The 121,972-nt window shown below is 36.1% G+C and overlaps 1 protein-coding gene across 5 annotated transcripts; it reads right to left on the reverse strand.

The window, feature by feature from the left end:
• Positions 1-50,659: 50,659 nt before the first annotated feature.
• Positions 50,660-117,229, reverse strand: flncb (filamin C, gamma b (actin binding protein 280)). 5 transcript variants are annotated; one of them, XM_015352380.2, is made up of 49 exons: positions 116,415-117,228; positions 97,535-97,783; positions 91,903-92,000; positions 89,338-89,488; positions 88,915-89,033; positions 88,691-88,768; positions 87,839-88,001; positions 87,497-87,697; positions 86,457-86,579; positions 83,499-83,636; positions 82,866-82,992; positions 82,355-82,491; positions 81,044-81,237; positions 80,681-80,794; positions 80,426-80,569; positions 80,002-80,125; positions 79,749-79,909; positions 79,461-79,551; positions 79,077-79,246; positions 78,760-78,877; positions 78,034-78,296; positions 76,282-76,879; positions 74,677-74,850; positions 72,553-72,715; positions 72,111-72,271; positions 71,406-71,573; positions 71,179-71,302; positions 70,694-70,850; positions 67,996-68,185; positions 67,820-67,843; positions 67,418-67,665; positions 66,585-66,680; positions 65,211-65,310; positions 64,655-64,795; positions 64,232-64,360; positions 63,589-63,762; positions 62,358-62,519; positions 61,884-62,087; positions 60,624-60,776; positions 60,070-60,192; positions 58,550-58,789; positions 57,588-57,857; positions 57,196-57,333; positions 56,050-56,165; positions 54,618-54,750; positions 53,793-53,969; positions 53,236-53,454; positions 52,500-52,703; positions 50,660-51,968 (listed from the first exon to the last, which is right to left on the reverse strand). In XM_015352380.2, exons 1-49 carry the CDS (start codon positions 116,782-116,784, stop codon positions 51,781-51,783), a joined length of 8,307 nt encoding a protein of 2,768 aa, XP_015207866.2. In that variant the 5' UTR covers positions 116,785-117,228; the 3' UTR covers positions 50,660-51,780. The 5 variants fall into 5 exon arrangements, with proteins under 5 accessions (XP_015207866.2, XP_015207868.2, XP_006633377.3 ...); XM_015352382.2 differs by lacking the exon at positions 58,550-58,789 and having other exon boundaries at positions 116,415-117,229; XM_006633314.3 differs by lacking the exon at positions 86,457-86,579.
• Positions 117,230-121,972: the final 4,743 nt, after the last annotated feature.

Consider the following 121,972-nt stretch of genomic DNA (forward strand, 5'->3'; position numbering starts at 1 on the left):
AAGTTGGGGTAAGTTCTATATTACCCAAAAGTCTATTTTAACTACTGATTAGGACCTCTTGGAATGCATGCACTTTTTTGAATTTCTGGAAACTACAAATTATGTTTTAGTCATCATATTCAATTGACTTAATTTTTTTATTACTGTTTTCATGTTTGTTGTTTGAACCATTTAAGATTGCTAAGGAAAACTCATAACATTTGCCAAAAAGGTATTTCAGGAGAAGGTGAATTTAAACTATGTGAAAGCTTCCTTTTTAACCATGTAATACTTGAAAATAGATTATGTCCTTGACTTTTCTCTACCTAAAGCAGTTTTATGCCATTTTTGATTATGCATACAATACATGACATTTAAAGATGTATTCTGTCAGATGCTATTTGATGCTTTTCTCAAAAAGAGTTAGCCTACTGATTTGTCTAAGAAATGAATGGCAAAGATAAATACAGTGTTTGATTAGGGAATTTAAATGCATATTCTCTCAACAAGAACTTTGAATAGGACTGTAGAAAGCATGCATGCTGATGAGAAAAATATATTTTTATCCCCATGTGAATAAGGTAGATTAATTGCATAGTTAGGAGTCTGCAATGTTGACTCGTGATAATTAACCTTTTTATATGCAAATATGTGACTAAAAACATGTTTTTAGTCTTCTATTTTAAAAGTGAATTCTGAATAAATTTGACATGAAGATATCCCTGTCCTATATTAAAGAAATCACCTGTCTTGAATTTGTTGAAGTTCAAAAATATTTATGTTTAGAAATATTTAAATCAGAATTTCTAGGTCTGTTTTTTTATTTCTGACTTGATTAGCTTTACACATATTAATTGTAATATCAATTAGTCTTTGTCAGCCTAAATTTCAATATAATATTTTTATTTTAATTAACAAATTATCTCAGACTTTAATAATAAAGTCTTTCTATGTTTTTGTATATCTGAAACATTCTATAATGTAATTGTTTCCAATAAATACATTCTTATCTTTATTGTATAGCTTAAGTATATTAGAGCTGGATTATTGTTGGATTGTTTTATATAATCTTAATATTGGAATACAAGGAACACTGTCTCTGCAGTGTTTAGTGTGAAAATAATATTTCTTTATATCCTCACAACCTTTATGTTTTATCTATTATAAATAACTATAAATCAGATAGTGTTAAATTAAATGATGGTAAATTAAACTCAATTATTCAAAAGAATTTTAGTGTTGATTCAAATGGTTATTCAATTTATTGATAATTTAGTTATACCTAAATTTATTACTTATATAAATATAATATTTAACATACTGTGTTATTTTAAATTAATTAAAAATAATATAATATAAATATTGTTTACTTTTATGTAATTATTATAAAGTCTTTATTATTCCCAGGGGACAATTTGTTAAAGAAAGTACAGCTTGTGCATTGGTCTGAAAATGAACCCAGGCCATCCATGTAGCAGGAAAGAATTCTACCACTGAACTGCCAATGTGTCACTTTAATTGGATGACTGAGACTAGAAATATAGTTGCTAACTTGATGTATTTAATGTCATGAAGTTATGAATGTCAAACCAGAAGTGTTTCACAAATAAAACAATATAAATACAAATACTGAATGAAAACGAACACTCCATAAAACATCATATTACAAATAAAAAAAAAATCATAAATATTGCAGTGTAGCTACAAAAGGTTCAACAAATTAAAAAAATAAAAACAGTGGGATCTGGTGGTAAATTAATTGTTGCTCTTTTATTCTGTACTTCTTCACATATCAAGGACAGGTGAGGGAAGAGTTTTGTTTTGGACTGAAAACTTTAATATAAGCTATGGTGGTTCATATTAGGATAATAGTTTGTGAGCTCTGCTTTTTAATGTAGCAACATAAACAAGCTTTAATCTAAACTATCTTTAACCAAGATTGTTAGCTCTGTATGCAGAGTCATGGTGCTACTGTCCATGGAAAAGAAAAATCATATACTGTATACTGGAGTTCTTTTTTTCCCAATTAGGACTTTTTATCTTGTAGCTAAGACTACATAAGCTCCTACAGTATGCATGACTTTTATCGCCCACATACTGTAGGACATTCAATATTTAACATACTAAATTGAATATCCCCTTGTATACAGTATGTCAGGTTTAATCAAAGACATATTTGCATAGCCCAGTAAGTAGCATAAGCCTTATCATAAACCTGCTGGCTTGTTAAACCCAGTTCATTCCATGCAATGTAATGTATCCAATTAATTTTAGTTTAAAAAATATATTCTTATCTATAATATCAGATACAACGTGCCCCCAATACAAATTGTGTTCCACAATAGTGCAGTAGTGTGATACGCTTCTGTGACCTGGGCAGCTGCTAATCGATACATCTCGTTTGGTTTTTATAGCAGCAAGTGACAAGGATATTTGTTCTCTGAATTTCAGCAATTATTGTGTCATGTTTCACACAGATTAGCTAATCTAAATATTTATTTATGCTGTTCTGCTAAAGTCTTACTATATATTTTGACTCCTAGCTATGACACAAGTGGGAAAAAAACAACTATTTACAATTACTTTTGGATTTTGTGAGTGGCATTTATTAATTTTATATTTCTAAAATAATTTTGATTAGATACATGAGCCAAATACATACGTAGACACAAACTAAATTTCTGATTCACAGGTCAGGAGTGCGAGTGCTACAAGCTGGTAGCAGGAACTACAGTAACTACCACACCAGCCTACACTACTCCAGACTCACCACCGGGTTACAAATGCACCTGACAGTACAGGACAAATTCATTCAATTTTTCCTCTGTTATCTTTTTATGTTGTGCTTGTCTTTGTTGAATGTTTGTATTTATTGTGATTTACTGGAATAATTCGCCAAGATAATTCCCCTTGATCATTAGTCTTTTAGTCCACCTATGGCTACTGTATATTATATACTGTATTTAAGAAAAAACAAAAAATCATACATCTTTAAAGTTCTCTTCTTGTCTTTCAATTAAAAATTCAAACTCAATAATGGCAATTGACCCTAGGGGTGAAGGTCACAATTGTATTATTTTGTCAATGTTCAACATAAAATATTGGAATTCATCTTGGGTAGCAAGTATGTAGTAAACCATACTTTATAGTTTATATTGATTTAGGAATTGGGATGGAAACAGTACCTTTAAAACTATTCCAGGATAAGATGGACAAATGGACTGGAGTGAAATGATAAGAATCAGCTCATGAATATTTGTGGGTGGTACAGTGCAGCAGTGGTTTGCATTGCTGTCTTGCAGCACTTGGAACTCCGGGGTTAATTTCCAAATCTGCATGGAGTTTGTATGTTCTCTTCATGTTTGTGTGGGTTTCTATGGAATAGATGGATGGATGGAATACAAAAACTACAAATCTACATCTACACATGAGTGATATCATTAGTTTATGTCATATACAGTGCCTTGGGTTTAAATTCACAAATACAATGCATGTTAGATGTCAATATGGCATGTTAGTGCAGGAGATCCAAGTTGTTCTAAGCAATCTCCCTCCAGTCCGCATCTGTGTTAAGATGTCTGCTCCAGGCTATTTACTTAATGAAAAATGTTTTAAAAACAGTGGCTCAGGTTTCCACCATCATTTTATTTACCTCTCGCAGCTCTTGATTTAAGCAGGAACACCTTTTATATGTTTATTTTTCAGTTTTAAATTGACCGTTCAGAAAATTAATGATATTTCTTGAGAGATTAAGTAAATGTTAAAAGGCATGTGAGCATGACTTCTTAACGGAAAGTATACAAAGACCAGGGCTTTAATCCAGGGAATAAAGTGGAATGTAATGGAGATTGTGCATGTCATGCAAAATAAACTATAATGCCTAAGGTCAATATAGCTTTTCCATTACAGAGGGGTGACTCAAAAAACACTGATTTGTTCTGAAGACTCTACTTAAATCTTTAATCAGCTGTTCATTGATGATAATACAATTATGAGTGGTACTGTAGCTGCCCTTCATGACATATCTAAAAAATAAGAGGTTCTTTTATATAATTCTAGTTGTTTTTTACATCATACAGAAGCACAGAAATCCTGAGCACATATTTAGCTTTAATATACAGCAGAAATTTATTTTAGTTTAATAAGTGTTAAATAGTAAAAATTATATAGTTTAAATTTAACTAAATGTTTAGATTTGTGCTACATGTCTACTGGAAAGAGTGATACTCTGAAGCTGCACTTTAACCATTTTTTTCTCAATTTATATAATTTAGAAAATGAACATACTTGATATAACTTTCATTTTAGTTTATGATACATAATATCAAAATCTGCGCCAACCCCTCCCCTATGTTGGACTTCCTTCATGACCTTCCCCAAATGGGGAAGAATACCAGCTTTCTCTCTTTTTCTGTGTCCATAGGATGTCTGGGAATGTTCATTGCAATATACAGTATTGTAATTTTCAAGGCATATTTAGAAATGATCCTTTTAAAGGAAGTTCACTAGCCTAGTGGTAGAATGTAATCTTCTGGTTCTTTTCCTCTTTGATATATTAGGAAAGCACTATGGATTTATTGAAAACAATTTTGTCCAGCTGTTGTTGGGGCAGTTCAGCTTTCAATAAAAGAAAACAAACCAGAAGCATACCATATGTGCCAGTATTATGTAAAAACGGCTTAGGTTTAATGGAGGAAGGATATGATCTATTCAATTGAATCTTATTAAAATACAACTCTGTATTTTTAATTTATGTAGTTCTATTTTGTAATTTCTAATTCAGAAACTGATTCATGATTCTGAATTAGAAATTACAAAATAGAACTACAGTAATATTGTACATATTGTAAGCTTCTGGTTCGTTTTCTTTCGTTGAAAGCTGAACTCCCGCAGACAGCTCCAGGTCTGGACTTCAACCCAGGGCCCCAGCACTGCGAGGCAGCACTGTTAATTGTGCCAATGTGCTACTCTACTACTGTACTGTAAGTTCACCACAGCACAGTAATAACAGAAATAAAGTAAATTAAATGTACTGAATTTCTCTCATTCTCATCCTTCAAATTTAGTTTCTTAGAAAGAAATGAGAAATTATCTTTTTCATGAGAACAAGAACAGAGAATGTGATAACTGAGGGAACCACTGAAGGTTTTTTTGTTATTGTCTCTTTTATTTTCCAGAAAAATAATGAGTCACATACAGGCATTCCTCTGATAGCAGGTCTACACATGACACATCTACTTTTCATCTTCATCTACTCTTCATCTAATTTCCTGAAGGAAACTGAATATAGCATAACCCATGACACACTTCTACAAAAACATGTTAACTCTTTGTCAACCAAACAGTACATGCTGGCTAAAGTCAGATTAAGTCATTGGATTCTAGCTCTGTTTGATCTTCATCAAAAGCTCATTAACACTATCTACATTTTATACTACTGTATGCTTTGATGCACTGTTACAACAAAGCCAAAAGACCAAAGAATTTAGGTGAATGCTGCCACTTCACATTTAAACAAATGACTCTCTGTAGTCATTAAAAAAAATACCCAGGGCATGCCTTGATAAGAGTAGGGGTGTTATCCCAGCGCCCTGGCCAAATATTCCATTGACCTTTATTAATCATGGCTTCCTAATAATTCCCATCTATGAATTGTCTTCATCGCTCTGTTCTCCCCTGCTGGTGAGCGTACTGGCGCATCATGGCTGACATCACATCCAGTTGGGGGCACTGTATTACCTGTAAAGTGGTTTGAGTGGAGTGTCCAAAAAAATGTTATACAAGTGTAAGGAACTATCACATTATTAGTATAATAATAATAATAATAATAATAATAATAATAATAATAATTAACCAAGGTATGTCTATATTATGTGGTGTGTAAGTGGGTTCTGCATTTACTCTTCTACTGTTCAGCCCATGAATATATATGAATTAGGTTTTGGAATTGAAAAATGTGACCACTAAAATTTTTAATGAATAGACAAAATCAGAATATATAGAAAAAATATAGAATTCAAACGTATTGAGGTATAACAGCACGAGGCCATTCCATTTATTAGGTGGTTTGTCAAATTAATTTTGTGTACCTGAACTGAGGTTTTTTTATAGTAAAGGGTTGAATAGTTTTGCAATCAACAAATTTACATAGTAAACGCATATATTTGAATATATTTAAATACTTTTACCCATGAAAGAGCTCAGACTAAATATTCTACTAGTGATTAACACTATTGTATATAGATCATTTCAGCAATACAGAGCATCACTTGAAATTGGTGAGTATTGTGTAAGTCACTGTAAAGACGTGAAATACACAATTTTAATATAACAGAAACATTAAAAATTCATTGTGTAACATTTTAGTATTTACTTACAGGTACAGTACATCATATTAGAAATGATTATTCCTGCTTGTTACTGTTCCTGCTAACATTTTTCTAAAGTCTTCATTCTTATTAATGACTGTTATTGAAAAAAAGTGTTAACTTTAATCATGCAGAGGCATTATACATTATAGTATTGTACTACTTGCATTAGAAAATCAATAAAAATGTCAGTCCTACTGCAATGAATACATGCAGTGATGAAATGAAAAAAGTTATCTTTGGATATTTGATGTAATTATAAAGATTATTCTTAAAATAAAAACACAAAGAATATAAAATAAAAGAAGTAATGTAGTTCAAATGAAGATGAACATCCTAAAGGGAGTTACTGTATCTGTAGCATGCATATTTGACACTTTTTTAAGGCTTGTAGCTGACTATTTTTACACCTGGTCTCAGCTTTAAATACCATAAAGATTCCTGACGATTTGCACAGCTCATTGACTGTATTTATGGTTTTCAGAAAAAGAGAAACTCTTCATCAGATAACACATTTTTTAGTGTATTTTGAATGAAAAGCAGATGTTCTGTTTTGTAAGCTGCATTGTGAACCATTATACATGGGTATTTGGTGACCCCAGATAGAAATGTAGTGAAATGAAATTAATTCTCAGTTTCTCTCCTGAATAATTGTTCTTTCAGCTTTAGAAATACCTTGGATGGTCGGTTATTCATTTAAAGCTCAAGGACAGGCATGTAATCATTTGGTGGGCTGGGAAGTGTTATTACTTCAGTATTTTCAATTTGTTTTCAATAAACCATTGCACTAATGTGCAGTCTCCCCTTAAGACAGATACCAGCCTAAAAAGAAGACATTGAATCTTCTGGACAGAAGTGGAATTGAAAGGGTAATCCATCATATGATTCCCTGATAATACATTTAGAAAAAATTGATAGTATTTTATGATTAACTGATCAGGGATTAATTTTCAAGTTAGGATGCCATTTTTTGCCAGTGAAATTAAAATCTCTTTAAAATTCTCTCTTTTTTACAACTGTGAATTATTTCCCAGCAATCCAGTTGTTCTGGACTACATTTTAGGACTATTTCTAGAAGGAAGCCAGTGATGATACCAAATGACCCTAATAATCTCTCAAAGTCTTATTGTTTATATTCTAATTGATTTGATTTTGATCTTTAGAATGTTTGAGTCCATCAAAACCTGACACATTTAGATTGACCACATAGCACAAACATACGTACATACTGTAAATATTGTAAAGGTTATTCAAAGTGGTTTTTGAGATGACTCAGGAATCTAGGGACAATAGTCAAAGAGTCTAGCTAGTGTCAACATTTTTCAGGAGCTTCAAAGCAAGAAATAAACTGAAGTATTTACTTTGTTTTGATACACAGTGCTCACTGGAATAATCTGGTTTATCTTAATTAAGTTCTGGATATATAATTAAAAACCATCAACAGCTGGGGAACAAAGGCAGGTTGAAAAAGAGCGGAAGGACTCAGGAGAAATGCAGACAATACACAAGGGAAGAGGAGAAGACACATTGCCGCACAGCGGAGTCATTGTTCCCATCATCCTTTAAGACTAGATTTGAGTTAAGTATTTGAACCCTGTTAAGAGAACTTTCTATTCTGTTGTTTCAATTCTCAGATTTTCTGTATAGAGAATCCCTAGGTTAAACTCTGTCTCTCCTGGTTAATGGATGCATTTTTGGAATAGGGATAAAGGTTGCCCATTCACTTTGTACAGTAGCATCCAGATAGAAATAGAAGGATTTAACTCAAGGTTGTATTCTGTTTGATGCAGAAGACAGGTTTATCTCCATTGTGGGGCCTATCAGGAATGATATAGGATTTGAATACTTGATAGCAATCTGGGGTTTTTCTGGTTGATCAGGATGTAGGCCTTCAAGACACCTTGTTTGTAAAAAGTATAACTTGCATGTTGTATGTTGATGTTGTGTTGTTTAGTTTGTGTTGTGTCAATATCAATAAATATTTGTTTAACCCAGAGAGTCTGATTTATTTATTTTTTTCCACCAAAACTGTGCCAGTGAACAAAGAATTCAGGTGCCTCTAATAATTATACCAACTACTCAGATTCAAATTCTTTACAATTTGGGGTTATGATTGTTTATTTTAATTCCTGATGTTTGTAACAATACCCATCCATCGATTTTCTAACTGCTTTGTCTAATACATGGTCATATGGGTCCCAGCAAGCAATGTGGTGCATTAAATGTTAATGAAAACATGAGCTTCCAACAACAAAAATGTAATACTTTTTTTAAATCCACTTACTATGAAATATCATTATGGAATATTGTAGCTAAAGGGAAATTTAGATAAAAGCTGAATATAAAAATATGTTTCTGTAAGTCAAACTTCAAATAAATATATTTATTTAGCTGGTTGCAGTATTCCACTTTCTTCATAAACAGCTGCATCTAATTTAACTTGGTCACCTGCGGTTATTTTAGAAACATTTTGAAATGCTTATTTTAACTACATTTCCATTCATGACTGTTGCTAAGGAAAATGAATAACCTGCTAAAAGAATCATTCAACCCGAGTGACAGTTTTGTTCAGTGATGGCTCAGCTTCACTTCCTGGCCAATGTGTTAATTCTACTTTTAAGACTTTCTGTAATATTTAATTAAATAATATGTACATATTTTGATATATTTATTAATTATATGTATAAACCACACTACTTATGCTGAATGTAGTTATTTAATTATTAAGAATACATGAATGAACATAGATCAGCAAACAAAGTTTGAGTAGGGTGTTGTGTTAGCATGAGCAGGCTGTAAAGAAGTAAAGTTTTATTCAATACTGAAAGGAAAAAAGGCTGTGGAACCTTCTTCAGGTGTGAATGTGCAAGCATGTGAATACTGACATTGGGGATGCAAAACACAGTTCTTCTGGCCAGATAAGACCAACAATCTCAAGTTGTTTAATGCCACATTTCCGCATGAAGTGACAATAAAGATTAATGATATTGTGATATTGTGAAAATAAAATTATGTCTGCATCTCCCTTGAATGCAGAAAATATTTTTTGGGAAGAAACAGTTCTAAGTTGCACATTTTCACAACTCCTTTTCCCAAAAAACAACAATGACAATGCCCAAAAAAGCTTCCAAGAAACTAACTGGCTACACTTAAATGAACTAAGCTAGAAAAAGTAAAAAGATTTCTTCCAGATCCTAAAATTATTAACAGATCACAACTCAACAGCTGAGTGCCCTCCCTCCTCTTTTCAGGTGTCTAGCGGCATCCTTGCAAACTTGCAATTGCTTGCTAATTGATGAATCCCTCACAGTATACAAATCAGAAACATAATTTAACTTATCAGCCAGACACCATGCCAGTTGTGTGGCCCTATAAAAGAAAAACACCTACAACCCAAACAATCTGCTTATTCCAATTAACAAACATGCCAGAACATAACACCCCCGCCCTTTATAATAAACAATGTTTGTTAAAACAAAGTAGGCAGTTTTACAAGATAAAACTCTGCAAAGCTCTTTGGCTTATGGACAAATTCCCCAAAAGCTAAGCATGTTATTGGCTACAACATTCTCCGTGCCTTTCTAACTTTCAGGGAGTTACTCTGTAACATGTGACAAATGCATTATGGTTATACATGTGATGAGGAAAAGTCTGAAGGACAGTGATCAATAAAAAAACAACCAACAGCAGAAGACATGAGCCTTAACCTCAAAATGCCTTTCCTGCTCCTTCAGAAAAGTTACAATATGACAAACAGATTTAAATTCTTCAAGCAGTATAATCATTTAATTAAATTTATAATCAACTTCTAATTATTTGGCTTCACAAATGCTTTCTCAGGACCTAAAGTACATAGTTAATTTTATTTAAATGATTATATATTTTTATACTGTATATATTTCATATATATACATATATGTATATATTATATATATTTCATTGTACTTAAAATACTGTACATCTGAGCCTCCCTGGTCATGTGATTTTGACATGTTCCCAAATCAAAAGGCACAAGTGGAAAATATTCACGAACGTTGACTAAAGCTCTTGCAAATGAAAGACTCAGTAATGCTCGGAGACATTTGATCCAACTCAATCAGTTTCTTGATACAACTACCACGTGGTGCACCGTGAAATCCAAACCACCCAGAGTTTCTAAAAACAAAATATCAGATAAGGACAAAAAAACACTCATTCTAAACTTGACTTGAGCCCCAGAATAGAGTGCGAATCAAATAAATTGTCAAAGTAGAGTGTAAAAGCTAACCCTAAACCTAGCTGGGGTGTCAACTGAACATATTGCGATCTACATCTGAGCCTTTCTGGTCATGTGATTTTGACATGTTCCCCAAATCAAAAGGCACGAGGGAAAACAAGAACACGGATAGAAGCACTTGCATTTGAATGAGTTTCAATCATGCTGGGATACTCCTGTGATCAGACAGACTAAGTTTTGGAATACAACTGCCGCACGATCCAGGCCCCCCGGAGTTTTGGAAAAATAAATTTTCAACTAGGATCACAAAACCACTTTTCTTTAAGATGATTTGGGCCAAAAATCCAACCCTGAAAATAGAAATTCTACAAGTAGTGTGTAAATGCTGATCCTTACCCTACCTGGGGTGTCCACTGAGCATTTCAGCGAATTCTATCTGAAGTTCTCTGGGCATAGGATTTTGACATGTTTCCCAAACCAACACGAATGAGTGGGAAACAATCAAGACCATGGATAGAAGCACTTGCATTTCATTGCGTTTCAGTCATGCTTGGTTACTTGTGTGATCCGAGTGACTCAGTTTTGGAATACAAAACAATCAAGACCACGGATAGAAGCACTTGCATTTCATTGCGTTTCAATCATGCTTGGTTACTTGTGTGATCCAACTTAATCAGTTTTGGAAAACAACTGGCACGCGGTGCAACAAAACATCCAGGCCCCCCGGATTTTCAGAAAAAAAAATTATGCCAAGATTACGAAACCACTTTTCTGAAACTTGATTTGGGCCAAAAATCCAACCCTGAAAATAGAAATTCTACAAGTAGTGTGCAAATGTTGATCCTTACCCTACCTGGGGTGTCCACTGAGCATTTCAGCTAACTATCTGAAGTTCTCTGGGCATAGGATTTTGACATGTTTCCCACACCAAGACGAATGAGTGGGAAATAATCAAGACCATGGATAGAAGCACTTGCATTGGATTGCGTTTCTATCGTGCTTCGTTACTTGTCTGATCCATCTGACTCAGTTTTGGAATACAGCTGCTGCGCTGTGCAACAAGACATCCAGGCCCCTCCGGAGTTTCAGAAAAAAAATTCTCTGCTAGGATCACGAAACCACTTTTCTTAAACTTGATTTGGGCCAAAAATGCAACCCAGAAAGTAACAAATTCAGTAAGTAGTGTGCAAAAGCTGATCCTTACCTTACCTGGGTGTCCACTGAGCATTTCCGCGAACTATCTGAAGTTCTCTGGGCATAGGATTTTGACATGTTCCCCAAACCAAAAGGAATGAGTGGGAAACCATCAAGACCACGGATCGAAGCACTTGCATTTGGTTGTGTTTCAGTCATGCTTGGTCACTTGTGTGATCCATCTGACTAAGTTTTGGAATACAGCTGCTGCGCTGTGCAACAAGACATCCAGGCCCCCCGGAGTTTCAGAAAAAAAAATTTCAGCTAGGATCACGAAACCACTTTTCTTAAACTTGATTTGGTCCAAAAATGCAACCCTGAAAGTAAAAATTCTGTAAGTAGTGTGCAAAAGCTGATCCTTACCTTACCTGGGTGTCCACTGAGCATTTCCACGAACTCTATCTGAAGTTCTCTGGGCATAGGATTTTGACATGTTCCCCAAACCAAAAGGAATGAGTGGGAAACAATCAAGACCACGGATAGAAGCATTTTATTTTGGTTCTGTTTCAGTCATGCTTGGTTACTTGTGTGATCCAACTGACTCAGTTTTGGAATACAACTGGCCCGCGGTGCAACAAGACATCCAGGCCCCCCAGAGTTTCAGAAAAAAAAATGTCAGCTAGGATCACAAAACCACTTTTCTTAAACTTGATTTGGGCCAAAATCTAACCCTGAAAATAAAAATTCTGTAAGTAGTGTTAAATGCTGATCCTTACCCTACCTGGATGTCCACTGAGCATTTCTGCAAACTATCTGAAGTTCTCTGGGCATAAGATTTTGACATGTTCCCCAATGAGTGGAAAACAATCAAGACCACGGATAGAAGCACTTGCATTTGAATGACATTCAATAATTCAATAATTCCTGTGATTTATATCTCAACCTTTCTGGGCATTGGTTTTTGAAATGTTCCCCAAAGCATAAAGTATGAGAGTGAAAAAATCAAAACCATTTATCAAAGGTCTTGCAAGTAAATGAGATTTAATAATGTTTGGGGTCACACAATGGATTCATTAATTAATTGGAATGAAAATAGATTTTATTTTATTAGTGTAATCTTAAAATAGTGTTTGCCTGGTTGAAACCATTTAATATACATTTATTTCTTTATTAATTCATATTTCAGCTGTTTTTAATTGTTTTAAACACTTATTTTTTAGGTATTTTGAGGGATGTTTATCTATATCATAAGTTTCTTATTAACAAAAAGCACCCTTGTCACACAATGGCCTGAGGAAGGCCAAAGTAGGTCCTCTTTATAAAAGAATGGCTTTGCCGCAAAGCACTCAAGTAAAATAAGTTCAGTATACTTACAGTGCTCCCAGTCCCCCACACCAAAATAATAAAACCCCAAAAAGGAACAAAAGTTTCAAATAAAGACAGATCCTCCTTTTCTTATTGCTTTCTCACTGATTTAAGTCACACTACCTGACTCACCAACCACCAATAACAACTCCCCCATAAGCTGAGGAGCCATCTTAAATACTGTAGCATGTAAGCCCTTCACCCTCTGGAACAAACCATTTCTCCAATTCATAGTTTCACAAATTATACATTCATAATAAATTCCTTTCTAACCAAAAAACATCACATATCTTAACAGTTGTTTTGATCCTGGTTCAAATAAACAATACAGAAAATAAAGAATAACATTTCCCTCTCTTTACATGCATGTGGTTTTTCCCCCATCTCCAGAAATAAACCTTGAGAACTGGCATTACGTTTGGCCTTCTAACCCACCCCAGAAGTACCAACACCAAACAAACAGTATCACCCATTTTGAGAGTGCTCTCCATTCACACCACAATACTCACTCATACCTTTGTTTAAGTATGTGTTTTATGTATGAGAATCACACTTGGTTACAATTTCTGATCCGACCGATTTAGTTTTGGAATACAATTACTGCACGGTGCACACATGCTATCCAGGCCCCAGAGTTTCTGAAAAAAATATCAGAAAGGAGCACAAAATCAATCATCCTAAACTTCTTGGGCCCAAAAATGCAGCACTGAGTTTAAAAATTGTCTAAATTGTGTGTGAATGCTAACCCTATCTGGAGGGTCAACTGAGCATTTCTGCGATTTATATCTGAACCTCTCAGGGAATTGTGTTTTTAAATGTTCCCCAAAAGAAAAAGTATGAGAGTTAAAAAATCAAAACAATTGATCAAAGCTCTTGCAAGTAAATGAGGTTCAATAATATATCAGAAAGGAGCAAAAAATAATTATTCCTAAACGTGACATGGGCCCCAAAATGTAGCACTGAGTTTAAAAATTGTCTAAGTAGTTTGTGAATGCTTACCCTAACTGTACCTGGGGTGTTAACTTAGCATCTCTGCAATCTATATCTGAACTTCTCTGGGCATAGGACTTTGACATGTTCCCCAAACCAAGAAGTTTGAGTGGGAAACAAGACCATTGATCAAATTCTTGCAATTGAATGAGATTCAATAATGCTTGGTTACAAATTTTGATCCGACCGACTCCATTTTGGGATAAGATGTACTGTGCTATCCAGGCCTCAGAGTTTCTGAACTCTGAGCATCAGTGTCAACTGAGCATTTCTGCGATCTACAGATGCAGCTATTCAAAATGCGCAGTAATACACCGTACCGTACTACACCGATATTTTCTGCAGAATAGTGGCCAATATGACCGACAGGTGGCATTTGTGGTGCATTGGTTGATAGTGAAACAACTGCTTCATTTAATTTATTTAATGTGCATGTTTAAATCTGCTTAATATTGAATAATATGAAATTTTACAACTAAAGGGAAATTTTGGTAGCTTAGCATAAAAATAAAAGGAGCATAATGAATATAAATATATTATCAAACTGTATGAGGCTGGTTGTGGTAGTTTAAATAAACAACAGAATCCACTTTCTTCATAAACATTTAAGCATCCAAGTCTTTCACGTGGTCACTTACTGTGGTTATTTTGGAAAAATGTTTGTGTGACCACTCTATTCTAAGTTTCTATACTTTATAAAAGGCTATGAATACTTGTGCTCATTATCGCAGTAAAAAAACGCATACTTTTTAGAATCTGCTTAATTGGAAATATAATATGGAATCGCGTATCTATAGAAATTAATTTTAATTTAAAGATCGATATATATTTATATAGCTCAAAGTATTACTGTTGTCCAATTTCTTTGTAAACATCTGTCAATATGATTAATTCACACGTGATTACTTGGTAATACTTTGCCTGCCCTTTTCAGCTATAGCCCAAGTTGCCGAGCAGCTTATTGGCATAATGGCTTCAGTGTGTGACTTGTATTCTGGAAGCTAGGTTAACAAATACGCATTTAAAGTAGTTAATATGTACATTATATTGACATTTTATTTTTATATATCACAACGTGTTCAATAAATAAATACCAAAAAACATAAAAATGTAACATTCTATGGCACGATGGGCAACTGATTCTTTAAAAATATTTTAAAGAAAATAAATAAAAATAAAAAATAGCATGCCCCGACGTGAAATAGGCATTTCATGACTTTAAAGTCCATGAAAAAACAGAGTTAGATAGTTATTTATGGGTTGGTTTAGATAGTGTTGTAACAGACAAATAAGTTCTGGATCCCGAGATGATGTTTAAACAACTGAATTTATTGCATGCAAGGAACAATAAGACCAAAGTATTGTTCGGAATATACAGATGCAGCCATTCAAAAAGGGTGGGGTATTTCGCGGTATACCCCGGTGGGCGTGTCGCAGTATCACACAGTATCACGGGGTAAATCGCGTCATTTGACGTCATGCCAGAAAGTATCCGGCATCACCTTGTAAAACTGCCAGGAGGAGCCAATAAAGCTTAACCTCATGTACAGCATTTGAGCTTTTAAATTTAAACTGTGTATTACAGCATGTTAATCATCAGTCATTACAGTTGGTATATTTTATGAAAGCAAGATTGTTCAGTGGGACAAAAGTACACAACCTACCTTTATCAGAAATATTTATGCATCAAAGCCTTTACCGAAGATATTACCAATAGTATTAATAATGAATGACTTTGGACAAGCTGTATACTCAAAGTATAATTTCTTTAGCACATTTGTACAAGCACTTGGAATCTGTCCAAGCCCTACTTTGTCAGGCATTTTCTTTTACTGCAACGGACATAAAAACTCCCTTGCTTTTAACAGAGCGTTTCATAATTTCTAACTATGAAAATTATTTAAACTGCGACACTTATCATTCAACCAGAGCTCGAAATATCACAAGGATCCTCTAGAGCACAGCAAAGACTATTAAAAGAATTGATTATCTAAAGAAATTAATAAGATATAATTATATTAGTGTACTGCGACAGGGCTGTGTAGGACTGTTTCACCTCTCTCTTCATGTGACTATTCAAAAGCCATTTAGCAAAGAGGGGATGAGAAGAGTGACAAACTAGTATACTTTAGATCTTTTTTTCTGAACTGGGGAAAATCTGATCATGTTTCTCTATAACAATGATAAAAAACATTTTACATATCACCTAAAAGTGGCATCTCAAAGCAATACAGTAGATGTCCCAGGAAAGTCAAAGAAATTCAAAGGTTCAATTAAAACATGAGTTCTCCTTGAATTAAAAACACATTCCCATTGTTTGCAGTCAACTGGTTTCCGTCTTTCTCTAACACTAACCCCACACATACTGTATTAGTACTGAAAATGAGCTAGCAATTCAGGTACATCTTAATTTAATGGTTGTGTTCAATAAGCAAATCACATGGATAAGAAATATCAAGGTAATAGAGTGTGACTTTGTGGTGATTTTGGAATGGGTGAAGCAAGAATTTAACATTTCACACATTAAATGTGCTGACATGGTAAAATCATTGTTATAGTAATGAGAATAGGGGACCAAATGGGGTCTGCTTAGGTGTAGGACTGAAATTACTACCAAAGCTCAAAATGAAAAGCTGATAAATTTCTTTAAATTGGCCAAATTAAGTGAGTTACAAATTACAATGATTTTATGGACACACCTGAAAACTTTTAATGAAGTTTTGTTTTCAAGTGCATAGCTTAATACCTGATGTCAACGACAGGAAAAGTGAAAAAATAAAAATGTCAAAGTAATTCAAAGGTTTAACAAAAAGTAATTCAAAACATTAACTCTTTGAGCTTAAAATGTATTCACTTTGTTTAGAAACATCTGGGTTTAGTCATTATCTAACCCTAGCCCGGTACATATGAGTGCTGAAAAATGGCAATCCCTTCAGACACACCTTTATTCAATGGATATATCTGATCAACATATCGCATAGAGGAGAAATGTCTAGTGGTATATTCTGTGTCAGTTCAACTCTAGAGCTGCAATTCAATTCTTAGAGTTTTCCCAGCTTGTCAGATCAATGCTGCTTGAGATCCTTAAATTGATAATGTTTGATTTTTATTTTCCTTAAGGTACAGTACACCAGTTTAGTCAGCACAATACCTAAATGTTTGGTCACCAATGGGTGCCTGTTCATGAGATACTGTATATGAATGCAGTCAGAGCCATAAACTGTAGTTTATGATAACATAACAGGGAAAAACATTGTTCTATATACATATTTAAAGTCCACATTATGAATGAAGCTAAGGATAGGTAATACCTGTATGTAACTTGTGTGAAAGTTCCTTTAACACCCTTACTTTTAAATTATTTCAGGTTTCAAATAAAAGAATGCCACCCACATTTTGTTTGTTTGCTCATAGACACTTTTTGAAAGCTTTTTATTCTGATTATAATAACACAACACTGCAGATGTGAAGACGTCTATGAAGTAGTGTTAAAATGAATAAAGACTTTGTTTCCCAAACAAAATTTTGTTGACTAGCAGTTTAACTATCAGTAAGTAAAGCAAAAGGTTTATATTTGAAATAAATTATTCTCTTATATGAGTGTATGATATTAATTTTGCTATTCAAAGTGAAATATTTCATATTGCAACTGCTAACAATGCAATTCAAGTTAAAATCAACGTTACCATGGTAACAGGCTGCCTTTAGCTGGTGCAGAGAATGCAGATCCACTTTTCAAATCTTAGAGAAAGAATATTATTCTTAGTCAGCTCTGAAATGGGGGAAGTTTAGATATATTCTGTATTTATCTGATATTGTTATATTCATTTCGATAAGTTTCTTTTCTTCCTTCCCAACATTTAAGATTCCAAAGCATCATATGGAGTGGTGTTTATCCCCTTGGTATGACGATAGTTGTCCACTGCATTGCAGTGTTTACTAAATGCCAATCTTGACTACTGAGAAGATCACAGTGCTAAGCGATAGTTAAGAAATAAGAAAATAACTCCCCACATAGTGCATACATTAAAATATGTCTCTAAAAATCATGAAAATGAATACACTAAAATCTTGTAAGAACATGTTAAAAGGCAGTTGTTGAATGATTGGAAGACGCAATTAAAAAAAGTATAATACTTTTTTACTTTAAATGTATATTCATCAACTATTTGTTTACCCCCCAAACCTCCCCTAATCTATAATCACCAACAAGTTGGCTTACCAATACAAACTTCATTCCAGCAGAGGAGTGTTCTGCATACTGTATACTTTTCTCTCTCTTTCTGCCAATGACCATCAATGCACAAAGACAGTTAGAACTTAATGAGTGAATGACAGCGCTTCAAGTTTAAACAGCCAAGACTCGACCTACTGCAAGGCCTGTTAAGAACAGACATTTGTACTGGTTGTGAAACTTGGAAGCCAAGAAACATGAATTTGTTTAAACAAAACACAGTCCCTGCCCCCCCCCCAATATGTAAATATAAATTACTGAATTATGTTTTCAACTATCCCTACTGCCTTAAAGATTGCATCTATCACTCTTATATTCAAGAAGCTTGGCTTGGATTCTGATATAAAGAAGAACTACAGACCAATATCTAATTTACCATTTCCATCAGAGGTTTTAGAATGTGTGCTTGCACATCAACTACAGGCACCTTAGAAATATTGCCCGCATTAGGCAATTTTTATCAATGCCCGATGCCGAGTTCCTTATTCATGCATTTATAACATCAAGGCTTTGGAATCAAATCTTTAGTCTACGGCAGTGGTTCGCAAACTTTTTGGACCAAGTACCACCCCTAATACAACCAAAGCATCCAAGTACCACCTACAAGTCATCTTCTCATAGGAACCCCAGAAAGTCTCAAAGACCAACACGAGCGCATGTGCATACACACCCACACATACATATAATAAATATTATAATATTATAATATTATATTAAATATATAAAATATATAATTATATATAATATATATTAAAATAATATGTAAAAATATATTAAATATTAAATATTATAATAATAATAATATGATATTATTATTATAATATTATAATAATAAACTTTGTTTGATATATTAAAACGTGGCTTCTCAAAGTGTTTTACAGAAAAAAAACAACAAATAAAAATAAAAAAGCACCATTTCTGTGAGAGGGGTGAGCCTGTTTAGTTTAGTTTAGTTGAGCAAAGCAGATGTTAATTAATTTTTCGAGCCTTGATACAATTCACAAGTCTTAACAGATTTCAAATCGTCGGGCATTTTCTTGACGGCAAAGGTCTCGCGGTGAATGTTGCAATGCGTCCATTCATTTCTGGAGCAACCTCTCTAATTCGTGCAACTACACCGTGCAACTACACCGCTGTGTCGGCTTGTCATTGCTCCAGCACCGTCTGTACAAACTCCGACACACTTTATCCAGTCGATGCCATTCTGTTCGATAAATTCATTCAGAAGCTGAAATATGTGCTCTCCTGTAGTTCCTGTTGGTAGCGGCTTACAGGACAGAAAGTCCTCATGGGACGTACCCTCAAACTCGTATCTAACAAACTAGCAAATTGGCCAAATCGACTACAGACTCTTCTAGTTGCAGTGAAAAACATCTGCTCATCTTAACGCGCTCTATCAGCGTACTTTTGATATCATCCGCCATTTCAATAATTCTACAAGTGTCCGTGTCTTTCGGGGGGGAGGGCAGGTCGAGCTGTTTAGCAGCTTTTTCTCCACACATAAAATATGTCAGCTCTTTTGCCAACGTTAAATAAGGTTCTTCAAAAATAGTGTGGGGCTTACTTGCTTTAGCAATCCGCAAGCTTGCATTTTTCCGTTTTTATTTCTGTATTTAAAGTTTTTATTTCATGCGGATGGGAGCGAAAACAGAGACGCTCTGTGTATTTTTCTCAAATTAATTTAGAACAGTTCTTAAATATTTTTCTGTTATCTATCACACTTTCCTGTGCTCACAAGATTACCAGCGTTCGTAGCACGTATTTCTATGCATTCCTGTGTTTATAACATTGGCATTGTTCCAAAATCACGCACATTCTCCTACCTCCCTATTTGCTGGAGATAGTTTTTTTTTTAATACAATTGGTCACTTGCGTCCATAGCACACATTCTTATAGAGTGGTATTGAATTACAGAGTATCTCTTGTGTCCACTGAAGTATTAGCACGCACTGTATCGTAGTACGTAGGCTGTGTATTCGACACGTATTAAAATAAAAAATATGAAAACCCATCCCAATTTTTCAGCGCACACAACAAAGTTCCATAGTCATATGGTGTACCAGCTGGCGGCCCTCCGTGTACCACTCCTGGTACGCGTACCACAGTTTGAGAACCACTGCTCTAAGGGCTCCCTAACTCTCTTCTCAAGTTGTAATATGTTCAAAATACTGCAGCTAGATTGTTAACTCGCACCAGACCCTGGCAACATATCCCTCTCACTCCTACATTTAAGTCTGTACTTTGCTTGCCTATAAAGTCATATATTCAATATAAGATCTTGTTGCTGACTTTCAAAGCTCTAAAAAATCAGGCTCCATAATACATTTCCATAGGCTCTGTTCAGTTGAGCCCAGTCCTCTTCTCACTGTTCTCGGGACTAAATCTCAGACTTTTGGTGACCGTGCGTTTTCTGTTGTTGCTCCAGTGTTGTGGAATGACCTCGATGGACTTTATGAATAACAACTTTTAGTATAGTGAGTAGACATCACGAGACAACAGAACGAGAGGGTAGAAGGCGGGAATATATGGTGTAAGGGCGTGATCTGGGTAGTTAATAAAATAGTTAAAATAATAAGAATGGCTCTTTATTAAGATACACAACATTTATGGTGACAAGAGATGAGTGCTTGACGAACTCAAAGCGAGCAGAACACTGCAGATTTTAGTTCTCTTGCTGGTTGAAATGAACTTTTGAATTTTCGGACTGTTCGTTCAGCTTGCGCCATGGAAGATATGGCCGCCACGCCGAGAAGTTTTGCTTATGCCCAGCTTTCTCCACCGCTTCCACTGAACCTCGCAGCTCCGGATTTGTATACAGAATACAAGATATGGAAGGAGTCGTACAGATTTTTTTAAATAGCCAGTGGATCTACAGAAGCTCCGGATGCCGTGAGACGGGCTACATTACTGCACTGTATTGGGGCACTCACTAAAACTTTACAAACAAAAGCTGAGCAGCAGGACACAGTCATGCTAGAGATATAGAAGAACAGGGGACGGCTGACATTAAATGTTACAGGTGCGGACTAACAACGCATAAAGCAAACAAATGCAGAGCACGAACAGCAAAATGTCTACACTGTAAGAAAACAGGACATTATGCATGAGTGTGTAGAAAGAAAGACGGTTCCCATCAGGAAAAGAAACTTAATACAAATAAGGAAGGGACAAAACTGCGAACAGTTCAAGAGCCTTCTTCAGACTTAGATGAATTTGTTAATTCCATTGACCCTGAAGGTAAAGAAACTGTTCGAATAAATGGCTAAGAGATAAAAATGGTGATAGATACAGGAAGTCAAGAAACTTCATTGGAGTAGAACTTTTCAAGAAAGTGTTTGCACACAAAACTGAACTTCAGCAGACTAAGAAGAAATTTTATGCCTATGCACAAATTAGTCCACTTAAGTGTGTTAGCTACTTCGAGGCACAGCTGAAATGGCAGAAAAATGTAATAAAGGACAAAGTCTATGTAATTGAAGGAAATGTAGAAGCGTTGTTGGGAAGAAAAGCATGTTTTGATCTGAAGATTCTGAATGAGGAGTACACACACAAAATGAAATTATATGCAGACCAGACACATCGAGCAAGGGATCACAACTTCAAGGTTGGTAATGTACAGTAGTGTCTGTGGCTGGCCTAGACAATGGTAAATTGGATGCCAAGTTAAAAGACACTCTATGTGTTACTGAGAAACACCTCTTGTAACTCTTTTGAGTTAGTGAATGTGGAAGGTGGCTCAAAAATAATGAGAAATGTAAAACATCTTTGACACGCTCCTCCATTGGATCTTGATTTTGAATCTGCAGAAACAGAAAAATGCTGAGAATACAGGACTTTCTGATGTGCAGGAAGTGCTGAGTCCTCAGACAGTGGAGAGTACAGCCGTAGGAGAGCCAGTAACTTTACCCAGAAGTGAAGTAACAACCAGAAGTGGCAGGGTTATCAGGAAACCGGCTCGTTACAGAGACATTTAAAAATATAGGAATTGCATAGCCCCCCAAATGTTAAATTGCTCTATTTTGTTTGTTATCTATGTAGATGTTGCTTAGACTGCTAGAAATGAGGTGATATTTAGAAGTGACTTAAGTAGAAATTGAACTAAAATTTGAGCTGGTACGCATAGAAATAGTTGTAAAAAAAAAGTTGAATGTGTTGAATAGAAATGGAAGGTTTTACATACATTGTGTTGTAATAGTTAATAACCATTTACTGTGTGTTGATATAGAATTGTTACAATTGTATGGTAAAGTTATGGACTTTAAAAATAAAGGAAGGGATGTAGTATAGTGAGTAGACATCGCAAGACAACAGAATGAGAGGGTAGAAGGCGGGAATATATGGTGTAAGGGCGTGATCTCTGTAGTTAATAAAATAGTTAAAATAATATAAGAACAGCTCTTTATTAAGATACAGTACACAACACAACTTAACTCTTTTCAAATTGAAACTTAAAACATACCTTTTTATCCAGGTCTTTGTCTGATTATCTACATTAAAATATCTATGTTCTGTTTTGTTCTACATTTATACAATTTCTACAAGCTATATTATTCTTACTTTATTATATGGCTTACATAAATTGTCACTGGAATACTATTAGGTTCCAGTGAACCTCCAGTGATCATTTGATTATGAGACTTAAAAGACTGCCATATCATAAATTGTTTAATCTTTAAAAATTAGCTTTGCTTCCACTCTTGCAAACTATAAAGATTAAGGAAGATTTACCAATTCACCAATAATATGGTAAATATCACTAGATTTGAAGTATACTTCAAATATTATGAAAGTTTCTGACTCCACAGTCAAGTTCGTAAGGATATACTGTATCCTTGGTCTTAAGTGCTTTGATTGTTATTTTTAAAGAGATGGTGAAATTAAAAATACTTTCCCACTTGTTCAGTTAATCAAAATGTTCTGCATACCAGAAACTTACAGTAATGTTTGTTTCCAGTTCTGGGTCTTATCCATCATGAAAGCAATTCAAAACTCCTACAAGTTTTTATATATACCATTTCAAATTAACTTATCTTAATCACTTTAACTTACTGATGAATATTGTAAAAACTTGTTTTCTTTTGTATTTTCAAGCCTTCAAACTAAGCTGTTTGCCATAAATTCGGGAGTTAGAGTCTGTAAAAGTAAGAAAGCTTTCCTTCGGGTTATACTCTGGGGTACCCCAACCTGAATGGTATAATAGTTTGCAATTATTTGTCTTTTTTTTCCTAGTTTTTATTCCAGTTTCCAGTGGGAACTCTTTAAAACCGTTTACATGTTTATATCAAGTTTACTTCAGAAAATTAATTGCTACCCAACTACAGTATATACCCACCACATCTTATGATTTATATTCGAAATTAAAGGAAAAATCCAAATTTACTGTATAAACATCACTGTTTATGGTCTTTGAAAAAAGTACTCACAGTACTTAAACGCAGACATTGAATTGAAAGTTACAGGACATCATAAGCATGTCATGGTATACCATATTGTAATATTATGACATGTCATGAAAAGCTAGATTAGAACTAAAACACAAATCTGGGATCTTTCTGCTTCAATCTGGAATGGTTGACCGATGTTAGTTTTTATCCAGGCTGCACCACTGATAAATATTTAGTGAAGAAATGGAGTCTCGAAGAAATACTGTATATTTATATCATGAAAGCATCAATACTTTACATACAGTATGAAAGGATTCAAAAGTGTGAAGAGAATGTGAATAGGAAGGACTCACTTCATCCACCACTGAAATGTAGCAGCCACCTGGGTGACACGGCCAGGTCTCAGCTATACAGCATTAGAAGCCCTACTGCATAGCACATCAGGTGGCCACATAAAAAACTCGCTTTCTCAATTAAATTATGGGGAAATTTTGGGGGATCGCAGGTTGTGCATGACTAGAGCGGGAAGAGCCGTACTTATGGGTCTACCAAGACCACTTTCAACAGCAGCAACCTAATTTGTTTTGGCACTCTCTTGGTAAACTATTAGGATTGGGAAGAATTTGGGTTCTAAATACTGGGCCATTCTTATGACTTTGTCTTAAGCATTCCGTTGTGGTAGGCGTACCCATTTTTTAAAGTTAGTGGTTAAAGCAAAACTTGAGTACTCAAACTGAAGAAGTCTAAGAGGGAGATACATTTCAGTAAAAACTGAAGAAAAAAATGGTGATTGCATACGTATACAGACTTGTAAGTTTTTGGTGGAAGGACTTTTGACAAAATTCAGCTACAAGTCTCATTACCAAATTTGTGTATTTCTTGTTACAATTATAGCCGTTCTTTTTAGCAGATTATCATAAACTCTCTTAAATTGCCTGGACAGCAGTTTTCAAGTCTTTCCACAGATTATCTAGAGGATTCAAGACAGGACTTGGACTGGGCCACTCAAGAACATTCTTTTTTTGTTCTTCAGCTATGCCACTGTTGCTTTGACCTTGTGCTTTGGGTCGTTGTCTGTTGAAAGGTTTGCTTTTGCTCCAGATTTAGTTCAAAAGCTGATTTCCTACAAGATTTGCATACTTTATCCACTATGTTCTTATCAATCTTGACAAGCTTCCTAGTCCGTACTGGTAAAATGCAAAATTATAACATAATGCTCCCATCAGCATGTTCCAATCATTAAGGAGATCTAAGTTTGATAGTCTAGCCAGGAATGTAACATTGACTTTCTAAAGAAATGCTAATGTGATAGTTTTGACTGTGGATGCCCTACTGACCACGCATGAGACCCCTTGAACATTAGTAGAATGAGCTGGGATGACATGTTATATACAGTAAGGCTAAAACATCAGTGGACAGGCACATATTGGTCCAGGTGTTAAGAGAAGAATGTGACAGAAAGAATGCATCCTCAACCAGGTGCAAAGCATGTATCAGCCTGTGATTTTCACAGTAGCTCAGCTGTTGAATGGTCCTGTTGATGACAAATATTAATCATAATGAGTTTCTACTTTTTTTCCCTGATGACCTCCTTAGTTATATTTGTTATATTTAAGTATACTGTAATTTTCTTTTACATTTTTATAGTTTTAATTTTAACGTTTTATTTCTAGACTCCAAACACTTAAATAAGTGGAACAGGTTGATAGGATGTTCACATCTCTTTACCATTTAGTCTTTTTAGTCTATTTACATTTGATCCACAAGGTACAGCTCTCAAACAAATGAACCAATATTTTTACTCCTTTAAAAATAAAGGCACTTAATGCCAACAATTTGTTTAATTGAGCCAAGATTGTATAATATACAACCCCACAATGTATTGATTTACCTGAATGTTTTGCTGTAGCTGTTGCTGACAATGCTGATTGCTATACTGCTCTTCAGTCAGCATTTGTATAAACTGACATTTATTGCTGCCAAACAGTTTAAACTAGTAGTTGTCGATAAAGAGCACTATTTACCAAGTTATATACAGTACTGTAAGTACCTGCACAATTTGCCTTTGCTATTTGATTTATTTGCTTTTCTTGCCTCCACTCAGCAAAGGTTTCCAAGTGACCAAACACCAATTAAAACCATTTTATATGAATGTGTATGTTACAGTTCTTTTAGAAATGCAAATAATGTATTTGCAGCCAGGTTGTTTGTGAGATCTGAAGGCGTAGACATGAGGCTTCACAGGGAAACCCAATACTGAGCGCCAATGTAACTGTGATCAACTCTTAAGTAGTCTAAAGCTGGAAGGTGTGGGGGTGTGGGGAGGGCTGATTGGATCGTTAGTTCTGATGTCTACATCCTCTGAAATTGGTGGAGGCTTGCCTCTGATTACAGGAGCCCGTGACATATCTGGAATAGGGACTTGCAGAAGAAGTCATTTCCCGGGACAATGTTAGGGATAATTCAAATTCTGCCTCCAGAAATCTTTCACAGAGTGTACAGTATATGACAGTCTAGTGACCTATGACAGGACCTAGGCCCCAGTGCATGTATGAGTATATATAATGTGTATGTACAAGTTGTATTGAGACTGTTTAGGGAGTGTCCAGTGGAAGTAAGAATTTGAATTCATGTAATTTCTTCTTTGACCATTATCTTAAGTGTGGAAATTCCCTTTTCCTGCTTGGTGCTCCTCCTAGATAATGACTCTAATCTGGGCCTCGAGCAGCAGAAACAGATCTGGTAGGCTGGTCATACTGTCAATAAATGTTGGTGCCGTATCGGCATTCCTTTTTGTGGCATCACAACATCCTGGCCAATCACAATATTATTTATATGTACCTTTTGGGTCATGGTTCCAGTAAGAGAATGGGCAATGCTTAGTTTGTTTAAAATGTTTAATTTTAAGTATACAGTACATGATCATACATCAGGTGTTTTCAGATATATACCTGAGAAGTAGAAGGATAATGGTATGGAGATTTGATACAAGTATCCAAAATCCTCAAAAACAGTAACAAAGTCAACTCAGTCAGTGAACTTCTTCAGTATCCACAGTGAAAAATAAACTCATTGTCATAAGTGACAATTGTGGAAGTGCATCTTAACCTGAGAACAGGAACAACCTTTCTTTATATAAAGAGCTCTTGGGTAATGGAACTGGCTACCTACTGTAGCCATACAGTATTATCAAAGTGAAACCCTTTCAAGCAATGGTTGATCAAACTATTGAGCTACATGGGCCCAATACATAGCAAACTCATTCTATAATTTATGTGAATTTATTTGGTTGTATTTTGGGGAAAAAATAAAACAAATGATCACAAAAAAATGGAAATAAGTAGAGGGCATAGTAGCATGGTATCCTGTGATGACCATGTCCTGTGATAGAGTGGCACTTAATCCAGTGTGCGGGATGCACAGAGGACAGGGTCCAGGCTGCTATGAGCTTTTCCAATAATTAGCATATTTCTGCTAATGGATAGATGTAAATATTTTACAGTTGCAGGACATTTTTAAATATTATAAAAATTCTGAATTGAGAAAGAAAAGCATTACATTTTAATATCTCATAAAAGAATTAAGAGTAACACACTAAAAACTTTTTTTGACACATGTAAAAGTAACTTATTGCAGTGTATATTTGTTTCCCTAATTCTAACAAAATATTGACACTTCATTTCTTTTAAAACATTAAAAACTGGTTTGTATTTCTTTGTACTTGTTTCAATGCCTGGATGTTTCTAATGGGTCTTTCTGATATAGATTTATTAACATATGATTTTGGTCATGAAAGATAAAGAGAACAGGCAGAATGACTGTTGTTTCCAAGTGTTAATTTTAATTAGAAAAGCAGGAGGTTCCCATTATTATGTTCCTTAGTCACTGGCTATGAACATGCTACAGTAGGTCTCCAGCTTTATCATGGAACAGTCATTATGCTTCTTTCTGTTACTTCAGCTATAAACTGTATATTATAATATAAACATTGTATTATAAAGTAAAAAAAAATTCAGATCTAATGAACATGCACTACCTTTTGATTCTGTTAAACTTTTAAAACAGTATTTATATGCTCATGTATCTTATAGAAATTAAAACAATAATTTTTTTCTGCAACTATTGCATATTCACAAATATAACAAACACGTTCATAATATTTGTACAGAGATTTCATTTCATTTTATTCATACTGTATTTGTATTTTTGTATTTGTAAAAGTTGATGAGTAATTGTCAAAATTAATACAATTTAATAATAATAATTCTTTGCAATTAGAGCTTTTGCTGTGAATATATTAAGCAAGAATGCTGTTAAAATTAATGTGATCTTTCAAAGATATGACTACAAATAATTTAGTGAGATGTTTTCTTCAAGGACGTGTAGGTATGTCTATCTAGACCTTTTAAGTCTGCTTTTAGTTTTGAGGTAGCAGGCAACATAAATAGAACTTAATGGAAAATAAATGCTTAATAATTATTCTCACCAGGTCTGCTGATTAGGGCTTAAAATTATTGTTATAGATTTATACAATTATAGATATCACCTAAAACCCATCTCAAATGATAGGTGAACTGGGAGTTTATTTCAGTTTTGAAATATTTAAATGTCAGCAGGCAAAATCCTACCCAGGAGAAAAAAAGTACACACACATGCACATACTGAAAGCAGGTGAGTACAATTCAAAAACTCAAAAACACATTGACCAAAGGCTCTAGGACAAAACTGTGAATTAATATACTCTGCTTGCATTCAGTTCCCTACAGTACTCATAAGCAAGAATTTTAAAAATTAAGAGACCATTCAGACCATTTTTGTTTAAGCATTGATTCATAAGAGGTCCTCTGGGCTGTCTGTGCAATGTAGGAATTTTACTACTTGAATCAGAGTCTTCTACAGTACTGTATGTTGAAGGCTTAAACTATTCAGTTATTTTAGTCTGTCATGGTAAGATGCTTTATCTGTACATACTGTACATACCATACATACTGTACATGTGCATTGCATAATTTCCATAAAACATTGATTTAAATTCTATCATTTTAACTATATATCTCAACATTCTGTTTGCTTAATAATTGCTTCCTCACAGTTTCATTCTGAGCAAAGTCATCACTGAAACAAACAGTTCCACTGACACCTGGTTCATTCAGCATGAGTCTTGCCAAGTGCAGTGCAGTTTTCTTTATGTATGGGGAAACCAAGGTCAGTAAGCCTCAGTGGGGTCTCAGCTGGGCAATCTGTTCTCATACAGCTCCACTGTGTCCTTCATAAACTATTCAGTTAGTGTTTTGTATTAGCAGTGAAAGTTTGCAGGACATGACTTCTCTAGCACCACTACCTTACTCTCATTTTCTCATTGCTTATTGCATATTGTAAGCCATTGAAATTCAAAGAAAGTTCTTACTTTTCTAACTGTAATATTTGTACTGTAGAATCAACTGTATAACCAGGTTTTCTTGTGCAGCAAACTAAAGCATGGCTAGCATTTGGTTACTGTCAAAACTGTCATGTTTCGTTAAACTGATTGAAATTCCAGTGGATACAGTTCACCACAACTGAAAGCTGGATGAAAACCACTGCCCCCAGCCCCCATTCAGCCCCAACATCCACAAATGAAAATATGATTGAGATTTGTTATCTTAATACCAATGCATTGGCTAAGGAGGCTCAGAATCAGTACATTTTAATTTGTTGAATGCTATATACTGTAGCGTTTTTAAAATATATGCCTTTAGCCATTGTAATAAGATTTAGGTATGTTAGAAACAAATTTGCACAAATTTCTTACCCTTTTACCTAAACAAATTTTCATTTTAAATATTAATCTCACCTGGTAGTATGAAGTATGCCAAAGTGGTGCCCGAAGAAAGAGTTTGATAACAGCAGCAAATAGCTGACTTATAGCTAATTATGTTCTGTTTGGCGTTTGCAGCTGAGCAAAACAAATGCCAAATGACTGAACATTGCAACTTTCTGGGCCAAGCCCAAGTACCTGTCAGAACATTGTAACAAGGATGAATCTGTGAAGATGAATTGGACCACTCACTACCTGTATACTTTCCCTCTTTTAAACAGCACTATAGTACTGTATATGATATATTAAGACCTTATTTTAAACTGCTGTGGGTCATGGTAAATTATGTTTTCCTGGAATCATAATTTTGTAGCTTAATCTTCATACTGGCTGGAAATTGAATTTTGTGAACCTGTAGCACAAATAATTCAAGTGTGAAGTGGAGAATACCAAGAAGGAATGGAAGCTAAGGAAAATACTTTAAAATACTTAATTTTTGTTTAAATATACATTTAACATGAATAAATTATCCTGATTCAGAATTTGTTGTAGAAATTATATTTTGAAATACTGGACACATCTAGAAAACATTAGCTTGCAGCATAAGGGTGTTTCAATCCCATACGAGAGGCTAAATTGATCTTGGATAAGAGAATGCAAATACACTATCAAATGAGTTTTCCTGTTAAAAAAATATACATGTATTACATTTGTCTGAGTGGTTATTTTAGTTTTTTTCCAGTAAATGCCAGTAGAGCAAAGGTGTCACACTATAGTACATAAACTCTTTGAAGGTCACAGACTGCATATGGCAAGCAAGTTTTCACTTGGCCTGAAATGAGTCACTGTAACAGATTTTATTAGCTCCATTCTACCTTGGAAAAACCATATGCTGTTCATTACAAATGAGTGCAAAGATGGATAAAAGGTTAATTCTGCCTCTGCCGGCTATAGTTCCATGATATTCAATATCCATTTTTTGTCAAAATCATTAAAAATGATCATTTGGGTATTCAGATTGTCTTCAAAGATAAAAAAAATGTTATGCTGGCATTTTCATACTAAGTTAGGATAGGAGCAAGGAACTGGCAGACGAGTTAGAACACTAATCGTAATATTCATTTTCTGGCATGGTGCAATTCTTCTCCATTTCAAAGTGCCTGGCTTTGAATACCAATAAACACGCTGTAGCAAGTGCACATTTTGTAGGTATTGCACTTAATTGCTGGTTGTAAACATGTATCACCTTAAAGAAAAGCTTTGGACCTCCCTTCATTACGGTCCCAACCATTTAGTTCCTGCTTCTGTTACTGCTGAAGTCTATAGGACTTACATACTGTAATGGGGCAGCATATGGGTGTCATGGTTACTGTTGTTGCATTATAGCTCTTGGGTCCTGGGTTACTTTAGGAAGGGTGCCTTCCGTGTTGAATTTGTGGGTTTTTGACAAGGTGCTCCATATTCCTCTCATATTCTGCAGACATGTTGGCTAATTTAATTGATTTAATTGATTATGTAAATTGTGCTCATGTACTGTATATGTTTGCTTGCCAATAAACAGGGAGGTGTCGTCTTGCCTTGCATCTTGTATCATAATCACAAACACCTCTGCCTGACAACGCCCATGCACTAATTAATCAATTGTCATTCATCACACTCTTCCCTGTTTATACAGTACCCTCTCATTCCACTCAGACCCTGCTGACTATTGAGAAGCACTCTTCGGCTTTCTCATCTACTCTCGACCTGACTATAGATACCCGACCTAGTTCTAGTTTGTCAACTTCGATTTTTGCCTTTTGCCTTTGGATTTGGTTGTTCTTCGGTTCCAGTCATCCTCATGCTCAGTGCCTCATAGGGTCTAGCCTGGTGCTCCTAACGCCATCTCTGACAATTACATAGTAAATGGCTATCAAGTTGTTATACTGTATAACATGCGTAACAATAGCCATACATCTGTAACATGACCAATGTTCTGTAACCTAAAACATTCAAATTCTGAGAGACAGTAAAAAAAGAGAATTACACAGAACAAATCACAAACACAAAATATATTGTTACAGCTTTAGGTGACTGAGAAGTGTCTCTTAGATTTTAGATACATTTTGTGACACTGGGAAGAGTGAACACTTCTAACCTCAAAGAAGAGAGGATGTTTGCCGAGGTCTGAGGGGGTTCCTTGAGCAGAAACAATTGTGAAATTTAGTTTAGTATACCTAGGTCAGTTGTGGATTAATGATTGTCAAGAAGCAGTACAGACACACACAATATAAGATCACATTAAGAGTACAAAAGGGATGAAGAAACAAGATGCAGGAAACAAGGAGAAGACAGAAAAGTCCGGAGGAGTTTAGGGACTTGAAGCTTGAGCCATGCGAGAGCCTGTACTTCTTTATCATCCAAACCAAACCTGACTGGAGCTACTGTAAGTATTTGAACTTTGCTAGAGAGAGTGTGCTTTTCTGTATTTTTAGGGAACTTGGGTTTCCTGGGTAAAAGATACCTCAGTTAGAAACATCTTTCCTGATTAGGGTGCATTTTATGGATAGGGAGATATGCTCCCATTTATTTTGTGGCATCCAGGGTCCAGAGAGAGATTTAACTGCTGGATGCTTTGTATTTAGTTAGAATGCAGCTCATCTCATATGTGGCCTCAGTAGGCAATTATGAGTTTAATGTAGCAGTCTGGGGTTTTCTGGGTGACAACTCACTCTGAAATGCCTTGTTTGTAAATACTGTCCATAGAGTAACTTGTATGTTATACATTTTGTTATGTGAAGTGTAGTTTGTGTCTTGTCATTGTAATAAAGGAGTAACTCTTGGTGCCTGGATTATTACTTCTCTCAACAAAGCTGAGCCAAAGAATAAAGAATTCACGTGCTTCCAATTGTACCAGCCGCTCAGGAATATTACTAGAAGTAACTTACAAGTTGGGGGTTATGAATAATTATTTGCCTGATTGATTAAACCGCTTGGTCAATTCCTGATTTTCACCAGTTTCATAGCCCCCAATTTGTAGCAATATGAAATATTTTTATCACAGATGACATAGTATGAAGTATACAGTATACAGTTTGGTAACATAAGTAAAAAAAGGCCACTCTGAACAAAACAAAAGCAAAGACAGATACACTACTAAAATTCCACACTTCACAAGAGAAATGGGTATTTCTGTTTTGAAGAAATAAATGGTGTAAGCAGAACACATACAGTGCATCAAATGAATATTTTATAACTGGTTTAAATCACTCATGGAAGCAGTCAATCATCATAAAATAAAAGTGATGTACACTGCACTCTGTACATCCATGTAATGAGACTCAGTTGTCTCATAAAAGAATGAAATCTTTGTAGAAAGTACAGTACTGTAGAAGCTTCAAGTAATTTTTTATTGGACCGCAGATTTCATTAATATTCATCAAGGCTATCATTTAATTCTATATAATAATAATGAACTATAGCGTTTTTAAAGGTGGCTTCTCAAAGCACTTTACAGAATGACAATAAATAAAAAGAATACACAAGATAAAACACAATTACAATACACAGAGGAGACTGTGGATGGTGGTACTAAGTATACTAGGAGCAGAGGGGTAAAGAATGGAACCAGTTGAGTAAAGGCTCTTCTAAAGAAGAAGGTTTTGAGTCTAGATTTGAAGGAGTTTAGAGAAGATTACTCTCTGATATCCTTTGGGAGAGAGTTCCAGAGCTTGGGGCATAACAGGAGAAGGCCCTGTCACCCTTACAATGTAGATGGGCTTGGGGGACAGTTAGGAGACCAAAATTAGAAGAGTGAAGGTTGTGAGGTGGGGAGTAGGGTGATAATAGTGCAGACAGGTACTGAGTTGCCAAACCATGCAGAGCCTTGTAGGTGAGCATGAGGATTTTAAAGTCCACATGGAATTTGACAGGAAGCCAGTGCAAGGACTCCAGGATAGGAGTAATGTGATAACTTGCACTAGACCTGGTCAGGATTCTGGCAGCCGAATTTTGGTCATACTGCAGTTTGTTCGATGTGGATTTAGATACCCCAGCGAGTGATAACATAGGGTGTAGTCTAGCGATACTTCTGAGGTGAAAAAAAAATATGTTTTGACAATATGCTGCACATATTTTGCTGCACATGTGGGCTGAATGTTAAGCCAGAATCAAATATCACCCCAAGGTTTCTCAATTTAGACTGAAGCTCAAGTACAGAACCATCTACAGACAGAGTTACAGGATTGGCTTTACAAAGTTAAAGGGGGTGCCAATAAGCATAACCAGTTTTGTCACAGTTAAAATAAAGGAAATTTTGAGTCATCCAAGTTTTTATGTCAGAGATGCAATTAGATAGAATAGAGACAGCCATATCAGTGTCAGGTTTGGTATGGATGTAAATTTGTCTATCATCATCATAGAAATGATAGCTGAGCCCATGTGATCTTAATATAAAAGCTGACCAAATGGAAATGTAAATGCTGAAGAGCAAGGGGCCTTGTATTGAGCCCTGAGGAACACCAGATTTAAGACCAATTTCAGACCTATACCCATTAAGAGAGAGATGTGATCAAATCATGTTGGTATTTATCCATGTCAAAAAGAGTCCTGTGCATATGTTTAGAAAAAGAGTAGAGGGAAATCAATCAATTTTATTCTGTATTTTTAAGAAAAGATATGCATAAATCATGAAGGTAAATTAACAACAATATCAAGAGGTAAATTCATAAAGTCAAATCACATTGGTTAAGCTCACCATTTATTAAAACCTCTGTTATTTGATATAGTTACATTCTGATGAATAAATTCAATATAATCAAATATTTTAAACAAGAATTTAAGATTTGATTATAAACAAGGAAATTTGAAAAAATACAGATCTAAGAATCATGGTATGTTTTGAGAAAATGAAATAGGTTTTTGAGGTATGAAATTTGAGTGACACTGTAAGAATTAACACATTTCAAAGTTTATTTCATGTATAATCTCCCTGGGCATTCACACACTCCTGAAAAGATTATATAGTTTCTTAAACTAACTTTAGCAGTTTTAACTCAAATGAGCCTTAGATTGCTGCATTCTCATTGTACATCAGTATAGATATGAATCTTCATACATCATTAAACAACCCAGACAAGCCTCATAGTTAAGAGGTGATGAAAATAACATTTACAAAGCACATAATTACCATCAGCTCATGCTGAATTGTGTAATTTACTGATGAGTGATGTCAGCATGCATAAGTAGGTTAATAATTTGCAATTATTTAAATTATTAATCTACGTATGAAGATATTAGTTAGAAGATATATCCCTAGCTGGAGATGAAACAATGTCACACTATAAGCAAAATAAAGTGCAAAAATGGAAACCGTGATTTTGTGACTCCTGAATAGAGTGTAAATAATATGCATACACCTGTAGTTTATCTTCAAAAATAGGTAGGCCTGAAATATATAATTACATTATCAGTCCCAGTATTGTCATAGATCAAATACTTTGGTCTTGTAGTCTGTCCTGAATTATAGTATTCAGACATTTCTGGACTCTGAAAAAAACATTTAGTATCTCAGGGGGTACACAACTGGTCAATATTTAAAAATTAACCATGGCATATTTAACTTGGGTTTCCTCAGCTTTAAGTTTAGCTGTTACTACTGCTGGACATTTGTAAACTTGCAGGGACTTCACAGAGTTGGGTCACTCCAGTGAGACACTAATGACTGATGAATGTCAAATGACACTGATAAATGCCTCACATAGGTGGGTGTCTTGTGGGCCATTGTCCATAGCTACTCATTCTCCATCTGGAGAACATGTACAATGTGATGTTACAAACAATGGGATACTGCAAATTCAACATATAAAATATAAAAAAATCATGGTGATTCCAAATTGAATAACAGAAATTCATTACTATTAAGACTAATATTGTTAGATGAAAATGAAAGTATATTGCAAACTTTTCACAACCACTTTTCAATTTTTCCAGAAAGACATGGAATTGTTAGTTTGGTTTTTGAATAAGTGACTGTGACCTTTAAATAAGTAATTGAGGTACTGTATAACTGCTTTGTTAAAGTAAGCAATTCTTTAAATGACTGTACCTTAAAGAAATCAAAGCAAACCTAAAACAGTGGTTAATGATCATATGGTCATTTGTTTGTATTTTACTTTTTCTGTATTAATTCAGGGATGTTACTTATTCATTATATCCTACATTTACTTCAGTTGTATTCTCTTTTTCATTCACTGCATAATAACTTTTTCAATACATATAATGTCCTCATACATACAATATGACACATGATGTAAAAGAAAGACTTTGAGTAAGGATTTTTGCATGAACAGAATTATGCTAATTCCCAGATTTTTAGTTTCCAGTACTTGTTTATATTCTCTTTAGGTTTCAGCGTACCTGTGTCCTTCAAGATACATTCATAACATGGATTAAATTAATTTTGTTAGATATGCAATTCCATATTATACTGTATTCCCTTTTAATCAAATTCTAAAAGTATGCTTGTTGACTCCGGTATCTCTTTAGTTAAAGACTTCGATGCTTAAAATGTTTTGGGAGAAATGGAATACTGGTGTGTATTTTTTCTTTAAAGTACCAAGACCAGCCATATACTGTATGTTTATGTTCCAAAATTAATATCGTTTATGGCCTTCACACGCGTTACATTATGCTCCTATTCTTTTTATGCTCAGCTACTAAGATTTCCCTTCAGTGGTAAAATTCAATATCTATAACGGGCACAGTAAAGACGTTTACAGTAAGTCTTTCTACGACAGACCAACGGACCACGAGTGTCCCTGTCGGTCAACCAATCACGTACCGCAGTACCGCGCGTCATCTTATGTCACAATGCGCGACGCCATAGCCAATTACCTCCGGTACGTGTCTGTACCGCGCACTTTGAATGGCTGCATCTGAACCTTGCAACTCCAGATTAATCAAAGATTTATCTGTAGCAAAGATGCATACTATGACCATTACTGGCATAATCACTGAGATAGTATGAACTCCAGGTCATAGAAGATACTATAATTAATTTCCAAAATACTTTCAAGATTTCCAAATTACATTTTCAGTACAATTCAATAAAATCAGCTTATCATTGTATTATAAATGCTTTCCAGTTTTTCAAATCCCAATATAAAGTCACATAATACAGTAAATTGTTAGGGTTTAGGGTTTGGGGACTGAGAAAACAGCACATGTTTCCAAGCTGTAAATTGCAGCCAGCATTGCAAATTGAAAAATATGAATAAGCATTCAAATCAGAACAGCGCTACTAGAACTGAAATAGTTTTTACTCTCTCTTTGTGTTTGGGGTCATTAGGCATTAGTGCAGAGTCTTTCCATTATTTCATGTACAATGAGTAATCAAAATTTGAATGCTTGAATTGAACATTTTTATGGGCGAAAAAAGTTAAATATCAGCAGAACCTGCAAAGAAATCAAATACTAAATGTTTTTCTTCAGGTGGGTAGCTGCGTCAGCATGCATAGTCTGCAAAGGAACAAGTAATATGTTTATTCCATGCTGAAAAAAAGAAGAGAGAAAACATTTCGGCCGTGGAGCCTTCTTCTGGTGTGAAGACATTAAATTACATTTAATGACACCTGAAGAAGGCTCCACGGCCGAAACGTTGTTTCCTCTCTTCTTTTTTTCAGCATGGAATAAACCTATTTCTTGTTCCATTAAATATTTTTATTGTATAAGTATTCAGTTCAGTTGAACCATTAAAGTTTTGATTTAAAATATTTACTCTAAAAACTGTGTACTGTACATCATTTGTAATCTGACAACATGGGACATCATTGAAAGGTGTGAATATTTTTGTGTTGCACTGTACATTAAAATCAATTGTTAAATATAAGCAAAAGAAGCAAAATCCTGTTGAGAAAGAATGCCTACAATCAGTTCACAGAATTACTGTTATTAAACCAAACTATGCATCCATTCATTTTCTACAATACAGGGTCACAGGGGAGCCACAGACTCCCAACTATCAATATGTATAAGGCAGGGTACACCCTGGATGAGACACCAGCCCACCTGCACGGCAAACAATCACAAACACACAGGGCCAATTTTCCCAGAAGTCAATTAATCTACCAGCCTGTATTTGTACTTTGGGAGGAAACCAGAGCACCACGAGGAAACCTGCACAAACACAGGTAAAACATACAAACTCCATGCAGATGGCACCCCAGGAATCGAGCCCAGTGCCCCAGTGTTGCAATTATGCTAACGTCTGTGCCATTGTGCAGCCCTACTAAACCAAAGTATCATTTACAAAACAAATACATTTATTCAAAACAAAAGACAAACATCCAGCAGACAGTACAGGAAAGAAGAAGCAGTGTACGAGGTGATTTTGGTCATTATGTCTTACATTTTCATCAAGCCTGTTACTCATTAGAAACCTTCAATCATTAGAAACTTTCATTAAACTGTATTGGGGGTTTTGCACACTTGCACGCTTCTTGTACCTTTTCAGGTGTACTAAGAAGGCATGGCTTTTTTAAACTGGAATTTATTTGACATGAATAGCATGCTTTGCAGTACATGGTACACTTTAGAGGTTAAATTCCAATTACACCAAAACATGCATTAAACAAATACAAACATGAGAAAAGTTCCTTCTGTAGAATAATGAAATGTATTCATATTAGTAATAGGGTGACAACTACTGCAATCACTTAAAAAGTCCATAACAGAATATCACTACATGCAGTAATAGTAAAGAGTTTCAGACAGGACAGGTTGTTAAAAATTTCTGCAACATCATTGGCTAAACTTAAATGGTCCATCTGTCAACATTAGCATTGAAATGTTGTAGACCATAATGCTGCTTTTAAATAGTATTATGTAATTAAGAATATAGTCAGCCAAGTGTGACTGTTGTTCTTTTTCACATTGGAAGTTGCACTTCAGTGATTACTTCTGTCAATCATCTGTTAAAAAGGGTTGTGACAGAGGAGCCTGTCACAAGGTACAGGTAGCACAGGAAATATACTATTCATACACCTTCCGTTGAGCAGTTGCTAAATAAGTTCCTGAGGGTGCACACTCAGGGCTTGACTAGTAACTGCTATTACTTAATTTAATATACATTCACATACTTAAACACAGGTATGAGTGAGTATTGTGGTGTGAATGTAGAGCACTCTCAAAATGGCTGATACTCACGGTTTGTTTGGTGTTGGTACTTCCAGGGTGGGTCAGCCTATGGTGGCCTCAGAAGGCCAAACATAGCTCCACTTCGCAAGGTTTATTTATGGGGATGGGAAAAACCACATGCATATGAAATGGTTTGCTCCAGGGGGTTTGTTGTTGGTGGTGGCGGTGAGTCAGGCTGTGTGGCTTAAAACACAGAGAAAGCAATAAGAAAATTAGGATTTATCTTAATTTGAAGAAATATTTTTGTTCCTTTTTGGGGTTTTGGTATTCTGGTTTGGGGCAATATATGCAATTAAAAACTGTTGAAAATGAATTAATAAATAAAGAAGTGTATATTAATTGGTTTCAAACAGATAAACAATATTTTAAGATTACACTAATAAAATAAAATCTATTTTCATTCCAATTAAAATGTTTTATGCAGGAATACATGATTATATAGATAGCACGCTGAATGTATTCAATGTTTATCTTAATTTCTACTCAAAATGTTCACATTTCCAAAAAATATATTGATATTAATTAGGTTAAATAAACATAAGTATTAAATATTGGCTCCCATGTTATTATTTAAAGCATTTCAGCATAAACCACTTTATTGAAACTAACTTGAATGCAAGGAGATGAAGAACTAGTGGAACTAGTTATATAACTAGTCTAGTACAGAACTGTGCATCTGCTTCATACTTCTATCATATAGTACATAAACCTTTGATTTTTGCTGGCATCTTCCATCAGTCTATTGCTAGCTGTAGGCCTTTGTGCCCTGTAGAAAAGATAGAAAGCTCACCATATCTACCCTGTCTTCTGGGAAGAAGTTGTGTTTCAACTGTCTTTTACTAATTAACCATGGAATGACACTTCAGGTAGAAGTTATTCAGGTACTGTAGCTAGCCAAATGCTACAATTACTGTACGTGTCTAAAAATCCATCACTTTATAGCAAAGAATCGTGGGCCTCTCCTACTAAACTCACTTAATCAACATTGGAAATGTGAGTAGGCACCAACTGCAGTTGTTCATGTACGTATATTGCTGTACGTATAGATTTGTTCACAGACAGTTACAGAAAGTTCAACAGAGTATGTTGCACTTGCTACTGTTTCACTATCCACATTGAGGGAGGGTGGAGACAGATTCTGATCCAAGAATATTGTCATTGTCGCTGAGTCACATACTCAGCTTGAACTTTTTTGGTGTTTGTAATTGATTTGACACTGTGGTGTTGAACATGAATGTTCCAGTCATTTCTTTGGGATTAAAGGACAACAAAGGTTGCTAACAATATCCTTTATCCTAATAGGGTCTAAGAGTCAAGAATCGGTAGCTGGTTAGACATTAAAACAGCATTGAATGAACTGCTGCAACATTACAGCATTAACCATTCCAAGTGTCCATTTCCTCACTGTAGTCATCAGTCATAGTATCTTCCAGATGAATCGTAGAACTCATTAATGAAATATTTTGATAGGGATTGGATGTGCATAATGCACATGGTAACAACATTACCACCTTGTAGCCTGATCTAACCAGCTCTAAGGAAATACAAAAGGTTTTGACTGTTCAGTACTGGAAAGTGAGATCACCAATGGAAAGCATGTTGCTGCTGTAATTGGTGTCGGTGGCACAACATGTGGCACTCTTCCTTCTGGTTTCCAATTTTTTTTTATCAGTGCCGTTCTTTGGATGAGGTCTTGAAATATTATAAAATGCCATGGCACTGTTTACAGGTGTTAAGTGGATTAATGTCACGCTGAGCTTTCATAGTCTTGCCTTCGTAAAGGTCCCGCTTGATCCAATTGTTCAACCACTTTCTCATTTATCCATCTGATTTGCTATGTGGGCTGCTGTGTATAATAGCTACCATGCATCAGCCAAGTGAGTCCTGCAATTCTGTGGTGGATACTATGGGTCCTCTCCTATAGGTAAAGCACTCTGGGGCAAAAGCACTCTATAAATGCAAAGAGTTATAATTAATTATGACATTCTTGCAGTAAATGACATTCCATTAAATTCATGTGCTGCGGTGTTTGTTGCACACCTGAAACCCAAATATTCCCTGCTTATTTTTAATTCAGACCAGTGACAAAAAAAGACCTAAGGATTTAATGAGTTATTTCCGTAAGAGAATGTCATCATATTTTTATTGCCTCTTAGTATAAAAAACAGAGAAATAATCTGAAGCTTTCATCAGCCAACTCTATGAGAATCATTAATGGACATTTATTTTCTGTTGAGTTATACTTATGTTGCCTGCTACCTCACTAGAACAAGCAGACTGAAAGGGATAGATATACTTCAGTTCCAAAGGTGGGGAAATAGTCTTTGTAGGAAATATCCCATTAATGTTTTTTGTAACAGGAAGATCAGATGAATTTATAACAGCATTCGCTCTTAGTATCCACTCACTATCACTCTGGCTGTCAGGATATGTCTTGTTTCTCCCATATCTCATTCTTTGTCTGTGTATTACAATTTCTAGAACAAGGATAAAAGAAAGAAAAAAGCCTGCGTGTCACTGTGAGGTGATTCACTGCAGAGACTGTAATAGGTTGAGAATGTATCACATCCAGGATTAGAATCCATGAAGTATAAATAGGAGGTATATTTTTAACCAGCTCATCACGTTCTTGAATGGTATTAATTACTTACCATCCATTTGCCTAATAATACATTTATGTGTTTTAAATAAAGGTTCACTATGTAATTAAGAATGTTCTCTAGTTGGACGTTAACATATCCCATTGTAGCTCTCCCACATGGACGGGATAAATTGCACAAATCTTATTTTTTAACTGCGTTTAATTGTTAAAAAAGCCGCTTTTATGCAATTTTCTTCTTGTTGTACAAAAAAACTCAATACATAAACTAGACAATTTACTATATACAGACAATGCATTGTTAAGAATATGCAGACCCGTTCACAGATGGTCAAATTGAGGAAATGAATATTGCTAATTATCAGCCACATGTGGAGTCATACAATAAGGGAAAGGGAAAATTAGCATCTAATTATAGGCTAGGCTGTTTCCAGAATAGAAAGCTTACTATTTAATAATAACTGGTGTACATGTATAATGCAAACTAGCAGTTAAAAGGTACATACAGCACCATGTTAAAGCATAATTATACCTTTATACCGACTATTGAATGGTGTTCTATCATGATACTAAGTATATCACCATCTAAACAAATGTAAGTGACTTTTTAGAAACAGTCCATAATCAATGTACAGTACATGTCATATTAAAATAAGAAAAGAAAGAAGAAGAAAAAGATTTATATGAGAAAAATAATATTTTTTGCTCATTTCACATGGAACATGTAACAAGAAGGTGGGCTGGATATTTTTATATCAAGCAGTGGATAATTCTAAAATTTCACCTGTGGACCCTTCTTCAGGTGTGAATCTGCAGAATTATGCAATTAAGGGTTGTGGCAGTGAGGACCAGGGAAGGGACACAGAGAATGAAGATGGGACAGGGGAGTTGAAAAAGGGACAGAGAGGCTCGATATTTGGGCACTGCATTCCTGTACATTAATGGAGAGTAGAAAGAAATGGGTTGTTCATTGAGTCCTGCTGGAATGCTTAAGGATAAATATGACCTCTGTGACTTTCTGATGACTTCTGATGTACAGTAAGAGTTTTTGGATTATCTTGAAAGGGCACAAACAGAACGTTCAGTTTGTTATTGTCACGAACACGGACTAAAATCCATGTCAGATCTTGTAGAAGACTCTATGCGATGCGGTAAGAGCTGGAGAAAACAGGAGGCATGGTAAAAAGGAACACACAGGGTGTGCACAAAATAATAGTGACAATCCGTGAGACAGTGTACGGGGAAGACAAAACGGCATCCAAATCCAAACGGGTCCAAGGGCGGGTCAAAGCACAGTCCGAGAGTCCACCAACAAGGAATCCATCCTGGGACGCGACAAAGTTAAAATCCCCGGGAGGACAAACAAAACATGGAGGTCCAAGGGTGACGGGGCAAGATCCTCCAGACCCCGGGCTCAGGAAGCGGGAGATGTCGGGAATGAGGCCTAAGCCCTCAGGAGACGGACGTAGGGTTTCCTGGTGCTAGATGGGCCTCGCGACATCTTACCCTAATGATGAGCCCCGAGGACTGGAGGAGCTGGTCTTTGAATAATAACGCTAAAAGGGTACACCTGGAGAGCTTAATCACAAGGACAATAATGGGAGCTGTGGAGCGCCCTCTAGGGAGGGATGTCGGGCGTGACAGTTATGACTACGGAACTGTTAGGGAACCAAAAACTGTAGAACTGTCAGTTTGAAGAGCTCTTTCACCATCAATTTCGATGACTTTTTGCCAGAGATGGAGAAGAAATTACTGGACGAACAAGATGCCTTCAAGGTGAAATCGAAATAGACAGATTCCATGGGTATACAGTATGTGCTGTTGGGTCAACGTGTAGTTGACAAAGAGGATCTGTTACAATAAACAGTGGCTGGTGTAGATAGGGGGTGTGGACAATTAAGGGAACTGTGGAAGGCTGTGTTGATTAGGTAGCTGATGGTAAGAAATGAAATGTTTTTTTTTCCTTTTCAACGTAGATGTTCCTTTTACCTGTTCCTTTGAAGCTAGCATGCTCATGTAACTCACCGCTGTCACCTTTGCAAATATTCTTATACAACCTGTGGAGAATGTTCCACAAAAACTCTACCATAAAGCACAGATTATTAGAGGAATATAGTGCAGTATGAATCTCTAGTGCCACCTGGGGGATTAGTAGAACACAACCAGATACACAGCACAATGTTAGAGATACAGTAGCTGTAGGTGATAGTTATGGTTCTCCATGATCCGTATAATTAAATTACTTTCAGTTTACACTGTGATTGTTATTATAGTGTACATCTCTCAAAACATGTAGTTTTTATAATTATAATAATACTTTCTTAATAATGTATAGTTCTTTCAAAACTGCCATAGGAATTCACGGGGTGAAGCTCATTGCAATTCACCTGCTTTAAGATGACTGCTGTATTCTGTGATCAAGCTTTTTGATCAAACTTATTTGGAATTGATTATTGGTCACAGTATTGTTTAATATTTGACTTCTGACAGTATTTTCTTCACAGTCCTTCATTGCATATTCTGTGTAGCATATTTAATTTCACAATATTTTTTTAATTAGAAAATAAACTTAAAAATGCTTAATTTACAAAAATGTATTTAAGTTTTCATCCGAACCTTGCATTTGGATAGAAATCAGATGAAGTTTGAGTGGATGAACCTCATGCTGGAAAGTATAAAAATAATTTCATAATTTGTGCTTCTGTTTATTTACATACTGTATATACAGAGAAACCAAAGATCAAATGCCCTCCGATGATGCTTTGAGATAGGCTTTCATGCTCTCCCACAATGGGACTTTCACATTAAATTATTACAGATTACATTTTCTGATATACTGTGTACTCCTAGATTCTCTTACATTGTATCATCTTTACTCTGATACGTGTTAGAAATCCATGCACCATGAAATCACAGACCTTCCTACTGTGACTTTAATTAAGTTTTTATCTGAATCTAAAAATAAGTACTTTTTTGCAGGTTACTTGTTTTATTGTGCTTGTATTTACTTTACACTTTTATTCAGTATGTGCAGTGATAAAAAGTACTGTAACGCAACGGGGGCTCAGGCGGGCGCCCTTGCCGCATCTGGTCGGCCCCATCCCGACTGGAGGCTCGAACCCGGGACTTCTGCGTCTCTCTGCAGCGACAGACGGGGCTAAAGAGAGATCCGGGGCTAAAGATCTCTCTTTAGCTCACGGGGCTAGGTCGCTGCAGAGAGACGCAGAAGTCCCGGGTTCGAGCCTCCAGTCGGGATGGGGCCGACCAGATGCGGCAAGGGCGCCCGCCTGAGCCCCCGTTGCGTTACATTGGTGTCAGAGCGGGGTGGGATAGCCCTTCGCCGGGGACGGCGATTTAAGCGGGGGAGAGTGTAACGCTTACGGCCGACAAGCACTGTGTGTAAGAGCCGGCGTACCAGAGCGGGTGACGTCACCGCCCTTCCCTGTGATAGCAGGACCACAGCTACTGGGCTGCAGAGAGATCTCTCTTTAGCTCACGGGGCTAAGTCGCTGCAGAGAGACGCAGAAATCCCGGGTTCGAGCCTCCAGTCGGGATGGGGCCGAACAGATGCGGCAAGGGCGCCCGCCTGAGCCCCCGTTGCGTTACAGTACCATAGTTGTAAGAAAATCAACAACTTAAATTTCTAACAAACCTATATTATTATCTCTAATAAAATATTAATCTTTTCAGGCATTAATAATTAATAATTAATGAGTAAGATACTAAGGGAATCAACAAACCCTTCACAAAGCATTTTTTCTAACACACTACCTACAGTTCTGTATAGTACAGTATTATACAGTATTACAGTACTTGCTTCACATACTGTAATTTCACAAAGACCAATAATTTTATAGAACCTTTGTATTCATAAAGGGTTAATATCTAAATATTTGACAAGATATCTCCAGTCTCTTCCTTGCATTAATTGGACAGAAACATCACAATTTTAAAAATAAAATTGAATTTCTCAATGAACAATATTTTTATTCAACCATGTGTAATATCACTGAAAAAAATGCTATTGACTAAAGGAAATTTCAATATACTGTAATCATATAATATAAAACATCCATGCCGCCTTTCTTTTTTAATTCAAGGTCAATGTGCAATTTCATGGTGCAGAAGCATTCACCACGGTTTACTTTTCCACCATTAGGTTCCACAGTGGTCAGTGCATTGTGAATAGAGGATATAAGTAAAGGGCTAACTGTAATATGAGTGTCATTTAGACCACCTAAATGAATTGTATAGATTGGGGAATCATGGATTTCAAATTTGTCATAGATGAGGGACCAGAGGTGCCAGTGGCATTGTAACAATACAATGTTATGTTACCATACTAATGTCATGTAAAAATACAATGTGTTGTATTTTATTCTATATAAATATTTTCAGTTAATTGCATAAATCATCAACATTACAGGTATGTCTATTTCTTAATTACCTTTTCAAACAAAATAATGAAGAAATTGATTTTACCAAATCTAAACGCACATTGGAGACAGGCACAGTTCTAACAGTCACAGAGATTCTTTTACAACTTACATTGTTATTCCATGTACTTTAGGAGTACTGTATTATTTCATTACTGTAGGTTTCATTAACCTCAATGAACTTGTTCTGTTCTCTCAAATGTACTTATTGGATTTCATTGGTGTAGAAATCACTGCGTGGTAAGATGATAATTTTGTGGATGTACAAAGGAGGTAACAACCTGGAGAGATTACTTACTGTATATGCTCGTGCATAAGATAACTTGATAAGTTCTTCATTGAACTGTTTCTGATACTAAAATCTTTACTTTGATTAATTTAGATGTCCTCCATTCTGATTAACACAACAGGAATAATCACGATGCTGGTATGGTTAATGTTAAAAAGGTTGAATTATTTAAAATATTGTCATTTGCATTCAAGTAATCAGAAGACAACAGTAAGAATGTACATCTGCACTAATTTCACAACTGAAGCTCTACTCACTGTCCAATGTTTTTTAATTTTAACAAGTGATAATTCCGTTATTCACTGAGGAAACGTGGATGTGGATTAAGTGTTTTTCCTCCTTTGTATTCTGGTCAACTGTAAATATAAATGTAAAAAATAAATGTCAAAAATATTCCAGCATGCTTTTACTAGATTGACTGGATTGTTAAAATCTTTTGCATCTGCTTAATTTTGCGGTGAATGTAAAATCGTATATACTATAGTTATGCAATGTCTTTAAACCCCCAGAAAACTTTACTCTATACACTACTGTATATTGGTTGAGAATAAAAGTTGTGCATAGAATATTGTCGCATATGGGAGTGGTATTTTAGTCAAAACAATGACTAAATATTTTAAATCTATTATTTTGACTAAAGTGGTAATTTAATCAAAATAATAGATCTGACACTGGCTTAAATATAAACAATTTGTACAAGTAACCACACACCTTCACTGGTTACAGAACAATAAGCAAGGACATAAGGGGGTCTTTCATTTCCTGTGAACAATTAGTGCCTAACCCTGGCAAAACTATTCAGATCCTTCCTTTGATGTCCAATCCATCCATCCATTTTAACTCCGCTTTTCCTGGTGAGGGTCATAGTTGCAGCAGGCCAGCCCAAACTTCCCTGTACCCGGCAACAGATTCCAGCTCCTCCTGGGGGATCCCCAGGCGCTCCCAAGACGGCCAACAGATATATTCCCTCTAGTGTTTCCTGGGTCTGCTACGTGGTCTCCGCTCAGTGGGACGTGCCCAGAACAGCTCCAGTGGAAGCCATCCTTATGAGATGCCCAAACACCTCCACTGGCTCCTCTCAATCTGGATGAGCAGTGACTCTACTCTGAGGCTCTCCCGGATTGCCGAGCTCCTCAACCCGTCACGGAGAGTCAGCCCTTTGATGTCCCGTTTTGTGAAATTACAAAATGGTGGATACTTTTTAAAATTATTTCATTCAAAACCTGAATGCAGAATCTGAAGATAAAATAAGCTGCAGTAATTTCAACAGAAAAAACTGATTACAATAAGTATTCAGACTCATGAACTCAATATTTGAGCCTCTACCAACTCTGTTGTCAGCGGGGTGCAATTTTTACCTCTTCCTGGCAATTTTGCTTATCGAAATCAATAATTTGATGTGGCTACTTTCTTAATCTTAAGCCATTCTAGTGTAGCTATAGCCTTGTGCTTAGGATCATTGCCCTACAGAAAGATTAATTTTGATCCAAATTTTAGGTCTGATACAGGTTTTCCCCTAAAATTTGGTTCTATGTTCCCTCCAATCTTACCAAGCTTTCCAGTCATTGTTGTTGAGAGGGAAAATTATTGAAAAGCAGAATTATTATATAAAGCTACAGTACCCCCACCATGCTTGACAGCAGTGAAGTGTTGACTAATTGAGGCATTATGTTTTTTATTGATGTTCAATGTAGATTTTCTTTCTTTTCTACACAAGCTCTCTTTGTGGAGATGTTGTTGACCCATGGACATTTTCTCCTATCCTAGCCACTGAATTCTTTAACTCTTTCTAATTCACCATTGGCCTTAGAGTGGTATTCCTAACCTGTTTCCTCCTTGCCTGGCTGCTCAATATGCAATAATTGCTAGTTTTAAAAACAACAAAATCTGAAAACACATCAAGGATCTGAATATTTTTTGGAAAGCACTGTATAACCAGGTGTTGTTTAAGGTTTTTATGTTATTTACAGACATGTCTCCATTTAAATCCACTGAATGTTTCAGCAAACAGTCAGCTTAACAAGTAGATTTTTTTACCTCAGCTGTGAACCAGAACAGAAGAGAAAAACGAAATGTCAGGTTTCATAGTAAAAGCATTTTCTTAATCAAAAGACATTACAGCATTTATGGATATTTTCCTTTAAAAACATGTCAATGGCTAGAGGTTATTTGAATGATTAAATTGCACCTGTTTTAAAAGCAAAATATTTTCTTTAGACGCAGAGTGAAAGGGAATTTCTGATGACATGCCTTGAACCGAAAGGGAAAAAAAAATGTTTGGTAGCCTCAGCAAACAGGCTAGGAAAATTTTACAACGTAGGAAAAATCTACGGTATCTTATACCACAAATTGTTATATACAATTACATTGTGTTGTATTATCCTGATATTCTGTTATACTGGATGTTTTTTTTCTAAACGATAATTTGCGATAACATTTCATTGAATAGGATGATTATATCCAGGTCTACTGTTTTGGCAGCCCCGTTTTAATTCTCTGGAATATTCACTGCTGTCAGGAGCTGTTGACTGCTTGTCACTCCAGAAGAAAAAAATCTCAAAAGACCATTATTGTACACAGTACAGCAACTAACAAGAACTGTCTTCATTTGTTGGAGTGCTGTCACAGTCACCACAATATGATGTGTACTGCTGTGCAAATATATTTTACATTGTTACACAGACTTTCACATTGTCTTTAGTGTTACACAAAAACATCTTACATTGTTTTACTCTTTTAACTGTTTTTTCTTCTTCATGCAAAAACACAGTTCTGTGGCTGTCTGCTAAAATTGTATGTAATTGTATAATTTTGTTTAAAGCTAATAGTTAACCCTGAAACATCTGCATTTTATAGTTCACCACAACCTTGTACTTTTGTGTTTTATGTGCAGCGTAACCAGCAATACTATTAAAGAGGAAAATCTGATAATGCGTCAATTAGAGTTGATTGGCAAATGTGATGGATTAGCTACAAGAACAATTCATATTGGCTAATCATGTGTATGTACTCTTGGGCTGTTGAGAGGTTTTGATCATGAATTTCAGTATGATCAGATGATTATTTCACATCCAATGTTTTTAGAATGGTAGAAACCTTAGCAGTTTTGTGTAAGTTATTGACACTCATAACAAGGATTTCATGCATATTAAATGGATAATGGCTATTTTAACTAACCACATTATTGCTTTTAATCGGACCAAAGCACTTTTCCAACTTTTCCAAGTTAATTTAAATTGACAGTTTATCTCCAGAACACCATGAATTTTGTTTTGCTGTTTCCAAATTGTTTATGCAGTCCACTGTAGAGTAGAGAAGATATTATTTGGTTTATTGAGATTTAATTTCTAGGCCAGTTTGGATAGTGTGCCTAGAAAGTTTTAAGTGCTTTGTAACTGAATCCCAAGAAATCTTGTAGGAGAACAGAAGATGTTAGCTGAGCTCAGTCCTTTTTGTTTATCCTATTGATTTTGGTTTCCATATTTCCGAGATTTCTGAGATGTATTAGAAAATTATGTTGTATGAACACACATTAAGACTGAATGTTTTGCCTAAAATAGTCAACACTCATTTTCTGAGAAGGATCATTTTGACCTGAAGAGCCTGAAAAATAATAGGAAAATACTGATTGTGCTCTATAATATTGTCAAAAGTTCTGACACTGGGGCTTGTGATAAGACATACACTTTTCAATGCATTTAAAAGACACATACATTCTGCGAACACATACAGTACTGTTTAAAAATAACAGTTACTGTAAATGCAAAAAAGCATAATGACATACAGTATAAATCATTTATGCTCATCAATAAAATGTCTCCCTGACTTATAGCATTTTTCATGTATTATGGTAATGTGATCGTGTAGCCCACAGTTTATTCTTTGATTACCATGAGTTTTAAGTAGTGTAAGTACTAGATACTGAACCATAGCGCTCTGAAGGTTTAGAGGATTTGAGTCTACTGATTAGAGATGATTCCTGCTGCCAAGTCAAATTCTACTCTCCTGCAAAATGCATATTACTGAACTGTTTTGCAATTTTCCTCTGAAGCTCTTTGAGCAAATAATCATTTACCAAGATGAAGCTGGGTCACGCAATCAAGGAGCCTGTCAAGCAGTCCCCCCACCCCCCCAGAAAAAGAATACTTTCAATTTATCAGAAGAGTAAGTGAAGAGTGGTTTAGTGGAGAAACCATTTGCCATTTTTTAAAAGAAATGTCTATGCTTAAAAGGAGGAAAACAGTCCAGATGCCAACCGAAAAATTCTCCTATTGTAAAATAATGTATGTGACTGATAACCATTAGAATCAATGCCTGAAACAAATACCTAACACAAGTAATATAATTGTGAAAATAAAACTATTATCTTTTCCCCTTATAGTTATAAAAACCATGTGATTTCTTAATATTTGGATTGCAACATTATTATCCTAAAATGAATGGTAAGAAGGTACTGTATATCAAACTGCAAAACCTCAAGCGCCCTAAAAAATGAAAAAGCACTACAAATTAAAACCAGTAGGTGTCAGTGGTGACAGTTGGAGAAAAGATGTTACTATAATTTCCTAATGCACCGGCTCTTCAGCCACTATCAGAGTTTTATTATAAGCAACATTTCCATTATTCTCCAGCTTTATCTGAAAATATTCACCATTACTAAGCAGTGTCCAGTAAAGCATACAAGACCACAAGTGTTTGTATTTTTGTGGCAAGTTAGCAGTTAAACCTTTATTATGCCTGCACATTCTTACCAAACAGTAGGTTAATATATCAAACAGTTAGGTATTCTTATTTTAATACATACAAAAACACTATAAAATGGCACTCTTTAATACTGTTTCATGACAAAATCTGTGTTTTGACATTCACATAATAAAACATTGCTACACCTGTCTTTTTTCTTTAGTACTTCTTCAGCCTCTGACCAATCACAATCCTATATAACGGGCCAGGACATGAAAAGAAGTCACTGTCAGAATGTTCAGTGTTTAAGTGATAGGTTTTAACAAATTATTTTTCAAACGTTCATACTTATTTCTGACTCTGTAAATCTTACTTTTCAGAAATTCTCTCCCAGCAGATATCAGGTAAATTCCTTTTCACATAAAAGAAAAAAAATACATTTCACAAAATAAATTAATTGCAACAACCTCCAGTATCCTTTCAACTCTGACAGTGACCTCTTCAAAGTGATATTTATTTTTTTTCAAATTCATATTGGCCTTTTTAATATTGTTTAATATGACATTTGTTTAAAAAAAGCAAGATGTTATGTATGTTTGTTGTTATAAATACATTTACTGTTATCTTTCTATGTGAATTAAGCAAGAAAGAGGTACTATATACCACCCAAATACTGGAATTCAAAGGATTCCTTCTTTTCAGAGCAGAAATAAAAACTTTAAGGCTTAAAATTGGCCCAATATGAAATGGAAAAAAGATTCACTTTATCCATACTGCATGTCTTGTCTTCCATATAAATATATAAAAAGTTACCAAAAAGGAAAAGAAAAAACAACAATCTTTAACCCTACTGTAAGGGCTGAACTTACAAAAGAAATGCTCAACAAAAAAGCAGGAAAAGGTGTTTTGTATTTTTTTTTTACCGTGCACTTATTGTTTAATGTGACATCACAACTTTGTCTTCATGCACTGCAAAAATATTATTGTTTTTTTTTTAAAAAAATGAATATGCTAATGAAACACTTGGCACATGGCTTGAAGTTATTTTGCAATTTTAGTGCATCTCAGAATCGTCCATTAGGTTGCATAGCAAGGGGGGTTTAACATATGTAACATAAGTACTGTGCTGTGCTTAAGGTACTGTGACATGGAAGGGGCTTCCCGGCACATTTTCATCACCCCATTTGACAATAAGGATGTAGTCCCCCTTTTCCTTGACCGTGTATGTAACGTTATACATTCTATTGCCCATGTGCTTCACATACACTTCTTCACAAGGTGTCTTTGGACCGTGCACTCCCACCATTAGCATATTAGTACCTACAAAAAAAGGGAAAGTTTTTTTATCTCTCACTCTAGCTGTCAAACCATTGAAGAACATTCATGCAGAAAAGAGAAGAAGTAAAAAACAGATGCATCCATCTATCCATCATCCGAAAGTTGCTTATAAAGGTTGCAATAGCCCTTTTCAGAATTATAAACCACTTATAATGACTTATAATTCCCTAGATGGGGTGCATGTCCACATTGGCACAATTTAGAGACATCATTTAATCAAGTCAGCATGTCTTTATAGGAGCAACTGGAGTAAACCTATCCAAAAATAGACAAAACATGCACTCTCCACGTACAGAGCCCCAGCGCAGAATCTAACCTAGGAGCCAAGAGCTGGGAGTGTCAGCACTGACCAGCACTGGCCATTATGATATCATCCTTTCATTGCCACCACTTAATTTTAAAACAATTCTACAAACCCTGTGTTTAAATAGAAGAGTAAAGAGTTTTCCATCTTCCCTTAGCAACTAAAGAATGATGTTCACTATCAATGCCGCTCTGTCAAAACGCACTTACCTGCTTTACTGCAGTCCACTGTAAAAGTGTTTTTCTGCCCAACAAAGGCCTTGGAGAGACCAGGACCCCTTGAAACAACTTTACTGGCATCTGATGAGAACTTTGGCATGGCACTATATCCTCCAACAGTGGCAGTTTTAGTAACAGTTTCCACAAGAACTGATGAGGTTTCATGCAGGCTGTGACCTCCTGACAGGCGAGCACCTACACATTTAGAATCAAAGAACTATTAAGAACCACTATCACTAGAGCATCAAAAACCATCTCTAGATCTACAAAACCCTGACTATCCTCATAAAGTCACATAAGGAGTGCCAGTCAATTTAACTTTCTAATAAAAATGATAATAACATTTCATTTTTTACAACATAATTTTTTGGGATGATAGCTATAGTATATATAGTATGCAGATGGTGCAAATAAATGACAAAGGTGGAACCAGTTAAAAATTTAGTTAAACCTTACATACAAATGAAAAAAAAAAATTCTATTGATAGACTGTTTTCCCCCTTTTTTCTAAAACATTTTTGTCAGACAAAATGCTTTGTAATTCTTCATACATTGCCTCCATCTACAGTATACAGTAAGTTCACAAAGGACTTAAACGGTTGTTTATTTAGGGTTTTGTAATTTTGTTTAAAGTTTTATCAGTCTAACTTTCAGCTAATTTCCACTCTGCATAGTTTTTTAAGGCAGATTTTCATAATTGTTTATCTCTATATCTCAGTTTTCTTACCTGTGACTTTTGCTTTGAAAGGGCTGCCCACAATATGCTGAGGTCCACCATATTTAATAGAAATTAAATAGCTTCCCGGAGCCATTGGTGTGTAAGTAACCTTATATCCCTCTGGGCATTCATTGCAATCCATCTTCACCTTAGAGGGGCCATCAATAGTCACTGAGAGAGCGCCAGACCCAGCATTGCATGTGTTCACTATAAACTCAGAAGGCACTCCTAAAGGAAGTAAAAGAGGGACAAACATCTACTATGATATAAATGAACAAAAGAAAAATATTTTAAATGTATTAACATAGTAACAAAACATTCCTCAGTGTAATAAACGCATACAATCTTAAAGCAAGAATGTCAAGAGTACTCATTGCCTTAATAATTTCTAAATGACTTGTATTTTGATCTTTGTGCTACTGTATGTTTACAACGGGGGGATGCAAAATGTACATTCTGTGAGGACAGTTTCTTAACAGGTCTCCCTAAGAAAAGCAGTAGACATGAATTTTGATATAAATATGTCAGAAAGAGACAGAAAATGGGAAATGAAATGGGAAGTTTACCTGTGGTTCCTCCCTCCAGCCCAGGCCCAAACGCAGACACGAGCCCTGGGTCCCCAGCCTGTCCGGGCTCTCCCACCCGGATTTTGAAAGGACTGCCTGGGATGTGGCTGCCATTGAACTTCACATCAATGGAGTGGACTCCGTTCTCGTGGGGAATGAAGCGGATGGCATACTTATCTGTGGAACAAGAAAAAATAATCGATCCTGCTTAACGAATGTTCTTGACACAAACGCTTTCTGTTTGATGAAAATATGAACCTCAACTATTCTGACAACTGACTTTTTAACATCTGGTAACAAGTAGATAACGGGGGGTGGAGATTTATGACTGAGGGGGCAAATGGCATGTGATATTCTGCAGCTGTTCCTTCAAGACCCTTTGATTAACTGATGGCAAAACAGAGGCTTTGTCAGGACATTATACAATTATTATCAAAGGCTGGACATACTTTATTAAAGGTTTAGTAGCCAATTTACACGATATAATAATAACACAATGTAACAATATAACTAATAAAGACCATTTCTTAAATGTTTTTTTTTTCATGTGTTAAGCACACATTAATCCAAACATCACTGCATGGCAACCCAAGCTTTTTCTAAATGAAGCTTGTCAAGCCTATATGTATACATAGTCAAAGGCAGAAGAAAGCACCTATTAATTAATTAATCAAAAAAGCTTAGAAGATATGTCTATTATAATTTTATAATTATTTTATATATTTTACTTTGGCATTCAAATTTCATAAAATTAAGTGTTTTTTTTCACACGTACTGCGACTCTGCTCTAAAGGTAATAAAAAAAGATCTGGTTCACGTTCTTACCACTATCCAGCTCAGAGACATAGCATTCCTCCACAGCCCCAGATGGTGTATGAACTTTGGCATCAATCACCCCTCTGGCTCCGTTCAGCTGCACCGCAAAGGATGCCGGTTGGTTGACCTTTAATCCGGTCTCCTGTAAGGGATGGCAGAGCAGTGTTAAATTTAACTGCCATGTTATTTTGGTTGCCTTTGGAGATGATCACACACGTAAAATGTGCAGAGCAGAGGGGAACAATTCCTATGTGAACAGTCCAAGCAGGATACAGCCAATATATCTCAGCACAGAGCAGGTCTCATATAATGTAACCTACTTGTGATTACTGGAAGGACAGTTAAGCCTCTGTATCAGCACAGGATGATAAAAGGTGCAATACAAGATACACATTACTCTAGATGCATCCAAGTACATAACTTGATATAAATATAACTTGACATAAATATAACTTAAGCCTTCTGCTTTAACACATACTGAATATGTGGATCTCCCAGATATTTGACTTTCTTTGGTTGTTGCTGGGTTTGTTGTCTGAAACAAAGTATTTCATAAGAACTTGAAATATTTGATAAAATACTACAAATGTAAAAGCAAATTAGCATTCGCTTTAACTTATGCAATAGTCAGAGAGATACAGTATGACCCATCAGGCACTTCTTCTATCAATAGATCATTTTTGGAAACACAACAATTTAAAATACTATGCACCATTTAAATTTTTTGCAGCTCTACCAAAAGTCAGTTTCAGCCATCTTAATGTCTTGCAATATATACAGTATATTGTAAGGTTTTTGTCTATAATTCCTGTGACAGATAGATTAAAAAGCCCACAAGGGTCACTTCAAGTCCAGGTTGAGCTCCGTGACCCAGACAGTGTGAGTTCCAGGTTGGGTCATGTCACTAGCTGACTGTGACCAGGATGCCACAAGCAGCAGTGCACTATGGGCTCAGAACCACCAGGGTAGGATTGGAATTAGCTGTGGCTCTATTGACTCCCCACAAGAAAAAAGCCCTCGTAGCTGTTGACTTGCAATGACCTCAAAGAGGGATATGCCTGTCCTCTAGCTGGCATCGAAGCTTGTAGGAAGCACTACAGAACTTCTAAAATGTCAAAAGATGAAGAGCTCAAGGAGTGGAAAGGTTGGAGGCACAACCTCTGCACTTTCTCACTCTCTCAATGTGTGTGTACAGCAGACATTGCTGTGAGCCATGCAGTAAAGATTCAACTGGCAATACCAAATTTGAGGAATAGGGTATATGATAAAAAAGCCAATCAGTTCTAAAATTATACTATATATAAAAAAGGACAATGGATCACTGATTTCTTTAAAGCACAGACAAAAGCAGTAAGTTATTCTCTAGGGTAATCACTGTATGCACAGTATATATGGGGATAAACAGCTTGAAGAAGAGTCATATTATAGCCAACAAGTGTACCTGCAGACTGGTGACAGTGAGTCTCCGTGCATCATCAGACAGCGTAGCAATTGGTACAATAAAGGGACTGTCTGGAATGTGCTCATCGTTGAACTTGATTGACACCTCATAATCACCTTGGAAAACCAGAACAGAAGTTAGAACCAACTCAATCAATTCTAGTTACTATTAACATTATCAACTTTCTCCAAAATGATTTTAAAAAATCAAAGCAAAGTAATCTCTTAGTAGAAAGATCATGAGCAAGAACCGTCCATAGCATAGCATAATTGAATTTCTACACGTGTTCAACAGTAAACATGATTCTTTATGCACTGGGTATGGGATATGGGTACTGTCGCAGTGGTACCATACTGTTGTTTACACTGCTATTGTTATTGTATTTATTATCTATTGTCTTGTCTGCTGTTCTATATATACAGTATACTGCACCTGAGAGACTAATGAGAAGCACTTTTCATTATACTATGCACCTGTGTACTGTAAGTATAATGACAAATAAAGTTGAGTTGAGTTGAATTGAATTGAACTGTATAAGTAGTTTTCTACGTCAAAGACCGCAATCTAGGACATTTTATGATAGAGTATTTTCCTGTACTGCATGTGTTAAATTATAATGGTGGCCCTATTTGCACTGTATAATATGGTATCACACAGTTTTGCATTTATCCTTTAGGAGATTACAGACATAATAGTAGAGAACATTTGATGACAGTGCTCATATAGGTTCCCAATTGTGTTCCATAATAACCTATTAATATGTTCTTTTTATTGGTTTGTATAATAATTTTACACTTAACCAAAAAGAGAGGTTAGAGCTCTATGGTTTGTTAATCATATATCCAATTGGTTTAATTCAGCTGTTGTATAATTGACTATAATACTGTATCTTTAGGATTGTTTTCCTCTGTGATGATCCAAAAGCCTACAACAGTCTACCTTGTAAAACATATACTGTACAAATACAAATTAAGCACACCTGACATCTTACTGACTTGTTGAGGCCATCGTTTTCCATGTTGAAACATGTTTTTAGCCGAGAATCGATAATTGTTTTCATTGCTAAATCGTGATACATCTTCATCAGTTTATTCTTAATTTTGCACAGTGCAAAATACATTGAATGACAGGTGTGAATAGCCTTACCAGGCTCCTGGACAACATAGGAGACACCACAAGATCCATCTTTCCTGTCTTCAAAAGAAATCTCCGCTTTGCTTGGCCCTTCCACAGCAATGGAGAGGCCACCAGCACCTGCCTCTCGCGTCCAGATGCTGAACTCCGCTGTGGAGAGCAGAGAAATGCATATTTATAAATCAGTTAATTGATGCAATGAATGAAAAAGTGTATCAATGAGGAACATTACAAATGTAAGATTAACTATTCAGTTTTTTATTATCCTTTACCAGGCTTCATTTAATACTCCAAAAGTTAATGGCACATTAATTTTTTGTTAGGTTTTATGTGAATGGATTGCTCAGAAAGGGAAATCAAAGTGTTAAAGAAAACAGGGTTTTCTTTACATTTCAAGACAGTACCTGGAACTCCTGCAACTCCGCGGTCCAGACCAGTGCCTCCAGCTCTGACCTTATGAGCTCCACCCTCACCCAGTGGCCCAACAGTGAACTGGAAGGGGCTACCAGGCACATGCTGTCCACGGTACTTCACATTCACTGTGTGAGGGCCCATCTCCTGAGGCACAAAACGCACGCTGTAGGTGCTGTCCTCTCCTTCAATGATCTCAGCATCTTCGGTCTTCCCTCCCGGGCTGGTGACCTGGGCTGTCATATCCTGGGACCCAGCTTCTCCTAAGAGACCAGACAGAGGAAGAAAGAGACTTCAGGTGTCTCATCGTGAACTTAAACCACACTTTACTACTAAAATTAAGAAGAGGTACACATCATCCTGAAACACCAGAGGTCTGGTGTAAGATGTAACAGAGATTAATAAAGATTAAACAGTGCAGAGTGACAGGTAAAGCAGTGAAGGGATAATCAGCAGATTATAAGAGTGTGATTAAAGCCCTTTATAATTGGCTAGAAGGGTACATACAACACAGTACCCTTATTTCATATTTTCATATTATATTCCATTATCAGTTTCTTAAACATACATTTTCTTCGAAATATAATTTGTTGCAGAAAGGTTAGTCGTAGAAAATTTTGTTTTATTTCTTACAGTTGACAATCTAAATGATTGATGCATGAGTTAACAAGTTGGCGATCACATTTTCCAGCTATGTTGTCATTTTATATGAATATATAATTTTGAAATATATTTCTCCTGGGGGGAAAGTCTAAAAATCTTGCTTCCAGGTTCACAAATTTTGACAGCAGCTGGGCTCTGATTCAAACCAACTGTAAAAACTCCTTGGGCAAACTGGCAAAACTCTGCACACCACAACATGCCACATACAGTATGCCACTTTTCTTTCAGGCATCCTTTTATGTTCCTAAAGAAACACAGGAGCTAAAAAGCTGAAGTGGTCTGAGACACACACCCTCTTGTCTGGGAATACCGCTGAAAGTTCCTAGACTCTCTCTGCCCAAGAACTCTCCAAAGACGCCATGGAAGGGGTCTCCTCCGACCTGAGTGGACTCCTCCACCCTCACCTCCCTCTTGGTCTCCCCACCCCTTGTTTTGCTGATCTCAGTGCGCTCAGTGCGCGTGTAGGTGTGGCTGCTGCGGGTGAAAGTTCGTGTCAAACGCTCCTGGGCCGATACCATCTGGAACCAGTTCCCTGAAAGGATGAGGGAACAAGGAGAGGAAGGAAGGAAGAACAGAGGGATTGAGGAAAAAAGGTTTAGAAAGTAGAAGATACCGTTGGTAAAAAAAAATACTCAAGCCCATACACCTGTGCACACTATTGTATTTATTCCTTTTCTTGTTTCCTTATCTAGATTTTTACTTGATTAGTAAGTCGTTTGGTTATGCTGACAAAAGTGACTATATTTAAATATGTATGTTTGAATTAACTACTAATTGAGTCTGGTGCACTTCTTGTGAAAGCACATCAGCCCTTGCCCCACAAGCTAACCTGCTTGTTTAGTAACACTTTAGATCAGGGGTTGTAATAACATTTTAAATGCATAAAGTAATAACAGGGTTAAATTAATTAGACAAAAAACAGTCCATACAGTTGATTAATTGAAAGTAGGTAACAAGCTCTAATCCTGGCAATACAGTAGCTGGAACCATAACCCTAACCTTAACTATAGTTTTAAGAGGACCTTTATTTCAGGTTCACATATCTTCTTTCACACAGCGTGGTGAGACATTTCTTTAAAGATGTTATTCCCTTTATGAAAGAATTCTAAAGTATTGATATTTTTATACTGATAGGGAAATAATGTTATTCTTTTTGCAGATGATGTTATAAAATATCGAATCAAACTGGACAACAACACAAATGTGTGTACTTCTTAACGTATTGCCCTAGAGCATCAACATCATTCGAGTTAAAAAAAATTGAAGTTGCCTATTATATTATTTTATGTGTGTCAAAGAACAGTTCAATTCCATTTATCTTTGAATTAGTCTGGGGACTTTTGTGCTTGATTAAATGCTTCTGTGTTGCATATATCCAAACAATTTCACATTGTCAAAAGACCTGTTACATAAGTGACATTTTCATAGTTTAGCATATTGCTGCGCAGAATGTAACCATAATTTCCCATCAACCTAATTCCAGGAGGAAAAATGGAAACATGTGCTCTGTTAATTACAGTATGTGCATCTGCTTTCCTGTCCATGTTAGTGCTTCCTGTCTAGTATGGGCCTCAGCCTTTTTTTTATCAAGGACAAAGCTAGCGACAGATATAAACAAAAGCAGGACACAGGCTTAAAAACACAAAATATGGAAAGCTTGAGGGTGGAAACAAAAGTTTTTTAAATTATGAGCGAAATGAGTCAACATTTCATGAGGTGAAAGGAATGTGAAGAAAAATCACATATTTTCTTGGTTCAAGGCTTACATCTTCACATATAACTTTATTCAAAATCACTCTTGTATCTGGTTACCTGGGATTTTGAGGTTAAGGTCACATGTGCTACCAACAGTTGCAATGGAGGGAGCCTGTCTTTTTCTTGTAATGCTCTCCTTCATCCTTCCCTCTCCTGTCACCTTGACTGTAAAGGGACTTCCTGCAAAACAAATGCATCTTGATTTAGGAATACATGAACATTAAAGGATGATGAACTAGACTTAAAGGTATAATCCATCTATTTGACTGTATATAACATTACGTATACTGTATACTGATAAAGGCAGTTTTCATAAGAGAAACAGATATTTAGGTATTTTTTCACATGATGCTTTTAATACTGCATACAATACTAATGATAAGTGATTTCTATTTGCTAGAAATGTGTGTCAAAAAGTAAAGAGTGCCAGTAGACATTAGATTTGAAGACTAGTCCTCTGTTCTGTCAGATGAGTTGAGTGTTATTTTCTCTCGACTTATTGATTTTATGCTTCAGTAAAAGATTGAACAAAAATAATACACTAAATATCTTGTTCAGTGATTTTTTTCTGTTTTGTGTGTTCAGCAGTCTTTTTTAGAAATACTCCTTACCAGGCACGTGTTTGTCAGCAAATTTGATATTGATGATGTAGTTTCCAGGTTCAGTCGGGCAGTATGTCACCTTGCATGTTCCATCCTCCACATCTTCACAGTTTATGTCAACTTTGCTCGGACCTTCAATTGACAAACCAAGACCTCCATAACCTAAAAGAAAGATGAAAGGAGTTAAACAAGTTAATCCAGGATTTTTCAAGTTGAACTTTAATAGAGCACAGTTAGAGCAATTACCTTTATGTATTTAAGCTTAATTATCCAGCTGCTGTGAAGTTATATTGAAAGCAGCTTTAAACTCATTTATAACTATATACAGACTTCTTTAAACAAAGAGCACTGGTTCTACTTACAGTGTTGACATCAAAACCTTACAAGCCATAGTCTGAGAAGATGCAAGCAACTGGACAAGCAAGACAATCCTCAGATTTTCTCCTCTTTCAAATTTGCAAATGTTACCATGTTTTTATTCTCCAACATGAAAATATTGTACAATTTTATATAACTGTAGCTTAAGTATCACTCATCATATTTCAGATGGAAAAAGATCCCAAGCTCTTTCATAAGCTACCTATCACAACTGCTTCAAAATAACCACATACATGTAAACCTTTCCTGATGTTAGAATCCAAAACAGAAGAAAACTAGCATCTTTCTTTTTCTGTCTTCACCTTTTTTCTCTCCCCCCTTCCACAATGCCCTCTAGACCCCACAATTTACCTTTCTGGAATGTATCCCCCCTCTTGGAAAAAAACCTCTCCCATCTTCGCCCTGATCCCACCCCATCCCACATGGCCAGCCCCAGAGATTCTGCAAAACTAACTCAGTAACGAGAAGATGGTGGCAGGACCAGTTTTCTCCTAGAGATTCCTTCTGTGGCGCCAAAGACCCAAGCAGTAGACAGCTCCATTTGAGCAATATCATGAAAGGCAAGGGCCCACTGGGGTCACGGAAGGAGGAGTGGTGACTGCCAACAACATGTGATCATTCTTTAGGTGGTAGTAATGCCAGACAACCACACCCTTTTCAGTGGTGTTGTTAAGCCAATAGAGGTTTCAGCACTGTGGACAGAGTCACACATACCCTTCTCCAAAGCAATAGAACATTTGTGCAGCATACTGTATGGTCCATGACCATATTTGAAAAAATGTGTCTGTAGCTCCCTGGGAACACAGAGTACACTTTCAGGAGTCAGTAATATGCATTACTGAAAACTGCCATTTTTTTCATAAAATGCTGAAATCTGTATAGTGGTCATACCTGCATTCCTTGTGTCCACAATGAACTCAGACACCTCAAAGGTGTGGCCCTCTATTAATCCCTTTCCGGACACCTTCACTTTGCTGGCATCTCCAATTTCTGACTGCCCCACCATGATTTTGAAGGGGCTGTTGGTGACATGCTTGCCATTCTTCTTCACACTGACCACATGCTCTCCCACTTCCTTGGGTGTGAATGAAATACCTTTGGAAAAATACATAGTGCCATCAAAAAATACCCTGTTTTATTTTTACATTTTTAACAAATAGCATGCATATGAAATGATTCATTATATATCTAGGACTTGAGTGGAAGGAAATATTTGCAGTTTCCTTGACAGTTTTTCCCTTGATTTGTATGGCTTAATTGGATTGTATGAATAATGGTAATGATAATGATATTAAAGAGCTATCTTAATTAAGGTGCTGAATTTCAGATTACAAATTTATGCTACCGGCTCTGTAGGCTTCTCACCAATATGCCTGTTTGGCAGCCTTTTCAGAAGACAAGGCTCTTCGTTGCCAGATGGAGCTCTGATACTGGCAGTTAATGAACTGAGATCGGTCTCTGTGATCTTCAAAGAGACATCTGTTGATGTGCCAACATTAAGCTGTGATGTTCTCATGGAATCATCTCCTGTAAAAGAAAATTGGCAAAATATTTAATGTTTTAAACTATACAAAATGAAAAAGCTCAAAACATTGCTCAGAAAAATAATTATATCAACTATGTGAAAACCCCAGCTACAACCATCTTAACTAAACGTTTTACAGATTATCTTCATGTGCTACATTTTAAATTAAGCTTCATTCATTTCATGTCCAATTAATAATACAGCACTTCCATTAAAATCGGGTTTGCATCAGCAATATACATTTATTTTCCCACAATATTAAGGCCCCTTGTGTGTGTTATACAGTAAATCTGTAATGGAGAGTTGATGAAGTGGAATGTTACACTAAACTAGAAGGTGATCTAGGGTCAATATTTTAACATAATCCAGAAACAAAAACACTGTTGTATCCATTTCAAGTTTATTTACAGGTCCAATGTTACTCCATTTAAGAGAGTCCATATGAGGTTAATAATAACTACCAGCCAGCTCTGTAAATCCAAGGTTATGGATGCTTATTTACATGTCTTGAGAGTGCCCCATAATTAATGGATTTTGGAAATGTGCAGGGTATGTGTTGATCTATATAATAGGTCATATTTTCCTTAAATCCCTAGAAGTTCTGTTACTCTCTGATGTATATCGGTTATCAATGCTTGAAAAGTGATTTATCATAACAGGGATTACTGTAGTGACAAAGACTTTTTTAATTAGTTGGACAGATCCTTCTATTTTTTTCTGATACTGTATGTTCCTTCTAGAAAGGCACGTGTCTCAGCTTTTAGTCAGCCTCTATCACTGCTTTCGTAGATTGGGACACTGCTATTGACAAAGTAGCTCAGAAGTCATGATGTCCATATTTAAGTAAGTTTCACCCCTTTTGTCTTTTTTTCTTTCTCCTTTATTTTTGACTAAAACCCTGATGCATATTGTGTATGTCTTAGAGAGTTGTTAAAAAGTAATGATCTCTGTTGTGGAAGATTAAGTTATTTGAAAGCTTATGAGGATCTGTTAAGGGAGCAGGTGGTTCCCCTTAAATTGTCGTGTGTATTGTTGCCTTCTTGCTATGATTAATGAGTGCTTTTCATCTACCTGTGATCTTGGCAGTGAAAGGGCTCCCAGGGATGTGCTTGTCATCAAATTTGACAATGATGTTATAGTCGCCTGGTGCAGTAGGGAGATAGGACACAGTGCATGTGCCATCTTTGTTATCCTTGCAGGTGATCTCAGCCTTAGATGGGCCTTCCACGGCAAGAGAGAGCCCACCTGCTCAAATCAAAATGAAATACCATTACTCTTCTGTCAATGCCAGGTATCACCAAAGCCTGATTTTCTAAACTGGCTAAAAGAATAGCATGCTGATAGCAATACTCTTCATAAACTAACTTTAAGATTTTCTAACTTTTTTCAGTTTCTTTTACAATTGTCTTTTACAGATTTTAAAGCTGACGAGGCCTGCTGTATCCAACCAACTGAAATACTTACAATGAAAGTTATGTGAAATATTTAAAGTGTATTGCACATGCAGTAGTAAGAAAGGCTGTGATGGAGATCTTGAGTGATAGCTGAATCAAATACAGCTGTCCTTGCTTTTTTCTACTAAAGCCCTCTATTTTCCATACTGTAGTTAAATGAGTCTGTCTTTGTGCATTCCATTTTTTTCCAGTATGTGCATTTAGTCATAATGTGAAGGTTAGAGAGTAATTAATCATAATTTATTGCCAGAACACATTACCTTCTCCAGCATCCTTAGTAACAATAGTAAATGTAGCTGGTTTATTCACCATTCCATGACTGAGACCTGGGCCATAGGCATTCACATGGCCACTATTAATAGCATCCACATAGAACTGCAGAGGGCTGCCTGTGAAAAAGAAATTACATCACACAATTACTAAAGCTTTCCCAGTGTATTTCAATATTGTGTTTGCCTGTTTGCTTGAATTATTACATTTTTTAAACTGGTTTACTATTCTCACCAATATAATTAACAAATATTTTGAAGAGGAGTACCAAGGGGAAATAAACTGACTAACAGGGGAATGGCAGAGCAGTCCTAGGCCCAGAACTTATTTTGACAAGTAACAGGAGCTAATGTACAATCATGTTTCTGTTTCATAGCCTGAAGAGGCTATGTTTTGGGTATTTGGCTACTTACCTGGTATATGATTTCCATCATATTTAATATCCATTTCATGCAGTCCCTTCTCTGTTGGAGCATATTTAACTGTGACAGTACCATCCTTGTTATCAGTGATATTAGGACGGGCTGTCTTGCCTGAGGGCATCCGAACCTCACCTAAAATGATAGAAGTCTACTATTAAAATACAAGAAAGAAAAAACACACTGTTGACTTCTATATAATACATGAGCTTCAGAGTTTGCTTTTATTTGGCAAACACCATTTGCCATCAACTGGCATACAACGTTTAATCTTTAGTCTTTTTTAATCATCAGCACACTTTAACATGAAAAAATGGACAGAAAATTTAGGTTTTATTCGTGACTTTATGTTGTGCATCTCAAATGCCAACTACGAATTACAAAAGCATAATTGTCAATACTTGCCATCTACTATACATACAGTACAGTACATGTCATCTGGAAACATCAATGGGTTTTCTTATCTGGTCTGACACTGAGCATCTTGTCCATTGCATTGCCTCATGCATGTCTCTCAGCACCACGTGTCCAGGTTTCACTGGGGACTTACCTGTTATTTCACCTTTCTGGACAGTGAAAGGGATAACTAAGTTGAAGGGTCTAAGAGCTGGCTCCATGTCATCAACAGGTGCAATGGGCTCTTCTGTTGCCTGGGAGAAGGAATAACAAACATCAAGTGATGTAATAGGTAAGAGAGATAGAGGCATAAAGACAGGAATCAGAGAAGACTGTTATAAGGAAAAGACATCAAAGATGAGTTTGGGCATGAGTATAGATGATCCAGGCTGCTTGAGCCTGTCTTGGAAGAAAGAAGAAGAGCTGCAAGGAAAGGAGTGAATACACTGTACAACGAGCCATGCACACATTAAAAATGAGGATTACACTCAGAAAAGAAATGGGGGGAAAAAATCAACATACTGACATTGGTTGACATTGAGACAACAGCTTATTCAGATATCTGTTAATTGCAGCTACAAATCTTTTAATTATACTAGGACAGGTCCTCGAAAACACATTCTGCAAGGAAGCACATGAGGATTGTTGCATTCAAATTTAAATTAAATTAACAATACTATCAGTATAATAAAAGCAGTGCTTTATTTTTAGTAATAATCATGCAATAGGACTAAACAGTGATAAGTTCTCCAAATAAATCATATTTCTATTCTTTATGTAATATATTATTTTAAGGTAGGCAAATTTAAAATATACACCAATGGCCTACTCCTTTATATATAATAATAAAGGACCTATTGATATACATAATATATATATACTCCTTAATAGATAATTTTGACACATTCCTACAATGCCTTCAATAGCCTTATCAGATATCTGGTTAGACTGAGATCACAGGGTTATGGTGATGGTGTGATTGACAATGTTGTACACTGACTTGTGAAGAATTTAATGACTTTTTAATGAAAGAGGAAGTGAATGAGTGAGTGAAAAGAGGGAAATTGTGTTAATGAACTGAAAAGGTCTTGGAAGATATACCCTCTGTGGCTTCATTACACTAGTCTGGCAAAGGTAGCTGCCTTATGAGTGGCAAATCTAAGAATATCAAAATATTCAAGCACCAGAGGGTGAAAAATAATTTGTAAGCTTGTCCCTTAAGCATTACATTTGTAGCATTTTATCTAATAACCAGAAAACTAATTTGAAGGGGACTACAGGGATACATTTTCAAATGGTTTTTCAACCCAATGCATGCTGTAGGTTTCTTCTGCCAGTTTTCTGGTAACAGGTTATAACTACTTGCACTGTAGTTCAGAGCATATTGCACTGGGAATATACTGCAAGTTACTAGTAAATGCATTTGTGCTTTTATCTTTCTTCAGAGTAATCCATGCTGTCCTGTGAAACAAAAAAGAGGGTATTTCTCAGAGCTGAGATAGCTGTTTCTCCAGTGTAATTGTTATACCCAGTGTGATGGATAGCCAGTGTGGTAGGATGCGTAGGGCTGGTGTAACTGCAGCATATCACATGGCTCTTCAATTATGGGAATGGTATCACACGCCTAGCGGAAGGTAAGTTACAAATTCAGAACAATGTTATCATGCACAAAAAAAAACAATTGTACAATGTTAAAACCATTATAAATAGACTAGTGCACGACAGCCATGCAATTGTTTTCTTTCTTCTACCAATTGTAAAATCAGAATATACAGATTCAGTTTGCCTCCCACATAATTTAACTGAACATTTATGGGTTTAATTATGTTTACGAAAAAATGTCAAATGTAAAAACAACAAAAACAAGTCATACTGTATTTCTCCAATTGTCATATCATTACGTGATATGAAATGTATTGTTCCTTTTACGTTATAAGAAAGGCATTCATGACCCAAGATATGCTTCAGCTTTACTAACACATAAAACATCCTCCATAAAAAAAACTAGCACAAGTTAGAAAAGCAGACATCTGGAACAAATTAAGCATTTCCTCTACATATTAAAATTTGAAAGGGCTCTAAATCATCATTACTCAGGACAAAACTAACGTATCAAAATTACTTATTCCATTACTATAAAACCTGCTTCACATTTGAACACACAAATCTGAAGGTTGAACTCCTTAAGCACTAGTACAAAAATGTTTTTTTTTTCATTGACAGAAGCCTTGCTTCTATTTGCAAAATCCAGAAATCTAAATATCCTCATTACTTTTCACCAGCCTTTTCTGTTAAATTTAATATTGATACTGGGCAACAAATGATTGTATCCCCATGGAAGAGACCAAAGAAAGCACCTACCACAACATGGAACGGGCTATTAGGAATGTGCTCCCCTCCGAAGCGGATAGTAATAACATATTTGCCTGGTTCAGGAGCAGTGTAATAAATATCAAAAGTGCCATCAGAGTTCTCCACAACATCAACATCCAGTTCTGCACCATCAGGGGTTGACACCTTACAGGTAACTTTTCCCTTCCCAGCAGCCTTTGCATCAACTGTGATCACAGTCTCCTCTCCAATCTGAATTGTGGGTCCAAGGCCTGTACCTATTGTGAAAAGATGTTTAGAAAAATTAAGGCTGCCAGGCAAAGCATGTCTCACCATCTTTTTTTTATCTGGTTAGCCTCTACAAACTGCTCTTTGTAATCTCTACAGCTGCATTCACCTTATGGAACTGAAATAGAAAAAATTGTTGCTTACCCAAACCATGTCCCCCAATGGATACTGCAAAAAGAAAAACAATTTTAGATATAATGGATAAATCATCTAACTGGTTTTTCAAGGTGTGATAGTGTCATTTCCACTGTAAAAGCATAACAAAGCTGTTAAGTGTGTTTATAACTGTACGGTACATGTAAATAGACTTTGTAACTGACCTGTAACCAAACACTTGCTGGCATCTCCAGTTGGCAGGGCATGAATGCGGTAGGGAGAGTAGGGAATCTCATCTCCGCCATATTTGATGGTAATGGTGTAGCGACCAGTCATGTCAGGCACATATGATACAGTATAGGTTCCATCTCCATTGTCACGGATGTTAGCTTTTTTGGGTTTCCCTTCTGGGTCCTAAATAGATAAGAATATTTATAGTTTGTGTGTATGAGTGTTGAGTACAAAACATTAGTATGTACTGTATATTTATATAGTGTTGAATATTTTACTACATCACACATTCACACTTTCTGACTGATAAGTTTCAAAAAGTACCTAACCCCAAGCAGAATTCAGTTCTTCTCTGTTGTTAAATTTCCATTGACAATACAACACACTTAAAGATCTCAACTACACAACCAAGATACAGGACAGTAATATCAATGTAATATCATCAATACAACAGGATAACTTTCAATCCTGCTACAGTACATGTACAGTATAGAACAAAACAAGGATTTGTTTTTTAAACACTGTGAAGCCTGCACAGCTTCTTTGTAAAGTACAGTATCAGTTGACGATAATGTTACACATGGAAAGTTGTGATGTTGAATGTGTATATTTGGTGACATGAGAACACATTTTTGCTAACTCTTGTATTTTCTCTGGAGCACTGGAATGTACATGTTACAATTGTAGACACATACATCTCTCATACATACATACACTTTTGTTTGGAAAATGTACTGGGGACTTAGCAAAATATTATTCTACAGATATCCTACAAAATATAAAAATGTAAATGTTTTGCAATTGCAGCTAGTGAGAAGCTTTTATAGCAATCAAGAACAAATTATTCATAGTGGGCAAATATGTCAGATCAATAGCAATTTTCTAGCTTAACTGAACCTAATTAAACCAGTGTAATGTACAATTTAAGAGGCCCAGCTGTCTGAGTTTGCAGTTCTTCCTGTATTTACTTGGATTTTCTCCAGGTGTTCCAGTTTCCTTCCACCTTCCAAATTCTAAATTGTCCCTGTGTGTCAGCATATTGTGAAGCACTGGCAGTCCAGGCTGAAGTCCCCCTATGCACCCCTATGTCTCTGAGACTCTCTGGTTTTATCATGACCCAAAAGATGGGTGGGTCTGTGTCAAAGCTAGTTAACATTTGCTCAGTGTTAGTCATGTACTTCAAACAGCAATCAGAAAATTAGTTGAACCTCATGAGTGTCAGTCCACAAAGACTAGGAGAAGAATATTAACTTAGAAATTACAGCATACCATTTCTTGTTTTTAATTGCAAAAGGGGATTGAAGTGTTTATTGATTTGTGTGTATCTTCTCTACTGATATCTCTAAGGAAAATGTGCAATTTTACATCCAAATCCCTGTTATTGCCAAGACTGAACCCCCCCAAAAAAGTTCTTTATTTCTGAGATGCACTTTAAATTTACTTTATCTGTAAGCATATGAATTTTAAATATTCAGACATTGAACATTCAGAAAAAAGAAACGTTTTTTTTGTGCAAACACTTTATAGCTGGCTATAAAAGCGTTGCATGTATTACTGTATGTTTCTCTGTTTATCAAAAGACAACTCCACTTTATTAAAGAAGGGATGCATAGCTGAACTACATGGCATACACTAAAAAATATACAGTACTACTTACAGTAATTACTTTTCTTTCTAAATTATAACAAATGCATCATTGAAATGCATGTACAGTACTTTTGGTTTCCCAAGTCATATAAATTCTATTAACAGAATTGGCACAGATTAGTATTGCTACAAAAAAGGGCCATTCCCCATGCCTTGGATGATTAGTTTTGGTTTTAAAATGCAAGTCTTCTGTTGTATAAATTAGTGATGGCCAACTCACAATGTTGCCCTACAAGTGCAGAATGACATCTGTGATTGTGTATCAGACATTAGGCATACACTCATCTTGACTGCCTTACTGAGCAGATGGAAGACCAAATGTCTGTTCCAAATTTAAACAGTTGCCATAAATTTTGACAGACAATATACTGTTCAATGTAGGTTCTACTTTCGTACACTATTCAGCTAGGCACCAGTTTTCCTAAAACTCAAGGTGTGTGTAGTTGACCACCACTATCTGGGACAATCGTTTTCCCCTCACACTTATCCACATGGTACACAAGGAAGCAACTGAGAGGCAAGGAAGACTGAAGACAGAATGAGGTGACACAGGGACTGGTGGAAGAGCTGCTTACACAGCTTTTTTTATGAGTAGGAGAAGGGATGGTTTTCTTTGGAATACGTTTCTCCCAAACCCTCCTCTTCCAGTCCTCCACAAAAACTGAGGCCTCCTGCTTGCGGCCTTCAGGGTCCTAAGAGCAACAGGTAGATACGTCATATTATCCAACTTATTTAGCTCCAGAGGTGAAAGGGATCCTTGGAACTCACCATGGCTCTAGCTGGACCTACCTCTTCATGGAAGGCCATCATCTCATGATGGAACTCAAATCAGTCAATGTATCACATGCTACAAGCAGTAAGGAGTAGATATATTTCAAGGTAAATAGAGTTAAGCTAACTTACCTACAGTAAGTACTAGAAGAGTTAAAATTATAGGATGAAAATTAAGATATGAACTGACATTGTTGTGGATTGTGTCTGTCCAGACACCAAATATTTTGTTTTTGTCAAACAGTGAAATATTTTTTATGTGATTCTACTTACAAGAATCTGAACAGTAAGAAGACCTTCACCAGCATCTCTGGCATCTATAGTGAACTCCACAGGCAAACTGGCGGGCACTCCTGAGGCATTGAGTCCTGGACCGCTGGCACGGACTTTGCTGGCATCATGAGTGGGCAAAACTTTAATCTTAAATGGGCTGTAAAAAATATATTCTTACATTAATACAACAGTATTTTTAAACAAGAGTGAAGGACTAAATTGACATGCCATTGTTTGTAACACAATCAAAAGCTTTTCAGGTAGAAAACCATGTTGGATTTCAGTGCTCCCTAACAATGCAAACCATCATTTAGTTTTTTTTAATACCAGTCTTCCTTTTTCTTAAACAGAAACTGAATTGCAGCTACATTTAACAGAGCTTTATGCAACTTATTGCTGAAGTATTGATTTAAATGAGAAGTTCTCCTCACATTAATATTGAGATGAAGGTATGTCTATATATTAGTGCAATCTCTGGTGCTTACCTGCGTGGCACCTCCTGATCAGCATACTTGACTGAGATAGTATATGGCCCATCCATGGCAGGAGTATAATTAACAGTGTGTGTCCCATCTCCATTATCTTTGATATTGACAGGCTCTGCCACTCCTGCAAGGGTACCATCAGAAAACAGAAATCATATTCACATTCTTACAAGATAAGGGTTCTTATTAATTGCACCCTGCTGCACAATAAGCATTTTTCCACTGACCTGCAGGCCCAAACAAGAGAACCTCAAGTGGAGCCAGGCCTGCTTTGCTGCTGTCCACAGTGAACGTCTGTGGAATGTGAGCTCTCACCCCAGTGCCCAATCCAGGGCCTGAGCACTTCACTTTGCTGGGATCAACCACCTCCTTAACAGGCACTCGGAAAGGACTGCCTGCAGGACAAGAAAAGAGCAATGTTTGAACCCTTAGGATTCCAAAGAGAGGGTAGAAAAGATGGATAGATAAAGGCGGAAAACTAACCTAAAGTATCCTGCAGAAACCAGCAGGATAAATTCCTTAAAAAACATACTATTATAATAGGATTTAGTATAAACAACCTATGTCATCTTATTTACTGCATAACGTGTAACTCCGTCTATCCATCCATGTTCAAACCATTTAATCTAATTCAGGGTCGCAGGGGAGCCAGAGATAAAACAAGCAAGCAACAGGCACAAGGGGGATACACCCTGGACAGGACACCAGTCCAGTACAGGACACACAGACACAAACACACAGCACAGGGGCAATTGTCCAAGAAGCCAATTAACCTACCAATAAATCTGACTGTGGGAGGAAACCTGAGCACCTGGCAAAAACCCACATGAGCACAGGAAGAGCATACAAACTCCATGCACATACAGTAGCATCCCAGCTCCGGAACTGAGTGCAAAGCAAAATTCCAAACTAAAGTGTCAGTGAATTGTTACCTGGAATTGGGCGTCCCCCAAAAGTAATGTTGACATCATAGTCTCCTGGTGTGAAAGGTATGTACTCCACACTACAGCTGCCATCTTTGTTGTCTTTACAAGACATTTTGGCTTCAGATGGACCTTCAATAGCCAAGCCCAGTCCACCAGTCCCAGCACCCCTGAAAGGCAAAACAGCAGATTCACCAATTTGAGTTTCTTAAAAATGTCACCTGCTAATTATAGGAAACCTCAATATATTTAGGTTAAATTCGATTTTGGTAGATCTCCCCTCATTTGTAACTCTTCTTATTTACAAATTAAAAGTAATTTGGGACATCTGGGACTTATTTTGCATTTCAATTTGTTTTCCAAAAGAAAATAAGATATGTTTTTGTCAACATAATGACAATTTTCAACATGTGTTGTCCTAAGTACAAATTGTAAGTATTTCAAAATGTACCTGGTTTCGACTGTGAAGCGGTTGGGCTTGTTAACAAGGCCTCCTTCCAGACCCGGCCCATAGGCTCTGACACGTGAAGGATCACATCCCTCTGCAATAGCCACTCTGAAGGGACTCTTAGGAACAGCAACATCATCATACAGCACCTCAATCAGGTGTATACCTGGAGATAAGGCAGAGCAAACACAAAGCCCACAAACGTGATCATCTGGGTACTGTATGTGCATTTGAATTCATGACCAATATTGCCTATAATGGGAGGGATATTAACAGTCATTTAAACCTGTGAAATGAACCACTTCAACACCAGCTGCTTTGAGTTATTATCTATTTATATCATTGAAGTTCCAGTACTTTAGAAACTATTCCAGAATATATTTTTGCCAGACTATTGCCATAGCATAACAGAAATCCTTGTCAGTGTTTAAACATGTGTTCTGATTCACTGGCTATTTATACCACCTCCCCAACGTGAAACTGTAACTGCCCCTTGTCTCTTAAATTGCATGACCGTATATGGAGGCTCTGATCTTGCAAAATGTATTACTGTTTTTCACTGTAATATAATTTGATCAGCAAATGTCTCAATGGCTAAGAAGGAAAGCAGATAGACGTTTTAAAGCCAAGAAATAAAAGAAGTGTTCACAAAAAGAATCTTAGAAAGAAAAACTCACATTCCTTTAAAATGTTCTTGAAAATGCAACCTTCCCCTGCCCTTATTAAAATACATTTAATCTTTTTGAAATGGGTGTTTTTTTGTTGTTTTAAGCAATTGTGTGGTAAAGTTCCAATCGTCTATCACAGGGAAAGCACAGATAAAAGGACTTTTTCTACACAGTAGAAGTGCATGTCTTAATATCTATTTCAACGTCTCCTCTCTGAAGCACTTGTTTTTGTGATTTTTCAATAAAATTAAAGAAGTAGTATATGAACCAAAGAAATAAAATATCACCGGTCAGTGATATTTACATTCACATGCCACATACAGTATATACATTATGTAAATGAAGATTTTCCTAAGACTTTATGATTAAGCAGTAGTTAAAAGGAGTCTGTGAGAAAAGAGAAACCTGTTGTACTCAGTATTAGTTAATTGTGGGAACAGCAGGTACAGTTCTGACAATTTTGCATTTCATAACCTGTTATTACAATATGGCATTTGCACATAAGCTGTAGAAATTAAAACCAATTTTAGAAATATACTAACCATAAAGAAAACAAAGCTAATAGCTCTAAAACAGGTCTGTCCAACCCTAGCCCTGGATGACTGGTGTGTTTTGCATTCCTGCTCAGTTTTTAACTATCTAAGACAGCTGATGTCTGGATTAACTGGACCTATTTTGTGAACTCAAAGAGTCCTTGAAAACCACCAGACACCCCAGGCATTCAGGACCAGGACTGGACACCACAGCTCTAAAATATTGACCGCTATTGCCAAGCTTGCCCAGTGTACTTAGAGCACTAGCTGGGCTCATGGCCAGGTCGCATCTCTTTTGCTTCCCAAATGATCCCACTCTATTGTTCAGTGTCAAGGCTGTGTGGCAACTAGTAGGTGTGGGACACGGCCAATCTCCTGCCAGATCAAAAAGAAATGTCAGTGATGCATTTTTCACACAGTCCATGTCACTGAAGCTGTCTGTGAACAGCCAGGACCTTATATACCCTAACCCTTTGAGGCAGGTTCAGTTTAAGGATGAAAAGATATTGGCGTGTTTACATGCACCAGGTCTGTTAAAAACATGAAGCCAGATACATTCAGCAAACATGAAATTTGGTTTTAATTTTTTCTATATTTCTTTCTAAAATGTATCTCTGTTACACTCTTATACAGTACAGATACTGTATGTGTCAAGATACTATACAGACTAGCTTGTCTGTGCAAGCTAAAGCCTAAGACAACACAAACACTCCACGAGTTTTATCATTCCCAATTTAATTGAAGATAGCTGATGTATTGTGTATAATAATTTTGATATGAGTAAACCGTGAATCATGAAATTGCTTCTATGATTATACTCTGTCATAAAAAACCTATCTAGTTTTTTATGTCTACATCTATGTACACCATTGGACATAAATCCGTGTTTCAAATTCATGCTTTCAGTAGTGTATATTTTGCCTTACCATCTTCATATGCAGTATATTCTACCCTGTAGGTCCCATCCCCTTTATCAGTGATGTAGGCATCTGTTTTGGCTCCAGAAGGGTTTACAATCCTTGCTTTCACATGGTTGCCTCCAGTCTTGTTCAGTGTCCGGACATCAACAATGAAGTGTGTAGTAACTTCACGGAGGACCCCTGCAAACACAAATACGTCAAGTGATTGTTGTCATTTCGAAGAAAATAAGCTTAGGCAGGAAGCTTTTTTTATTGAATTCTACATCTTTCTGCTTATTTCCAATTTTACTTTTGCCAGTAAAAAAGCAATAAATACACTAAATGGAATGTAGGATTATAATAAAATACATTCAATAAATATTTAATACACTACTAAGAAGTTCTTAAAATTGGCACAAAACAAGGAACTACATCTGATATTGAGCTTAATAAAACCAGGATGCATTCTATTACATCATTGAGGAAAACAGGGTATTCCATTATAAAAGAGGGATAATAATAGCTGCAGAGTGCAAAATGGTAACCTTTATATCAACCTAGCTGCAACAACAGCAGGGCACTGTGCCAGACATCTGCACGGTCTGTTGCTTATACTTCTCAGACTGACTCACAGAGACCATTGTTGTATAAGTTTAAAGGCTTATTCAGCATGTCATGGTTATTAATTCACTTTTAAGTTGTATAACTACACATCTATTAAAATCTTATGCTTCCTAAACTATTTCAGTTGGTTATTATGGGTAAAGCCTCATTTACTGCAACACTGCTAGAGTAACTACATACTGTATACTGCATATTGTTATGTGTATTGCAATCTGGACTTTTTGAATGCCTTAAAATATTTATTGTTGCTATAGAAATGTTATACTGTTATACTTATACTGTATGTTTGTTTTTCTGACTGTTAGACAGCTAAAGATTAAAATTATGTTTAATCTCTCCTCCCCACCCTCCATAGAACCAAAGAAAATGTGGTGGTAATACAAGACTACTGAATTAAAACTGGCTTGCAATCTACAGCCCACTACTCCATCTCTAACACAGCTGCACTGATGTTATGATGGAAAATCGTAGGCCTCATTTCAGCAAATTCTGTTAACTGTGCTGAATCGCAGCCAGTATAATACAGCTTATTCTAGCTTGTTTTTATTTGCCAAATAAAGTGAGTGAATATCCTATCTGAGGATACAAAATGACATCAGAGTGATTATATTCACCACACATGGATCACTTAATGAATTTAGGGCTCTTGAGATTTCAAGATTAATAGCACATGGACATGGATTAAAGTGACATAATACACTAAAAATGCTTTACTTAATGCTGTTTTTCATTATAGTTACTAATTGAAAGAGAGTAGTACATTTTAACTTTTGTGGGGAAAATCAGTGGAGAGCTACCCAACAAAGGGAGTATTCCAGAATAAAGTCATATAACACTCATAACAGCATTACTGTATAAATAAAGAACAAAGAACTGCCTTCTGTGTTATGTTACAGATGGTGTTTCTGGCATTGGGGGATTCTTTCCAAATAATTCACCGATGAATTAAGTGGTCCTTAAAGACCTTTTTAATGACTGATTTTAGCAGTTCTAAGCAGCCTTACTTACCTCGTGGCTCAATTCCTGGTCCATAAACCTTAATTCCACTCGTATCGACTGCTGGGTCCACCTGGACACGGGCAGGGAATTTGGGCACTGAGTGTCCTCCATATTTGATGGTGATAGTGTACATTCCATGGAAGGGAGGTATGTATGTGATGGAATATGTCCCATCGCTGTTGTTCTGAATGTGGACCTCCGCCTTGGCACCAGAATCCGATATGATCTCGATGGTCAGCTCAGCATCACCAGCCTTGGAGCAGTCTACAGTGAACGACCCAGCCTCGTTGACCTTGCCTCGCTCAAGACCTGGCCCACTGGCTGTCACCTTGCTGGGGTCAAACACGGGCTTGATGGCTGCTTTGAAAGGAGACCCTGGAATATGAGCTTCTGCAAAAAGGATGTTGATGGAGTATTCGCCAGGTTCAGTAGGCAAGTAGGACACAGAGCAGGAGCCATCGCCATTATCCTGGCACTCGATTTTTGCTTCACAAGGCCCCTCCACTGTTAGCCCAAGTCCACCAGTGCCAGCTCCTTTAGTGTCAATGGCAAAGGGAGCCGGCTTGCCCACAATTCCTCCCTTCAGACCGGGACCATATGCGCGCACCTAGAAAACAGAATTCTCGAGGTGGCTTTAAAGTCATCTCAAAGGATTTAGCCTCAGAACCAATACAGCACGTGGCAGACTATTTCAATTAAAAGGGGAAGACCTTTTTGTTGTGAGGCCAAACAAAAGAAACCTTATCTAAGGCAGGGAGACCCTCCGTCTATTAAGAAACAATCCTTTTGGATTGAATGACAAACAGAGGATGTTCAGGTATGTAAAGACCAGAGATTCAGAAAATGTTGATCATGTCCTCATCCAGAATGTAAACGTATCCAATTTTTACTACATTCATTCTATTAGGAAAGCCTCAGAAGTTGCAATGCCAAATAAAACAGCCTCAGCAGACATGCCCTTTAAGAGATAAAACAAATCCCTTAATATGCTATAATTTATGAAGGATTTCTCCAAAGATATCTCTTAATCAATAATATGGTACAGCTGGATATAATGGAGATATGCTCTCATGCCGAGCTGAAAGTAAATTGCACTTGATTGCAGCAATATTATTTTCTTTTTTCTGTATAAAGGCACTTGTACCTTCTATGAACCCTTGCTGACTTTTTTTTAATATATTATCTACATATACTGTAACTTACTCATCCTCTGGCTGAATTACAGATATTAGAAGGGAGGAGGAGAAAAAAATTAGTCATGCTTTTACATAGCCGTAAACTTCAGTATTTACCACACAGACAGCTCCAAATGACATCACTTCTGCAGATTTAGTAGGTTAGGTAAAATTGTGAACATGAGTAGCTAAATCATTGGGGTAAAACAGATCAACTGTAATTCTCTCTACAAAAATAGGGTTTAAAAGAAGGCTAACAGCATTATGGATTGTGTGTCACACCCCTTCCACTGTGAATTTGCACTAATCCCATCTAGGAGACGCCTCTGTGCCCCAAGGTGTAACAGAAATAGACTTATCAAATTGTTTATCCCTTCAGCAATTTCACTTATAAATAATGTAAACACTTCTTTTATTTTCTGAATTATTGTTTATCTCAAACCCTTTTGTTGGTGGTATTTTTGTAATATTGCCATTTTGGATTCTGTAGCAAAACAGGTTACCCATAGAAGACTACAACCGAAGCTCGTAAAAAACGAAAGAAAAAAATAGCTCTGAATAATACCGGGAGTAGATTTATGTCTACCTTAGAGGGGTCAGGGGGCATGACCCCCTCCACGGTGAAGGGGCTCCCTGGCACGGGGTTCCCATCATAGCTGACCTCCACCTTGTAGGGCCCCTCCTCTGGGGGCATGTACTTGACGGAGTGCAGGTCGTTGGCGGTGCCAGTCTCCACCTTGCAGGGGATGGGCCGGCGGGAGGGGGAGGTGATCTTCACGTCCACCTTGCCCTGTCCTCCTGCGCCACGGGTGTTGATCGAAAATTCCTGATCCTTTCCTACATCCACTTCTAATTAAAAAAAACATAAACATAGAGGCTTATGGTGTCTGGTGTCCGTCTTAATGTGGTCTTAAACCTGCTTTTTTCCCCGTTTTTACCATTCTCCATTCTAAACAATATCTTTCTTTTAGTTTTTGAAAAGCAAAATCCAGAAACAGAAAGTGATTTCCAAAAGTTTTGCTTTTCACTGAGCAACAGACGCTTAATTGGAGAACAATAAAGGAGTATGCTGGCCTTTGGCTCAAATATTTAATCCAAACAGTCTTTAGAAATTACAATTATATTTACTAAGCTGATAACCTTTAAAAACCTGTGTCTTCACAAAATAAAACAGCATATCCCATATCTAAAGGCATTGTTTGGCTCATTAAATTAAACAGAATCACCAGGTTCCATTGGCCAGTGGCAAACATCACAGGACCTACTTTGAGAGAACGTCAGTCCAGTCATTTCATACACAATGCATACTCACTGTTATTCAGCCCTTGCACTTTGACCTTGTTGAGATCTAAAGGTGGTGCCACAGTAATAGTGAAGGGACTTTTAGGAATAGGATCTCCACCATAGGTAACTGAGATGGTCAGATTTCCCTGTGAAGAGAGCAAATCATCAGAGCCAGGAAATAAAAAAAACAGCAGTTACTCAAGGAGAACAAGTTGGTCTTGTTAGATATATACTGTAACAGACTACTCAAACAAATGCACCTTAGTTTCATATAAAAACATTAATAAATCCATGAAGTCAGCCTGTTACCTACAAATCAATAATTAATAATGATGAATCTCCTACCTGTTGAACTGCAGTGTACCTCACAGTGTAAGAGTAGTCATGATTATCAATAATCTCAAAGTCCCGTACAGCTTCTCCTTTAACAGCCCCCGTGAAATGGACATCCAGTTTGGCTTTGCCAGCCCCCTTGGTATAAACTGTGAAATGTGTTGGCTTGCCCACTTCCACACCTGCAGAATTATTTAAAAAGCCCAAAAGATACAAACTATCAGGTACATTTACCTAAAAATAAGCCAAAAGTCCTTGAATGAGATATGTTTCAACTATATCTTACCAGTGTGCACTCTAGACACCTTCACAGGTTATTAAAATGATTATGCACAAATTGATCAATGTGTCTATCAACTAAAAATCAATATATCTGAAATTACTATCAGGCATTACCTGTTCTGTTCAGTCCAGGGCCTTCTGCCCTCACCTTGGCAGCATCATGGGAAGGATCAACTTTAATACGGAAGGGGCTGATGGGAATTTCCTAGGATTTTAAGGAACTTGGTTAAGAAAAATATGAGATCAAATATTTTATGAATGCCTTTAAAAAACAAAATAGAAAAATATGATTTGTGATAGAGGGCATCCTATGTAGGCTGTAACTTATCTTATTCTAGATAAAAATAACTTGAATAATTGGTACATTTTTCACAAATGAAGTTTTCTCCAGTATTGAAATACCTGATCTGCAAACAGCACCATGATAGTGTACCGTCCGGCTCCAGGTGGGGTGTATTTCACAGTGAAGGTATCATTGTCATTCTTAATGATGTCAAAGTCAATGTCTGCCTCAGCAGGACCAACAACACCAGGAGCACACTTGATGCCAATGCTCACATCACCTGAAAAACACCAAAATATGGATTTTATGTCACTAATTTTCTCACCATCGATTTTACCTATAAATTGTTGAAAAGTTATGGCCCTCTCTTACCCTGACCAGCCTCACTGCAGTCCACTGTGAAGTAAGTAGGCTCATTGGCTTTCAGACCTGTTTTCTCAATTCCTGGTCCATACACTTTAACATTTTCTGGGTGACTGCCTTCTCCAATGTTCACCTGCAGGAAGTCAATATGTATGGAAATAAACCAAAAGCGAACATCTGGATAAGAATATAATGTGGTAATTTTTCTTAGTATAACTTCTTATACAGCACATTATTTTTATGTATGTTAAAAATTTAATTAATATTAATTAATAATAATTAAATAATTATTTTAAATAACATATATTATAGATATTCTGAAACCCTTATTAAAATGTCTATTGAATCTATTATTTAATTGAAAACCCAGTACAAACGTTTAACAGAAGGATCAGATATATAGCCACTTTATCTTTCTGACAGTATCTCTTACCCTAAAGGGACTGTTGGGGATATTAACATCTCCCCAGGTGATAATGATAGTGTGCTTTATTGGTTTTGTTGGGATATAAACACAGAAGAAAGTGTTATCTCCGTTATCAGTGATCTGGATATCAATGGGGAACCCCTCTGCATCCTGTATAAAAAAACAACATACAGTTCTGTTACAAAAATGCTTTTAATTTTCAATTAGAACTGTAATTAAATCGAAACACCATAAAGTTAAATCGTTTTTTTTTTCAAGTACCTGGGCATAGATCTTGAGTTCTGCTTTCCCAGCTCCACGAGCATCAATAGTGAATTCTGCAGACTTGTTAACAATGCAGCCTGTAGGCTCCAGGCCTGGTCCAGAGGCTTTTACCTGCATAAACAAAAATAACAATGAGACATGTCTTTCCAGGGAAAAACAATAAATTATGAAGTGACTAGAATGAGATAGATTTAAATTTCAGGACAATTAGAAAAAATATGAACTACAGTTTGTCATCAACAATAAACAATGTAATCAGTTCTGCGAACTTAATAACCCAGGACTGTTCTCCTTAGGTTTTGCAAGCCATAGACTTGTAGCATTTTATTTAATGGGATGTGGAAAAAACTGCAGGCTTACTTTCTCAGGGAAGACATCATTGGCAGCAGGGAGGATGTGGGCCATGAAGGGACTGTCCTTGATGTCTTCATCATCACAAATGACATGGACAGCATAATCACCAGGTTCTGTTGGCCAGTAGCGCACATCACAAGACCCATCACCTTTATCATCACATTCGATCTTAGCCTGAGAGGGACCCTCAATCGAGAAACCTGGAACGAGTACAAATTCAATCCTGTCATTTACAGCTGGAATAGGTAATCTTTCAAGATAATGCCTCATGTAATCCATCTGTCTTCTAAGAAGAAGATTGGAATCTTGTAGCATGAGAAATTATGCCATATATTAGCCATAGGAAGGGGATTATCTTGAACGAAAAATATTACTAATAGCATTTGTTGCATTTTTAATGCATCTCACCATGCACAATGACTTAATTTTGCCCTGAAACTTACTTTCAACACCATCCTTTTTTAATGTGAGTAGAAGACCTACTGTAGATAATCCCCAGAGGTTCTGTTATTTATTCCATCTTGTCAGTTTCTGGGGGGAGTTGAAGGAAGCCCTAGACTTAGTGCTCAGAGGCCTAGTATCCAGCTATGTGCCTGTATTTGTTTTTCTCAACTGCTAACAATTAAAATCTCTGCAGACAGGCAGGGGAGGCAACACAAGAAAGGAATCTCAGTAGGAGGAATAGTAATTTTGCCAGAATATAAAAAGAGAAATGAATGTGTTTGTTTAACTAAACCCTTAAATGAACTAATGAAAAAAATAATAAAAAAACAGATCACCATGCTTGCGTTAAGCTATCCACAGCATAATGCTGTTATTGCTGCCTTCAATTAAATGCTATTTTATAAGATAAAGGTGGCAAAAAACTGCATCAATGTCATCAGCAAATGTTAAACCTGCAGAGAAGAAACTGCCAATAAACTTAAAAACTTTAAAACTCAACTCAGAAGTTTCATGAATCTAAGTGAGAAAGGTCTTATAAACACTTATATTTTAATATGTTTAAAGCTGTTATATATTTGTTTAAAGAAATGATACTGTATGTCAGGATATTAGCTAGCACATTCTTTCCATGATACATTTTGAACATTCCATTTTAATCCTAAAAATATTGTGTATTGCAGATTCAGGGGTGCTCTTTCATTTAGCTTCTTTTTCCAGTTTTCCACCAACATTTCCATTTTGGACAAATGTGTAATATGACCGAGCTATGGCATACTGATTTGTTCCCTGACGATTGTTTTGTCACACAATTATTCTTTACCAGCGAATGTGTATCCTGCCTCCTACGTAACTGACTCGGCTGCAACGACTTACCGAGAGTCCCCACTTCAGTCCCAATGGCCTCTACAACAAAGTCTGCTGACTTGCCCACCATTCCAGTCTCCAGCCCAGGGCCCCAGGCACGCACCTTCTGCAGTCCAGGCTCCTCACTCACCAAAACCTCGAAAGGGCTGGTGAGTAGAAACAGGGTAGACACAAATTAGCACATGCACAGTCGCCATTTTACTGACTCTGTATCAGAAGCATCTCTCTTTAGAGCACACAAATACATAAAGGGGCCACATAGCTTTTGACTTTCAAAATGTATAACTTACAGTATTTGTCCAATCAAATAAGTAAATCAAACTTTGTAAAGTCATTTTTTTTGGCTTAATGAACGAAGAATGTCTATACAGTTATAAAGACTATATGTAACTATGAACTCAAAACACAATGAAATGGGTGTTAATTGAATTTGTTATAATATAAAAATGTCCCTGTAATTTGTACTCTGTTGAGACTACAGCTCATTTTCATACTGCTAATTTCAAAAGGGCACATTTACCTCCTTGGGATGGCGTACCCTCCCCAGGTGATGCTGACGGTGTATTTACCCGGAACAACAGGATAATATTCACATTCAAACACACCATCACCCACATCGTGAACTTTCACTGGCTCATCTCCTCCTTCTAACAAAGAACACATGAGAGAAAAGCTTTAAAAGATTATATCAACTCAAATTTCCATTAAAAGTCTCACAGGATTAATACTATTGAAACTTCAACATAATTGTGAAAAATTACATCTTTTTTAACAATTGGGAAATATTATTTTTACATGTAATTGCTTTTTATTCAGACGGGCACAGCTGAAGCCTTTAAAAAACTGAAATGCGATTCTCGCATTAGGATGATAATATTGATCCATTTTACAATCCACGAGTCTGTTATTTTTGCAATTTATTAAAATCATTTTGTAACCCTAACCCTAAAAGAGTAGTTATTTCACATTTACCAGCCCTTCCCATGTTTATGAAATAGATATATACTAGTGGTCGTGTAAGTTCTCATTATTAATAAGACTTTCAAAAGATAAAACAACAGGCTTTTTAAGGGACACAGATCATTGCTTATCTTACAATACCTATTTGATTCTACACCAAGTATGGTCATAAATAAACACCTCTGTTACTTACTTGGTCCCTTGACAAGAACCTTGAGCTCCCCACTCCCAGCTCCTTTAGTGAACACCTTGAATCCTGCCACCTCCTTCACCCTGAGTCCCTTTGGCTGGAGGCCTCGGCCTGTGGCTCGGCAGGCATTGGGGTTGCAAGCTGGCAGGGAAAAGTCACAGACACAGTATAACTGAAGGCCATCTGACACACACTGCAGTCTGATGCACTAAATCCAGAGGTAGCTGTTAGTTTGTAGGAGCACGAAACATTATCACGGAGCAAAAATTAAAACCGTGAACCCAAAACATTTCATCAGGAAAGGGGAGGACGTGGGGGCAAGATATTTGTTTCTTTGTGAAACCATAAGCTACAAAAAAGCAAACAAGCAGACAAAAAAACGGAACAAAACAGTGCAACGGCTTTATGCGTCACTTGGCTAGAACGAGCATTTAAGAGAAGCCATTTCATATGGCCTTGACTACAAGCAGCCAAGAATGTACCAAGCATCAAAGAGTTAATGCAGATTCTGGTCACATACAGAATTTAAAGAGTTTAATTGCTATTTGAAAAGGTTTCACTTGTGTTTCCCTTCTAGTAAACAGGAGCAGCAATTAGTTTGCTCAGATGCACTAAATACCTTGAACTCAAAAATTCAGAAGGAAGCTATTGTAGATGACTCAGATGTGGACAAGAAAAATACGCTCTTCTGTTTTAAACATTTTACCTATTCTCTTCTCACTGACCTGACATTAATTTAGTTAAAATAAATCAAAAGAATTAGAAACAGAAAATGTCTTTTATAGAAATAAGCTCTGGCAATATAGACAAGTGAATCATACACAACTGCTAAGTCCTTTGGGGCAAAAAAAAAATACTAGAAAAACAAACTCTAAAGTGGTGGCAGTCAATGTTGGCTCTTGAGATTTGTAGCTGCTGGCACTTTCCATACTTTAAAAAGGGAAAGAAAGTGTATTTTCCAATCTGGTCAAATCTGGCAGTGAAAAACATCAGCTCACTTAAACAATTTTGGATTGCTGATAAACAAGTCTGTATATGTGTGTGTAAAATGTGCGTGGCCTATTTCAGAAAGCTTATTCAAAGCAAGTACTGACTAAATTAAAACACAAGTCTATTTATCTTACAGTTTATGTGAAAATAAGATGAGAATCTTAAATGTGACACTGAACCAAATCAAAACAGTAATCAGACAAAATCTTGCAAAACAATGTTAATGATAGCTGAATTAAAAAAGGCATATCTATGCATATTAAACCTTCCATGAAATTGCTATTAACAAACCAAGATAACAGTGGCATTCTGCGCAAGCAACATTAATATTCAGCATCATGATCTTCTTACAGCAGTGGAATCAGACAAAACACGTTGGATTAAGAGACACGATGTTCCCTATGTAATGAATTAACATTTCACAATCCAAAAGTCTGAAAAGCAATTTTAACATTAATTCAAAATATCAACAACCCAAAAACAATAAAAAGTTATATAAATTAGAATAGAATGCAATTCTTGTTACTAAGATTTATTATTTTATTTAACCAAATTGGAATAGTTTTTATGTACCTTTTAATAAATCCTCAAATATATTGTTAAAGGTATGATTTTACATTTAGTATTTTTACTTTTCATAACTACTCTAGTAGTCCATCTAAAACTGTTATTGAAAATACTTCTCAAACCTGATGATGCTATACAGTACTGTACACAAGGGGAAAGAAAAAGAATATTGCACAAACCCACTGAGAAAGTACTGGCTGTAAAAGTCCTTATACTCTAACTTCTTACTTAATCCATTTATTTCTCCCTTCATTTTAAACAGTAGTCCTCACTACCCAGATAGATTATCTTACTTTGAAACTTTACATCTGACACACTTCTTGTTAATGCTATATTGCTGCAGGTCCAGATTCTTCTCATGCTGTATTTGCCATTAAATCACTACTCCTACAGAGTCTGCACCCTTGCACAGCAATGCAGCTTTGAGGGGCAATGCAGAAAAGTGCTTAAAAAGCCCCTTAACGTACTGCCTGAGACTGTGGGACAATTGTACAGAGTGGTGGATAGGAACTTACTGAAGAGATACTGTAAGTATAATTCAGATACAGCCATGATAAACTAATGACACCAATTTAAAATACATTTTCACTCCTTTTTTGCTCAAACACTTTTAAGAAGGCTTTCTGGAACTATTTCCCTTGGAAAGTTTACGATGTCAAGCTAAAAGATAAAATGGATAATTAGAGAATAAAACACAATTGAAAACAATGAAGGACAAGTGAATTTTAGGATTAACAGTTACTAAATGGTCAATATCTTTATTATATTGTGCAGTATATGAAAAGGTAAATACATAATGTTTAAATTTAGGATTTAGGATTGTCAGTCATTTTTTATCGCACATGGCTCCAGTTTGGAATCGCTAATTGTCTCATCTCGTAACTGTTGTACCTACAGAAGAACTAGAAAGGACGGGGGGGGGGGGGGGGGGGGGGAATACTCTGACCCACCTACCCACTGCACCACTCAATTTTTGATACACTACTAGCTCTGCAGAGACATACAGGAGGGTTTTGTGCCCTTTGGCGCAGTACCATCCCTCACTAACATCACTGTGAGGCCTGTATGCCCCAACATGTGGGGAAATCCTACTCACAGTTGCCCAGTGACAAGCCCAGACTTAAACTCACAACTTCAGTCTACAAAATTACATTGCAATAATGAGAAGTATTGAATTAATGTTAAAATGTCCATCCACACATTAGAAACAAGTATCAGATGCTTTTGGCATTGTTAAAACACAAAAATGCATCTTTATATTGACATTTTTCATACTGAAAGCTGTTCTGAATAGTACTACAGAAGGCAAAGCTCCAGTGCATGCCAACAAGCTTTGAGGATGTGAAATCCAGAATCGGGCCAGACTTTACACAGGCATGAGCCACACCAGAGGCCTGTACTAACTTGGTCGCCTTGGTTTGGGAGGAGTTGGGGGTGGGACTTTCTTTGGCTTTTCAGTTGGCGGAGTGCAAATTGACTGAGGAATAATCTGAACCGGAGACCCAGCTGGCTGGGCAGATTGTGGAGCTAGAAGGACAGACAGGCAAGAGATGGAACAGGATTTCACATATTGTAGGCGACAGCTGAATATGGAAAGCTAAGGAAGTGCTGAAGAGAAATCCTGCATGATGTATCGTTCCAGTAATGTTCATTCTTTTGTACTGTACATGTGAAGAAACGTCTGCAGTGTATGTAAGCTTCACAGCTACAGCTCTGGATGCCTTGCTTGAAAACGCATTTCTTGTTACTTGTGTTCTGTGTACAGTATGTGGGGAAAATGAACCCCAATCTTTACTCTCTTGGCAGCTGAACAAATAAATCATTATTGTAGTTTTTGGTGTTTTATAGAAGATTTTGCACTTTACAAATAATAGGGCTTGCAGACTTTTGTCCTTATAAAAAGTGAGAAACGTGTTATTACAGTATATTATGAATCACATTGATTTTATTAATCATTATGTGACGATTTTCATCAATCATAATTCATCATTATTTTTTTGTTGTTAGGTGTTTTTGCTGAATAAGGATACAGATTGGCCTTATTTGGATTTATTTTACAGTTTGCAAAGGGTCTGCAAGTTTTATTCTAAGACTCATGTCCATCATTGTTAAAAAAGAGCAAGCATAAGGTTTAAGCAATACGCATTTCTGGAAAATAGTATCCTACCACCAAAATCACATCATACCAATTTTTCTTTATTAGCATTCAAATACATATATTATCCTATGCGAAACTTTTTCAAGAGGTTAGAAAAGGAGAAAAAGAGAAAGCAAGTGCAAGGAATTATATCTATGAAATTCATATGTGATATACTGTATGATTCCCCTTAAATACCACTGTACATTCATTTGTGTTAAGCAGCCTATTCAGCAAAGCAAATATCCTGTGCAAGCAATTACATTTTACAAAGCAAATCTATTTAAAAGGCCCCTCAAATACATACCTTCTGAGATATGAACCGTGTAGGGACTTTTTGGAATCTGAGCTCCAGCAAATGTAACATAGATGTTATGCGGTCCCTCCAGAATGGGACGGTAAGTACAGCGAAAAATGCTATCGCCCTTGTCTTCCAGAATGACTTCTACAGTGTCACGACGACCCTGGGGATCCACAATGACAACCCCCACATCTCCTGCTCCAGCACCTTTAGGAAACAAAAGGGCAAAAAATACCAGGATGTATATCAGAGCAACACTGACATTGACCCAATTAAGACAGCTGCCAAAAACAAACTTTTTTTAATTAGGTTGGAAGAGTCAAATGAGTTGAACACATTGCACTGTACCTGCCGTGTAAATGTCAAAATATGTGGGCTTGTTGGCCACATTGCCAACAGGTTCCAAACCAGGCCCTCGAGCAGAAACTTTGTTGGGGTCTCCCAGTGCCATAGAAACATTGACCATGAAGGGGCTCTTGTCAATATTCTGGCCAGCAAATAGAACTGTCACCTGAAGAAACAGCAGTCAGCAGTCAGCAGCCAGCAGTCAACTCCAAGCTTGTCTTCATTTTAAGTAAACATTTTGGCCTTGATATTTTGTACTGTCAAAGCATTGCAGTGTCATGAGTGTGATGATTATGCCCAAAACAAAACTGTAAAGATATCTTTTTTTATTTTCAAGTATCTGAACAATATCCTCACCCTGATTCTCTGAGTGAAAGCAGTGACATTTTAATCTGTCTTTTTCATCGACCGTATTAATTTTATTTGGAATTAATGCTCAAGGCCATCAAGAGTGGTTTGTACATATGATTTAAGCTAGTGATTTTTCACCAGTATGAAAGCCTTATCAGACCCAATTAAGACCCCAAAGACCATGTACTGTACAGGTATATACAGTAATTATTCCATGAGTCATATATACAGTACATAGCAAAAAGTATATAATGAAAAATGCCAATGATCATAACTACATACCTGGGCAAATAAAAAGCACAGACAACTAGAAAACTAAAAGTATGTGTGAAAACAAATACACGAATTACATAATTATTGTACCAAAATGTATGCTGATCTGATTGTAAGATATATGACTAGGCAACTCTAAACTTGTGTATTTATTTACTTTACTGTCACAATGCTTGGCCTATGGAAAACATGTATACATTCATCATTGTTGGATACGTTAAACATCCATACCTTATGAAGCCCAGCAACCTTGGGAACGTATGTCACAGAATAGGTCCTGTTTTTGTCATTGTTGGCAACAACTCTGGCCTTGAAATTTGAAATTAGAAAAGAAAAATTGCTATTTCATATTTTATTCAGATCATTAGAGCAAATGTCATGCACAAAAATATATTTTTTAAAATTATGAAGATTTCAAACGATTGCTGCCTACAGTACATGACCATTGTTCATACCTCCTCAGTGTGTCCTTCAGGGTCTTCCACATAGACAATCACCTCTCCAAGCCCAGCTTCTATGGTCTCTACCGTGAACTCAGCAGGCTTCAGCACAACATTACCATGGGGCTCAATACCTACAGAAGGACACATATATCCAGTCATCAGCATAATCTGCTGTCAAACAAAAGCAGCAAAATCCTCCCTCCTGCTACAAAAAACATCCATAAAACCAAACTTAGAAATTAACCAGAAATGAATGAATAGTGACATGATGGAAATTTTGTTCAGAAAGGTGGTACAAAACCACTGTAATTTGTCTATGTCAAATACAATTTTTTAAGCATTAATGAATGTGAAACCACAAAACTGCCTCTAATTATGCATGTAACATATGATATGTGTTCAGTGATGCTTTACTTCCTTCAAATATTCTCAGACCTGGTCCATAGGCCTTTGCCTTCTTGGGGTTGAGTTGTTTGGACCTCAGAGGAGCCCCTGGTTTAAGCTTGGCTTTGGGGAACTGAGACAGGTAGGTCATGACTGAATGTTCATCTACATTGGGGTCAACAATCTCTTCTGGAGCAATCACCTAGATGGAGAAAAAGAGGCATACAGTACTGTATGTAAGGTACAAATGACAACACTTTGGCCTGCTGAATTAAAATTAAATAGAACTTTTCTTTAATTCCCTATCAATTTCTTTCTCTGTTAGAAGGAGCCACATTGAGAAAAAAAGGTTATTTATATTGTGAAACATCGCTAAATGCTTTGCAAACACAAACAACAGACATATAATGAGAAAATCTGACTCCCATTAAAATAAATCAATATGAGAAGATGAAATGACCCAGTGGCTACAAAGGCCAAATGTAATTGACTTCAAATTAGGTCTAATTTATTCTGTTGAAATTTAAATTGTGTTTTCTGTTGTTTTCAGAAAATCAGGGAAAAAATCACGAGAAAGCAATTCTTTTAGGGGTTAATTAAATAAGTCTGAAGGGTTGTGCCAGCCCTCAACTCCCCTTAGTTAACACAAAAATGAATGTTTTTCTCTGAGGAGAAGGGTGCTGCTTCAGCTTTGAATGACTGAAGATAAGGCCTAATGGAAATTTGAAAGATGACAAATAAAAAAACAATTTCTGCTTCATTTTAAAATCTTATAATATACGTTTTTACCTTCATTTCACTTAAAGTTAATCATAATTCCATGTTTAAAAGCAAATGAAAGATTGAAACAACATTGTGACTATTCAGACTTCTTTAGAAGATAAAATCTTCAGAAGTCCCTATGGTCAAAGCATTGTATATTTCACTCTCTTCTTTTTGCTTTCAACATGGAATTAATCTCTACTTGTTACTTTTTAACAGTTTTAAACAAACGTTTGGGAGGTGGTTAAAAAACTAATCTTGCGTACTCCTGCTTACTATGTACAAATATCTTGCTTCATGCCTATTTGCTTGTCCATTTTGCTTTTACTGTACTGTATATCCCTGCCTCCACCCTGTCTTTGCCCTTGCAGTTGGTCACAGACACATCCCTCATTAAAAGCCCTGTCCTTACAGATGTGTAGTCACTATTCTCAGCTAGGTGAGTTATAAAGCTCATGACTGGAGTCATGCCTCTTATCCTCTTAAATTGAGGTTTCTGAACTCATTACAATGGCATTAAAGCAACATGAAACATAGCTAGCTAAAAAACTTATTTTGTTGCTCTTCATATTCGAAAGGGTAGGTTCACGGATCACTGTGTACATGTGCTCATAATCACTGAATATATGGTTTTATATTTTTACATGAAAAGAGGCCAAGCTAAACAGATTCACAAGGTTTTTTGTTGGAAGATCAAAAGTCTTCTTGTTGGTAATCCCTGTACACAGATAAGATGTTGGTTTTTTCTATTTATAACAGTGATTGCTGTGCTACCAAGCTACTCAAAATAGAATGGCATTTAACATGCCTTCAGAATGAGCCACCACTCTCCCACCTAGTTGACACTGACAGGAAAATTAAACCTCATTCAGACAAGACATTCCACGGACCCCATGACTCAGGCCTAACACAATTTCTGCAATGCACTAATCCTCTAAAGAGGGATTCTTCTACATCACTTCTCACCAGTTATACAATTTTCCAGTACAAAGCTAAGACAAATGACGGTCTTAATATACAGCACAACACTGTATATCTATCTATGTATCTATATATAGAAATGCTCTTCTTGGATAAATAAAATGTAGTTTTGCCCAACACTTGTTTTTTTAAAACTCATTAACAAGAGATTGAATATTGTAGAATACAGATTTATGGGGTTATAATAAGTTAAACTGGAATTTTCACTTGTCCACAGTGCATTTTCAAGGGGCAGCTTTTTAGAGAAAAAAGCAATGGTGAGTCTGTGCAGAATATAAATTTGCTTGCAGCTGGACTTGGATCAGTCTTGGAAAAGTAAAGTGTTGAATATCAAAACAACCTCTGCTCTAACTAATCCCCTACCCACCTAAATTAGGGCAACATTAACTGTGAGAATACTCTGAAATTCAGCTTAGCTTGCACATCATATTTAGACGCTCACTGTCCCTAAGCGTTAGGTATTAAATAGTGTGTTAAAAGTATTCCAGGCGTGGTACTCCATACTGTAGACTACTCTACAGGTTACAATGAAAGATTCTTGACAGCAGAGACAACTAGTACTGCATTTTTATCCACTTGGTTTGTTCCAATTATTTTTATTTTACTTGTTCCATTGAGATTTTTTTTCTATTCACCAGCACTACTGGTCAAGGGAAACATAAAATAAAATAAGCACTTTCCTTTATCTTGGCACTTACAGTATCTGTACTGCAGTTTTGTAAGCTCTGTACATAATATTAATGTACAGTATATGATACACAAAGAGTGGAAAAGGGACTGACCTCTAACCACTAATTCATACTGAATGAATAACAAGGGCAAATTCACACAGCTCCCAACATTACTGCTCCGTCCTAATGGATTAAAACACACCTGAGGCACACCCAGCCAGTCATCAGCCTGCTGCATGGCTTCTCTTGCATTCTCCACAGGCTGGTTAGGATCCCAGGTTTCCCAGTCAGGGCACAGACCTGCAGGGGAGAAACATGAATGGTTGTTATTGAAAAGACTCTGACAAACGACAACGTACAGTATCTGATAACATACTGGGAAAACAATTAAAGATGATTAGCTTATGCCAAGTTCTACAAATGTCACCCCTTCTGGTTGCCAGATTAAAGCAACAATGCACACCACAACCCTCCAAGGATAGATTGGTGACTAAAAAGGGAAGGATGGTTATTCTTTTATACTTGCATACTATGCAAGGAGTTTTCCCACAGTTTCAACAGCACAGTACTTCTAGGATGTGAGTTATCTAAGAATATACAGTATAAAAGTAATTCCCAAATTGAGTTAGCAATATGCGACATGGTGTACTCTTCTCTCACTAAGACTGGGGCACCAGTATATTGACAGGTTTAATTATTCCTGCATACAGCTTTCACGTCAGGTTTGAGCCAAAATAAAATGTAATTACAAAGTATGTATTTTAGATAAAATCCCAATAATTGTAGAAACTAGAACTTCTGGAAATAAATTGGAATTTGGGATAATTGTTAATTATTCACTCAAATAATTAAATACGACTGAGGATCAGCTATACCAACATATCCTGGGTGATTTGAACATACTGTAAAAAAACACTTCAGCTTCAGCTCAGGCTTCAGCTCAGTCTAATTATTTTTTATTAGCCTCTCTGTTTTGAAACTAGCAATTGTCATTTAATTAATACAATACAGTGCATTGCAGAAGAGTTCAGAGCCATGCAGTTTTCACATTTTTGTTCTTTTTTTAAAGCTGAGTCATGACATTTTGAAGTAGAAATTCGTATTTGTTACGTGCACTACCTGCTCCACACACTCAAAGCAAAAAACAAAAAGAACTGAGCAGATATGAAACAACAATGGAAAAGTCATGATTGCATAAGTATTCAACCCTTTCGTTGTGGCTAGCCCAAAGTATTTTAGGTGCACAAAATTCCATTAACCAACCACACGAATGACCTGTTTGTGTGCAATAACAGTTGTTCCTGTGATTTCAATATAAATACTATAAGGTTCCATCGTTGCTAATGTACATTCCATTGTTACCATAGTACTTCAATACAACCAGAAAGCAGTTGGATGAATAAAAGCAATTTGAACAATGAACACCTAACTAAATGTTAAAGACTGTACTGACATCTTCAGCTATTTCATGAATTATATACTGCACATTGAATAAAGCAAGAATATGAGCTACTAGAGGAAAGCTGCTGAGAGTACTGTATAAGATGCTTTTTGTACCTACAGTAATTTATTTTATGGACAGGGACCTGAATGAGGCACAGAAATGACCTCTTTGAGGAGGACTCATGAAGAAAAGAAAGACACTTCAATAAACACCTGAATCCTACACTTGTTGACACTGTTATGTTCTGTTTTTTATTATATTGTTTACACTGTCCTGATTATTGTTGTTCTTCTTACACTTGTCTTCAGTGCAACAATGATAAACTGTAAGCCTCTTGAACAGGTCTCTCCAAATGAGAAGTTGCTCTTTAATTATTTATTCAATTAAACATATAATTATAGTAATCAAAGATTATTATAACACAGCTTTTTATATACATGTATAAATTAAGGAACTATTGGGGATTTTTTCTATTTTTGTGTAGTTTGTATTTTCAACTAAAATCACAAGAATATGAAACTTTTACTCAGGAAAAAATAAATTTGGCAGCAAACATTATAGACTCCACATATATCACATATAACTTATTTGTTACCAGTTTATAAAACCACAATTAATTTAACTGAAGTGCCTGCTATAAAAAATGCAATGTTGAATAATATACCAAAATTAATCAGACAACAAGCCATTCCTGTCATACTACAGTATGCCATGTAATAGTAGAAATGGTCAATCTTGTCCGCAGAAACTGATATAAAAACAGAAGTTAAGAATAGATTCTGCCTATTGATCTGTGAGATGCCAAGAATATTAAACTGGTAGTGCAAGGATTCAGCAAACTTAAACTATTCATTCAATATGTCTCCAATATATATGTTGGATATCATACTAAGATATTAACAACCTGCCTGTATTACCAATGTATTTACTAATTTATCACTCCTTTTAATTTTTCTATACCAAACTGCAGTTAAACTGTACCATTTTTATTTTATTAATGTTTTTATTTAAGTACAAAATTGACCAATTGTCCTCTATTATAATAATGCTCTGCTCTATCTATGAACTATTGTCAGTTTTGAATAGTTGCTTAATTCATCTGGTTTAGTTTAAGAAAAATCCCATGGTATCAAGATTTTAGAATTCAGCACAAAAAAGTTTATAACCACAACAACCTCAGGTTACCTCTGAGGCCTCTGATGCCTGAGTACTCACTATAGAGAAACTGATACTCTCTGGAAGTAATGGAGGATTTTTTTAATGACATTTAATAATGTTTAGGAAGATTACACTCAATTGCACAGAAGTCCTTTTACCATAAAGCAGGAAATTGAAATATTTTTCCCAGCATAATGTTAATCTCCACATGCACCAATGGCATAGGCAAACTGTGATCAGAACCTTATATTCTGTTCATTTCATCCTCATTCCACCACATCTCCTCTCCTCTCATAAAATACTCTGCATTCTGCTTCTCTCCCCACCCCCTTCTGACTTAAATGTCATTTTTAATGAGTCACAGGCAATGGTTAGGTTAGAAGCCAAAGGTCACAGACTATAGAGGTTGGGTGGGAAGTTTCATGTTGCACGATTTTTTTTAAGCAAAAGGCTGTGGCACGTTGGGCATGCAGTGCATTACCTACACAATCTGCATACCCAGTTCACAAAACCAATCATTAATTGTTTGAATTTCTTCCATGATAAATGGCTAAGAATTGTGTTTCATGGTGAATTTACTAAGAATTCTCATTCTGCATCCCAACTGTTAACTTTTGTATCCTGCAGTGCACAGTTGTATTGTACTAAAATTTCCAATTCCCCAGACATACAACAAACCAGTTGAGGAAGTACCAGTAAAGACATGTGTGTGAAACATGCCAGCCCTTTCTGGTCTGTTTCTGCTCCACACCACACATAGAACTGAGTGTTAACTCTGAAGTCGGTTCACCGCTATATCAGCAATCATATACTATTATTGAAAAATGTACTCAACTTGCCCTATGTACTTATAAAAGTCTTAAATATGAAGCACCCACCCATTTTTTGCTTGCTGTTAAAAATGTTAGCACAAACAATGTTAGAAATAGTAATATTGCCAGTATACAATAATTAAGAAAAAAGAAAAAATGTTGCAGTTTATCACAGGATGCATTACAGACTGCATGAGCTTTGCAAAGGAGTCAAGCACAGAGTGACTCTAAACTGTTTAAACTGCACCATCTAAAGATAAAATTTATTTTTACTATTATGTCCAAGAATGTAATTTTTATTGAAAAAAGTAATCAATGCAAACTATTCATTAGGTTGATAAGGTAACAATAACAAATCTCAGTGGTAACCTAAGGTTGTTATAAATATCTTGGTGCTAAGCACAAAAATCTGTATAGCAAAAGACTTTAGAACAGTGGAAGTCTTGTGAAAGGTCTTAATTTATTTCCTTGTAAATAAAAAAGAAAATGTAGTTGAACAAATTATTTAATTCCCTTACTATACAAAAAAAAATGCTCCCGAAGTGTCCCTTGTACACCATTAACTGTTCCTCTTATAGGTCGTATTAAGGGTTTTATAGTTTTCTTCATCACTTTCAGTTACTATTTAGTGGCATCCTACAAATGAGGCTTTCATGTGGTTAGTGTTGAGTTTTTTTATGAGTAAATAATGGCAGGAGTTGTACCTCAGGGCCTTTCTGTTTCCAGACACAAGGAAGGCTCCAGGCAAACAGAGCTCAGAGAGCCCCAGTCCTACATAAGTTCACCATTAGTTTAACAAACGGGGCTTGTTTTTATTGTTTATTTGCTTGTTTTACAAGGTGATGGTTAAAGGAAAATTCCTGAAGGAATGTCATGGGTCTCTTCCTGTCCTCTCCTTGTTTAATTTTTTATTGCTTTTGTTTTGTCTTTTATCAGAGGGATGAAACTGCTATAATATTTGAATGCACCTCTGGCATGCCCTAAAACTGTTAGCCCTTTGGTCACTAACATTCTACACATATCCTTTGATATACTGTAAGCAAAAGAAAAGGCAAAGAAGAAATAAACACAGAGATACTGTATACTGTAACCTTTTGTTAAAAGTGTTTATGCAAAAATCATAAAAACAATAATCAAAAGCTGCATGAAGTAGATAACTTTTTAAATTTTAGAATTCTTAAAAATGAATAACTTCATAACAAATAAGAAGTTTACTAGGATGTGTTGTCAGTTTTCAGAAGTGCATACTTGAAGTGTATGATTTAAAAATGTCAGTTATTCCGTTAGATCCTAATAAATTCAAGAGAGTTGATAGGCGGAGCATGTTTGACATTCAGCAGCTTGCCTGGGTGGGGGAATAGTCAGGCTTACCAGAGGGGCAAGACTGTCTAGATGCTCACCCCCTCCCCCTCAGTATTGCAAGGACTGGGGTAAGAGAGAAATGCAGTATGGGAAAGCCTGGGTGCAAGAGTTATATACTTCCGTGAGAGGAAGTGTGCGAGGATCCAACATTCCTCCCGAACAACACTATTTGTAGGTCTCTTAAATGGATTTAATAACGTTACTAAATCATTTTAAGATATCTCTACATATTTAAAGGTTTCTTAATCAATAAAGTATCTATCTTAAAATTATTTAGACATATCTGAAAAATCAGAATTTGGCAATTTGAAATTTGACTAGAATTGTTATACATATAGCTCTGATTTCACTCTTGAATGTAACTGTGATAAAATATATTTTAATAACAATAATGTAAAAAAAGCATTTTAAAAGACAACTGTAACCAATTACAGCTACAAAAAGAAAGATTACAGAAAGGAACAAGTATCAGGCCCTGTGTTTCTCAAGTCAATACTGTAACTAGAAAACTTCTTAATTAAAGGATTTACAATGCAAACTAAATTAAGTGTCCAACTAAATTTTCTTTTTCTATTTACTAAGCACTGGGTCATGGATTAAATAGAACACACACAGTTAATACAGTATAATATTTTTGGCAATCAATGGTTAACTAAGCTTTATGCTTTCATTCTGTTCAGTTTCAAAATATTTTATCCCTTTAATCATCATTGCATACTGTACAATCAAACTGTTTTATTGCCCAGAAGGTGAATGGCATTGGAACAAGTTAATTTGTTCTTTTCAACAATTGAGCTATTGTCCATTATTAACTGCAATGTCCCTGCCCATTTCCAACACATTTCAGCACTTCCTGTCGAATGAGGAAATACAGTATATTAGTTGACACAATAATTTTTCCTTTTGCTCATAAAAAGTCCTGTATAAATGTAACAAATAAAACCATCTTAGGCCATTGAAACCTCAACAGCACCACCGTAGTCAGAAACCTGATTATGACCAGCCTTGCAGTCACCACTATAAAAGAACAAACAGGACTTCGGGATATCGTGCCTGACCTGGAGCACAGTTGTCCACCAGTGCTCCCAGAGCCTTGCCGTCCTGCCAGTCTCGGTGAAAGTTGGTGATGGGCAATTGTGGGATCTTGTTCTGGATCCATCCCAGCAGCCTCTGCTTTGGTGTCTGCTTCTTGGCATCCTCGTCATCCTCGTCCTCCCACATAGGCATGGAGATGGAATAGTGCAAGATGAGGGTCCATATCAGGCCCAGAATTAGCTTCAGGTTCCCATCCACAATGGCTTTGCTGTCTGTCAAGAGGAAACACACGCACAACATTACAGCTTAATGTTTGAGAAAGAGATATTATGAGCTAAATGAAGGCTTCAAAGATCTTCCGCGATATTGTTTAATCTCTCAATGAAACTGGGTAGGCTATACCCATTTTTAAATCATGATACAAGGATATGGAAACATCCTTAGCCTATAGTTCATTTCAAACATCTGTGCATGTATTCAGCAGTCCACAAATATTCTGTATTATTTTATCCTGTATTATTCTGTAATATCCTGTTTGTTGTCAAATGTTCATGTCATTGGACATTAAATAGGGGGATCACTTAAATTTTTACACAGGGACTAAGATGTTCATAATTTTTATAGTTTTATTTTATTTTTTTTAAAAGCTGCTTAACATCCATTCTCCATAACCGCTTGGTCCAATATGGGTCACAGTGTGCTAGAGCCTAGACAGGCAGATGATCCAGGCAAGGCAGGATACACACTGGTAGAGAACGCAGGACCACTTAGAGATACCTGTAAATTCACACAGCATGTCTTTGAATTGTCGGAGGAAACTGAAGCACCTGTGTGGCTGTGGAGATAACACGCAAACTCTACATAGAAGGCACCCCAGGCCAGAATGAAACCAAGGATTCAAAAGCTATGAAGCCAGAACAGTAACTATCGCCCAAGTGTTTAACAATTCTATTAAAAGTTAAAGAGATATTCAGTTGCATAATACAGGAGATCCAATGATAAGTCTCATGATTGTTGCCAACTCTTTCTGCATGGACTTTGTAAAATTTGAAAGAAGCTCTTCTCTCTGTGTAGGCTAAGAAAGGACCTGCAAAGTGGACAGCTGAGGCTGTCTAAAGGGGGTCAAGAATAACCACAATTAATGACTCATTGGTGAGCTGAATCAATAGAAATATCTGCATACATGAAGGCAGAAAAATGCTTTCTGATTAGTTCAGATTACATCTACAAATCATTGGTCAAAGATGCATTGTATCTACACTATAGTTCCACTCACTTCAAACTCTTTGATGAGGATTTTGAGTTTTTAACATGAGTCTAAACGACAGATATGATCACAAAACACATGGATACAGACTCATGAAAAACACTCTGTTCCTTTTGTTTACATTAAACACACCATTCTGTTTTTATTAAAAAGGAGCACAGAAACAAGATTCATATTCAGTACCAAAAAAGGAAATACAGTATAATCAATTCATCCTGTAAGTATGCTGTTTTAGAATTTTTTTTTCATCTTGTGACTAAAACCTTTATTAGAACCCTATTTTTCATCTGAGTGTTCTACCCAGAATATGGATAAATACACTTGAAGAAATATAGTGTATACCACAGGTTTTGGATTATAATCAAGGCGAGATTACTGAAAGCTAATCACAGCTCCAAATGGCAAAATGTTATTATAGCAACAGTCAAGTAAACAAACCCAGAAGTACAGTATGAGCATTTGAGATTTATATAACCAAATATTAATAATATTCACTATTTTCAATTGTTCAACACTCACCTCCATGTTTAAGAATAACTGCCACTGTACTTACAGAACTACAGTATCTTTAGCACGTTAGTTCTTGTTGTGTATCTTAATAAAGAGCCGTTCTTATATTATTTAAACTATTTTATTAACTACAGAGATCACGCCCTTACACCATATATTCCCGCCTTCTACCCTCTCGTTCTATTGTCTCGCAATGTCTACTCACTATACTACAGTTCTCTACTGCCAACACATGCACAAGATACGAAAGAGCAATTACCATAAATGAGTCCAATAATTAAATTGATTGTACTGTATACACGTCATACTTCCAAAATACTACAAAAAAAGTGGTAGGGCTGAATAAAAGTGTTGAAGTAATTAAAATCCCCTTAATTAAAACCCTTCATCTAGGAATCATGAATTTTGTTCCAAATGGAACAAAACATTCTAAAACCATTTCTAAACTTTCTTTTCTGATAAAATGTAGACAAAGTCTGGCCACGCATTTGTAAAACTCACCTGTAATCTTTATGTGTAAACTGAGGTCTAAAGAACTTTTGACAAGATGTTATTGTAAGGTTTCTGGAGCCTGACAAACCTAATTTCATAACAAATGTCAGTGTTTTGTAGCTCAAGAAAGAAATGCAGATTTTTCTCATTATAACTTCTCTGGGATCATCAAAATGAGTACAGTATATTAAATGCACATGAGCACACAAATAGTGAATTCATGTGCATAAACTGTAAGATTTTCCATGGGAGATCACATGGATGTGGTTTTTAATCAGGAATAAATACTGTATATATTACTTTGCATTTTAATGCTTTTTATATATTGTGCTGTACACCAATTACAAGTTCTGATAATAGGTTAAAGCAACACAAAGTAATGCATATCTTAACGGTCTTTTTTTTTGCCAACGGTGCTTGTCTGGCAATCTTTAAAAAAATGCCCTTTCCATTCAATGAGGCAACTCCCAACATGATTCTTTAGGCAAATGCAAAGCATAACTCTTTTCCTGTTTTCCTCTTTTGCCCCCTAAGCTATATGTTCCATCCAACAAAAGTGTTACAAAACCTTGAAAAGACAATGTCCCCATTTTACACACACCACAATGACCACTTATGTTTGTTTATGTTGTGGTGAATTTTATCTCTGTTTATATCTTATGAAAGGATGTGAAGTTCCCCCCTTGAGAAGGTTTTGTTGTTGTGTTTTGTTGCCAGGGAAAATAAAAAAACTGTCATTGTGCTTTTTAAGGAAAAAGAATGCCACTTTTTCTTTTCAAACATGTCAGAAAAACAATTGTATTCATAAAAAAACCACCTGACACAAAAAGAGTCTAGATTCTGATCTTTGTCAGAAAATTAATAAAGGAGTAAAAATGGGCAACGTTGGCATTTAAATAAGATTTGATGGCATCCTAGAGGACTTTTTTTTTCATATGGTCTAGGGTCCTTTTATTTCCATTGAAAAGCACAAGAAAGGATAGAAACAGGAAGAGTTCTAATCTATTGTCAAGTGGTTGTTATACAGGTAGCTAAATGATCCAAGGATCTCATTGAGCCATTTCTTGAAAGAAGCCTTTAGTGACATGGCTAGTCTCATGTAGATTTGTACTTTTACTGAGACCTTCAAAAGGGATTCAATTACAATTACATTCTAGTGAAAGAGTAAAAGTTCTCAGTGTGTGTAGAGGAATTATCTGCCCATAACAACTCACTGAGAAAGCCTTATAGTGTATAGCAATCACACAGATAAGATTGCAAGTTTTCAAAGGAGGCTAAATAAATTCATACATATAATACTGTAAAAGGAACTGGTAGAAATTTGATTAATGTTCACCTGTATAAATGAAAAGCAAATAGACTAGACGGTCTGAATGGCCTCATTCAAAAGTTATTCTTCCAGAACTGCAGAAGTTAATTAGTATGCAGATAAAGGGGTGTTCAACCATGAAATCACTGTGATTTAGTGTACTTCATTCAACAACCATTAAGTAATGTTTGGCACTCCTGTTGTATAGCTTCTTATTTGTAACAGCTCTTTTCTGAAACAAGCTAAACATACCCAGAGTGCATAAGGAAGCTGCTTCCTTTCTGAGTTTCCTAAGCTCTTATCTAGCTACAGTCTTTCCAAAAGATAATTTCCGCCCTTTTTAAATCCTTCTTCTCTCAATAACCCCTCCACCTCGGTCTCTGTTTCAGTCCTGGATGGGAGTGAGTATAATTCCATTACCTTATCTCTCCAATAGAATTAGCAGCAAAACAACTGATTAACGCTATTCCATCTAAGCTAATTTTTTCCACTGGATTTTTAAAACACAAAGCAAGCATGTCCAAAAGAAAGAAGTTAGCTCTCCAGAATAAAGCTTAGCTTTTGTTTCAGAGACCCCCGAGACACATAAAATAACAAATTTTGGATGTGAGTAACGCAAATAATTACTTTCTGTTCTAGGTCCTGGATATCCATTGTGTAATTTCTAGAGCTATGTGTACTTCGTTAGTGTTTGACACACAAGGCCAGGCAACAAAAAAAAACACAAAATCGGAATGAAACTTTCACCTTTAATATTTATACATCAACTTCAGGTTGTGATTCCCCTACAAGATTGCGTACTAGTTAAAGATGGTATTCCAGGTCTCTTTAACTGCATTAAATAATCAATTGTATATACAGCACAAAGTTTTAATATACTTTAAATGTATTAAGTAAAGAGAATGGCTTTATCTGAATTATAAATATTTAAATGCAGCCTTAGTGATGCAGTCCTTCTTTTAAGCCTGAAAATCTTTTAGAATTTGCTTTTAAAATGACCTTAACTCCTTAACAGCTTTTCAGATTATAAAGAGTGTTACTAACTCTCTTCAGAAGTAAAACATGTGTTCCCTGCATATACTGCAGAGTTTATGGAAAACGTCATTTTGCTTCAGACATGTAATATGAATTTGTCATATACAGTAGCATGTGGTTATTAAAGGCAAATATTTGTAGATGATTTTTTGTTTTTCATAATAACTACCTTTACTAACTATTTTTACGAATATTGTATTCATTACTCACCAGAAGACTCACACAAGTTTTCCATTTATCCTAAAGATACTAAATCTGTTTTGATGTGAGAGGTTAACCACTTTATACCCCAAAATTAAGAATTACCTTCTAATAGAATAACCAGAATCTGGGTTATGAAAACACCATCTCATGTATAAACCTATAAACCTCAATCTATCCAGCATATTAATAAAGAGACAGATGCATAAGTACATAATATTATTCTGATACAAAGTACCATGAAATGAGCTTGTCCTCAACAATCCACTTTTTAACCTGTTTATCGAGTACAGGGTCAAGGGAGAGCAGGAGCGTAACCAGTAAAGCAACTGGCACAAGGCAGGATACACTCTGGGCGGGATGCCAGTCCATCACAGGGCACACACAGACACAAACACACAATAACTCACATCAGGGATAATCTAAAGTAGCTAATTAACCTACCAGTATGTCTTTGCACTGTGGGAGGGAATCGGAGCCCCCAGTGGAAACCCATGCAAACACAGAGAAAACATACAGACACTGACCATATAATATACCAAGTCCAGAATTGCACCAAGGTCCCCAGCATTTTGAGGTAGCAATGCAAACCACTGCATCACCATGTTGCCCTTCTAGTGGATCAATAATTTGTCATCATAGATATATATCTGACAAGAAGGCAGTATGTCTTTGGACAAAGGGAAGAAACCAGAGCACCTGGCGGTAACCCACATGAACACGGAATCCCTAAGGATGTTTCTGTTATTATTTTGATATGATTAGGAAATGTAGACACCGAGTCTGTCTGCAGTGATTTCAAATGGAAGGCAAAGAAAAGTTTGCAGTCTAGCAACGCTGCTAAACTTACATAAAGGAATGACAGCACAGGGTGTCCCAGAATTAAAAAAAAACTCAATGTACTGAACAAGAACACTGTCTTCACCTCCCTTAACTGTTGGGATAGTATTTGTTCCTGATTTAAATCTACTTCTGGCAAATTATCCATTTAGCGAAAAGTGTACAAAAATCATGGAGTTGACATTTTTGGCATTTCTATTTGATTAACACAGATGTTTGAGTCTGCCAGACGAATAAATTGAATAATATGTACCAATATCAATAATATGTAATACATTTTTTAACCTCTTTTTATGCTGGAAAGAGAAAAACAGAAACACAACCAAATAAATAACAAGCCTGATCTTCAAGTACAATGTGTAGACATACTTATTTTGTGCCTAGGTTTGGCTAATTTCACAGCAACATCAGACTACAGTAGATGTCAATAAAAATTTCTTCAATCCATAAAAAGACATTTACAACACATAAAGTGTCTGGAATATTTAGAATTCATTTAATAAATAGAACATAAAGTGAATAAAAGTGATATTATTGCTTTTTAGACACAAATATTTCTGACAAATATGAATCTTCTCCATGGCGTGCTATTATGATTACAGTATAATGTGTATAATCTGATCAACACTGAACAGGTGACAATCTTGGTTCAAACTTCCAAATAAGGATACAAAAGACTGTCTTGTACTGAATCTCTTGAGAACTGACAAATGTTCTGTTCGCTGTGTCAGGCATTGTGGCCTTTAATGACCACACAACAGACATCACAGCATAGACAGAAGACCCACCAGATGACAAGACAGACATTCCACAGACACACTCCATAGGACACACCGATGAGCAAAGCAGCTGGATAAATGTCGAAACTGTAATTTAAGATCCACAGTGGGAACTATAAAACTGTGGAACTTGTCTCTGTTGCTCTAAAAGCTAAGTTATTTCCTGCACATAATATGTTACAAAGATATTCTATGACCCGTCACCTGTAGTATGCACACTTTGAAAGTTGCAAAAAAATATTAATACAACCAAAAAGATTACAATTATAATTAACTGTATTGTAGATCTCTAGGCAATTAAATTGCAATCCATGTTCTCTCAGTAGAGCAAAAGTACAACAATGTAACTGAACTAATTCAGCATTCCAAAATGTTTTCTTTGAAAAAACATGGTAAAACATTTGAAAGGTGCAATACATTTGTTGATGTCAGCCCAATCTGTATACACCCTCCCAAAAAGGTCTCAGAAGATGTCTCGCATCACAGTACACAAAGTATGATTTCCTTTTGAAACTCGGCATCATAAGATTATACTGTACTCACATTTTCATCCAGTGGGATTTAAATGAATTTGTTCCAATCCCACAAAAATGAAAAACCAACAAATACATTTTTTCAGAACACTAAAAATAATCCCTTTTCAATATTTGCTGGTGCTCTAAAGACCCCATATATACCAAATATATTTATAATGCCAGTAATGTATTTTCCTTCTGCAAAATTACTTTTCTTTCACTTATTATAAACTACACTTTCATACTTATGATTCCTCTGCAATACTTACTATACATTCCATTGTTTCAGTTATTATATTCTGTGGAATGTGTTACACAACAGAATTTTTTAAGGATATTTTTTCCAATTTGTTGATTGTCTTAAATAATGTATGTCATCCTGAATAAGGATGTGGCAAAAGGAAGCCCTGGTAACTACCTCAGAGAGCATACCAAGACAGTCTGTAATATATAAGACTAAAAAAAAATGCCATTGACCATTCGGGCAGATTATTTGATTTATGAAAGCAGTAGTTGTTTCATTAGAATCTGGAATAGATCACTGCAAGAGAAAAACAGCACAACATCTAAAGTGAATTTCATTTCCTTTCATTACTATACCTTTATTTGGGTTTTATTTGTTTTTTTTTTTCTCTGTCAACATTTAGAATGCACTCGAAATCTGTTACTTTATCATTTCCTCAGCTGCTGTCCAGTTGTTCCTTAGACACCTTGTAGAAACAAAGGAGTAAGCCAGTGACTCCAGCCTGACTGAAAATAGACAACAGCAACTGTGCTCCCTGCCCCCCGCTCCCTCCCTCACACTTTCTCTATCAGCAGATGGCTGAGAAAAGCTGCCACCCCGCCACTGATCAGACAAACACAAAGCCTTTACCAGGCTCTAAATAACTTTCAATGAAGGCTGTGAACTTATATACCGGCAGCAACTGAAACAACTGAAGCAAAAAAAAATGGATAGAACTCAAAATGTGCAGTTTGTGTTAGTTTTGCTTGTACTTTCCTCACCTTCACCATAAATCGTGTCCAATGGAAAATACATAAAGAGTGCAAGGAGCTTGTTTATTTTTTTTTGTCTTCAGAGTCAACATATCTTTTTAAAAAACATGTTATTCATTCGTCTGCAATTAGGCTTACTATCTCTTTCTTCCTTCCTACCTTCCTATCTATGTAAAATGATTCCCTAAGGGATTTATTGCAAAAACATGTGTAACATTATAAATATTGAATATGATCCCCAGTATGTCAATTTACTACTCTCAGGAGAATTACTTTAACTGTAAATTGTTTTAACCTTTTACACTAGTTCATATTTTCTTCAAGATTCAATCTTTTCTTTTTGGCATTCTACACAAACATTTCATACTGTTGCTATAGGTCCTATTTATAATAATAATAAACTTTATCTTATATAGCGCCTTTAAAGGTGACTTCTCAAAGCGCTTTACAGGATGACAATAACAATAAATAAGAAGACTACAACAATAAATAAGAAGATTTCACAAGACAGGACACAATTATAATTACAGTAATACAACAATAACAATAGAGGAGACCGTGGAAGGTGGTATTAAGAAGAGCAGAGGGGTGAAGAATGGAACCAGTTAAGTAAAGGCTTTACTGAAGAAGAAGGTTTTGAGTCTGGATTTGAAGGAGTTTAGAGAAGGTGACTTTTATTATTTGTTATAATGAGGTAATTATAAAGAATTAGAATTAGAATTCAAGGCACATCGCATAATGAAAGTAGAAAGAGACTACAGAGTCTATTGCTTGACACACTATCTCAGCAAGCAGTTCTAAACACCACGCCTGGTGATCAAAGTCTATTGGACAGGGTGCAATGCCAGATATTATGAATAGAGAACAGTCATGGACGTTGGGCCAGCAATGTGACAGTCAGCAGATAAAAACCCCTGGAATGAACCCACGTTAAGCTTATTAAAAGTGTTGGCTAACTCTGTAATACACTGCATAGCCTCTGGCTTTTTAAGTATTTTTTTTTATGAAGAAGCTCTCTTAGTGTTCAAAGACCACATTCTTGCACAGACAAGATACAATACAAAAATACAACTTTGTCTAGGAATGCTTAAGAATTGCAACCGGTAGACACTTCTGCCTTGATTCATGACATTTTCCTGTAGTTGTATTTAGAAACATTGGGTAAATGTTAATTATTATATGGTTTAATTAACTTTACATCCAGTAATACAGCTTGCATCTGAAAGGAGGGAACCTGGCTTTTGAAGAATTGTAATCAAGACTTGTGATCAGTTACAATTTTTTTGTGAAAATGTATTTTCATGCATACAATTTAAAATAATTTTAAAAAGCAATTAATCCAATGATCTATATAGCAGATGTAAAGTAGTACATTGTTAATGGCAACATACATACATGCCAAATCTCACAATGAGCATTCATTAGTTTTTTCTCAAGTGGAACACATTTACCACATCAAAAGAACATTTCAAATCAAACTCCAAGATAAAAACATCGAGATAAGGATGAGAATAATGTATATAAAGTTGCAGTGTGAATTATGTATTATTCAGTGTTTATTAAATAAGTTAATATAGAGAAATATGAAAATAAAACGGTTAACATTGCACAGTCCATCTGCTTCTATCTCAATAAACACAGTTATTCTTCTCACAGCACAGAATCATAAATTGTAAGTGGATTGGCCAACACGTCTGTCATTTAATGAGTCAACAAATTATTATTTTACTGACCAACTACCAATAGTTTGAGCAAAACATCTGACCGTAACTGATGTGTGAAGAATAAGAACCTGGAAGTGGACTGTTCAGGCACTCAGCCCCACGGTTATAGTCTGACACCAGAGTCAGTGTTAAATGGCTTGAAATCGTATTTAAGCTTGATAAGCCTGGGAAATATTCTAGAGATGTTATCAGTAATTTTCTTCTATACTGATGAAGACTTGAAGAAATACAATTCTCTTTTTTCTGAAATAAAATATCTCAAAGGGATACAGTATTGTAATTCCACCATAAAGTTACCATCGAAATCACAACTGAAAAGAGAAAGGCTGTCCCTGTCTATCAGTGCTGGATCTACAGAAGAGTGCTAATGACATCATTGTTACAACCGCTGACAACCAGCTGGGCTGTACATATCCCCGAAAATGGTATGGCCTTCTTTCATGTTTCTTCAGACACATGGCTTCCCTCACTAAGGCTTGGCTTTGAATCAAAGGTCTTACATGGAGTTAAAAGCTGGCTAACTTTTCAGGCAAGAGTGTAAACATTCACAGTTTCCCCAGGTTTCAGTACCGTGTCTGTGAAAGAATGCAATTACTGTAACTCATTCAGATCTCAAAAAGCCATTTTTCTTTTTTTTTTGTTCATCTCAACTAAGTGTGAGTTTAAAACCCAGCCTTTATACTGTAACAGCTCTGTAGATTACCAAAAAGGATTGGCTTTGATTTATGTCACCATTCCCTTTGTGAGGGAGCCAGATGTTAAGCACAAGCTTTATAAGAAAATAAGGCCCGCAATGCCATGTGCAACTCAGAGAATGTTATCCAATTTTCCCAAAGCAGTCAGAGACCACTATGTGATACATAAGTTAGTAGGGAACAAAATACATTCATACAATCGATGGAGCTCTTATTCAAATATTGTATTCAAATATAATAGGGGATAACTGTATAGTAGGTATCACAAAGTATTAGGATCTTAAACTCCAAAAGATTTTTAACCAGGGCTCTCTGGGATAAAGTCTGGATTGAAAGGAGATCTAAAAAACTGGATAAATAGTAGTTTTAAGATCATTTATTCTGCACAAGCCTGTAATCCACTACTAACCAGGAATTATAGAAGTGATATACTGTACAATATACTGTATACACCATCACCACTTACTCGTGACACTTAACTTAGAACAACCATACCTTATACAGTAGGTAACTATGGTAGGTAATAAAATTAAATGACAAAGAAGATAATGGCTAGCCTGAAGCCAGCTCACAATTCCACATGTACAACCTACACTAAAGAGCTTTTCAGAGAGGCTTGTAACAATAATAAAACCTAAAATATCAATCCATGAGTAAAAAAACAGATTTTAATACCATAGGCTTGAAAAAGTTATTCTAGCAGATACTACCTAGGCTGAAGGAAACATACAATTAATAACATTTTCTCATATTCTTAGGTACACTAATAGAATTTCTATACCAACATATAAAATTGATGTTTTGTTTTTTAGCAATTTCATTTAATAGCTTTGATCATATTAGAATGAAAAAATACTTTGTGTTCAATCAAGTGATATCAAAAGACCACAGTTGTCTGTAAATTAGTTTCTTTAAACAAATACAACAGTTTTGAATTTGCTGTCCCTAACGCTATTGCTATTTTGGAAGAGAATATTAAGTCATAAATTAAATTAAAATGAAATGAGACATTTCTGCCTTCAGAATATTTATTAATAAGGATCTGTAGTATGTAGTCTATTCCATTATTTGCCACAGGGCCATAATGCATTGGTCTCAAGAATGAAAAAGTGTTCAACTTCTGCAAAAGACTGCCAACACTACTGAAAACACAAAACCACTGGAACTGATCCAGATTGAGCTCTTTTCTTCGGTCTGGCTGTATACTGACCAGGGGGAAATATTGAGAATATCTGGCAAACAGGATGAGAAACAGGAACTCCCCCTAGAATAATGTGAACTTAGCTGCTAAACCCATTCCTTTGGGGAGTCTATTAGAAAATACCAAATTAAACTCTACAGAATTTAATTTTGACCCTAACATGATAATAAAAGCTGTCCTTTATGTTACTGAATGTCATGAATTCTACCCTATACTGAAATTTCTACATGGCCAAACTCGTTTATATATTTACAGTATCTCTGACAAGTAGTCTCTGATAAGAAAGTAAAATCTATGCTGCTAAGGTTTTTATTAATTGTTAGAAATTCAAACATGTACCTACTGTACATTAGGCCAGATTCCATTAGAAAGCAAAGTGTAATATAACTTATAATAACAACACTGTAGCACTTTAGAATTTGTATCTAAGATAGATATTTTAGCATTTTGAAATCATTGTCTCAAATCTTTTTCAACTGCTACCAAATGTCTTCAAATTAAAGACTTAATGTATAAACCTCATAACTAATGTATTTTCAGGGAAACAAAACTAAACACACAAGAATATAGATTCATTTTGTACCAACTGCTTTAAACATGAAGAGAAAAGGCAAAATAGCAAAAGATATTTTAAAAACTCTGCTTTGAAATTAGTGATAGGTCCAAATTTGAAGTAATAAATTCATTTTTAAAAAGTATTAAAACAACGTTACAGCTTTTTGACATGTCCAGGGGTACACTTTCGTAATCAATGTAATGCCTGTTTGCTGACATTTTGTTTACTTTATTCCTAGAATGAGAGCACTGGCTTGAAACGCACATTCTTACGTGCTTACTGCATCACTAGCACATGGTAACAATTAGAGATCATGTTGCAGAGTATTCTGTATCATTCTCCAAAGTCCAATAAAAAAGAAAACAAGAACAACATAAGCCTGAAAATTGTTATCCAAGCAAAACTATTTAAATAATGAAACACCTATCATGTCTCTTAGGAACCTCAGGATTGATTAAGTGTTTACTATTATCAGACAAAACACAAAAATCACTGCACAGGGCATGGTTTTACCCTTGGCAGGCAATGTTTTTGGTTAATGTTGCAACAACAGCCCTGAACATAAGAACATAAGAAAGGTCAAAAACAAGAGGTGGCCATTTGACCCATCTAGCCTATTGGGTAGAAAAGGCAGCTTATTGATCCAAGGATCTCATTAAGCCGTTTCTTGAATGAAGCTTAGTATCAGCTTCAACGTCAAGGCTGGATCGCTTCTTCCGCATACTCTCACAAGCCAAGCACTGTACTGTACGTCAAGCAAATTTATTAGTTAACCCTCTTCTCAAACAGCACATATGAGAGCAATTAACCTTGCAAACCAATCATATTCTAAGGTGTCTAAAGCCAGGAAATCGTGGAACAAATTATGTATATGATAGTGGAAAGTCACTTGCCTTTTATTGTTAGTGAACTTGTGGTAAATGCAGTACAGTATATTGTGATGGGATGACTCTCCATTCCTGCTTAGCACTTTTCATTTAAATGGATTTGTGATAGAGCTTTTTGCATTATGTGCATTATACAGTGCGTTATGCTGAGCTCACTGCTGTTGGCCTCATGTTTGAACAGGGCCACATCTGTTTTTTTCAGCTGCTATCATTACTGTGATGGATTACTTCAAAGTATGGTGCTCGCATGGCTCTAGTTTTTATATAAAGGACAATTCATTGTATATCCGGATACACATCTTCCAACATCTCTTTACAAAAATAAAAAAAAGATGCAAGTACTAAAATGTGAGTCAGAGAACCTGAAATGCCCTGTGTTAGTAACTTTGAAAAGGACTCTACTTCCAAGGCATCTGTATTGTTTCTAAGTATTCAGAAAATAACTTTGGATTTAACTGAAATATTATATTTTTCTCATTTATTTGAATGTACTGAAATGTGTGTGTTCAGGAAGAGTGTAAAAGGCCAGGATTCACATTATTTCACACATAATGTGAAGTAGTCATTTAAATTCCCTCTTGGAATCTTCCATTTATCACAGCTGTTAGGAAATAAAATTACATCAAAAACGTAAAAGGTCAACTGTAACAAAATTGACACCTAAAGAAGGCTTAACAAATGGTGTTTCTTCTTTCTATGTCTCAGCATGAAATTAACCTTTACTTGTTCCTTTGCAGCCAGTGCACTGATGCAGCTCCATGCTCAAAATTCATTAAAATGTTGTATTTCTATTTTGTTGTCCTTGCTTCTTGTAAGTGAATCTATATTCTTCTTACTGATTATCTGTCAGTTCACAATGACAGCCACAAATACTTTTCAGCAGTCTGCAAGTCATAGTGTAAAAAGATTTCTTTAAAAAAACATGCCCCATAAGCCCCAGTGGCAGTCACACTGTTGTCTCGCTGAACTGCAAGCTATTTTAAGCACCTGTTACTGGAAAGAGCCCAGAACCAGCTGTCTTTCTATCAATCACTTATTTTGAAGCTAAAAGGAAGCCCCACCAACATCTAATAACCAACTGTCATTCATTCACACCACAGACCTCCTTGCAAGCTCCTTCTGACCCATCTAGGACTGTACAATACTTTTGGGGTTTTTTTTTTTGGTGGGGGGGGGGGGACGCTAAATCAAACTTAAACTTTTTGTGAATTTCCTGTTAAATGTATATGGGTTAAGTATTTACACTACTTTCCAGCATCAAAGAATATAAAGAGGAATTATGAGACTCATGTTTTTCACTGTCTTAAAAGTTGGTGAGATTCTCCAGCGGCAGAACGGTGATGGTTTCTGCAATGTAAGGAATTTTCAATAAATTGTGTGATTAAATGTAAATGCAATACAAAAATAAGCAGGGGCTCTGTGAGGTTATTAAGGCGTACTCACCTCATGACTCAGGCAGAATGGAACATTAAGACAGGTGTGGAAAGCAGGATCTCCTGACCAATGCCAAGCCTTAATCATGTTAATGATCAAATTACAGCAAGAAAGTATTGACACGCTTCTGGGCATGCCTTTCTAGGGGTTTCTAGTTATGCCACGAGGCCAGGGCATGTGAAATCTGACACTTGTACCTCAGAAAGAAGAGCTACCCTTCTCGAAAGATCCTTCTCGACTGCAATGTCATTCAATTCTGCACCTTTCTATTACGTGTCTACTAATCCATTTGCTCATTCTCTCACTCAGAGACTGCTGCATGCACAGACTGCTAAAGACCTCAGCTGTTTCTTGCTTAAACCCAGCAGCTGGGATTCTTTGGCAGAAACAGGCACAGACATAAACTGATCAGTTCAGAGCTTAGGGTCCAAAAACTAATGTGAGTATGAGTGGTGAGGGTGTATGTGTGTGTCTTGGTTAAGTGCTCTCATTAGAGGAGTTCTGTGGAAATTCAAGTTATTTGTCACATTCTTAGATGGAATATTAGGAATAGTTATTAAAGCTTTTCCTAACTCCAATGTTCCAAAATGATCTCAACCCACATTGTAAAACTTTCCACTGACTTCCCTGTTCTTTGTCTCTAGAGACAAAAAGAATTTATTGCTACAACAAAAGCCAGATCCCTACAAGCAGTCAACCTTTATTACTTTAGAACTAGTGGTTAAATATCCTTACAATATGAGCAAGCTGCTTAACCTGGTTAGGGCTGTACCAACTCTGTATCAAGCCAGAGTTAGCTGACCCCGCAAGGGTACAAGGAATAACAGTGCCAGTCTATTGCAGGGTATCAGTGAATGAAGCAGTTTAGACCAGACAATCAGACTGACACAGCATGTCTTTAGGAGGTAGATGAAAGCCAAAACACCTGGAAAGAGCCCATGTGAACAGAGGGACAACATGTATATGCCTTACAAGCACAAGCCCAAGGTCATTATTGAACCCAGGACCCTCCATGCCACCTTACAGTCTTGGGTTTAGGCATGCACATGACATTATCCTTCCAGCTTGCTTCAATATGTGACAAAGCCAAACATTGGCTAAAGAAATCACATATCAAACCCCATCCTTTTAACTATACAGGCCAAATTAAATCATTTACACATGCACTTCTATACATGCATCTAAACATGTCCCTAATTGATGTCTTGGTACTGTTAGGAATTGTCAAAGACAAAAGATACTAAACCAATAATCGTTTTTGGTGTTATTAATAGAAATGCCTCTACAGTTTCACTCTGCAAAAAAAAGTAATGTTCTAATAGGAAAAAGAAAACCAATATTGTCTTTTCAGCTATTTATCACTGACATTTTCAAGGTCTAGTATACATTAGACCTACACCAGAAATGATCACCTAGAATTATAATTTATTTCATAAGCATGTTAATTTATCTAACGATATAACTCAACCTTAACAGAAAAACATATTCACGTTCTTCTGAAGAAACAGAAAACTACAGCCTATTTTTATTAAAGAAAGATTGGGTTACTGAACTAAAGCTTCTTTCCAACAGTGATAGAAATATTATAGTATTAATGCTATTTTCAATAAACTTGTATTCTGGCTCAGGTGAAGACTCTTTAACTGCAAAGTCCTGAAAACCACTATTATGGTCCATTTTATTTCCAACGAAGCACAAGAAGTTTAATCGGTTCAATTTTCATTGAATCTGGATCTAAAACCACATTTTCTTACAGATTTCTTAATCTCTAATGGGCACAGCAGTATAAAATAAAAAAATTAAATCAAAAGTCTAAACCGCAACTGAAAATGTTTTTTTTTTAAACACAAAACATTCTACTTAACTTTAGTTTAATACCATTAAGAAAAGGAAAAAGGAAATCTATAGTTTTTTTTTTATACTGAAATTTTCCACTGGTACTTCAATGTTGTAGCATAGTCACACACTTTACAGCTGACCTAACACAGCTGCAAAGTTTTGTTATAGGAAAACCAAAGCTTATAGTTTAACTAAAGCTTTTAGCTTTTAGGTCATGGGCTTCAAAACAGCATGATATCCATTAAGCAAAGGCACTCAAATGATATTATATGTTTCGTACAGTACAAATATATTGCAGACTATAATCGATTGCAGAGCACATAAAAAACTGTACTACATCCACCTATCCATTTTTAATAACTACTTTGTCCAGTACAGCATCACAGTGAGCCAAAGCCTAACCCAGGGTGAATAGCAGGATCAGCTTTGGAAAGGACGCAAGTTCACCACAGGGAACACACATGCATTTAACTTAGAGAGGCCACACAACCTAGACGGCATGTCTGTGAACTGTGGAAGGAAATTGGAGCTCCTGGAGAAAGTCCATGTGGCTAGAACATGCAAACTCCCTGTGGAAGGTGCTGCAGACTAGAATCAAACTTTGCACCCAAGACTTGTGAGGCAGTTAGCAGTGTTGCTTAACCACCAAGTTGCTACAGTACATAGGTTCATTTTGCTTTAAAGTGCAGCTTTAATTGTTGAAAGGTTCTGCCTGCCTTTTCTTCTCCACTGATGATCATTTAGTATGTCCAATAAAAAAAATGATGTTATTTAATTACTTAACAGGTTTAACATTAAGTGCACGTGCACAATGAAAGACTTTACGATAAATTGTGCCGAACGAAAAATACAACTTTGACCTAAGAGATTCCTGTTTTGGTTTCAGTTCAAATTCCACAAAACCAACATTTCTACGGACAAGTGTCATTAAAGACCAGCTTAAACGTTAACAGAAAGCCACCTTAACTCGGATACCTTGGGAAGGAAAGTAATTAACTGTCTCTTCAACACCTGATTTAATTATATATTTCTGAACTACATATTCTTTTTGTTTCTCTTTATTCCCACGTACTGTATGAAGGGTTTTTTCTACAGCATGTAATGTAGCAGATGATATACAGAAAATGTCAGAAGTCAGCAATATATCCAAGCTGGAATAAGAAAATTTGAATTTTCTTATTGAATTGTATTCTTTCGTGATCTCAGTAAAAATCACAAAAAAATGACTAACTAAAACTGTCAAAAGGGGATCCGAACAAGACTGGAAACAAAGAACATCTTTATTGGGCGCAAAGGCTACAGTTATTTTTCACAGGAGATGCCGGGGACTATTCTACGAATATTTATACTTAGTCCATTAACAAATTGTTAGAAAATTTAATTCAAATAAAAAGCTAGCAAAAGACAAATAACTGTTGGTTGAAAAAAACGAGTACCTAAGCATGCTCCTAAGGCGAAAGGAACCGTTCTGCTAATGAAAGGAAACATGTTAATAGTTTACCTTTTATATTACTTTTCCTATACTTTGTGCAAAACAATGGTACGTTGTCCATAATTAATAAAATAAACCATTCAAATTGAGGGTGTGCTAATACGTAAAAAGGCCACAAAAACACACTTACAAAAAATGAAAACCTTTATCTTACAGTAAATGTCAATTAAATGCTGGAATTTAATACCTCAATACTATATAAAGCAACAACAACATAAATAACAACATATTTTTTCTGCATTTTCTAAAGTACCCGCCGTCTAAAATAGTCATAATTTTACTTTTGTGTCGTAGCATAATTGGAGTCATGTTGAGCATTTTTTATGTTTCTGAAAAGTTTTAAAATCCTCAGTCGCAAATCTTCCACAATTTCTCACAGGTATTCGTCACAGACGAATGTGTTAACTTTTAGCAAATTAAGTATATCCCCCCAAAAATAATAAGCTGTAGTAATTAATAAGCTGAAAAAAACTAAAGAATAAATGACAAAATATTTTGGTCACATTTTAATTTTATACACAAACGACACAGTTAGACACTGTTTTATAAACCTAAGGTGTTACCAGAAGATGACATTTTCTTTATGATAATTTATTTATGAAGTTTTCATACACCAGGGCATCCTATGTAATCCATTATACAGTCATATTTCAGTGAATTAAAAAAATGTTCATGTATTTGCATTATATCCACAGTATATAGAAGTTTTGATTTAATGCCACTTTACTAATACATTAATTGCGTCAAAAGCGAGTGGAATGTTTCAAGGTGGTGCGATGTTAATGCACGTACTGTGTCCAACACTTGCTCAACTTTGTTTTAATGAGCATGTCAATCTTGGCTTATAAAATGGGCTATTACAATTAAATGAGTACGTTATTAAATGAGCCTCCTGATATTGATTTGAACATTTAAACTAAATGTATCTCTTAAAATAAATAGTGGGTGTGTTAAGGACAAACACATTTCCAATAAAGAAATTAAATTGTATTCTATGACTCAAGGACGCCCTCTAACTCTCTTCCAATGAACTTTCCCGCAGGAACAAAAATGTCAACTTTCTTTTGTGTGAACTCTGCAAACCAAAGCAGTTTTACCGAAGCTTCGGAAAAGTGACTACATATCGCTTACCTATAGATACCAGCTTGATGTGTTCTCTGTCTAGGAATTCCAGTGCCACCGAGACATTTTCCAGTTTCATCTGCCTGAAGTTGGGTCTGGAGTGGTATTTTCTGTACATTTTCTTTTGACTTAAAACCTCCAGCAGACCGATAAGTTTCAGCCCATCGCTGAGATCTTTCTGTAGATCGTTGATCCTTTTGTTGACACATTTCAGATGCTCGTTGCACCACCTGGTGAAGGTGTTCTGCTGGATTTTCTTCCAGGGTGCATCCTCCGCCAGGTCCTTTTCCGTGGCGGGCATCTCCTCCTGCTCTTCCCCGTTGTTGGTGCCCTGGTAGTACTGAGGCTGCTGCTCGTAGTAAGTATTATTGCTCATCATGGTTTCGGTCTCCGTGACCCCTTTTTATACCGCAATCAATGAGGCCAGTGTGAAATCTACTGCACGCAGGGGAGAAACAGGAAAAAAAAAAGTTTGGCAGGGCAGTGCCAGGCGCGCGCGCTCTGAAAAGTTCCAAAAACTAGTTTTTTTTTTTCAGAGCTACTTGTTAAAATGGTTGGGCTTGTCAAACCAAGCAGAACTGTCAGCAGAATGATAAATTAAGGAATCCGGTTTTCGTTTGGAAGGCAGGCAGTCCCCCTTTTTAATTGGCAATATTGTGAGAAATGTGTTAGCTAGTTCTTAATAGACACTATAGATTAGAGCAGGAGTATATTAAAAAGAAGAAGAAGAAGAAGAAGAAAGCTGCTCCTGGCGAGGAGTATTAAGAAATCAGCAGAGCTGCGTTAAGAGAAGCTTGTTAACTTGTGTGACTAAATGGAGGAACAGACAGGACAGGGGTTTAAAAAGATCTGAGACCCCTTTACAACGTCAGAGGGAAGGATTCTCCGGAATGTCTCTGCCATGACCATATACAACTAAAGGATGGGTATTTTTCTAATCCTACGGAGATAATAATATGTAACAGGATTGGACACTAAGGATAGCAGGGGCAATGATTGGCTAGCCCCCATGTGCCGCCGCGGTAGTGACAACTAACTTTATTTTTAGCCGCTCCAAATCAGGATTTCGGGGGCTGGCTGGAGTTTTTTGGGTTGTGACAGTGTGTAAGTGAGTGGGTGGTCATCAAAGGTTTATAATTGAGCTAGGAAAGGAAAATGACGGCTAGGTACACTGCGAAACCTACTGCATTTAATGTTACAGGTTGTGTTTGATCATATATCATGTATTTTGCGTAGGGCTCGACGTCTACTTAACTGTGCTCACAAGTCTACATTACAAGGTCGTTTATTATTAGTGTCTCTCTGCGGAGTAAGTCACATAAATTAAGACGAGTAGATACCCAGCAGCTGAGTTGGACTCATATTCTATTCTTGACTACGGGAAGGATAACACAGGAGAGACCACTTCTCAATAGGTTGTCTCGACCTCCCTTTCTTTTTAACATTAGGTATGAGGTCATACCTCGTCTTTAGAGCAGGGTTTCTCCAATTATTAACCTCTGACGTTAGCACAATACATAGGCCCGCAACTATGTGTCGCCTCATAGTGAAAAATTTCTCTTTAATAAACAAAGATGGGATCTGACAACTTTTACTGGTGAATTACTACTGTTGTATGTTCTTTCACTTGATGTCTCGGCAATTTCTAAAGAGAAAGGTCATGAGATTTTTATTGAGCGTGAGTAAGAACCACAAAAAAAATTCTTACTATGAAAGACATAAAACTTTTCTAGCAAGGATGTATAATACATTTCAAATGGTGTACTCCTGATACAGCCTGTGTAATTATTAGAACATTTGAAAGGCATGCCTGTGAAAGCATACAGCATCATAGTTTAAGTAACGCGAGAGCCTGAATCAAATGGTGGATTTACGAATCGTGTTAGAATATACTTATTTTAATTCGCTCATTACTACAATATTAGCATTTGTTTATTTCGGGTGGGAAAAAATTTATTACAAAACAAGATAACTTTAGATATTGGAATTGAACTTTGAAAATATAACTTAACAAGCTTGAAATCGAATGTGAGTCCTACACATTGTTTACCAGTAACATCTGATTTAACGGATAACACTTGTTCTATAGGTCTATAAACTTGATCTTCACACGAGGAAAAGGATACTCATACAACATGAGGACTTATCGATCCCTTGTGTTCTTAACCACGACCTACTGTATATTTTTTATTCAAACGTTAGACGGGAAATAGAGTATTTCACACTTTTAAAATACTTTACGATTTCTACATTTAACGGTTCTGAACAGTAATAAGGAATTGCCTTTTGATCTATTCTTTTGTGAAAGCCATGCTGTGTGTAACTTAAAATCTGTACGTAAAAATAAAAACAGCGTTGCTGCATTTTGGAAAAAATAACAATCCGTATAAGTTCAAGTAGGGCGTTTGAAGTCGCTGTAAAGAAACAAGTAAAGGTTAATTCCACGCTGAAAAGGAGAAAGAAACAACGTATCAGCTACGATATATTTGTAAATAAAGCCAATCAAATGTTACATTTTGTCTAAATAAATAAAAATGCAAAGCTAAACAGCAACAGACATAGGTTTCCCTTCTAGTTCCTTCTGGACCCCTGTCTGGGACCCTCTGTACAGCAGATGACTGTTGTTAAACCTATTAGAGTAAAAAAAAATAAACAACAAAACCTCCTTAACAGCAAAACAGACAATGGCGTTTGTTCACAGCCTGCCTAAACACTGAATAACCTTTTATCCCAAGTCACTGTACCAATCGCGATGGCAATAATAAGGTTGTATGCTCAACAATATAATGAAACAATATGGTTCTAGAAGGATACTTGCAGGTTTGGTATTAAAGATCATCTTCCGCTACTACTGAATTTTATGGAAATAAAATTAAGTAATTCCAATAAACCGGTATAAATGTATATTGCATGAAATCCTGAGAACATACCCCTTAGAACTCTGTAGGATCCTTGCAGGATTGTTATGAATGGCATACTCTCTGGGGAAATGATTCTTGTGAATGGAGATCCATAAGGATGTGTTTTATCACCAGTGTAGTTTTTGATCCACACAAATTAAATGCAGAGCAATGATGATGTTTTTAACTTGTTTAAATACGCTGACAACATGGCCTTGTTTGACCTTCTGCAGGGAAGTGAAAGGCCAGACCAAACACTCTTCTATGACAAAGTATTAATTCTTATTAACTGGTGCCAGTTTATTTAGGAAATAAACATCTTGAGCACAAACTAATTAGTACTACAATCAAGGAGGTTTGAGCCAGCTACACAGCTGATGCATAAAAATGGTCAGCTTGTGGAGATTGCTCCCTGTTTTAAATATCTGAGTACATACAGTATATTGATAATAAGCTAAAGTTCCTAGACAACACAGAGTACGTTTATAAAAAGTCATGAAGAAATTATATCTCTTGAGAAGGCTGAGGCGCTTGTATGTACAAATAGACATCCTAGAGTTGGCCTACACTAGTCTGGCAGAGAGCATGCTCTCTTTTAACATCTCCACTAGGACTGAACCCTGGACAATAATTTTAGTGCCAAGGATAGGGCCAAGATCTCAAGGACTATAAACATGGGCAGCAACATTAACCAAGTGGGTCTAGCCACACCTACTGGATCTCACCAAATCAAACCAAACATTCACAAAGCATATACAGGTAATGCTTGGATGTAGTTGTCCCTAATTAACTGAAACCTACTGATCTTGGTGAGAGTTGTGGCAAGCTATAGGAGTGGGACACCAGTCCATTCCAGATCCACAAAGGAAATAATTGAGGGCATTTTGAAAGAATTCTGAAAGAATGACAGAGCATGAGTAGTCTCAGAAAAAGACTTTACTGCAGTCAATCCAGAATGTCTCTGGAGGCTGCGAGGAATCTGGGGCACCTGGAGGAAATCCACACATACAGAGAGAGAACATGGAAACTCCACAAATAAGGAAGCCTAGGGGCCAGAATCAAATCCAGAAGACTGGAGCTGCAAGGCAGCAGTGCTAACAGCCACACTTACTGTGCATGCTGCCCACTTGGGGATCTCAATCAGTAGTAAATATCAGATATGAAACCAAACCCAGAAAGACTCTGTATCCTGCCTCCCGACCCCATGGCTGAGTGATCTCACCCAGCTATTCACTTTGTCATAGGAACCACAGGATCCTGTTGGGAATGGAAACATATGACCCCTTACAGATGTCATACCCAATTACTGTGATGTGGGTAAACTGCAAACAGGCTACAGTAATAGGAATTTCTCAGACTGCAGCAGATGAGGGCTAGGATCCAAAGGATCCAGGATTCAAACCTTCAAAATTAATGACCTTTAAAAAAATCAGCTTTGTTTAAAATAATCCTGAAACAATTATTCCGGCAATGCTGCATTTCTTATTTCTGGAACATTCCTGATGTGAGGGTTACCTGGATAGATTATTGTGAAAGCCAATAATCAGCTTTTATTCTACAATCCGTATTCGATTTAAGGATTTTGATCAAAATAAGAAATCTAAAACAATTTTATTAAAATATAAAGAAATATAAAGCAATTTTCACACCCAAAGAAGGCTCCACAGCTAAAACGTTGTGTTTTCTTTATTCTCTTTTCAGCATGGAATAAGGTGTTCACCTATTACTTGTTCAATTTTATTTATTGTATTTACTATTAATATCAAAGCATAAAAAGTAAGAAAAAAAGCATAAACTGGCAGTGCTTCAGCTACAGTATCTAGACAGGATTTGGAATACTGCAGAACAATATGGTTGGGTGGGTTCATTATAATGTCAGATTCACTTATTACGGCAAAGTATTTCAGCAGTCATGCACATCTTAGGCCCCTTCATTGGATAGCGTAAGAACACTAGGTTTTGTCTCAGTTTTTCTTGCTTTAAAGAAACTCATCATGCTTTAAAAGCTAACTGAGCATCTGGCACTGCATCTCACTGACACTAATTAATTTGCTATCAAGACATTGCACAGCAAATCTTGATTCCATATCAGTCATTCTAAGAACTAATCCAATGATATTCAGTCAATTTATTTCAAATTTTTATACCTGATTCTGCCTGTATCAGCTAAATAAACATATATAATTGTGATTATTTCACATTGGGATTCATTATAAAATCTGTTATATGATTTAACAGTTATAAATTGGCATAAAATGTAAATGTACTGTAATCTGTATCTCTCATAATTTTAGTTTCTGCCCACTGCCTTGTCTTCAGTCATAAAAAAAAACGTTTTAGATACATCTCTGTCCTTTTCTCTTCCATAACAATATGCTATACTTTTTATACCCTCACTGACATAAAGCTACTGCAGAGATTTAAGTAAGGCATGATGATGTTCGCCATTCATATCCATTCAATTTTTATTTTATCAGCTGTCCTCAGTTAAGTGTAACTTGTGTGAGCACACATCCAAATTAGTCAAAATCCAACTTGTATTGATCGTGGCTCATTGAACTCACTTATTTGAGAAACAGACTCCTGTAGAGAATACTTAAAAACTTGTCTAAGAACCTATGACATTTAGCACAACTACTATATATAACAAGCATTTGTTATATGTAA

The sequence above is a fragment of the Lepisosteus oculatus genome, chromosome 7 (assembly GCF_040954835.1).
Source record: "Lepisosteus oculatus isolate fLepOcu1 chromosome 7, fLepOcu1.hap2, whole genome shotgun sequence".
In the NCBI taxonomy this organism is placed as follows: domain Eukaryota; kingdom Metazoa; phylum Chordata; class Actinopteri; order Semionotiformes; family Lepisosteidae; genus Lepisosteus; species Lepisosteus oculatus.

What these genes read in the sequence shown, in the direction of transcription:
- flncb (XM_015352380.2), bottom strand. Translation starts at nt 116,784, where the DNA reads ATGATGAGCAATAATACTTACTACGAGCAGCAGCCTCAGTACTACCAG. An exon ending in GACTGAAGTGGGGACTCTCG is followed by an intron (nt 81,238 to 82,354) that starts GTAAGTCGTTGC and finishes TACTCGTTCCAG; the next exon opens with GTTTCTCGATTGAGGGTCCC. An exon ending in CATTGGGGGACATGGTTTGG is followed by an intron (nt 67,666 to 67,819) that starts GTAAGCAACAAT and finishes TTTTCACAATAG; the next exon opens with GTACAGGCCTTGGACCCACA.